We start from the raw sequence: 144,179 nt of genomic DNA, 5'->3' as shown, positions 1-144,179 counted from the left end.
AGAAGTGAATTTTCTGGATTCTATTTTGGGAAAGTAAAACTCACAGCATGGGAAATTCTGAAAATGTAGGTAGGGAAGGTGCTCAAAAGATACTGGGAAGCCACAGGTCAATTTCTTCCCTATAACATATGTTTTCCTTCATTGATATCTGACAATTTAAATACAAGATCATTGATAATTTTAGAAAAAAACACTAAAGAGTACTATAATTCTGCACTAGCAACTTCTGGGAACTGATTATGTGTCCTGGTGCGATAGATATATCTGAGCACAATTTACCCAAGGGACGTGAATATTTATCCTGGGACTGATTATAAGAAAACAAGTCTGAACAAGCAACTGAAAAAGGGTATGAGACATTTGCTTCCTAACATTCAGTAGACCAGATAAAAACCCCAACATCTTGAGAGAACAGTTACAGATCCTGTCATAATAATGCCTTTCTACCAGCATCTTTATTTCTTTTATACACTGTGCACTAAAGAATGCTTTGACTTTAATTGGAGTTGGGCATCATAAGGACAAATTTGGAGATTACATTTTTCTTTAGATAAAATTATCATAATTTGCTTCACTTATTAGCAGTGATTATGTGATAATTAACTATGTTAGAAGGGAAACAGACTGATTTGTCTCCAGGGTAATCCATGCTGGTGAAAGCATAAAGAACACAGGAAAAGCAACTCCAAATCATTTCTATCATATAGAATACAAATGAGAATAGTTACTTGGTGAAAAAAGAGTCCAGGTTTCATTTACTAATCTGAATCAACATAATAGCAGAAAATTAGACTAACCCAACAATCCAAAAATGCATATATAACAATCGAGGTGTCTCATCACTCCAGAATTCTTTAACATACTAACCTTTCAAGAAAGAATCACAGAATCTAGAAAACACCTCAAGGTATCATCTTATCAATCTTGCTCTGCCTCTGAGAAAGATTAGAATAATCATTGAATACCAAAATGTTCATACTGGAAAAAAACTTAGAGTTGATCCAGGGTAGCACCCTCATTTTACAGATCATAAAACCCAAAATCCTAGAATTGAAAATGATTATACGCTTATACATAAGAAGAAAAGGGCAGAGAGGAAAAGCCAGCAAGCTGTGTGGAGCTGGGTACCATTTCAGCCCATGTGCATGCTTTAAACTACCACACTAGGCTGCCTCTTGACAAAGAAGAAATGGTTAATAAACTTTAAAAAGTACAACTTTGATTTATAATAAAAGATACTTAAAATGAAACAAGAAGAGAAATTCCCTCTTCACATATATTGACAAAGATTTCAAAAGAATGGCAAGACCAGTGTTAGCAAAGATGGGGAGCAGTGGACAGCCAACATGGACACATGAATCTGAAACGTTAAAGCTGTACATATGCTTTGTCCTTGGAGTTGTACTTCTAGGAATATCTCCTGAGAAATTAAACAAACAGTATGCAAATATGTGTGTGTACATGTTTGTGTGTATATTGTATGTGCTTATGGAAATATTTATAACAGCAGCCAGCAACAAATTAGGAAAAAACAAAAATGTCTATAAAGAAAGGGTAAGAGTCATATATACATAAATTTTGGTACATCATATTATGGTATGCTGTGCTATCAGAAATGAATTCCCACTTAGCACTTACTAATTCTGAGGAGAATTTTCCTCACCAGTGAAAACAAGACGGTTCTACTCACATCATAAAATTTTTGTGTTCTAAATTTTTTAAGGTAGATAAAGTGCCTATTACAGAATAGGCATTGGAAAAAGTAAATAATTGTTCTTTTTCTTTTCCCTTCACAGATGATAAATCCTTGAATCAGGATGATTCTGGGGATACCAAGAGAAAGGAGATAAGTTTTCATTATAATTACACTAGGAGATAGAAGAAATTTTCTTCTAGATGATGATTATATTAGACAGTTGATAAATTGGAAGTTATAAGGGTTATGTTGTCAAAGCAGTAAAAAAAAAAACACAAGTTAAGCAATAAAAGACAGGAAACAAGGATTTAATTTTGGAATCCAATTTGGAACACAAGATGCTGTAGGAGCTTAATATTTCATTCGTCTAATAAAACATCTCTAGGTTTGGTAGCGATTAGAAGCATAGTCGTTTCCCATCCCCTATAATAGGTAATAGCTCTGATACTGTGTCCTTTAACAAAGTGCCAAAGAAACAGCTCAAAATACTCCCAGAGGAAAACAAATTACACCTTGTTAGACCTACATGATTCCTGGCTTCTGCTCACCAAAGAGGTGACATAGTCTCACTTAGGATAAGATGCTATTGCTGCAGAGAATTACTTTATCTTGAAATTCAATTTTATTCTTTAGGAAAAGGAGTTATACAAACTTATGTAATGCCTAACTAGGACCAAATTATGAAGCCTCTTATGAACTTATGAATCTTAGTTTTGCACAATGAAGAACCAATGTTCATCTGAAGAGATGACCTTCAAAATGTTCTTCTGTTTCTTGATTCCATATTGATTTCTAATTACCTGCAAATCCCCTAAAGCCATAGTTTCCTATGTGCTAAGGCACCCAAGGATGCCACAGAAAATTCATAGGGGAGTTGTGGGATATTTTACATTTTCAAGGGAAACACAGTAATAGATTAGAAGCTGGTTTTTCCACATTTGCTGTGACGAAAAGCAAGTGCTGTATAAAAATTAATGTAGAACAGAAAATGAGGGTAGTGTTATCCATTTTGAGTATAATGTTGGAGTTGTGCACTGCCTAATGGGTACTCACATCCCATTAGTAAATAATTGTGGTAATACAAGAATGACATATAATTTTTTATTTCAATTTCTGTTCACTTTTATTCTCTCGAATTGCTACTAGGTAGTTGGGATATAATATTTATTAAATTGTTTGGCCCTAACTCCTTAATACACTGACTGTCAGGTATTTCTTTTGGCCCAAGAGTGCTGTGGAAAAAAACAAAACAAAACAAATATTAAGGCACTGTGGACCCAGTGAATCCAGAAATTTTGGGAGCCTCTGCCCTGAAGCCTTCTTCCACCTTGTCAGTGTAGATCAGGTCCGTGTGTTATCTTCAAAGGCATATATATCACAGTGAACTGTCTGGGAAGGTGGGGGTGTGTATGGGGGGGGGGGTGTGATGTTCCCTTTAATTGAGGCAAAGAAAGTTAAAATAGATCTTAGGTCATTAATATCTTTTCATCCTACTGAGAAATTGTGTTGGGGCTCATGTTAAATATTTGTCACCTGAGGACAGCCATCTGTTCTTTACAATTTTCATGTGGCTTTTTTCTCCTCTCTTCTTGTCAATATAATTAGACTGCTGATGGCTTGATTTCCAAAATCAGAGTGCTTTTGGAGTTGTCTATTGTAGATGCTTATTTATAGCAATATTCTTTCTATCTGACATGATGTCTGCATTTCTCAAAACAAAAGATCAACATCTCTTAGAAATGCTACTTAATTCTAATCATGTGAGCTGCCATGAAATGATTTCTCCTTTGAAAATTTTTTCCATTTCTGCTTAAATTGGAAAGTTGGAAAGTAAATATTCAGATAGTATCAGTATTCATACTAGAAATAAGGCATAAAAACTCTAATTTATAATTGCATATAAAATATGCCCTGGAATCTGTTTGGAACTATTTCTCTCTTTTTATAACCCACTCCCTCTGGGCAAATTCATCCAACCTCATTGCTGTCACAGGATCATATCTATGTAGGTGGATCCCAAATTTTATTTCCCATTTTATCCTCTCTTCTGAATTGCAGCCAATCTTTCCAAATTGCTTAGTTATTCCACAGGCCCCTCAACTTCATGTGTCGCAAAATGCACTCACCATTTTTCCTTGAATATTGCCTCTCTTTCTACCTTCTTTTATTACTAACTCAGGCTCAAAACCTAATTATCTTTACTCCTCATTTGTCCTCATTCCCAACAATCCACGGGTTACTAAATCAGCAATCTATCCCTGCCAACCAGCCTCCATTCTCATTGCAACTTCCCTGGGTCAGACCTTTACTTCTTACTCCAGTGCATTCATTATAAAGCAGCTAGAGTGATCTTTGCAAAATTCAGATAGGCCCATGCCACTGCTATGATTTACCTTTTCAAAGGCTTTGCATGATTTGATGCCTGCTTGTCCCACAAACTTCATCTCAAGCCTTTTATTATTGTCACTTATAACAGCTCTGGCCTTCTTTTGGCTTCTCAAATATTCATAACTCCTCAGAATCAGTATAATGCTATTCCCTCCACCTGAAGAAGTTCCTACTTTGACCTCCCTTCTTTTTAAATTTGGGAATGTTTTAAAGTTAAAATGATTTTTGCTTTAATTCTATCCTCTGCTATAGGAGTCCTTGACATTAGGCAGTACATCTGCTCCCCCCACCCCACCTCACCCACCTCCAGAGTTGGGGGTCGTGGTGCTCTTGATGTAAATTTTGCACAGGCTGGCTTCCAATTTGGAGAACAGAACAACTTAAATATAAAGCAACAGTGGTATGATGACCTGTGTTAACCATGACAGTGGAAAAACTTAAGTGTGTATTGATTGCAAGAAAAGAAATCTTGAAAGTATGTGAGGAAAACATGGGCAAAATCCTTTATGAGCTCTGAGTGGGAAGATTTTCCTTACCATGAGGTACAACTCAGAAGTCAAAGAAGAAAATATTGACATAGTCATCTTCATAAAATGGTTGTTTTGCATATATTACAAGGTATATTCAAGCATGTCTCCATTCATTAATTCAGTACGTATTTATTGAATCTCTACTGTGTTCTAGGTCTTGCGGCAGCTGTTAGAGGTAGCAAGGTGAGCAAGGCAGACAATCTCTGCCGTGTTGCAGCTTACATTGATCAATATTCAGGTTCATTCTTGTTTTTGCCATTAAACTGGTGCCTTCATTTCTGAAGGTTGGATTCCCAAAGAAGAAACACAGTTGGCTAGTGAGATTTTTTGTTTTGTTTTGTTCTTTTAGAGTAAACATATTCTATCATGCCCACTTCTCTGAGCCTTTGATCTTTACCCCCAGAGTCTGCCATGGCAGTTGTGACATCTCTAATTCCCTTTTTATGAACCACCACTTTATCAAAGCTTTTAAGAGCCAACCCAACTGCATGTTAGAACCACCTCTGGGGGCCTCTGCCAAGGTGTTAAATCCTGTGTTGCAGGAGAGTATCCCCTTATCAACAGACTCTCTCTTATGCAGTTTTCTATTCCACCCCTCTTGACCCAGCACTTTAATCAGGATATATTATCAGGCACTTGCTCCCAGTTTCTGCTAGCACATATTTGCCAGGTCCTGTGGCATTTTTGGCATATAATTCCTTTCCCACCTTAGCAGGCCCAGCACTTCCCCCACTCAGTTCACACTGAAACTTGACCCAGGTTATTGATCGGGTGGCCAAGAGAAGGGATCTGGAGGCAGATCCTTAGGAGGAAAAACATTGCCCTATAACTCATCTGCTTCGTTTGAGACTTCTACATAGACTTTAAGAGTGGGGAGCTTTAACTTCTAATAAAGTGGAGTGAGTCACTTCTACAGGCCAAGAAGGTTCATGAGAATCTGGGGGTTCAAAGGTCTCAAATATCTCTACCAAGATATTCCGATCAAATCTCAAGTTCCCAATCCCTCCCTGTTAGGTCTCTGACTTTGGTGTAGGAGACTTGCCTTGGCTGAGAATTCAGCCTTGTCTGAAGTTCTACCCCTCTTACAATTAAGTCTTGTGCTTAGTCTTCATCTCTGTCTGTTCCACAGCTGAAAGAGACAAGTATCCCCTAAATGATGGCAAGTCCTGCTGGTACTCACTTTTTATTGCTTTAAATTGGTGATTTATTGCCCTGAGCCTATCATTTTCTGTCTTACAGCTTAAATGACATTTGGCAACACCAACTAATTCCATATTCCTTATGATTATTATTTTTCCTATGCCTCTCAAACGCCAGAGTTATTGCCCTAGTCATATATCTCCTTCTACTTGTATTTCACCCCAGTCCATCTCAGGTGAAAGTATTAGGAATGCATTGCTACAACTTTCAAGGGACTATCAATACTCCATCCACCACTTGCAACAGGATCTGCATTGTCAACTGACCAACCAGTAAGCCAATATCCGAATTCCATCTTTAGAGTGTGTTTACTAGGAACACTTCTGTTATCAGTTGTCATAGGTTTGGTTCCTTGTATGCAGAGTCTGACACAGGAACTCATGTGAACATAATATACTGATAATGGGCTCTCCAGAGGAAGAGAGTAAGGGAAGCAGCATAAGGCAGGAGGCAGAACCAAGCAAGGATGTAGTTGTGGCTGAAGACTAACTTCAATCTGATCCCATAGAGATCTTGGGAGCACAAATCGTACCACAGGGTTGGTCCATCTTGGGGCAAGGGGCTGGCCTTCTGTATTCCAGCTTCAATCAGTGATTGACGGGGCTGACTCTGGGTTGGAAAGCACAAGTGTAACCTCCTAGGCAAATGCTTTTGCTTTTCAAAATCAATATTCAGAGAAGGGTGTGGCTGGTTTGCTCTTAGCAGCCAACACTCACAACAGTCATCAGATGGATACACCAGTTTGTAAAGGGTATGTAGACACCAACAGCCTCCACTACAAAGTAATCAGAATTATAATCTTGGAAGTCTGACCATGGTACCACTCTGGGCTAGGCACTGTTGCAGGAGTGGACAAGGATGCGTCATACTGTTCAGAAACAGTTTGAACAGTGACACAAAGGGGTAGCAACAGAAGCTATGGCATCCCCAAACTGGAGCCATAGCTGGATCAGCTGAAATGATCAGTTTCTACAGTGCTCTCTCCTTGAGACATCTGAAAGCACAGCTGGCTTTTCTGGATTACATAAGCCTTCAGTTCTTGATTCTTTGGGGGAAGGGGATAGGATAATGAAGTTCTTGAAAATCTGTTATATGAGGGTTTCAGATGGCTTTATTTAAAAATTAGATATATGACTATACTTGCACCCTTACAGTGAAGAGAATTTACAAATACGGGTGGATTGAAGAGGGGGAGGTGAGGGTAGGGTGCAGGAAAGATCCCTAGATTGCTATTTTGTCTCCTATGTGGGGATAAGACTTAATAACTTTGGAAAGAGGAAATATTAATCAAGTACAAGGTAGTGCCAAACTCCAGTCCTGGAAGAGGAGTGGGTAATACACATGGAAGGGCTGCTCATCGACCCACTAGGATAATTCTCTCCATTCAGGCAAACACTGTTTAGAATGTCACACAAACACTGATGTAATTTAGTAAAGATAATGTTAAATATTTTGAAATCAGAACACTTTACAACCTTTCCAGATTTACTTTATCTGCAACACTAACAGCAATACTTGAAGTCTGAAGAACAGATACTTAATATTTCTTAGTTCTTTGATTCTCATTCTTACTATTAGAGAGCCTTGGTTTTGTTGTTTAAAATACCTATTACTAGACAAACATAAACACTTACATTTTTATTTTATTTATTTTGAATATGTAATAAATTCCCATAGATCAAAATTCAAAAGCTATAATTTGGTAAACAGTGAAAAGCAGTGTTGTGCTAGAGCTGATTCACATTGACTCATAAGAGCCAAGGGCACACAGCTCTTCCCTACTCTGCATTCAATGACATCACATTTGTTTCTTGAAATCAGACATGGCCTTAGTATTTACACTACAGACACTGGCAAATAATACAAATCGGTTCCTCCTCCCAGCAACTTGCTAAACAGTTACCAGAACACCACTGGTTAAAGATCTCTCTCCTCCCCTATCTTCTACTCAGCTTCCTAATTTTGATCTCCACTTGCAGCTAATATTACTTGGGTTTATTACAGTATTTTTCCAGACAGATTTTGGACAAATGCAGGCAAAATATAAATATTTATTTATTTATCTATTTCTCCCTTTATGACACAAATGGTAACATTCTATACTCATGTTCTGCCCATGATTTTTCACTTACCAGAATGCCTTGGAAATAATTTCATAGTGGTGCAACTACACATCCTTTTTATAATTGCAAGGTAATCCATATTATGGATGTACCATAATTTTTATTTAACCAGTACCCAATAGATGAACATGATTGTTTTCCAACTTTGTAGAGCAGGAGAGGATGCATGGTGATTAACCTTATAGACAGCTCATTTCGTGCACATGTAAGTATATCCACAGAATAAATTCCTTGAAGTGGAATTGTTGCACCTAAAGGTATGTGTATTTTCAATTTTGATGGAGAGTGCCAAATTGTCCTCCAAAACCTTTGATTCAATTTGCACTTCTGTCAGTGGTATATGAAATGGACATTTGTATGTTGGAGGCATAACCACTGTATCATAGAGTAAATACAAAGTTGCTGTTCTGTGTTAAAGAGAAATATTCTTTCCCATTATTCCTTGATAAATACAGGATAGAAACAGGGTACCATTGTTTCATTAAACAAAAAGCCTCCTTCAACTAAAAATCTCTTCTGCAACTTATTCTCACTATATAGTGTTTTGCACAAAATGTCTTCATTCAAAGCACTTAGAAAAAGAATCGTAGGATTTGACAACAGAGAGATCTTTTTTGTTTTCACTTCTCCAAATTCATTTTCTATCTCATTAATGCCATACACAAACAAAAAAATATGGGATGATATGGAGAACTTAAGTTATGCAGTTAATTATTAGAAAATGCAGGATCATACATTTAAAATGTTCATCTTTAAAGAAAAAGAGGGAAAAATTTTTTTAAAAATGACTTTACATCTAAGAAAACAATCAGTATTTGGCTTTGTGGAAGCAATTCCATAGTGAAAACAAAATCATTCACCTTTGTAGCTTTAAACAATGAGCTTCTATACCTATGGTGAAAAGGGCAATTTATAGAGAAGCTTTAAAAAATAATGAGAAGTGGAAATTACTCACGGTCTGTTCTTTTAAAAGTCTTATTTCTTGAAAACTAAATAATTAATGCACCATTCCTAATGCCCAAAAGTCTGAAGTTTTTACTCAAAAAATTTACAAAATAGTGAGGACAGAAACACATTTTAGCCAGGGAAGTGGTGGGGGGTGGGGAATGAGTCTGCATTTCATAAAGTATTATTTAACTGGAATGCTTCAAGCAGGCAAAATGCCAGTGGAATTGTTAGAATATGCTTTTCAAGAACTACAGGCAGAAAATCAAAGAAAAGATCCACAACATTTTCCTTAAAGAAAATAAAATGAAATGAAAAGGGGAAAAAGTCAAAATTTCACAACTACTGGTAGCTTGTAGGTTTTATCCCGTAAGCCTCTAGCCATATTCAGTGACTTGAAAGATTACAGCATCTATTAAAATGAAAAAAGAGACAAAGATACATATAGCATTAGCCATACAGGATGCCACATTTCTTGCATCCAAAGGCATTGCCATATATGCTTAAATTAAAGACCTCTCTCTTGGTTCTCAAAATCATGCTTTGTGGCACACTGACTCTGGAAATCAATGGTCCAAGCCCTCAGGTCAAAGCTCCCTTTTACATACATACCTTACAAGATTCTTTTCCACTGCTGTCTATGTTTACTTCCTGCCTTCTCAGTATATAAATACGTTTGTAAAAATCAATTTGGAGCAATTAGACCACCTGAAGTACTGGCCGTGCACATGACAAAACACAGAGCAGTAAGCAATGGATAGAAGGAATGTTTGGACATGTCTGAATGAAGAATGGGGAAGTAAGAAATAGAAAAAGAAGCAGAATTACACGGTAAATCAGGAATGACTGCTAGAAAGGGACTGTGAACAATGTGCGCTAGAAAAGGGACCCAGGGGAACCACTGCAGTTTGTGAATCAAGGGATTGCTCCCCAGGCTGTAATTCCACCTAATTCCACCTACACACACACACACACACACACACACACACACACACACACACACACACAAATAAATAAATAAATAAATAAATAAATGTGTTCTTACCTGGGGAGGGGAGCATTAAATGGTTAATCATCTTGCATTCAACATGTGGGGTCAGAATTAAAATGCCTTACCTTTAGAAAACAATTGATCATCCTTTCAGCCATTTCCAACTGAAGCCCAGCAGCAATGCCACTGGCATTCAGCCTGTAGATTACACCTTAGGGAGACCTGTTCACACAGAACCTCAGAAGACAGGGTGGTGAGAATATGTCTCCAGAGACCTCATCCAAGCATGCTAAATATAGGGGAAAGACTAGCTTTAGGAAAAAGGATTGGTTAAAAGTGGTGTTATTTCAAAAGAGGTGTTGCTTCCACACTGCGAACAAGATACTTTTTTCTGTCTAGCAGGAAGTTGAAAATTCAGATCCGAGGCTCAGATACATGTGTATTTGGAACTCTTCAATATCGAGGTCACAGTTGAAATATAAGGTGAGGCAGATACTCTCGTCTGCTTCATGCAACACCCATTCCAACACATTTCTTTCTAGTCTTCTTATAATTTAGACCAGGAAACCTAACAAAGAAATTCCCAGGCACCATTCTGGCTAGAGCTCCACATGTGGCCTGTTTCCAACAAATTTCACATCATTTGGATATGAAAGTGAGCAAAAGAGGCAGCCACCACTCACAGGGAGGTAGGCAGGCAGGCTCAGTGGTAGAGTCTTGGTTTTTCAAGGGTAGCTGTGGCAGACTTTCTAGCATTCCTTCCCTAGTTTCATGGCATCTGAGATGAGCAGTGGTGGCTGTAGTTTCTAGTGGGCTTTTCTGTTGGTTGCATTGCTGCTGGTTTTATGTCTCAGCCTAGCTGTATCTCAGCCTAGTTCCCACATCCCTGGAGTTTCCAGGAGCTGTCCCGATAATGTTTTGTGAGTCTCTTTCTGCTTAAATTAGATGGAGTGGATTTTGTGGTCTGCGACTAAGAGTAAATTACCAAAGGAAACAGTGAAAGAAGAGAAGAGAAGAGAAGCTGAGGGCATTGGGCAAACTGGAAAAGATATATCTGAGAAGAGGGGATAAAGCAAGAGAGAACAGAATCCTCAAGTGTGATTCAAGTTTGTATGCTATTCTGTGTTTAAGGATGGTCTTTGGCCAGGTGTCTCATCCTACTACAGCCCCTATCTCCATCACTTGGCCCAGGAGAGGGCATTCCTCCTGGGTATCTGATAGGTTGCAACAGGTCTTGCAAATTTAATTTGCTACTGATAACAGCAGACGTGGCATTGGTAGCTGATTGCAAGGTCACTGCCCTCTACGGCCTCCTGGTCCCAAATCCAGTTCTCTTCTTTTCCACTGCCCCCAAAACTCTCACGCGTTTCTTCCATACCCCACTGGTATGAGAGAAACCCTTCAAACTCACAGCACCATAACCCGTCCTGCCCTTCTTCCCTATGCTATTGCCACCATGCAATGTGGAATGCAGCACAATGTCAAACCGGGGCCTTTCTGGACGCTGGTTGCCTCTGCAGATAATGGCGGGCAATGAACACCAGCCTCAAGATTCTATTTCAGCAATTTTTCATTGTCTCTACCCCTCTCCTTTCCAGAGTTTCAACTTCAAGTTGGAGAAACCAAGAAACTGATGTTTGGTTTAGATTGTAAGAAGTTTAGATTGAAGAAGTTTCATTACATTTCCTGTGAGGGTGAATTAGTACTACTTCCATGGAGGGTAATTTGGCAGCATTTAACAAATTTTATCCTTTAGATAAAATCATGCTCTCTCAAACGTAATTTTTATGAGTTTATTCCTGTGGGATTATTTATAGTAGTAAAATATTAGAAACAATTTAACTGTTCATCAATATGAGACTGGTTAAATAAAAATTATAGTAAATATATACAATGGAATATTATGAAGGCATGAAACACAATGAAGTGGCTCTTTATGTACTAATTTGTAAGAGTTCCAAGATATATTAAGTAAAAAAAAAAAGGTGCTAACCAGTATGCACCATTTGTGTAGCAAAGGGAAAATGAAGGCATGTGTGTATTTCCTGTTAAATCTGTAAAATGCCTTTGCAAGTTTACACCAAAATTAACGGTACTGCATGTCTGTGGGCAAATGAAATGGTGGATGAGGTTCAGAAGAGGGAGGATTTTTACCTGATATTCTTGCATGCTTCCTGAATTTTGAACCGTGTAACTATAATACCTATAAATACATTTTTAAATCTTAAAAAAAAGTAGATGTGCTTAATTTAAAGAGCTACCTTTCTCTTATATATATATATATATATATAATAAAATGTTTGCTTTGAAACTCAGAGCTGGGGAATTTTTTCTTTGTTCTTCAGAATATCTACCTTCCCCCTCAAGAAGCTACAATTGCTTCAGCTTTAATGAGACAAGGGCCTCAGGGCAAAGAGAAGATATTATTAGTTCCCTGGAATAAGCAATAACTGGAAAGTGAAATTGAACTATCTCAGTTTAAAGTTTTAAAAAGTGACATGTCTTTAAACAATCAAAAGTTGGGCTTTACATCATTCCTCACTCAGACCTTTGTGTGTTGAGTGTTTCCCTGTACTTCATGTCAATAATTTACATTAAAACTCATTATAAACCTGTGGTTCTATGGTTTTTGTAGATTCCATAAAGTCCTATCACTGGGATAAAGAATGACAACCAGAAAGCAAGTAGCAGCTTTATAGAGTGCTCAGTATGTACCAAGCACTGCTTTAAGCAATTTGCTTTATTAACTTATTTATTTAGTAATTTGATCTTCACAATAACCCTATCAGGCAGGTACTCTTATGATTAGCATTCTATAGATGAGTAAACTGAGGCACAGAGAAGTTCACCAAGGTCATGAAGAGGAGAAGGGATGAAAAAAGATTTGAACTCAGGCAACCCCAGTTCTAGGCCCTGCTTCATCAACGATAATGTTTATAATAGCTACTGAGCAGTTACTATGTCTCAGGCAGTGTCCTAAACACTTACATCGATTAACAGTTTCTGAGGGATTAATCAGTTTAATCCTTACAACATTTCTCTGCATAGGTGCAGTTATCTTCACTTTAGATATGAGGCTATCAAGGCACAGAATGTTTAGGAATGTCACCACCGTCTTTACTACTATAATATAGTATCTCCTCATCAAAACAAACCCTTGAGGCAAATAAGATTATCCCTATCATTAAAGAGAAGGCTACAGTCAGAGAATATCCTGGTTCACATATAATTAAGTAATGGAGCTGAATTTGAAACCAGCCCTGTATGTCTTCTACGGTCTGGGATCTTTCCATGATGCTTCTCTGCTTCTCTAAAGAAAGATCGCTGCACCACTATAACTGGGCTTAGCTCTGACCCTAATCAGCTGTTTTTTTGGTCCAAGTTGTCTTTAAGTGCAAGTGAATGTACATTAAGCAGGGAAGGCCAGGTGGTCTCAAAAGATGCAACCCTGGAATGTTCTGCTACTCACTCTCCTGACCTCATCCCTTCTCTCATTTAAACAAATTTATACCAAGAAATCTCTATTCATCCTTCATATTCCGACTCTACAATACCCAGAAAAAAAATTTCTCACTGCCAAGAAGGAGTTCTGAGCATTTAAGGACAAGAGCTGAAGTTCCAGAAGAGAATTTAAATCTGTCCTACAGAGTTGGGTTCAAATCTTGACTCTCCTGTGTCCAAGCTGTTCCCTATTCAATCCCTCATTGTTCTGTGCCTTTAGCTGTGAGGTACTTTCTGCCTCCAATGCCTTCTCCTTCCCCTTCTTTGAGGGCCAAAATTCATAATATTCTTCCAGTCGCATTATAGTTGCTCCCTCCTCCATGAACTCATCCTTGTTCTCTCCTGCCCCACCCCATAAAAGTAATCTCTCTTACATCTGGTTCAATCTTCCCTAAAGATTAATGGATGCCAAAACCACAAAGGATCATTGCCATTTTATTTATGATTTTGACTTCTATCAATTTTGCTGGTAAAGAAATTCTTCATCTCGACTTAATTTTGCCTGCTACAGTACAAGCCCATATTAATTTTAGACACTTGAAACCTATAACAGGGTTTATTCCCTTCACCAAGCAAAATAATCCCAGATTCTTTGATCTTTTCTTAATCGATTTTTCTTTTCTTTTCTTTTTTTCTTCCTTCCTTCTTTGCTCTCTCTCTCTCACTATCACTCTGTCTGTGTGTGTCGCTCTGTTTCTCTCTCTCTTTCCTTCTTTCTTTTAGTGCGCAAATTCAATACAATTTAATGAATTCTTGTTGAATTCATGCTATATAGCAAATTCTGTCATTGGCAGTATAGGTGCAAAAAAATTCAGAAATCATCTCTCCCCTCAAGTAATTTACAATCTATTCAGAAAGTAATATACACAATGATTTATGACACAAGACAGTGTAAGAAATGCTTGGAAAATAAGAGATTAATATTTGTTAAAGGTAATAACACAATACTAAACACACATGCATAAAAGCTATCTTAAAAGCAAACTAAAGAAACTTGAAACACATTTAAGAATATTTTTATTAATTTTACTAAAAGAGAGCCCAAGATACAAATTAATTAGAGCTTGAAAGTTAAAAGAACTTGAAATTAAGACAGAAAACAAAGCCCATAGTTACTGTTAGGTCAAAAACTTACTGGATAAATGTACAGCTAGAAGATTAAGTGGCTTTCTTCTATGTTATTTTTAAAATTAGCCTTTCACTTACCTTATAAAATGTATTTCATTCTTTTAGTTTGTCATTTAGATTGGAAAGGTAAAGCAATATTTAATGGGCCCCAAGTGTTCTATGACAATATTTTGAAGATAATATTTGCCTTATGTGGAAGAGCTTCAAAAGGGGACACTACAGTTAAATGGTAAGAAGCTATTTAGCATCCCAGGCAGTCAAGCAGACAATTTTGGCTCTAACAGGCCATAGAGCGTCTGTCCCCTTGATTATATTCCCATGTTCTAGAATAGGCAACTTTAAAATCTTTGGAATCTAAGTCATGATGGAAACGTCTTTGGCCCTCTTGGCCAGAGCTACCCTCTTCATCAGTCAGTCGAAACACCACTGGGCTACAGTCTGTCCCTGGCGGTGCTAAAAGGTATTTTTATTCATCTCTCTGTCAGTCTCAAAAGAGCTGTCCCATATCTTAAAACCATAAAAAAGATCTCCATAAGACCTGTCAATATATTAGGCTAATAAATAATCAATTGCTCAATTTACTTTTGTGTTGAAGAAGTAGAGATAGTCCAGATGACACTGTCAAGGTAATGGTCTTGGTATTACTTTTCTGTTGTTCTTCATTACCAATATGAGAACATCTCATATTTAGATGTTAATCTTAGTGAAAAATTAAAACAATATAAAATATGATTCAAACTCACATATGTGTACATAAATAATTAGTCTCATAAGTAAGTGGAGAAAGAAGAATCAAAGGCACAGGTTTGTCTTTCCACCCCTTTCTGTGGCTTTACAAACAAAATCCAACTATATATTGGCTTACATTGTTTTCCTTAGCACAATCAAAAGCCAACACTTAAAAATATCTAGCACATTGAAAAGTAGCTGAATAAAAAACTTGGTGAACAACTGCACTACTGAAAACAATTTTGGAAAATGATCATTACTACACTGGAGTGATTCATCCGTACTGTCAGTCACATACATATTTATCAGGTTCCAATTCCCCAGCTTAAAAATCCCAGTCAGCATATAAGTGAAACATACTAGATCTCTCCCATTATTAACAACAACAAAGAAAAATAAACATAACCTCAAGGATTTCCTTAGCAAGATTTGTAATGAATTTTATTATCATATTCACACAAACTATTCAAAAGGAAATCTAAGTTAGAACATTAGAGGTTTGATTTATTTCTACTCCTTTTCAAAATTTATTCTGATGTAGTTTTGAAATAATGAACACACTATATTTTAGTCAATAAAACCAATATTGTGATTTTAAGAAACAGATTACAGAAAATAAAAATATACTCTAACTAATAATAGAAAAAATACATTGGCTGGGATTCTTTATATTTCAAAAATTCTGTCAAGAGCATAAATATTTTGGGACTGTAACACAAGAAGAATTTTATTTGCCCTATGAATGTATTTTTATCTCTGCATATTCTATTTTGAGGAAAATTGATAAGAACAGCTTGCTTCAGCCAGAAATGTTTTAAAAAGAAATCAAATAAAGTTTAAGGTTTTTCTCATTATAAATGCAAGAATGGTAGTTGAAGAAAATTTGTATAAGACAGAAAAATAGAAAGTGCCCATAATCCCACTGACTATTAATCATATTTTGATATAATTTATTTTTGGTTGTTTTAATGAATAGTTTTCAGTTTGAAGCTATTTTTCTCCTGTGGTTAGAATGATACAATTTGTATCCTCTTGACTTTTTTTTTTTTTTTTTTTCACCTGGTTTCAATGCAGGGAAAGGGAGTTAGAATGATACTCAGATTTCCATCCCAGCTCTGCCTCTGATTAGTTTTGTCACCTTAAAAAATTACCTGATCTCTTTAAGCCTCAGTTTCCTCCTCTATAAAACCGGGATGTCACTAGTCCTTTTTTACTCCGATCTGACCTACGCTCAAACGGGCCTCCACAATCGTGAGGTTCTTTGGGGCAATGCTGAGGACCTTCACCACGAGGGCTCCGCAGCTACCTCGCCGTCAGGACACCTGTCACAATTAGAGCTCAGCTCAGACCAGTTTCCGCCAAACATGCAAACATGACGCGGCAATCAGGAATACCGGCTTTCTGTCTCTTTAGGTAACCTCGCTGCAATTTTCTAGAAAGTTTTACCCCAAGGCAGAGATGTCACAGTATTCTGAGGTGAAGCTCTGCTATTCTAGTTGGAACAAGCGATGAAATCGAAAGCACTTCTCTAACCGTGTTAAGCCGCTGGCCCCCTACACCAAGTACAGCATTCAGGCATATTTGCAGGTATCTATAAAATATTTCTAACTGATCCACATGTTTGGAACATCACTCATATCACCTATGGGAAATTAACCCTATCACCCCTTTTGTTAACTAATGAGCTCACTAATGAAAAATCACAAAGTAATATCTGAAGCACCTTGGAAGACGCCTCTGGAGCATGGATTCCTGATCAGTGTCTTTCAAATTTTAACCAATAACCTCCACAGTGTGTATTTGTATTCCTGTTGCCCAAATGTCTTCAGTTTATAGATAAAAACTAGTACACGTACATTTGGACAGAGTATTGTAAAGGCTTTTTTTCTTCTGTTTTATGATTTCAAAAAATAAATCAGAAAAACCGTTTTCTAAGTTATTTTGTCTCTGAATTCAAACAATATTTGTAAATCAATGTGTTAGTATCAGCAAAGCCCTGAGGGAACACATGATTATCGGGAGTCATTCATTCATTTAACCAGTGCTGACTGAATATATTGACCAGATACTACCAAGGCAAGCTGAGTTTTTCCTGTAACTTATTCTGCCCAAGCAACCTTTACCTTTTCCCATCCTCCTGCTACTCTTCACTCTCATGACTTCCCTTTGCCAACCCTGGTCCCAGCGGATTCTCCAGGTGTAGCAAACCACATAACTCTATTGATGCTGTTCTAGAATAACTAAGTGGTTAATTTTTTTCTCTCTTATTTCCATTATTTGAAAGACTGCTAATTTTCTTCTGAACTGCAATGACCTACTTTCTTCACACTAAGTCATGATTCTCTACTCTCTCCTTCCCCTTACTACTTTTTAATCAGTGAGCTTGGGGTCCCTTGAAAACAGATTGAAACATGCTATGAATAATATCCAATTAACCATTGGAGTCTTAAAGTTTGAGAACTAAAGTCAATTTGTTTTTTGTCTTTCCAGGAAAAGCAAAGTCCCTATACTTCTAATGTGCTAGAATCATTTTTCTTCAAGGGTAAAGAGGGCCATTAAACTTTCATTACCATTTTCAAAATTTGGCAATGTTTGCTAGAACTAAAAGAGGGAGAGTTTTAGCAACAGTGGAATCCGCAGTTAAATGCCCTTATATCTATAAATGAATGGAACTTACAATAAAGCATTTTCCTGAAACAACCATAAAAGACTCTTAGCATCAAAAGTCACTGCGATGAAAATGTAGGAAAAATATGTAAACTGTTCAAGTGATCTTTAGGGACAGAGCTAATTTCCTCCAGGGGTATTATAACATTATTAAAAAATTTTTGGGATACCAGCCATCTTTAGAAACCTTAATACCAGGGATTTATATTCTATAATTAAAGGTCCTCATTAAAGGATTTAACATCATCCATCAGCATTTAAATTTATATAGAAATGATAATGTCTTCTTTTGGTTTTTATGTGGTTTTCTTTTAAATCTGAAATGAAGATGGAGGTGGGGAATCTATTGTTTCCAAGTACACATTTAAAACCGACATTTTGTAAACACTGGTCTACTTAGATCTTCCACATGTTCCAAACATATTTTTGGGAACTACTACATGCTATTTCCTTCTTAAGCAATTACTCATTACTGCCTTAAATGTTCTAATATGATATACATTAAGTTAGGTGACCACATATCCATTGTCCTAGTTTGCTAATGCTGCAGAATGCAAAACACCAGAGATGGATAGGCTTTTATAAAATGGGGGTTTATTTCACTACACAGTTACAGTCTTAAGGCCACAAAGCATCCAAGGTAACACCTCAGCAATCGGGTACTTTCACCGGAGGATGGCCAATGGCATCCGGAAAACCTCTGCTAGCTAGGAAGGCAGCTTGCATCTGCTCCAAAGCTCCGGCCTCAAAACGGCTTTCTCCCAGGACTTTCCTTTCTAGCAAGCTTGCTTCTCTTCAAAACATCACTCCCAGCTGCACTCTCTTTTCTCTCTTTGAGTCAGCTCATTTATATAGCTCCACCAATCAAGGCCCACCCCGAATGGGTGGGGCCACACCTCCATGGGAACATCTCATCAAAATTATCTCCCACAGCTGGGTGGGGCACACTCCAAGCAAATCCAACCAGCACCAAAAACTTCTGCCCCACACAAGACCACAAAGATAATGGCATTTGGGGAACACAATACACTCAAACCGGCACATCCGTGTAGCCTGAGACAATTCTGGTTTATGCCTTGTTCTGGCCTAATTATTAATAGTGCTCTTTTTCTCTCTCAAAAGTGTCCCAGTCTGGACAATAAATTTTTATGGTCACTCTAACAATTTTAGTTTAACATAGTTTAAGCAGTATTTTCCAACCTTGTTTTACCACAGAAGCCGTTTATCCTGTAACATTTATCCAACTCCTTGGGAAATGTAATTTTACAGCTTTCCTAATTAATACTTCAGATCCTATCTAACATTAGTTTAATTTTATTCTTGATCTTTTCCCAGTAACAACCATAAAAATCCCTGTCAGGTCGCTAGTACGGGAGAAGACAATGAAAGCATGATTAAGTATGTGGGAGAGGATGCAGTGTGCAGCCTATCTTCTGCAAGTTGAGGACATTACTAAATCATAGCTATGGAACCTCCACTCCACCATCCTCCTTTTACAGAGATCAGTGAGGCTGATAATTTACCCAAGGCCACTCAGTTCATGAGAGATGGAAACAGCCTATTGCAGGAGTTCCCATCTCAACTGCACCGTAATAAGAACACCAAGTGGACCATAGCTGCAATCTGTAGCAGCAGGTTTTACATGCCTTTACCTTAACCAACTAAATTCACTTCCTCCCACCACCACCCACATATCATCCCGCTTAGATATTGCTGGCCAGTGCAAAAAGTGCACTGCTCAGTGGCCAGTGGAGTTGCATTCATACAAGTTTTGTAGTCACTCCACCACCACTCAATTCCCACACTAACTTTGGGCTGGGTGGAGAAAACTTCAGAGTCGGATTAATTCAGCTGTCCCTGGGTGGTGTACGTTTGTCTGTGGCAGCAGATGTTCTAGAAGGGCAGTTGGCCAGAGAGGTGATGGCAGCAGAGAATTCTTTTTGAGAGAGGAACCCATGAGCAGCATAAGCTGAAGGTGACTGTCCAATTTTGCTTGGAGCAGTATCTCTTTTTAGGGTATAGCAGAAGGGAATCCAGACTTCCATCATGAACTACTGTCCCAGAACTTCACAGGGGGAATCATTCAAATATACATACATCAAAGAGACAAATACAATTCAAATTCTTTAAATATTTTATGTTTTTCTAGCTGATTCACATTTAACAAAGCACTCAATTCTAGAATAAATTATTATATTACATAACCAAAAACCACTGATTACATTGAAATGGACAATTCCTGCCAATAGGGAAATCGATTACCACCTAAAAATTCATTTGTAACTACCATGCTAACCAGTGTCCTCTGGAAACCATTATTTGAGATTCGAAAGGATTTTCCAATATTGTCCCACAACAATCTTGAATATTTATATGCACTAATTTTCCTTGTAGCAATAGCTAATACTTTATATAGAGTTTACAGTGTGCCAGGCACTGTTCTAAGCCCTTCACATATATCTATTCATTTAACCATCCTAACAATCCTCTAAGGTAGTTACAAATATTACTGGTTCCATTTTCAGATGATAAAACTGTGGTGCAGGGAAGTTTAAAAACCTGCCCATGATTACCTGGCTAGTAGCCATCTATCATGTCCTCACTTACCAAACTGCCTCTCTCTCTCTTTATCCTATGGTATGTCTTTCCTTGCAAGCTTTTAGGGACAAGTGCCATATCTTTTTGTATTCCTGTTTTCAACATCATGTACCCTTTCTTATATATTGCAAGTAATCAAGAAGAGCTACAATAAATATTTTAATCAATAGTAAGCATGTTTCAGATAGATGAAAGGCCAACAGTCCATAAATACATACCTTGGAATTGCTTCTGTTTGCTAATGCTGCCGTTATGCAAAATACCAGAAATGGATTGGCTTTTATAAGGAGGATTTATTAGGTTACAAATGTACAATTCTAAGGCCATAAAAGTGTCCATACTAAGGCATCAATCAACAGGAGGATTCCTTTACTGAAAAAAGGCCAATAGCATCCGGAACACCTCTGTCAGCTGTGAAGGCATGTGGCTGGCATCTGTTGGTCTTTGCTCCCGCTTTGTGTTTCAAAATGGCTTTCTCCAAAATGTCTCTGGGCTTCTGTCTTTGCTTCTCTCTCTCAGTTCCTGTGCGCCCTTGCATTTCTCTCTAAGCATCTGGGGGCTACTCTTACTTTCTCCAGAGCAAACTCTGGGCTTCATCTCTTAGCTTAGCATCTCCAAACGTCCTTCTGTCCACATCTCCAAGCATTTTCAAGCATCAGCAAGCTTCAGCATCAGCTCTGGAGCTCTCTTAAGTACTCCAGTGAACTAATCAAGACCCATCCTGAATGGGCAGGATCCACACCTCCATGGAAATAATTCAATCAGAGGTTCCACCCTAATCAACAGACTAATCAGTCTGCTCCACAAGATTGCATTGAAGAATATGACTTTTCTGGGGGGCAAAATATATCCAAACCAATACAGGAATAGTAAAAGTTCAATAAATATTTGATGATTCTTTCTGTAAAAGTGCATGAAGACTACACCAGCATTTCCTAATAATAGCAAATATTGTTAAATTATTTCCTAGTCCTTTAAATAAAAAGTAAAGAGCATACTTCCCAAATAAAAATATTTCAGTGCCAGTTCAAATACATGAATACCAAAAGTATATTCAGAGTCACTTTTTTAAACAGTTAATTTTTTGCATTGGTTAAGATACTAATATCAAATTTTAGTATTTATTCATTGTTGGATAAGTATTTGCTAAGATATATTTAGACATTAGCAAGAAAAATACTTTATAAATATTGATCTTTTTATTTCTATTTTAAACACACATGGTCTTAATTTACCTAAAATGGTCACTTTTCAAAACAATATTGAAATATTTTATTTAAGCTTTTGAATAAGTTTAATTTTTGCCAGTTCAATTATTTGTTGCTGTACAGTGATATGAAGCTTGTACTATATTTTCTCCATTAAAATTAATAATGGATCATTTCATTCCTACCTGACATATAATGTTTTAGGCTTCTCATTTTGTACAGTTAACTTGAGAGAACCTTTGGCAAGTCAAACCTACTCCCATTGTCTTTTCATAACAGATGATGTTTCCTTGCTCTGTTCTTGGTTGTTCATAAAGATAATGCAATAGCTTTAGAAATAATTTCAACAACTAGATTTAATCCATTCATTACTTAAATGTGCAATTATTGAACAATGAATTTGGCAATTATTTTACTAAGGTGACACACAAAAAATTGCTGAAGTCAATACTGAGTATATGAAGTCACTTTGTATTTATACAAATTTTTTTTAACCATTTGTGTTATTTTCCCACGCAAGTCCCTCCCTATTTTCCACAGGAATACTTATAGTCTGAAATAAGGACAAGAAAAAATTTTCGTATTTATATTTTACTTGTGATATCTCTTGGTAACCTACACTAAATTCTGAAAATCTAACCCAGATTTACTTAAAATAATAACAAGTTTAGTAGAATCTAGAGCTATGAAGTTTTCCCATATCTTAGCAATTTCTTGACTTTCAAAGAAATGCCACTTAAGAAACTAAGTGTATTTCTAAGCAACAGGGAGAAATACATGCTTTTCAAGTGGTACAAAAGCAATATTTACAGCTGGAATTTTTTTTTAAGTTTCACTTTGGGGACTTATGTATGCTTGGAACACTGGAAAAGCTTGCTTGCTGTTAGCATCACCTTCAAATTTAAAGGTACACTGGTGGAAGAAAGCTCAAGAGCCATATCCCTGGGGAAATAGCATAAAGAAAGAAGTAAAGGAGAAGTATAAGATGAAAGGGCTGACTAGTTCTTTATTCTAGCCATCAAAAAATAAATGACAGTTCATTAATTTTTCATATATAAGGCATAATTATTATTCCAAAGCAAAAAAAAAAAAAGTATTGGAAAGGCAGCAGCATAATCAGTTGATTTCCCCTCAAATTGTGGACTGATGAATATATACAAGTGAATGCTGTAGTCCTTCAATTGGTTCATCAATTCTATATATGAACACAGATGCTGAGTTACCTCCTCATTAAAACAGATCACATACTTATATCAGGTTCTCAGATATACATCAAATTAATGCTACATTAAGCAGTTTTCATGGAATATATTTACTGATGTCTATGATAATCTTTAACAACTTTTGAGAGTTCAGTATTAAATGATGCAACCCTCTCTCAAACACAGATGTTAAATAAAAATTAGTGCTAATATCCAGCAACAGAATATTTTCTTTTGTAAGCTATCTTAAAAACAAAAATTATCATCAAATTTTAAAAAGTGAAGAAACCATGGGATGTTTGCCAGTGGGCAATTGGTTCTTCTCACTGAATCTTGGCTCACAAGATCTTGACCTTACTGGCCTTATCATGTAAGAATGGATAGTAAGTGGGGAAAGAGAGTGGGGAGTTGGAGGTCCAAAACCAAGCTTGTACTTGTCAATTCAAGAGTTAGGAATAGAGTATAGATATACTCCAAAATGATTAAAGCCCACATGTGCTTTCTTTTCTGTCATATGGATATGCACAGGCATTAAATCAGGTGTTCTGTCCTCAGAATCCAAGAACATTTATAGATCTGGGGCTGGAGACCAGAAAAAGAGGAGGAAAGGAATTGGAATCATGGTTGTTTCCATTACATTAGCTCTGACCATGCCCGTCTGCCTTTCAACAGCTCCAAGGAAACGGAAGCCAAATGCTATAAAGAGGAAGCACAGAAGAGGCTTCCAGGGGCTAACTCCCACTCTGAACTCGAGACACAGAACAAAGTTACTCAACCATTTAAGAGATCAGTGTCAGCAATCTAGTGGGTTTAAAGAAACTACTCCTAGACTGCAAAAAGGGCCACAATCTTTGAGCCCAAATGCAAAATGTTTTTATTACTTTACTCACAGTTAAAGGTAATCTGGCTCCAGGCAAATCAGTCTGCAGCCCTCCTTCTTTCTTTTCCTGTTTCTAGCAACCAGAATCTTCTGGCCCTTTAACCAGCAGCACCCCATTCCCAAATAACCAGAATTTATGAGTAGATCTCTTAGTTACCTGTGGGTCTGTGGAAGTGGATAACCTCCTTCTTCCAGACATGACCACAGGCCAAGTCGTTCATCTCTCATTGAGGACTCAGGTCTTAAAGCCTTAATTGTTTGGTTAAGGAAATTTCAAATATTAGTAAGCAAAACACAAGAAAGAAAAAGAACGACTGCTATGGTTCATTGAAGTTTACAACAACCTCTGTGATATTACACTGGTGAGGCTCAGAGAGGGCCAGGAAGGGTTCCACAAGGCTTTCAGACATAGAAGCTCCTGACCCCGGCTGTCCTGTGGTATAACCCAACAGGCTTTGTGCAAAAGTCAAAACTGTTATATGTGTGTGCACATTAAATACTAATGCATTTTCAAAGTGGAAAGCCAAGATTTCATTTTGGAGGTTCTTCCTGCATTAACCCCAGGCAGAAGTTTAAATCCATCATTTTCAGGCTAAAAACTGAAAGGTATGGTAGAGCTGATTTCCCCCAATCCAGTTTCATTCTTATTAAACATATATTGTGTTCTTTAACCATCTTAATTTGTCACACTTCAAATACTTCTCTTGCTTTCATATCAGGACTAATAGCCTCATCACAAGCTTCTGTGATGTCAAAACCTGCACAGAATTTTAAATCCATTGAACTACCCATAATTAACCACAAACTGTGCATAGGGTCACTCTCTGTCTCTGGAAATTTTGGGTCTTGGCTTGAATAGATTCTAGACAAAACAGCTCATGTTTCTGAATCGGAAATGCTGTCCACAATGTGACTGAAGAACAGGAATGACTGAAGTGAGACAGCACCCCCTCAAGTCTCTCCCCCACCTGTCTCCACACCCCCAAAAAAAACATAAACTAAAGGCTCAACTCAGTAGCTGCTTTAGTCTCTACTTTTACTTCTGGATATTCACTTGCATTTACACTCTTTATATTTCTGTATGGGTAGCATTTTTTTTCCATGTTTCTAAAGTTTTGTGACGTGAACTCATGTTTACTTTGGTGCAGAGATGACCAACCTGGAATGCCTCAGAGCTGAATGAGTGTCCAGGAACCCAACCAGGACTGTGTGACTAATTCCTTCCATAGAGACTGTTTGCACAACTTTTTCTCTAGCCAGGATAATCATCTTATTATTCCTAATATGTTATCAGATTTCCATAAGGCAAATCCGCAAAAGTGAAACTTTCCTGGTTATTTTAAAGTAAGGGCTTTGTTGAGGCAGATCAGTTTAGATCATGTATTCAATCCTCTTTGGCCAGAGCACCTGATTAATTCATACTTCTGCCTCTGGACTGTGTCCCAAATCAACTGGTGATTAAAGAATACATACCGTTTTTGAGAAATATGTCGTATGTTGAAAGCTCTAATAAAGACTAGCAACTACATAACATCATTCAAAGAAAAAAGATAAATCCAAGTTTAGTCTCCTGGCATCCAAACTAAAAAATTGTTCAGGGCTTCCAAGTTCAGCCTCCCACTCAGTGAGTTTTTACTTACATGCAGAGGAATAAAGGAGAAAATCAGAACTTGGATGAGCCACAGGAGGATTCAGTGAGCTCAACCACAGGCTGAAAGCTGCTGCGATTCTTCCCATTTACAAGTGACCAAACAGAGGAGCAGAGAAACGAAGAAACTTGTCTAACCTCAGAAAGCTGATGAATTGTGCAGCGAAGGGTCAGATTCCTAATTGTCTCTTCGCCTTAGAGCAGGAAGAAACATAGAAACCTGGTTCTATTCTTCAGAGATTTTTAAACTGTGATTTGCTCACTGTTAGTGTGTCATGATATCAACATACTGGCTCTAGACCAACATCCCCATGAAATGGAATAAAATAAGAAATGTACTAGTATTTTTTCTTGAAACTTTTATTTCATTTATACAATACATATACAGATATTCATACACACTCAATCATTATGTAAAATTTATTTATTTCTTCCTGTGGTCCTAGTCAGAAAGAAACCAATTAGACCACCAAGCTACTCTCCATTTGGGATTCCTTTTTATTCTACAAAAAAACAAAGAAGTTTATAGGTTTGAGAAACATTGTTTTATGGCAAAGCAGTTACAATCCGAATTTTTTCCAAGGGCAGAGATTAATGGATCTATTGGCTCTTGCAATTTCCCCATCAATATTCTGAAATTTCTTAGTATGAATCTGTGAAAGACAGCTAGATCTCACTATTATATTATTTGTAATTTACTTTAAAATACTTCAGTATAGAAAATATGATGTGAAAAAAAATAAAGAAAATGTGATGTGCTTATATGTGTGAATGTCGGTATGTATATGGTAGAGAAAGTTAACTTTGGAAGTTAGCACTGTAGTACAGCCCTAATAATGAATACATGTCCCAAATAGGGTTAATCAGACCATAAAAGATTTGAATCCAGTGATTCTCAACCCTGCCTGTACATTAGAATCATATGAGCACTTTTTTTTAAATAGTAGTATCATTGTATTTCATTTTTTAAAATGATCATATGACAAAATTACTTTTCTTTCCTTTGGGTGCACAGTTCTATGAATTTTAATACATGTATAGGTTGGTAAAATCACCTTCACAATCAGGGCACAGAAAAGTTTCAGCATCTACAGAATTCCTCTCTTGTGCCACCCTTTTATAGACATAACCTCCCCTTTGGTAACCATGATCTCTCGAGGGGCTTTTTAAAAATATCAGTGCCCAGGCTCCACCCTCAGAGATTCTTATCTAATTAGAATGGGGGGTGGGAGGGTTGGGTCTTTTGTAAAAGTTTCCCCGGTGGCTCCAATGTACAGCCAGGACCGAGCAACTGGTCCTCTAAACAGAGCCCACTACAGAGGCTGCTACTGCAAGTTCTGTGACTATCTTCATCTCAAAACAGCACTTAGTATTTTGTTCATTAGCATCATGGATAAAAAGGATGTTCTGTCATTGGTGATATGGATAGTGTTCAAAATATGTGGGTGGGCTAGAAACAGTGTACAGGTACCTCCATCTTCTCACGAAGAGGTATGAGAATCTGGTGAGTCCAGCACCCATTGGAGAAGGGCCTAGGTTTCTTAAGAGAAGACTCAGGCATAGTATCTTACTAGATGTTTAGCTGAATTTCTGTTCCAGAATATTCTGGGATCTGTCTTGAGCAATTTCTTCATGCCTGGTGGCTTTATAGAATGCCTAAAAAAGAGAGGGAGCTGTAACTTCACTGACCCTTCAGAGAAGTTTAGCTGTCTGTTTCTGCTTGCTTGTAAATATTTGCTTTGTGGATTTGGTCTGAGACTTAGTTTCATTGGCACTTATCATCTGGTAGAGAGATGTGGGAGAGGGAATATTCCACTTTCTAACTTTTAATTATTAGAACAGTAGTTATTAGTCTTAGCTGTATATTAGAATAACCTGGAAAAAAATTTAAAAGCCTGATGCCCAGGCCACTCCCCAGAGCAATGAAATCTGGGTCTCTGGGAGTGGGATCCAGGCATCACAATTTTTAAAACTTCCTGGAAGGTATAGCCATGGTTGAGGATCAATGCATTAGAGGCTACTGATATCTGCCCAAAATAATCTAATAAATTTGAACAAATAAGTTGATTTAAATTTATTCAACTTGTTAAGATGAAGTCCTACTTCCCTCACGGACACTTCTAGGCCAGGTTTCCAGCAGAGCAACTGGCTAGATGGCCAGTTACACCATGTAGCTGCACCCCATCTTCATCACTGACTTCTCCACTTTGAGCCATCAACACCCTTTGGAAACTGTATTTGCTATCTGCTGCTGTGTAATAAATTACTCTAAAATTTAGTGGCATAAAACAATAAATATCTATTATCTCATAGTTACTGTGTGTTAGTGTTTTAGTTTGCTCTGCTGCTGAAAGCAGATACCATAAAATGGGTTCACTTTAACAATGGGAATTTATTAGCTTATAAGCCCACAGTTATGAGGCCATGAGAATGTTCCTATTAAGGCATCATCAAGGCGATAGTTTCTTCTTGAAGATTGGCTGCCAATGATTCTTCACTTCCAATTACTTAAAATAGTGTACAAATGTAGCAGCTAAGTTAATGCTGAGTGTTTGCCACACTAAAGTAGAAAGAATAATAGTAAAGAACGAGAAAGCCTTGTCACCAGAAAATACCAGAATGCTCTATTTTCTATTGAAATAACCATTTTCTCAAGTAATAGGACTGTATAGACCAGGTGTCTGCAAACAAGGTGTTCTGGTTTGCTAATGCTGCCATTATACAAAATACCAGAAATGGATTGGCCTTATAAATGGTGTTTATTTTGGTTACAAAGTTATGGTCTGAAGGCCATGAAAATGTCCAAATGAAGGCATCAAGACAAGTATACGTTCACTAAAGGAAGGCCAGTGACATCTGGAAAACCTCTGTTAGCTGGGAAGGCATGTGGCTGGTGTCTGCTAATCCCAGGTTGTGTTCCAGCTCCACTCTCAGCTCCTGTGCATTCTTCAAAGTGTCTCTCTTGGCTGCAGCACTTCCTTCTGTCTGTGAACACTTTTGTAGGACTCCAGTGATTCAATTAAGAGCCACCCTGAATGTGTGGGGTAACAGCTCCATGGCAATAATCCAATCAAAGGTCTAGCCTGGTTGATTGAGTCACATCTCCATGGAAACACTCAATCAAAGGATTCCAACCTAATCAACACTAACACATCTGCCCCAACAAGATTGCATCAAAGAACATGGCCTTTTTGGGGGGCATAATACTTCCAAACTGGCAGACACACTTCTTGGTTTTGCAAATAAAGTTTTATTGAAACACAGTCATGCTTGTTCCTTTATGTATTGTATCTGGCTGCTTTTGCAGTGCAATGGAAGAGTTGACTAGTGTCAAAAGGCTGTTGGGGGAGGATTTGTGGAAGATGGCAGAGTAGGGAGTTCCAGGACTCAATCCTTCCACCAGAACAAATATTAAAGAGGTAGGAACTGTATAAAATAACTATTTTGAAACTCCAGAGACCAGTAGAACACAATACAGAATCCAAGAAAGAGCAGGAGGAAGAGTCTGGTTAATTATGGTAAAGACCAGTAAATTGTTCTGCCTGCAAGGCAGTTACCAGTGCCCATCCCTCACTCTTGTGACAGGCCGCTATGGAGTCAGCCCCCGGCCATCTCACTGGTGACAGAAAGGGACTTAAAAATCCTCTTCTCCGAGACCAGGTGTGGGCACAGCCAATCTCTGATCATTGCTTTTGATTAGCAACTTTAGATAGCCGGTGTTCTGGCTCTGAGTGCCGACATTGTTCCAAATGTCCAGGACAAAGGCAGAGGAGAAAACTTAATGACACAAGTGTCCTCAGGGTTATGGGAGATAAGTTTAAGGACTGCTTTTGCTGGGTAGTTTCCCTGCATTTTCTGGGAACCCTAGAGGAGGTTCTTGATGCCCTTCCTGATGCCATTCCCAGGGCACTTTGGAACCAGTCTATTCCCCTACTGTGGGTCCCTGGCCTTGTTTGGGCTGATGAAGATTGATGTGGGAAACTCCTCTCAGGCACCCTTCCCAGAATTTGCCATACAGGCGAAAGCTGCTCAAGATATTACATTACTAAAGGAATGTAAAAAAAAAAAACAAAAGAAAACTAAGGGGGCAGATAGCCTTGGGCAAGGCTTCCCTGCTTTAAAAACACAGGAAAGGGAGACCTGTCTCCTGGGAAATAGAGGGGGCATTCAAACTCCTGTAAAAAAGGGTAACTCCAAAGAACAAACAAGCACAGGACCAGGACAAGACACAGGACCAGAAAAGACAGAGGACTCTGAACACCATATTCACCTTGGGTGGACCTTCCTGATAGGAAGCTAAAGCCAAAGAAAACTCTGTCTTATCACCAACTGGTTACAAATTCAAGAAGTAGACATTCCCAGAGTTAACATTTTAATATATTAAAGTATACAATGTACAACAGAGTACAAGATAAGCAAAGAGCAGGAAATGATGGCCCATCAAAAGGAAGAGGATAAAAATCCAAAACACACCTACAAAGAGGATCAGAATGTGGACACACCAAAAAAGGGCTTCAAAAACATGATCTTAAAAATGCTCAAGGCAATGAAGAAAAATACAGAGAAATAAATTGAAGGCTATCAGGAAAACAATAATGAGCAATATGAGAATCTTAGTAAAGAGATTGAAATTGTAAAAAGGAATCAAACAGAACTAGTGGCATTGACAGCCACAATAACAGAAGCGAAAATTTCCCAGGAGGGTTTCAAGAGCACACTGGAGATGGAAGAAGAAAGAATCAGTGAACACAAAGTCAAGATGATTGAAATGAGTCAGGCTGAGGAGCAGAAAGAAAAAAAAATTATAAAGAGTGAAAATAGCCTAAGACACCTCTGGGATGCTATCAAGTGTATTTGCATTATAAGAGTCCAAGAAGAAGAAAAAGAGAAAGGGACAGAAGGAATATTCAAAGAAATAATGACAGAGAACTTCCCAAACCTTGCAAAAGACATGAATATGCATATCCAAGAAGCCTAGAGAATATGAAACAGGAAAAATATGAAGAGAAATACATCCTGTTATATATTGATCACACTCTTGAATGTAAAGAACAAGGAGAGAGTTCTGAAAGCTGCAAGAGAAAAGCAATGTGTTATGTACAAGTGAGCCTCAGGTAGACTAATTGCTGATTTCTCATTAGGACCCATGGAGGCAAGAAGGCAGTGGGTTGAAATACTCAAAGTGCTGAAAGAAAACACCGCCACCAAGAATTTTATATTTGGCAAGACTTCTTTCAAAAGTTGAGGGGGTTCATAATCACTAGACTTGCCCTACAAGCAATGCTCAAGGGAGTTCTTCAGACTGTAAGGACAGGACACTAGACAGTGCTTCAAAGCAGCATAAAGAAATAAAGACTTCCAGTAAAGGTAACCATTTGGGTAATTATAAATGCTACTATTACCATATTGTATTCTTTAGTATGTAACTCCACTTCTTACTTCCCACTGGTGCTGAAATGCAAATGCATAAAATGTAATGATAAATCTATGGTTTGGGACATACAATGTACAAAGATATAAGTATAAGATGGTGGATGGATGGGTATAGGAAATTTATGTTTATGCAATTGAAGTCAAATTGGTGTCAAACAAAATATGATTTCTAAATACTTACGATGTTACATTTAATCCCATGGTAACCACAAGGAAAATATATGAAAAATGTATCCCAACAGAAAAGAGAAGGCACTCAATGTGGTACAAAATTAAAAATCAAATAAATATAAAAGTAGGCATTAATAGAAGACTTGAGGGACAAACAAGATATGACTCACAAAGACTAAATAGCAAAATGGCAGAAGAAAATCCTGCATTATCAGTAGTGACTTTAAATGTAAATGGATTAAATTATCCAGTCAAAAGGCAGAGATTGGCAGAATGGATAAAAAAGCATGTCCCAACTATATGCTGTCTGCTAGAGACTCACCTTAGAGTCAAAGATGCAAGTAGGCTGAAAGTGAAAGGATGGGAAAAAATATACCATTATGCCATGAAAGTAGTAACCAAATCAGAGCTAGGGAAGCTATACTAATATCAGATAAAATAAACTTTAAGTAAAAAAAAGTTATAAGGGACAAAGATGGTCATTATATATTGACAATGATGTCAATTCAACAAGCAGATGTAATAATCATAAATTTATGTGCAACTAACAGCAGAGCCCCAAAATATATGAAGCAAATACTGACATATTTGAAGGGAGAAATTGATGGTTCCACATTAGTAGTAGGAGATTTTAATACACCCGCACTCAGTAATTGATAGAACATCTAGTCAGAAGATCAATAAGGAAAGATGAGACTTGAACAATATACTCCAAAACAACCAGACTTAACAGATGTATACATATAGAGAACACTCCAGCCAGCAACAACGGAATACATATTCTTCTCTAGTGCACATAGATCATTCTCCAGGATAGACCATATATTAGGTCACAACAGAAGTCTCCATAAATTAAAAAAGTATTAAAAGTATACATTGTATCTTCTATGACCACAAAAGAATGAAGCTAGAAATCAATAATAGAGGGAAAAATGGGAAATTCACAAATATGTGAAATTAAACAACATACTCATAAACAACCAATGGTTTAAAGAAGAATATACAAAGGGAATTAGGAAATATCTTGAAGTGATGAAAAATGAAAATGTAACATACCAAAACCAATGGGATGCAGAAAAGGCAGTGCTGAGAGGCAAATTTATAGCTCTAAATGTTTACATTAAAAACGAATGACTTCCGGGGGACATATCTGTCTCAGGACGAGAAGCCCAGAGGCTGATGGGTGAACCTGGGAGCTTTTCTGTCCCTTTTGCTTTCTGTGGAGAAAACTGCAGCCGCTTTCAGCCCACAGCGCTTTGCAGTAAAGACAGACTCAGCTACTTTAAAATCAAAATACTTTGATCAGCAGAGTCAAAGAAACAAAGAACTTCCTGATAGGCAGTGACCTCTTTGGAGGGGACATAGCTTCCCAAAGGAAAGGGAGGGGCCCAGCTTTACCACCTGCCTTTCCGGAACCAGACCCCAAAGCCTGGGGGAGGAGAGCCACAGGCCACACCCCCTTACACATGTGGTGACAGACTGCACCTGCCAAACAGAAAAGCACAGGTGTTATTAATCCTCTAAGAAAAACCATCAGGGGAACCAGATACTGAATATTTCCTCCTTCTGTGACCTGAACCTGTTCTCATCTGGGAAAACCTGATTGGGGTGACCTAGGAGGTCAGATGCCTAGACAACAGAAAACTAAAACCTACACTAACAAAACTGAAGCTATGACCCAGTCAAAGGAACAAACATACACTTCAACTGAGATACAGGAATTTAAACAACCAATGCTAAATCAATTCAAAAACTTTAGAGAATATTTCACAAAATAGAGAGAGGCTGTAAAGAAAACACTGAGCATATATATGGCAGAAATTGAAAGTTCAAAAAAACAACTAGCAGAATCTAAGAAAATGAAAGGCACAACATAAGAGATGAAAGACACAATGGAAACATACAACAGCAGACATCAAGAGGCAGAAGAAAACACTCAAGAACTGGAGAACAAAACACCTGAAAGCCTACACGCAAAGGAGGAGATGGAGAAAAGAATGAAAAAATATGAGCAACATCTCTGGGAACTTAAAGATGAAACAAAATACAAGAATCTATGTATCATTGGTATCCCAGAAGGAGAAGAGAAGGGAAAAGGGGTAGAGGCAATAATAGAGGAACTAATCAATGAAAATTTCCCATCTCTTATGAAAGACATAAAATTACAGATCCAAGAAGTTCAGCATACTCCAAACAGAATAGATCTGAATAGGCCTACGCCAAGACACTTAATAATCAGATTATCAAATGTCAAAGACAAAAAGAGAATCCTGAAAGCAGCAAGAGAAAAGTGATCCATCACATACAAAGGAAGCTTAATAAGACTATGTGCAGATCTCTCAGCAGAAACCATGGAGGCAAGAAAGAAGTGGTGTGATACATTTAAGACACTGAAAGAGAAAAACCACCAACCAAGAATCTTATATCCAGCAAAGCTGTCTTTCAAATATGAGGGAGAGCTCAAAATATTTTCTGACAAACAGACAATGAGAGACTTTGTGAACAAGACACCTGCCCTACAGGAATTACTAAAGGGAGCAATGCAGAGTGATAGAAGACAGGAGTGTGTGGTTCAGAATACAATTTTGGGAGATGGTAGCACAGCAATGTAAGTACACGGAACAAAGATAGCTATGTATACGGTTGACAGAGGAAGGTTGGGAGCATGTGAGATACCAGAAGAAAGGAGGAAAGATAAAGAATGGGACTGTGTAACTTGGTGAAATCTAGTGTTCAACAATTGTGATAAAATGTACAAATATGTTCTTTTACGAGGGCAACAAGAAAATGTCAACCTTGCAAGGTGTTAAAAATGGGGAGGCATTGGGGAAGGGATGCAATCAATGTAAACTAGAGACTGTAACTAACAGAATCATTGTATTATGCTTCCTTTAATGTAACAATGGTGATATACCAAGGTAAATGCAGATAAGAGGGGGGATAGGGGAGGCATGATAGACACTTGACATTGGTGGTGTTGTCTGACTCTTTACCCTATTTTGATTTAAGATTACTTTTCCTTTTGCTACTTCCTAGCTGTCATTTTTTTCCTTTTTCTTTTCCCTCTCTACCTTCTTTGATGCTCCCTCCTGCCTTGTGGAAGAAATGTAGATGTCCTTATATAGATAGTGGTGAAGGTGGTGAACACATAATATGTGACCATACGGAGAACCATCAGTTGTTTACTTAGGATGGAATGTATGGGGTGTGAACAAAACCATCTTAAAAAAAATGGGTTGATGTCAAAACCTCAAGGGCAATATACTGAGTGAAATAAGCCAGACACATATGGACAAATATTGCAGGGTCTCACTGATAAGAACTAATTATAATACATAAACTCATAGACATGAAATATAAGGTACCAAGATATAGGACGAGGCTTAAGAATGGGGAGTGGTTGCTCAGTATGAGCAGAATTTTCAATGAGGACGAAGTTAAATGTTTGGAAATAAACAGAGGTGTAGGCAGCAAGATGTGAGAATAACTAACAGTGCTGAATGGTGTGTGAATGAGGTGGAAATGGGAAGCTCAGAGTCATATATGTCACCAGAAGGAAAGTTGGAGGTCAAAAGATGGGAATATATAAAACTGAATCCTATGGTGGGCAATATCCATGATTAACTGTACAAATATTAGAAAACTCTTCCATGAACCAGAACAAATGTATGACAATACAACTAGAAGTTAACAATAGAGGGACATATAGGGAAGAAATATATACCTATTGCAAACTATATACTACAGTTTGTAGTACTTCAACATTCTTTTATAAACAGTAACAAATGTACTATACCAACACTACGAGTCAGTAATTGAGGGGGGTTGGTTAGGGATACGGGAGGATTCGAGTTTCCTTTTCTTTTCCTTTTTTTTTTTTTTCCCCATCTTTCACTTTATTTCTGGCCTGGAGTAATGAATAGTTTCTAAAAATTGAACAAAAATTAAGTGTGGTGATGGATGCACAGCTGTAAGAGGGTACCAGGGGCAACTGATTGTACACTTTGGATCTTTCGATAATTGTATGGTATCTGAAGAATCCCAATAAAAATTAAAAAAAATAAAAAAAAAAAAGAATGACTTCAAATCAGAGACCTAACTCCCAAACTGGAAGAACTAGAAAAAGAAGAGCAAACTAAGCCCAAAGCAAACAGAAGGAAGAAAATAGCAAAGATTAGAGCATATGTAAATGAAATAGATAACAAAAAAGCAATAGAGAGAAACAGCAAAGCCAAAAATATTGGCTCTTTGAAAAGATCAATACAATTGGCAAACCTGTAGCCAGACTGACAAAGAGAAAGAGATAGCCTACAAATAATGGAAATCAGAAATGAAAGGCGGGACATTACTACCAACTCTGCTGAAATAAAAAGAACTACAGGAGTATATGCTTAACAACTGTACACCAATAAATAAGATAACCAAGGTGAAATGGACAAATTCTTAGATACACATAAACTACCTACGTTGACTCAGGAAGAAATGAAAGATCTCAACATACAATTGCTGGTCAAGATATTGACTCGGTAATCAAAATCCTCTCAACAAATAAAAGTCCAATACCAGACAGCATCACAGGGGAATTCTACCAAACATTACCAGAAGACTTAATTTCAATTCTGCTCAAACTCGTCCAAAAAATTGAAGAGTAGAGAAGACTCCCTATCCATTGTATGAGTCCAAGGTCACCTTCATACCAAAGCCAGATAAAGACAGCACAAGAAAAGAAAATTACAGGCCAACATATCTTTTTTTTAATATAGCTGCAAAAATCCTCAAAAAAATACTAACAAACCAAATCCAAAAGCACATTTCCAAAATTGTACACCATGATCAAGTAGGTTTTATTCAAGGTATGGAAGGGTGGTCCAGCATAAGAAAACCAATACACCATATTAACAGAAATGAAGGGAAAAAATCACATGATCATCTCAATTGATGAGAAAAGGCATTTGACAAAATCCAGCATCTCTAGATAAAAACACTTGAAACACTAGGAATATAAGAAAATGTCCACAACATGACACAGGGCGTATATGAAAAGCCCACAGCTAACATCCTACTTAATGGGGAAAGACTGAAAGCTTTCCCTCTAAGATCAGGAACAAGACAAGGATGCCCACTGTCACCACTGTTATTCATCATTGTACTGGAGTTTCTTCCCAAAGCAATTAGGCAAAAAAAAGAAATAAAAGACTTCCAAATTGGAAAGAAAGAAATAAAACTTTCCCTATTGCAGATGATATGATCCTATATGAAAAAAAATCCTGAACAACTCACAACAAAGTTCTTAGCACTAATAAATGAATTCATCAGAATGGTGGGGTACAAGATCAACACCCAAATCACTCAAAAACCTAAACTCATTGTGTTTCTATATACAAGCAATGAAAAATCAGATGAAAAAATTAAAAAAAAATTCTATTCACAAAAGCAAGTAAAAGAATCAAATATCTAGGAATAAATCTAACCAAGGATGTAAAGGACTTGTATGCAGAAAACTACAAAACATTGCTTAAAAAAATCAAAGAAGACCTAAATAAATGGAAGGATATGCTTTGTTCATGGATTGGTAGATGAAATAATGTAAAGATGTCAATCCTACCCAAAACAATTCATAGATTCAACTCAATCCCAATCAAAATTCTAACAACCTTCTTTGCAGAAATGGCAAATCTAATCACCAAATTTTTATGGGAGGGTAAGGGACATGAATAGCCAAATGAAATTGGAGGACTTACACATCCAGATCCAAAAATTTATTACAAAGTCATAGTAATCAAAACAGCACTGTACTGGCACATGGACAGATTATATATATATATGTATCAATGACTTAGAATTGAGAAACCAACCCTCACATTTATAGCCAACTGATTTTTGACAAGAGGGCAAAGACCATTCAAATAGCAAAGAATAGTCTCTTCAACAAATGAAGCTGAGAAAACTGGATCTCCATTTACAAAAATCAACTCAAAATAAATTAAAGACCTAAATATAAGAGCCAGGACTATCAAACTCCTAGAGGAAAGCATAAGAAAGCATTGTCAGACCTTTAAGCAATGGTTTCTTAGACTTGACACATTCTTATGTCGCACAAGCAACATAAGAATAAATATGACCTCATCAAAATTAAAATTTTTGTGCATCAAATGACTTTATCAAGAAAATAAAATGACAAACTACACAACAGGAGAAAATACATGGAAACCACATATCCAATAAAGGTTTTATATCTAAAATATATAAAGAAATTCTTTAACTTAACAAAAAGACAAATAATCAAATTAAAAAATAGATAAAAGACTTGAATAGACATCTTTCCAAAGAAGATATGCAAGTTAGCAAGAAAGCACAAGAAAAGATGCTCCACGTTATTAGCCATCAGGGAAATGCAAATCAAAACCACATTGAGATACCATTTCACACCCATAAGAATGGCTGCCTTAGAAAGATGGAAATTACAAGTATTGGAGAGGATTTGGAAAAATAGGAACACTCATTTATTTCTGGTAGCAATGTAAAATGGTGCTGCCACTGTGGAAGACAGTTGGGTAATTCCTCAAAAAGCTAAATATAGAATTATCATATGACCCAGCAATCTCACTATTGGGTATATACCCAAAAGAATTGAAAGCAGGGACTCAAACAGATATTTTCACACCGATGTTCACAGTGGCATTATTCACAATTGCCAAAATATGGAAGCAACCTAAGTGTCCATCAACCAAAGAAGAATAAATGAAATGTGGTGTATAAATACAATGGAATATTATTCAGTTGTGAAAAGGAATGAAATTCTGATACACATGGATACACATGGATAAACTTTGAAGACATTACGTTGAGTGAAATAAGCCAGAAACAAAAGGACAAATATTGTATAATTTCACTGATAACATAATAATTGCAGTAAGTGCTTAATCTCAGAGAGTCAGAATCTAGAATATAGGTTACTAGATGATGGGGTGGGAGTGGGGGTGTTGGATAGGGAATTGGAAGTTAGGGCTTAAAAAGTATAGGATTTGTATTTGGAATGATCAAATTGTTTTGGTGATGGATGGTGGTGATGGTACTACAACATTGTGAATGTAATTAGCACACTGAAATATATATCTGAATGTGGTTAAAAAGAGATATGTTAGGTTTTATATATGGTAACAATAAATATTTTAAAAATCGGAGGAAATCAAGAAAAAAATCCCATTTACAATAGCAACCAAAAGAATCAAGTATTTAGGAATAAACTTAACCAAGGACACAAAAGACTTTTACATAGAAAACTATAAGAAACTGCTAAAAGAAATTGAACAAGACCTGAAAAAATGGAAGAACATACCATGTTCATGGATTGGAAGACTAAATATAGTTAAGATGGCAATTTTACCTAAACTGATTTACAGATTCAATGCAATACCAATTCAAATCCCAACAACTTACTTTACAGAAATAGAAAAACCAATAACTAAATTTATTTGGAAGGGTAAGGTGCCCCGAATAACCAAAAATGTCTTGAGAAAGAGGAATGAAGTGGGAGGTCTCACACTACCTGACTTTCAAGCATATTACAAAGCTACAGTGCTCAAAACAGCATGGTACTGGCATAAGGACAGATATACTGATCAATGGAATAGAATTGAGTGTTCAGAAGTAGACCCTTACATCTATGGACAACTGATCTTTGATAAGGCAGTGAAGCCGAAGCAACTGGGAAAGAGCAGCCTGTTCAATAAATGGTGTTTGGAGAACTGGATATCCATTTCCAAAAGAATGAATGAGGAGGCGGGGCAAGATGGCGGAGTGGTGAGGAGCAGAATTTCATCTCTCCCCTAGAGCAGCTGGCAATTACCCAAGAACTATAAGAAACAGTGTTTTCGGGGTCTCCAGTAACCAGTCACACATTGGACACAAGTTTGGAATTGGAGGAAAAGCTGAGATTGCAGCGAACATTATAAGTTCCCTGGACCAGGGGTCTGGCGCCCCTCCCCACCCAGACCTCACAGACTGTCTTGCTGCCGGCTCCCTGAAAGGGGTGGGGGGGGGGACCAAAAAACAGCAATCTGCTGAGGGCAAGAAGGGAGGCTCAAACCAGCCACAACTGCAGAATTAATTAACAAATTAATTAACTAACTTTGGGAGCTGGGGTGCTAAAGAAGGGCTGGGCTCCGAGAAGTGGGGGCACGTAAAAGCAGGTACCCATTCCCAGACTCCAAAAAAGCCATTTTTTTTTCCCTTACATTTTGTCCCTTCTGGCTTCTCACTGATCCCTTATCTTTTTGCATTTCAATAGTCCCTGGCAGGGGTGGAACTGAAGCCGTTGGAGAGTAATTATCAGACAATAGCCCAAAGCATATCTTTAAATGCTCTATTCTGACACTGACAAAACTTCCAGGCTAGGGAAAGACATTTAAAAGAGACTCTTTTTCTTTCTTTTTTTTTTTTCCTTTTTTCTTTTTCTTGATTTCTTTTCTACTTTTTTTTTTTTTTTAATCTAAAAGTAATATATGTGGTTATTTTCTATCGGAAAGCCCAGGTTGAGGGACTAGGCTGGGCTTGAGGGGAGACAGAGTACACACAGTGTCTTTGAATTCCGTATTCACTACTGAAGGCCTCCACCCCCATCTTTAATTGGCAACTCAGGCTGACCAAGGAATCTACCTGGAGAGGCCCCAAAGAGGAGAGAGGAGAAGGGAATAGTGCCCCTGAGAGACAACTGGAATTCTGAGGATTGGGAGAGTGGACGGAGGCCCAGCTCAACTGGCAGTCCTCCTTCTGGGAATTCAGACCCCAGGGGCTGGAATTCAGATTCCAGCTTCAGTCAGCCACGCCCCTGACAGGATCAGAGTCACCAGGAGAACTAAAGGCTCCATACCTCCTTACACTGGTGGGGGAGCTGCGGGCTGGCCAGCGCCACCTGCTGGACAGGAGAGGAAAAGCACCAATTCTAAAGGCCTCATAGAGGGTCTTATTCTCAGGAAAACTCCATACCCTCCCAATGAGACCTGGGCCTCACTAGACTGGGAAAATGTGACTAGGGTCGACCATATCTGAGGAGACCCACTCACAAAAAGATTACATAGAGGCACAGCAAGAAACAGAAAAAACAAGAGGGGAAAAATTCTGATCAACTAAATAGAACCTAAGTTAGAGGTCTAGAATAAGTTGAACTGAATAACAGAGGCCAGAAAACAAAGCCAACCAACAAGAAAACCACTAGGTAAAAGACAGAAAACAAGCTCCAAAATAAACTAATCAAGAGAATCAGATGCCTAGACAACTTAAGAAAACAAGCCATACCAGGAAACACGAAAACATGGACCAGCCAAAGGAACAAACTAATAGCTCAGCTGAGACACAGGAGTGGAGGCAACTAATGCTAAATAAATTTGATGAAATGAAGGAAGATATAGCAAAAGAGCTGAAGGATATAAAGAAGACACTGGCTGACCATAAAGAAGAATTCATAAACTTAAAAAAACAAATGGCAGAACTCATGGGAATGAAGGCCACAATGGAGGAGATGAAAAACACAACGGAGGGACACAACAGTAGATTTGAACTGGCAGAAGAAAGGATCAGTGAACTGGAAGACAGGTCATTCGAATTCATACACACAAAAGAACAGATGGTGAAAAAAATGGAAAAATATGAGCAGGGTCTTAGGGACCTGAGTGACAACATGAAACGCACAAATATACGTGTTATGGGTATCCCAGAAGGAGAAGAGAGGGGAAAGGGGGCAGAAAGAGTAATAGAAGACATATTCACTGAAAATTTCCCAACTTTTATAAAAGACAGAAAATTAGAGATTCAAGAAGTACAACATACCCCAAATAGAATAGATCCCAATAGACCTACTCCAAGACACTTACTGGTCAGATTGTCCAACGTCAAAGACAAAGAGAGGATTCTGAAAGCAGCAAGAGAAAAGCAATCCATCACATACAAGGGAAGGTCAATAAGACCATGTACAGATTTCTCTGCAGAAACCATGGAGGCAAGAAGAAGTGGCATGATATATTTAAGATACTGAAAGAGAAAAACTGCCAACCAAGAATTCTATATCGAGCAAAACTTTCCTTCAAAAAATGAGGGAGAGATTAAAACATTTTCAGACAAACAGACACTGAGAGAGTTTGTGAATAAGAGACCGGCACTACAAGAAATGCTAAAGGGAGTGCTACAGGCTGATAGCAAAAGACAGGAGAGAGAGAGTTGGAGAAGAGTGCAGAAATGAAGATTATCAGGAAAGGTAAAAGGAGAGAGAGGAAAAAAATAAGATATGACATATAAATTCCAAAAAATAAAATGGTAGTAGAAAGTACTGCCCTTACAGTAATAACACTAAATGTAAATGGATTAAACTCCCCAATAAAAAGACACAGACTGGCAGAATGGATTAAAAAACAGGACCCATCTATATGCTGTCTACAAGAAACTCACTTTAGACACAAGGACAAACATAGACTGAAAGTGAAAGGTTGGAAAAAGATATTTCATGCAAACAACAACCAGAAAAAAGCGGGAATAGCTATATTAATATCAGACAAGTTAGACTTCAAAAGCAAAACAATTAAAAGAGACAAAAAAGGACACTATATATTAATAAAAGGGTCAATTCATCAAGAAAACATAACAGTCATAAATATTTATGCCCCAAACCAGAATGCCCCAAAATTCATGAGGAAAACACTGCGATCACTGAAAGGAGAAATAGATACCTCTACAATAATAGTTGGAGACTTCAATACACCACTCTCATCAATGGATAGAACATCTAGACAGAGGATCACTAAAGAAACAGAGATGTTGAATTGTATGATAAATGAACTAGACTTGACAGACATTTATAGAACACTACATCCAACAACAGCAGGATACAATTTTTTCTCAAGTGCTCATGGAACATTCTCTAGGATAGACCACATGTTGGGTCACAAAGCAAGTCTCAACAAATTTAAAAATATTGATATTATACAAAAAAATGAAAGAGGATGTCCATCTCACACCTTATACCAAAATTAACTCAAAGTGGATCAAAGACCTAAACATTAGCACCAAGACGATAAAACTCTTAGAAGAAAATGTAGGGCAATATCTTAAAGATCTTGTGAAAGGAGGTGGTTTCTTAGACCTCACACCCAAGGCACGAGCAACCAGAGAACAAATAGACAAATGGGATCTCCTCAAAATTAAACACTTTTGTACATCAAAGGACTTTGTCAGAAAAGTAAAAAGGCAACCTACACAATGGGAGATGATATTTGGAAACCACATATCAGATAAGGGTTTAATATCCTGAATATACAAAGGAATCCTGAATCTCAATAACAGAAAGACAAACAATCCAATTAACAAATGGGCAAAAGACATGAACAGACATTTTTCTGAAGAGGAAATAAAAATGGCTCAAAAGCATATGAAAAAATGCTCAACTTCACTGGCGATTAAGGAAATGCAAATCAAAACCACAATGAGATATCATCTCACACCTACCAGAATGGCCATTATCCAAAAAACAGAAAATGACAAGTGCTGGAGAGGATGTGGAGAAAGAGGCACACTTATTCATTGTTGGTGGGAATGTAGAATGGTGCAACCACTCTGGAAGACAGTATGGAGGTTCCTCAGGAAGCTAAATATAGATTTGCCATATGACCCAGCTATTCAATTGCTGGGTATATACTCAGAGGAACTGAAACTTAAGACACAAACAGACATTTGTAAACCAATGTTTACTGCAGCATTATTCACAATTGCCAAGAGATGGAAACAGCCCAAATGTCCATCAAGGGACGAGTGGATAAACAAACTGTGGTATATACACATGATGGAATATTATGCAGCTGTAAGACAGAACAAAGACATGGATCATGTAATAGGATCATGTAATAATGTGGATGAACCTTGAGGACATTATGTTGAGTGAAGTTAGCCAGAAACAAAAGGACAGATTCTGTATGGTCTCACTAATATGAACAGACATTAATGAACAAACTTTGGAAGTTAAAAGCTGACAACACAGGCGACCAGGAGATAGAAAGAGGGCAGAGATCAGCCATTTGATGCTGAAGGACTACAGAATGTTTAGGATTGATTGCATAGATCCAGAAATAGATAGCATAATGCTGCGTGATGGTAGCACGGTATTGTAAGTACACTGAACAAAGATGTCTGTGAGTAAAGCTGAAAGAGGTGGGATAGGAGAATGTATGACACCAGAGGTAAAGATAGATGATAAAGACTGGGACTGTATAACGTGGCAAAAACTGGAGTGGCCAATGACTGTTACTAAATATACAAATATAAAAATGATTTTGCATGTGGGAAAGCAAATGAATGTCAACCATGTAGAAATTTGAAAAAGGGATGGTATTCAGGAAAAAACATAATCAAAGCAAACTGGAGTCTATGGTCAACAGTAACATTGTAATATACCTCCATTAAATGTAACAAAGGCAATATGCCAATGCTAAATGTATATGAGAGGGGGATATAGGGGAGTAATATGGGATTCTTGGTAGTGGTGTTATTTGCTGTCCTTGGTAGTATATTGTATTGTATGACGTGTTACTTTTCTTTTTATCATTTTTTCTTATTGCTAAAAAAAAACAATTTTTCTTGTAGTAATCAGTATGTTCAAGTGCTGATTGTGGTTATAAATGTACAACTTTATGATGATACCATGAACAACTGATTGTACACTGTGGATAAATGTATGGTATGTGAACATAACTCTATAAAATTGTAGGAAAATATATATATAGGAGTAAAAGTGTTGGAGAAAACATGGTGAGAGGGATGATGCCTCACCAATATGGACTAACTACAATGTGTAAACTCAGAATTGAATCTTAGAACATAGCCTAACGTGGACACAATAATTGTAATAGTCCCTAGATTGTAAGCTCTTACAGCAGTTAAGTCTATCCCTGAATTGTAAGGCCTATCTCTAAACTTTGAGATGCTGATCCCCTAGCGTATAACCTGATTGGTCTCTGAAACAATGCATATCTCTGAGACACCTGAAACTCAGAGCTAGAGCTCGGCAGATATGAATGTCAGTATTAGTGCACACAGCCATTGTCAAAAAAAAAAAAAAAAAAAAAAAGCGGAAAAAGAGCCCAGACTTCAATTAGTGATACGAATGAAGCAGGTCTGGTTAAGACCAGGGCAAGCCAGGCCAAAGGGTAAAGGTTGAAACTGATTGTGTTTTAAAACTTCAACTTTCATATGAGACCAAGGGAATAGATATCTATTTGGTACAGGATCTAAATTTTCTAAACAGTACAACTCTACAGTTGATTTGTTCAAACACCACAGTTGCATGGAACTTTGAATAGGAAGTGAGATACGGTAGGTTAGTATAGGCTGGAGTGAAACAGTGACACATCCTAGAGTAATTTGGGCAGATAATAAAAAATATATTTACAGCCTCCCCCTCCCCAGCCCCGAGGATCTGGGGGAAGGTGCAGATGTGTTGGACATCCTCACCTGGACTGGTGTTGATGTTGTCACAAACATTGGGACTGGCGGTTTGATGTACTGAGCCCTCGAGCATGGGACTTGCCCTTATGAAGCTCTTTACCACAAAGGAGAGTCTAAAGTTGTATGTAATGGTGCCTAAGAGTCTCCCCCTGAGTACCTCTTTGTTGCTCAGATGTGGCCCTCTCTCTCTCTAACTGAGCCATCTCGACAGATGAACTCGCTGCCCTCCCCTCTAAGTGGGACCCGACTCCCAGGGGTGTAAATCTCCCTGGCAGTGCAGAGTATGACTCCCGGGGATGAATGTGGACCCGGCATCATGGGACTGAGAGTATCTTCTTGACCAAAAGGGGGATGCAAAATGAGATGAAATAGTTTCAGTGGCTGAGAGATTCCAAATGGAGTCGAGAGGTCACTCTGGTGGACATTCTTATGCACTATATAGATAACACCTCTTAGGTTTTAATGTATTGGAATAGCTAGAAGTAAATACCTGAAACTACCAAACTCCAACCCAGCAGTCTGGACTCCTGAAGATAACTATATAAGAATGTAGATTACAAGGGGTGACAGTGTGATTGTGAAGACCTTGTGGATCACACCCCCTTTATCTAGTGTATGGATGAGTAGAGGAATGGGGATAAAAACTAAAGGACAAATGGGGTGGGATGGGGGGATGATTTGGGTGTTCTTTTTTCACTTTTGTTTTTTATTATTGTTCTGGTTCTTTCTGATGTAAGGAAAATGTTCAGAGATAGATTGTGGTGATGAACGCATAACTATGTTATCATACTGTGGACAGTGGATTGTATATCATGGATGATTGTATGGTGTGTGAATGTATTTCAATAAAACTGAATTTAAAAAAAAAAATCAATGGAATTGCACTGCACAAACAATGAACCCAAAGTTAAACCATGGACTATAGTTAATAGTACAATTACGTAAATGTGCTCCCCTAAATTGTAACAAATGTTTTACATTAATGCAAGTTGTTAAATATAGGGTGGTATATGGGAATCCTGTATTTTATGCATGATTTTTCTGTAAACCCATATCTTCTCTAATAAAGAAAAAAAGAGACAATAAAAATTGGCTATAGGGTGAGCAAAAGATTTATGATTTGACCTTTCACAGAAAAAGTTTTTCAATCCTTGTTGTAGACTAAAGAATGGAAATATACAAGCATTCATAACTTCATTACGCTAATCTATAAGCTTTTATCACTGATTCTCCAGGCCCCAAAGAACAATCCGAAGGAAAATATGATGAACAAGAGATTGGCAAAAATTATGTCATTATCCATGTGTTCATTCAACAAATATTAAGCACTTGCTCCATTTAAGGCAATAGGACTAAAAGCTAAACAAAAGTATTTCCTCTGTTATGCTAATGTTATTCTCTTCCATAAAAAAATATAAAGCTGAAATAAGTCAATATTTTTTAGTTTACAAATTACATAAAAGTAACTCAACTATGCTAAGAAAAAAAAACAGAGGGAGATTTATTGGCAGGTAAAGTCAAAGGAATACAGAACCTGGGAATTTGAACACCATTCTTTTTCTCTCCATCTCTGTCTTCCCCACTACCACAATCAAACCCCCACCTCCCACCATTGCACCCATCCCTGCTTCTATTTCTTTGTTGGCTTCACTAGTTTTTGCTGTGACTGGGTTTTATCCATTTGATGAGGAGTACAGCTCCTGGCAGCTCTTGCCATCACAAGTGAAACCAGATATACTTCTCTTACAGAAACTCAGGGCTGCTTTGGAGCATCCATTATCATTCACCATGGCCTAGAATACAGAAGTGCAACAATTGGTCCAACTCAGTTCTTGGGCTCATCCAGATGATGAGAGGGTAGGAGGAACAGAGGATGAGGAGATGTTATGCAGACTAAAGGACAACCAGTGGATGAACATATAGTCTACTCCACAATCTTAACTGGCCCTTTCACAGCTGTTAAGTCATACAATCCAAGGAAGTTCTAACATGCTATTGCATCTATTCCTCAGTTCGGACAGGACTCATGTAAATCATAATTTATTATTTAATATATTGTGATTTGCAAACCTGTTTCTCAGGAAATTTCTTATCCTTCATACTACAATTGATGCTTCAAAGAAGATTTTAAAAATGTTGCCTCTTCCTTTGGTCATCACTTTCTTAGGACAAGTAATTCAAATTTCTTGGTTCCCCCTAGAACCAAGGAGGGTGTTCTCCCCACGGCCAAGACTTCACTCATTTTTATTATGATTTGCCCAAGATTTGTTTTACAAATCCTTTCTTAATATATGATTCAGAATGTGACACTGGTCAATGATCCAAAGAACTCTAGATATATTTGGAACTAACTTTAGAATTAGATTCACCACTTAATTTTTGTATAATTTTGAAATAATCAATAGCTCCCTTTTACAGATGAGGACCATTGGATATTCTCTTAGCAATATTTATTGAAGTTCTACTATATGCCAGTGCTTGGGGTGCAACAAAGAACAAGAGACATATGCTCCCTGACCTCACAGAACTTTTATGTCAATGAGAATATAGACAAGTATATAAAGGGTTTCAATACACTGTGATAAGCACAGTGATGTGAAAAACTGAACGCTATGGGGGGACATAGAAGGGGCATGCCACCCAGATTTTGGAAGTGGGGTGAGTGGGAGGTAGATCTTTCCCAGAGGAAATGGTATCTAAGGTAAGTCCCAAAGCAATCAACCAGGCAAAGCAGAAGAGGACAAATAGGGGTTAGAAAGTGTTTCTGGGGAGAGTAGGTAGCATGCCTACAATGATACAGGAGAATATAATGATTTAAAGGAACCAAATGTTATTCAAGCATTAATCAGGAACTTTCCAGTGACAAGTGACAGAAATCCATTTCCAACTAGCTCAAATGAAAAAATTTATTGGCTCATTGACCCACCTATGAGTAGACTTGGCCAGTGTCAGGGATGGTAAGATATAGTGACTGAAAAAATGCCACGACTCTCACTTTATCTATGTCTCTGCCTTTTCTTTGTGGATTATATTTGTTCAACTGAGAAGAAAGGATATTGGCCACCCTGAATTCGTAAAATAATAGCTTTGTCCTTGGAGATAAACAAGAGGTGATATTTTCCATTTGCTCCTGCTTGCAGAGTACGTGATTTTACCCTCCTTGGAAGTTACCAAGTAAGCCTGACACAGTTTCATGGATGCTAGCAGAAGGCACTAGATTCCTGGTCAGAGACAAAGGACTTTCTCTCAGCACAGCAGGCAGCCTGAACTTCTTGTCCACATCAGTTCCCCTTCCTCCCCAAGGATCGTAGGGACAGTGTGCATCAGCACAGGTAAATGTTACACGCACAGTGAGTTCGTGTCACAGCTGAGGATCCCTGGTCTTAGGAAGTCTTTGCCTTTATATATAAAGGAGCTGCTAGAAAATCTGCCCAAGCTTCACCCTTCAGGGAGATTATTTTTATTATCCGGGTCAGGAAACAAATCTGCCTTCTGACCTGGAGGGAAATATTAGCTCTAGCTATCAAGATTATTTGCTATACAAACATTCTTGAAAATATGATAGTTAGGAATAAAAGATGTCACAAGATGTGTAGAAATGCTATGGGGAATTGCTCTGTTAGTTTGCAAGGGCTGCTGTAACAAATATCAGAGTGGTTGGTTTAAAAACAGTAATTTATTATCTCATAGTCTTGGAGGCTCAAAGTCTAATATCAAGTTGTTGGCAGTATCACGCTTTCTCCAAAGTCTTTAGCATTCTGGTAGTGGCTTCCTGACCGTAACTCAAACTCTGCCTGTCCCATGGCCTCCTCTCTCCCTGTCTATCTCCTATAACTGGGTCCAAATTTCTTGCTTATAAGAACCCAAGTCATATTGGATTAAGATTTACTGTGATTCATTTTGGCCTCACCAAAATAATAGCATCTTCAAAAGTTCCTTATTTACAAATGAGCTCACATCCACCGTACATGAACATGTCTTTGTGGGGATATGATTCAATACATAATACCCTCCAACAAAAATTCCCATGGAAGAAATCAAAGTGGTGCGTCTTGGGTCATATGCACATTCCTGGATCAAGCACTTTGGCTACCAAGAAGGGGTTGTATTATTGGCTCTGCTGTGGTCAACCTCCCACACTTCCTGCTGAGGACAGGGGTCAGAGTCAGTTGCGAAGAAATTAGGAAAGGATCATGCTTGATGAAAATGAGTCAGTTTGTTTATTATGATTCAGTATTAGAGTGCAAACTATATGGCTGAAGAGGTAAGATGGCACCAGATCACGAAGAATTTTGTAGGCTATGTTAAGGCGTTTGGACTTTTTCTTCTATGCTTTAGTGGTTTGTTAAATACTTTTACAAGGGGGTGGTGTTATGGTTATCTTTAGTAAAATCACACTGGGGGGTGGTTAAGGATTAGCAGCAGAGAGTAAATGAGAGATCAGTTAGGGGACTGCTTCAGTAGTCTAGGCAAATGATAACAAGAGCTTGATTCAAGATAGTGGGGATGGAGAGAAGTGCAGAAATGTGAAGATAGTGTGGTAGTAGCTATAGGCAGAATCAAAGACAAACTTTGTTCCTGTTTTGGAAAACTTAGTGAATTGATATACAGGACATGGAAAGAGTAACAGCTTATAGACAGGAAAGAAGGCAAATTCCTTTCTGAAAATTATGAATTTGAGGTAGGAAGGGACATAGGGGAGATGAAAGAAGAGGCGTTTATATAGGATCTGGTTAGGAAGAGGGTTAAACAGAAGAAAGACCTCGAGGATAAAACCTAAAGAACACTAATATTTAAGGAACAGGCGTAAGAGGAGGAACCTGCAAAAAGAGTGAGAAAGAGTAGCCGGGAAGGTAGGAAGAAAACTGGAAACAGACAGTAAAAGGGAAGCCAAGGGATAAGAAACTCAAGAATAGGAATTGACTTAAATAATTCTTTTTAATGGCTATGCAGCATTCTATAATCAGGGTGCCCCACAATGTAATAAAAGAATTAAAAACAAAAACAAAAACTGTGAACACAAACAGATAGAAGCTAAAAAATGTCACATGCTCCAGGAAGACAAAGTTCTTCAGTTGTGAGTGGAGTATTCCATCAACCTTAAAGGAGAGCTGTGGGGGTTAAAGTAGATCCTTATGTGACACCCCTCAAACAATGAAAGCAGTCAGTAAGTGTCAATAATTTTCCTTTGTAAAAGTGGGTCACTGTATACCTGAGACTCAGAGCTAGAGTTCGGCAGCTATGAATTTAGTATTACCCCATACAGCAACTGTTAAAAAAGCTGAAAAAGGGTTCAGACTTCAATTAGATATATGAACGAATCAGATCTGGTTAAGACTAAGGCAAATAGGACTAAAGGGTAAAAGATGATATCGACTGTGTTTTAAAACTTCATTTTCTCTGTGAGACCAAAGGAAAAGATGTTTATTTGGTGCAAAATCTATATTTTCTGTAGCACACTAAATAATTTAACATGTATATTCAAACACCATAATTACATGGAACATTCAATAGGGAGTGAGATCTGGTTGGTTTGTACGGTTAGTGTGAAACCCCGACATATCCCAAAGTTATTTGGTCAGAGAATAAAAATGTACTTGCAAAGCCCCCTTGGGCACTGGGGGAAAATGTGGAAATATTTAACGTCCCCACCTGGAGAATTACTGATATTCTCACAAGCACTGGGGGCTACCAACTCAGAAGACTGAGCCCTAAATCTTGGGGCTTGCCCTTAAGAAGCTTGTTACTGTAAATGAGAGGCTAAGCCTACTTATAATTATGCCTAAGAGTCTCTCCCAGAGAACATCTTTTGTTGCTCAGATGTGGCCTCTCTCTAAGACCACTAGACAGGAAAACTCACTGCCCTTCCCCTACGTGGGATATGATTCCCAGGGGTATAAATCTCCCTGGCAGCATGGGACATGACTCCCAGGGATGAGCCTGGACCTGGTATCATGGAATTGAGAAAGCCCAAAAGGGGGAAGAGAAATGAAGCAAAACAAAGTTTCAGTGGCTCAGAGACTGTAAATGGAGTCAAGAGGTCATTCTGGAGGTTATTATTCTTATGTGATATACAGATATCCCTTTTTAGTTTTTGGTGTTTTGGAATAGCTAGAAGGAAATACCTGAAACTGCTGAACTGCAACCCAGTGGCCTTGATTCTTCAAAACGTGTATAACTAAATAGCTTATATGGTGTGACTGTGTGATTGTCAAAACCTTGTGGCTCACACTCCCTCTAACCAATGTATAGACGGATGAGTAGAAAAATGGGGATGCAAATTAAATGAATAATAAGGGAGACGGGATGTTTGGGTGTTCTTCACTTGTATTTTTGTTTTTACTTTTATCGAGTAATGAAAATGTTTAGAAATCGATTTTGGTGATGAATGTACAACTATATGATGGTACTCTGAACAACTGATTGTACTGTATATATACTGTAGGATATATGAATATATTTCAATAAAACTAAATTGAAAAAAATCAATCACTGTTGCAAATAACCAGTCATTATATTTGTAGTAATATAGCTTTTTTTGTGTGCTCCATTGTACTGTACTGGTCCTAGTAAACATTTCCTTTTCCTCCTTCTGATTATAGTACTGGTACCAAATCCCTTGATTTATTGGCTACACAAAAAGTCATGGAGCAATTGGCAGGATAAGGACAAGTGACATTTTATTCTTCATCTTATAAATGTGGATCAACTGGCTAATTAGTTCTTACTCAACATGAGTGAGAATGGCTCTGTAACTTGGTGCTGTGCATAGAGTAGAATGGTCTGTGACTGTTGCTTTTCAGGAAAGACAATAATAGATTTTTGTTTATTTTTTGTGCACATGATGCTCTCTTACATTTTTGCACCTATTTCTTTTTTCTTCCTTGAGAACCAGCTCAAATAAAACAAAAATTCCTTAGTTCTTTCTTTAGAAAAGGAAAAAGTTATGTGCCAATCCAAATAGAAGAGACAAAGAAAAGAGAAGCAGATTGGGAAAGGCAATTTATAATTTGTTACTATATATCAATACTTCAAAAATTTTTCTTTCCATTGAAAAGAACTTAACAGTGTTATAAAACCAGAAACTAATAAGAAACCACATACTTTTCAGATTTGCCATTTGCTTTGTATAGCTTTATTGCCTATTACCAAATTTCATTATGTTTCAAATAATTAAATACAGCAATGGGGACATTAAAAATACAAACTAATTTACCAAAATAATTGTATTCTGAATATTATGTACAATATTATACATTTTACATTACATAAAGAGTTTTTATACATAAAGGTAAGATTTGATCTATGATTATTGAAAATCCAAAATACATTTGGAAAAAACATTTCTATGTATCCATACACAATCACTCAACTGGGATAATCAAAACCAGGCATGAGTGTGGTTATTAAAAATAAAATTACATTCAAATAATGGTAGAAACTAAATTTTTTTTATTAATTTGAGAGTATTATTTAAAAACCACACACATATGAATTATATAACCTAATTCTTATATATTTAAAATCTATGCTTTCGACAAATGTCTCTGTTCCAAGGAAAAGTTTTGATTTTTAATTTTTTCATTTTAAGGGTTTTATTATAATTCATAATCACTAAAATGCCTTATAAATACACAGGCAAAAAGCAGACCCAATCCCAGCAAATAGAAAAGTCACAAGGGTCTACCATATTGCCATGTATATGTTATCATAGAGTTTCAAAAAGCAATCCTATTAACTTGTACAGTTTGGTATGCTTTCCTACCATACTCATCATTAAATTGATTACAGGTTGAGGTACGGAGCTTAAACGGAAAGCGTATATTATTGTAAAGGATTTGATACTGAAAAAAAGGTATCACTAGGTGACTTCAGAAAAAAAAATACTGCAAATAGGTGCTCAAGTAGAAAACACCTTGCATACAGACTAAATTAGATTTTAAACAATGCATCAGTCCTTCAAAAAGGTTAGTACCCTGATGTGTTATACCTTGTTCAAACACTGAAATAGCTAATAAGTCCAGAATACTGTCACACAAGTTTTAGTACATGTCACCATTAGATTCTATTCCTCTCAAGCAGAACAGCTATGATTTTCAGTAATGCCAAACACTTCTCTAACTGATTTGAAACAGTCTGAAAAACCATGTCTTTACTCTGCAAGAAAAATGCCTTTTCCAATTGTATGTCATTCTGACTGTCTAGAGATACACAGAAAGGTGAAAGTTACACCAGAACTACACATAAGAATCTGGAAAGGGCAGCAATTAGTAAACTGAACATTCTCCTTAAAGTCTGCATGACATTTCGCAGTATTCACTGTTTCTATATCCTGCATTTTACCAAAGTGAAACAGAACACCTGGAAACCAGAAGATAGAAAGGTAACAAGTTGAAACATAAATAAAATGAATGTTCTTTCCAACATCACATAAACTATGAAAAATGAGAGAATCAAAGCCTAAAGTTTGCTTTACTGTTTTTCTTCTTGTTCATGTTTAGCTTGAATATAAAAGAAGATCTAACCTAGGTTATCAAAATATACTCATATAAATGTATGAGCGTTTCTAATACAAAAGTTTAAAAAGTCTAAATTCTTACTTTTTTTTTAATTAAATATCTTAGCGTTCAGTAGGCAGATTTATTTTTGAGCAGCTTGAAAAGAATCCGTTGTCTGAGCACTGGCTGTGAAACTAGGCACAGCTACATTTCAGCTCTCCGATGTGACTTCTCAGCTGCAGCAGCCTTGTCTTCCTCCTCCTCTTCATCCTCCTCATAGTGCTCCTCTCGGCCTTTGGGGCGGTTTTCATCTCGGATTTCTTGCTCTTCTCCATCAGTGGTTTTATCATTGACCTTCAAGTTAAAACAAAAAAAGAAAAAACTAGCAAAGAGATCAGGAGTAGAGTTAGTAATACAAAGAATTCCCTCTAAAAAGCAGGGGAAGGGGTGTAAAGTTATTCAATTTTGGAAAAAGGGAACAAGTAAAGAAGAAAGATCCTATAGGCAACACTGGTCAGTCTCTCTTAATCCTCATGTCACAACTTTTGCTAATTCTAAGTTGGCCTAGGTACACCTCGGAGGCACCATTGCCACCTGGTACCTTAGGTCAAGGAAGTAAGCTTTCTTCCAACAGATTATCCAATTATACATATATGTCTATTGCACATACACACACACACACAACAGAAGTATATATCCTACACATACATTTTCATCATTTTCACCATAGGCCTCTTCAGCATTATGCTCCAATTCCCTTTTTTTCTCTTCAGTCAAATCTTCCTGAACCTAAAACAAACCAGAGATAATGCATGACACTTATCATTTAAAACTTACCACAAATTTTGGCCTCATAGTAGCAGAAACAAACCAAACAAACAAAAGATGGAAAAAAAAGATAAAAATCAAAGGTGCTATTTGTCTGTTAAGTATGAAGAAAAGTATAATATACCTTCTATGGTAGCCAATGTGACTGATTCTGAATCTAGGACTTTTGTGTTTGAAGCTCTGATTCCTTTGAATGAGGATCAACACTCCATTACAACACATGGAGAAACTCAGCTTACAAAATTTACAATTTCTCATTTCCAAATGGGGAGAACTGCAGAAGTTTGAAATCTCTGACAGATTTTAAGTTCTACGAAAGCAGGAATAGTCTGTCTCATTCAATTCACTACCTTCTTCATCTAGATGTAAACCTGGCACACAACAATTGCTTAATAAATAACTGTTGAAAGAATGAGTCAACAAATGAACAGATGAAGCAACGTAAAACTTATCTGCTCTCAAAGGCACAAAAAACAGCCACCATCACCTTTATATAATGCAGTAGAAAACTGATGCATTTATTCTATAATTAAGAATAAACTTCTTTGGCTAAAATATCTAGAAAATAGATTATTTCAATTTCTTCATGAAATAGTCTATTAAACTGCCTTAAATCCTTTCTCTAGTGCTCTAATATGACATTTTTGTTTTAAGTAGTTTTTATTACATACTGTTATTACTACTGTTTTTCATTGATCCCAATTATTTATCTCAAAATGCAAATCAAAGAAAGCAGACTAATGATTTTGCTAAACAATCTGTTTAATGAATATAATCATATTCCACAAAAATATAGGGTGAAATGTTTTCTAACTTATTGACTATCTGAAAACTATACATATGCCAAAAGTTTTAAGCAGTTGAATAATATGAATACATTTTTTAAAACTGCTGAATATCAGTTAAGAATAACATAGCGTCCTGGTACCAAATGAAAGCTTAATCTCTCCTAGGGTCATGGAACAACAGGAATTCCTCTTGAATAATACACAAAATTACAGACTTCTTTTTTTCATGGGGGGTGGGGCGGGGTTGGGTGTTGAAAATCGGCGAATGTACACAGGAAGGAAGGTATTCAAGTGCTATAATTAAGGAGCAACAAATTAAGGGCCACCTCAAGATGTCCAGCCCAGGAGAGACAGGAATGAACTGCAGCCTCTCAGACAAGGTCTGGAGGGAACTTGGCCTGTCAGGAGCCTGAGAAGCTGAGTCTTCAAAGATGCCCTAGACAGGATCAAGCCTTTATGAAGTTCTTCTAACTAGCCCAATGTTGGCCGGACCTATTGCCTCAAAACCACATTAGCACCAAATAAATACATTTTGGTGACTAGGGCATGGAGCATCTTTTGTATTTACAAGGAAGCACTTATTTCAGATTATATTAAGGTCTGATTAACTGAAACATCATTAAATTGCTGAAGTGCTCCTGTTGATTTTGATTAACAAAGACATGTTATCAATAGCCTTACTAATGAAAATATATTATTAGTGAACATTAGACTTAGTATAGTTGGGAAGGAAAATGGAGTTGTTTTTTTTCTGTAAAGGGCCAGACAGTAAATATTTTAGATTCTCAGGACCATAAGGTCTCTCCTGCAAGTACCCAATTCTACTGTTGTATCACAAAAGCAGCCATAAACAATATGTAAGCATATGAGTGTGGCTGTGTTCCAATAAAATGTCACTTATAAATAGGCTGTGGGCCATAATTTACTGACCACTATTATTGACCATGGAGTCAGACAGATCTGGACTAAAACTTTGGCTCCACAACTTTGCTGACTATATAAACAATGTTATTTGTTTTTATTATGAACAATTTCAAACACACACAAATAAAGAAAATAATTCAATCAGCTTCTTAAAGCTATCACACAGGTTCAACAGTTATCTCAATGTTACCACCCTTACATTGTCTATAGCTTGTCAAACTTTTTGGATAATTAAAAAAAAATTCTGGACATCATGTAATTTCATTTCTACATATTTCAGTGTATATCTTTAAAAACAGTGGACATTGCCTTTATAACCACAATGCCATTATCACACCAGATACAATTAATAATTCCTTATTATCTAATACGTAGTCCATACTTACACTTTCCTGACTGTCTTTAAAATGCCTCTTTACAGTTGGTTTGTTCTAATCATGATCTAAACAAAGGTCACACTTATCGTTCCACTTTTGTCCTTTTTCCTTAATGCTTATCACCTATTGCCCTATAGAATGACCCTCATTCTGGATTTATTTGCCTCCTTGTGGTATCACTTAACTCATTCCTCTAATTCCCACATTTCCTGTAAATGGAAGTTAGTTTAAAGGCTTGAATAAATTAGGTTCAACTTAATAACCTAGGGTATTATAGAGGTGGTGCTGTAAATTTCATATTTTCATTATGTCAGAAAGCACAAAACGCTTGTTTGTCCTGCTTTCGCTAAGGCTAAGGAGCTCAGAAGGTGCAAGACTGATCCTTCCATGATAAAGTTCCCAAACCTCAGTTCATACAGTGACTTTATCCACTCATGATTGTGGCTTGAATCAATTATTTTAATTAGGGGTTACCAACAGTTACTTTCTAAGTCCATTATTACTTCAGCATTTGCTAACTTCTCTAAGGAAGAACTTGCCCACATCAACTATTTAGTTACCCTAGGATACACTGTACATAGGAAAGACCTGATAAATAATTAATTCTTTCCTATTAATTGTCAAAAGTCAGAGAGTAAGAGCTGGTGCTTTAATCACTTCCAATAATGTCCAACGAGAAGGAAGTGGAAGAGTTATCATCATCAACATTATTATCTGCTTTATCTCACTCTTTTGGAGAACTATTATAATCCTGGGACTTTATATATTCAATATATTTCAATCAATTATATAAATTATTATTAGTATTTTTGTTGATGTTCACATTGCCCCACCTTTGGCCAATGGGAGTTCCTTCATATTGGCTACTGGGTATTTTTGACATGACCCCTTCCATCCTAGTTAACTACTGAAAGACATTTAATCAGTATGAGCCTTACTGTCCTCATATGTAAAATGGGATTAAAAAGTATCTCTTTTTGCCAGGTGACTACAGATGGGATGATTAGAGATACAGTCCATCATGGCTTGTCCACCAGTTGTCAATAAAATCTGAACTGGAAACCACTGATTTAAATTACTCTTTAATTTCGCGAACCTGTAAGTGAAAATTTCATAATTTCCTAGATTCATAGAGAATAGATTCTTTAAAGATAGATACACTTTCTTATCCTAGTAATACAGTCTTTGTATTTGGGGCAAAAGTAATTCAAACTCATCTTTAAGGTATTACTGAAAAGGGACAAAATGGCAATGGAGTTTCTAACCAATTTTAAAAATATGCTGAAAATGATAACCCAGAAGCCAAATGTTTTCCCTTTATGATGTAGACACACCAATTATGTCTTCCACAACTGACCCACTTTAGTATCCTGCTAAAGCTGACACAAACACTTTGTCAAAGATTTTCCAACACTGCTCTTCCTTACTCATTTTTAGTCACTGAAATCTAATTATTTAGGCATTTTAGAAACAGGCCTTACATAATTTGGCAAAGTTCAGTAACGGCCATAAAAAACAATAATAATAGATCCACTGAGTCTGAAATGGGTTTTGGCTAGTTATTCTGCCCCTGTATATATATTAATGCCTTTCTTTTACCCATTGAAGATGTCATGTAATGAACAAGGAACAAGGAGGCTAAGTCTTAACAGTCAAGAATGCTGGGCTCCAAATGAAATAGGGCAAAAGAAAGGCCTTTAGCAACCTTAGCAATAGTGATGAATACCACAGCTTGCTGAGTAATATTTAACAGGAGACGTTCTGCCATCTGGATAGCTTCTTGACTTGGTGATCCTCAGGACAGCAGTCCCACATAGGTGTGTGCACATATCTGGCCAAATAACCTTGTGCTTCCATTATCTAGTGGTCAGATCAATTTGTTTTCAATTAAATGGGGGCAATTGAGACATGCAGATTTTTCAAGCAGTCATTTAATCTTCTAATTTTGCATATTTTAAATATGCATAATACCTTTTTCCAATGTCACAGCGTGTCTTATGTGCTAAGTAGATAAAAAATCTGGAGTTTAGGAACATGAGTATGGAATCATGATATATGCTTCTCCTTCACAATCCCAAACAATAAAGAAGGATAACACTGCAGCACTAAGATGAAAGAAGGCAAATAGCACAGATTTCCGAAAATTACACTCATTTTGTGTCCTATACTTTCCGAGTTCAAGTCTACAACTTCAGTAGGCCGACTTCAGTAGGCTGTACCTCTGAACAGGTACAGCCCTGGAAAGATGCAATTCCTCCCTAGGAGCAAATGCTAACAGAAATAAGTTTTGACTGTGGGACAGAAGGAAGAGGAACTGACAGCAGCAATGGTTCTTCCATTCTAGTGGTTTTTTTGGGGTAACTGGGTGACTCAGGTTTACTGGAGATAAAAACAATGCACAGTTATTGTTTTACATGCATGTTTTAATGCATGTTATGGTTTTCAGAGTGCTCCCACAAATGCTGTTTCACAGACATGTACACTTGTGAAAACATGATATATGTTTCCACATGCTACATTCCTCTTATTCCTCTGATGCTGCAGTCTGCTGAGAACTTCATCTATATCACTAGTCCTTGAATAGTATTTGGAGACCACTCTTCTCCCATTTCAAGGGAAGAACTGGGAACAATGGAAAGAAGTGGGAAGATCTAATAACCAATCATCTAAAAATCTACCAGAACAAAAAACACAACATAGCCTGAACAAGGGAGGTTCAGGGAAAGAGAGGAAATTTTACACAGAGAGGGTGAAAGACATGATGGACTTCCACCAAGAACTCACGAGGCAACCTAGAGCTTATGCAAGTGTGGATGAACAAGTGCCAGCCACAGGAACTCTGGGCAAGCAACTAGGAAAAAAGAATTAGGACCTAGGGCCAGGTTCAGAGAGAGCATAAGAGCCCTGGCAGTTCACCAGATCTGCAGAGGGGTGAGCTGTGGCCTGAGGGAGAGGCTGCTGAGGATTGGGCACTCACTGGGTAGTACAATTTCCCTGCCTTTTCACCAGTCCTCCTTTCCTCTGGCCTCTCTGTCTTCCTTTTCTTTCTATCCTTGATCGATCTTGGAATTCAGGAGTTCTCTCTCCACCTTAACTGATCATGATATAGAAGTGAAAAATAATCAGTATTTACTGATTAAAATTTTACGTTTACCCCTTTGAATTTTCAAAAAGGAGCCAAGGTGAACCTTTTCTCTTTTAATCCCTCAAAGATCCCTGGCATCTGATACAATGAAATAAAGGGATATTAATATAGACAACCCATGACAAGAGAAGCCTAGGTGAATATCTTTCTTGCCAAATGCCTTAATATTCAAGGCTGCTTCTTTCTGTAATGCTGTCTTCTGATAAGACAGCTCCAGTCTTAAGATGAACCCCAGGATGAGAGAAGACAGAGAACAAAACGATCAGGTCAGTTAGACTAGAGATGTTGACAAAAGATGTAAAGAGTCATATCCTTTCCTGTTCTCTTGGTAGAAGTACAAATTAAAGCATCAACTCTGGAAAGCTGACAATGCAATACAAATGAGAAAGGAGACTCAGTCAGTGGATTTGGGAGGGTGAGTGCAGCAGTACACATATTTTGAGCAGGATCCCCAAGGGCAGAGTGTGCTTATTCAGGCTGCCATTTGTCCATCCTCTATTATAGTTTTCCTTAACGCTGAAGGCACGTATTTACAAGACCACTGTCTAAGAAACGGCTATGAGCTACGACTTTAATTTGAGGAACATTAACTGGTCCACAGAGACACTAAACATGGGACATTCCCTCACTCATATCATATTCCCAAGTATTGAGCTTCATAGTCCACACCGTGAACGGCTGTGGCTAAACTGCTACAATAAATGGTGCTCATCAATTGATTATATGAATGTGGTATGACAATAAATGCTATATAAACCTAATTCACCATAATACATTGGCAGCCTAAGATAAAAAGCAAACTAATATGAAAGGTTAAGAAATCCCACTCAAATGCTTTTTATTCAACTGAGCTCCTTACAGATTTTCTATTTTCTTTATTGCTAAATTTAATAAAGATACTGAGTTATTTTGTGGGAAGAGGCCAACATCAGAGAGAGTAAAATTTACAAAAATGTTGTGAGGGTGTTCAATGCATTCCAGTGACATTATGGGTACCCCTTGGAGGCAGGTACTGTGGAGCTACCCATAGAAAAAATTACAGAGTATAGTCCAGATTCCCTCAGTGCGCAGAACTTTGTTCCTATTTTACGTAGGGAAGAGACAGCAGAACATTTCTTACGACAGGTCACAGAAATCTTAGTCAACAGTTCCTGAAAACGTCTAGTAACAACCAGAGAGATAGATTCCTTTTCCCTGTTTTTTTTATCTTCTAGGCAAATGTCTCCACTCCCATGATCCAGTTCCTCTTTAAACTGCCCTTTCTTATCTTGCCGAAGGCTTTCTGATCTTTTCTACAGAAGGCATGTCAAAGTTGATACTGCTGAGGCTCTTTTATAAACAAGGTTAATGAGACAGACCAAGCAATTTGATCAGAATCCTGCATTAAATCTTCCTACCTCCTCTTCTCCCTCTTCCTGGTACTGTTCATCAACGTTATCTTCCTGCTGGTCTGGATTTCCTGCCATCTGTTGAAACAAAAGGAGAGGCTCATATTACTGTACATTGGAGATGTGTATACAGTGTTCTGAGACAAAGAACAAGCATGCCACCATGAAAAGTATACTTTCAATGCATCAGTGGCCAGGAAATGATGAATAATCCTTTACAACACAAAGCCCAGGATGTCCATTACCATTAAGTGCAGGCATTTAATTTAATAGAATGGCCTTAAAACCAACCCAAGTGGCAAATCTTCTGTCAACATAGGTTATGACTAATCTCTTACAAAATCCAGACATTTATTAAAATACCCGGGTTAAAAATCATCCTTGGTTGTAACATCTGCTTACCACCAAATGCTCCTCCATTTCTGCATTCTCTTGCTTTTGATTACTTTGTTTTTGCTCTTCATTCTCATCTGGCAAATTTTCTTCTCTCACTTGCTCGGCTTCCTCAAATTCATCTTCGCCTTGGTTATTGGGGTCATCTGCCGGATTTATATCCTCTACAGCTGCCCTCTGTAAAATTTTAATAAAAAGCAAGTGCCACTTCAAAATTGAGGATGGAGTCTAATTTAATTTGAAAGGACACACACTGGCTGAAAGCAAAATCATCTTTCACTGGACTGTCCAGATCTTTCCTAGCCAAGATTCACTAATATCTGCCCCAGGGTCAAAAGAGAAAATTCTGCTTTATTTGTCAGAGGTCAGTGAATCAGAATAAAGTACAAATAGCACTTCTCTTCTGCATTTGATTCCAAAGTAGTCCTCAATATTCTACTGTCACAAGTCATGTGAGCCTAAGCGAATAGATGAGGAGAAGAGCTATTAAGAGCCACAGAATCAGGCAAGAGAAAAAAAATATCAATGCAAATTAAAATAGGAGATTTAGTTAGGCAAATAGTAACCGCTTTCACTATTGAGTTGATTTTTATACAAACTTTCTTTTGCAAGCCATTTTTAATGTGTAAGTGGGTGAAGGGAAGCTGAAGGGAGAGAAGCCCACACCAGAAAGGAGAGGGCCTGAAAGGAAGACAAGATGAGAAGGCAAACTCAAAAGTAAATGATCACTTTCTAGTATGGATCAAATCTCTTTGTAACATACACAACCATGAAACCGAAAGATGCTCCAGAGGTAAAGGACAGGAGGAATAGTAACTGAGCTAATCTAATTTTTGGCAATATATTTTGAAAACACACCTCCCACCCTGCACATCAAGTAGTTCTCAGTTATTGTGTTCCACAAAGGCCCTTCATATGATCAACTTTAGAATTATCACAATTTTTAAATTAAACTTCCAAAGAAACTTTCAAAATAATACATTTCACTATAAAGATTCAATATTTTAGAGCCTGAGATGGGTAGAAATGCTGAAGGTTGTATGAGCTTGACTGATTACTCCAGTGTCATGAACAGCACACTCACTAAAGCATTAAATGTTTCCAAGAGACCCGAGACCAAGAAGACACAGCGCAAGATTTAGTCTCTATTGGTGTTCTCCAGACAACAACACTCTACTTCAATTCACTTAAGAGCACTGAACATGTTCAAGAGCTTCACTGGAACCTTAGTTTATCTATTATCTGTACATCCCTGGCCATGTGCTTTTTATTCAAGTGCAAATGACACTTTCTTGGGCATGTGGAGAGTGGCAAATCATCACCTTTACACTACCTTCCAATTATTCCACAATCTCTTGTCATATGGATTTATTTCTGTGTTTTGTCAACAATTTGTGTGGAAATATAGAAAAAATATAACATGCTCTTCAGAAAAAAAGTATCAGATACCTTTTGCAAAAAGACTTCCATTTTCACTAAAGTTCATAAAAAATGGACATATTAGCTCCAACTCCAACCAAGTAATAAGTAAGGTTTACCAGGCACAGTTGTTAAATTCATTTAAAAATAATTAGAAGAGATGAAAAGGGGGACAAGCAGGGCTAACAATTTCTAATTCAAAAAAGGCATGGTAGAAAGGCTATAGTCAAGTACTCAATGCATACAGCACTTCCCACACTTAAGTGACTGGATACTCATCCTTTCCCCCCACCCCCATCCCTCTCATGCCCCTTCTCAGAATTTTGTACTCTCACTATCTTGCTCTTGTATACTCTCTTGCTCTATCACTCCTGTTCTTTCCTGAAAATATTATAGGGCTAGGGTTCCCTAGAGCATACTTTCAGAATGCCAATGCAGAACATATGGCATGTTCTACCATATCTCAATGCAAGTTAAGTAGAAAATCTGTTTCCATCAAGATGGATTTAGGCAAATATCAGGAAAACTTTCTTAAAGATCATCAAGGAAAGCTAGGGATCCTTCTTTCAATTCACTAGGTCAGTGTAAACAGGGCCCACAATAATAGCATAGACTGAATTTTATAAATACGGTGATTGATTTGCTGGCAAATGATAATAGGAGAGCAAAAAATAAGTTGTAAAAATCATCTATGCATAAATACCAGAACACACTCACTCAGCATCTGCTTGCCTTTCCTATAGGTGGCCAAGGCCCTGGAGCATCCAGGTGAACTGGGCATCTAGGTCATTTTTTGGAAACACAAAGAACATTCCTGGTGATCAGGTCGCTACCTATTTATATTCTAAGTTTTCTAGAGAATTGTAGTAACTGAGCACCACTTCTCATTGCTCAAACCACACACCTATATCTATATATTCATTAAAACAGTCACTGGACTGTTAGGAGGTTATAGAAAGTTACATGACATATATAAAGTCCTAGCAGAGGGTTCACCATGCCCAATAAAGGTGAATTCCTTCTCTGATCCCCTCCTTAATTCCCACACTTGCCTTTTCTTCATCTTTCAAAGTTATTACATATTTCAATGCCTCTCAATTTTGTTTCTCTCAATCTTATTTTTATTATTCTAAAAATCTTCAGAAGAACAGTCTTCTGATGTTTCCCTACAACAACCTTTCACCTGTTCCCATCATACGCAAGTGCACACACACACACACCATGGGTTACAGTAACAACACTGATCATGTTATATAATTATGCAAACCAACTTCCTTCTGTGTTGACACAATAACAAACATATCTGGAGCCAGGGAAACTTTCAAGTTTCCTTTATGACCTGCGAGTTTCTAAGTGTCATGACCAAAAGAGAAGATTCTTACGTCTGCCTCAGATTCTGGGTCGGCTTCTTGGGGCCCTTGTTCTTGAGGCTCATGTCCATTACCTGGGTCTTCTGCTTCATCTTGGTGTTGGTTGTCTCTTTCATAGGCTGGCAAATTAAAGGCATTAAAATCAGCCTAAAAAGAACTGAACAGGATTTTTCCCTTTCAACTCAAAGAAAAGCCACCCAGGGACTCTCCTGGAGACCCCATCACCCAGTCTCCTCCATCTAGATTAACTCAACCTAGCCACTGTGTCTCAGCTTTTCTGAATAAAGTGAAGTCCTTTCCACAGACTGTGTCTAAAGATACCTGTGGGTGAGTGACACCATTCTAACCCTCTAAATGTTTATAACAGACAATGCATTTTGCCCTTATATGCGAAAAAATAATAAAAACTCTTCTCAATAAAAGAAAGCCCCGTCAATTGGACACTGCTAAAATTACCAACAGGCTTTTGGCAATAACAAGAGGAAATAACATGTTACCAAAAGAAGAAATTGATAATGTTTCTGAAAAAGAAAGAAAGAACAAACCCATCTGTGGAGCTCAAAAATAAATACAGCCCATCCTCTGTATGACTCTCACAACACATTTTCATCCCCATGTTCGTAATCACACAGAAATTTACTTGCTGCTTTTGGGAAGAATATTTAAAGCTTATAAGGAATAAAGATAAAGGACAACTTACCATCAGGTTTCAAGTGCACAAAAGATTTATTAAATAAAGAAGGGAACAAACCATTCTCTAGTCTTACTGATATGGAACAAAAGAGTTTAAGTGCCACATGGGGGGCACAAGGAAAACAATTTCTTACTATAAGGGCTATAAAGTATCACAACAGGATATTGAGGGAGTTTGTGTAATCATCTTCCTTTAGACTCTTTAGAAAAGGATACACATCTAAGTGTTAGTGTTGCCAGAGAGATATCGTAACTACTTTCTAGTTCTAAGATCACAGTAAACAATATTTGATAAATGACATCCTAGATGCTCATCAAAAGTGAAAGCTACTATTGACTTAATTTCAAAAGTTTAAGGAAATGGACAAAGACTTCCAAGGTAAGGAAAAAATGTAGACGTTTTCCAGAGAATAACAGTCCTATGATAATTTGTCAGAAATAACAATTTCCTATACAAAAAAGGCTAAACATTATGGAACAAATGTAAGAGAGCAAACAGATCACTTTGGATAACTTTGGCTACCAAGGTGCAATGTATAAGGGGATTAAGAAAAACACACAGCAACAACAAAAAAAGACACAATTCACAACTCTCTTATGCACTTACTCAGTTAAGCATATAGTTCGTTGATATATAATAATACCAAGTAAATTTATTAAAACACTGATCATCTAAGAAGTCTTACCACCTCCTTCCTCTTCTTGGATTCCCTGGTCCTCTGCTCCTTGAACAATATCGTTATCCATAGCATCGTAACGAGCTTGCTGCCTGCAAGAGACACACATATTAGAAATTCAGTGATACAAATTCAGTAGCATAGTTAGACATAGATCAGTTATCTTTAAAGATAGTAATAAACAAGAATTCTTAGTAGTAATAATATAATAATAGTAATAGTTTAATAGTGATAAACAAGCATTCATCAGATTTTTAAAAGCCATAAAAATAAAAAATACAGTTATGCAATTAGGTATAATACAGATTCCATATGCACTCCCAAAAGAAACTTAAAAAGATAAAATACCTTTCAAAAGATAAAATCAAATAGTTAGCATAAAACCTGCTAGATTATTTTGAGACCTAAACTATACTTGCTGAAGCAGAGAAAAATATAGACTACTTTTAAAATATTTGGCATTTAATTCTCAAGTTGTTGTTCTACCTCAGCTACACTAGCAATAAGAGCCCCTCAAGTTCATGGGTAACAAATACACAAAGCTGTTTTTAATCTGCTTATAAAACCCAGATGAGCGTTCTAAGGCTGTCAGGAGAGGAAGGCTACCGTGGCTGCTCCTGGTGCTGCAGCTGCCCCTCCTCACGCTCGGCCTGCCTCTGCCGGGGCAGCTCTCTTGTGCCAAGCTGCTGCTGCTGCTGCTGCTGCTGCTGCCGCAACAGGTGTCCCTGAAGTCTCTGCTGGAGCAAAGCTTCTTGGTGTTCTCTGAGCCGCTGGGCCTCCTCAGCGTGTCTCACTGCCAGTTTCTGCTGTTCTAACTGCTCCTCATATGGAGATTGCAATTTGGAAGATGGCTTGACTGAAGGATACACCTAGAGGAAAAGCAAGTCAGCTCTAAGCCGAGGCATTCAGCTCCCCTGGGTTATCCCATCATTTGTTTCTTCTGAAAAACCTGGGATCTAGGGTTGGTTTACTTGTCGGGTGAACTACGACTAACACAAAAAGTCCAAGGTCACCAGTGCCAGAACACCTATTTCACAACTTTCTCTGCATTGCTTGCTCTTGGCTTCTTTTGGCAACTTAGCTTCCGAATTTGCTAGCATTAAGGCAAAACAGATTTTCAATGTACAAACTCTCAAATGGAACAGAGGGCACAAAAGAAGAAATCAGTTTTAAACTTTATTTAAATTTACATTCAAAAGGTTCCCTTATAAGCGGGCACTTGGTAACCTCATACCAATTGGGGCTTTCCATGGAAAATTAAAGACTCAAGAATGATAATCAACACTAGCGATGCATATAATAATCGCAAGCTAATCACTGTCCTCCTTCCCCTAAAAAAAGGTCAAATTAAAAGATTGGGGAAGGAAAGCAGGGAATAATTTCCTTCAAAGAATGGATGAGAAAATAGCAAGAACCTCCTGACTAAAAGAAAAATCTGATACAGGAATTCTTAAACTTTGCTTCCCATTGAGCTACCTACCAGCCACCCCTCCACCCCCACCCACACACGGGCACACACAATTCTCTCCAAAGGAAAAAGATAAATAGCTGAGGGGAATTAACCCTAGTGGGGAATTACTTTTGAAGAAGGCTAGGGAGGACATAAAATTGGGAAAGCCTTCGTGATGCCATTTGTAACTTCTTCAGAGTATAACTAGAGGCCTTCGTACCTGCCCAACCTAAAGTACTAAGTAGTTTGAAGTCCTGGAAAGTTTAAGGTCAAAGCTTCAGAGTTATAAACAAAAGGTGGTCAGTATCTCTATAAAGGCCAGACAACCTATTGTTTGGTATCAGTTTAGGGAGACTGGAAGAAAGGTACCTGGCTGCACTCAATGTGGGTTTACTTTAAGTTATTTTAAAAATATCATTTATAATAATAATGGATGTTTTTCTAAGAAAGGGAAAGTTTACTTAAGTGAGAGAGGGAGGTGCAGTAAAGGGAGGCCTGAACAGAGAATGGTTAAACATACTCATCTAGTAAAGTATCCCTAAAGTGATAAATCAGCTTTATTATCGCTGAATGACCAATGTGAAGGTGAATGTGCAAAAGCCAACAGATCATTTGACAGTAAATGGAACAGGGAGAAGGGTGCCATAAAATGAGACTTTTCTTGGCCCTAAAAGCCCACAGGACTTGACTGCTTACTGGGAAGGTATCACCTATTTTCCAATCCTCTTAATGGTATGTGAGGATAAATCTCCCTTACAACACAGTTTTGACAATGAGAAGCATACATTCATATGCCTGCCAGCTCCTTCTCTTTTCCCCAGTCATCTTTGTTACACATATGATTGCTGTGTTCCAATTTTTCCATAGCTATGTTATTAACATCACAATAGAAAAGTTAAATGTGTACAGATAACATTCTGTGAAATCACTCAAATTTTTATTTTGGGGATTGTCATATACGGGGAGGTTTTTTTTTTCGTTAATATTTACCATGTCCCCTATCCCAACCAGCACAGTATAATCGCAGGGGATTAGAAGTGTTTGACTTCATACCCTGGCATGAGCATCCCCTTCCAAAAGGTTGGCCGCTTCTTTCTGTCCTCTCTGTTCCTTCCACTCCCGATCCTGCTCCTCTGGTGAGGGATCGTGTTCCTCCTCGAGACGCTCGGCTTGTCCGACCTGCTCCATCTCCTCCTCCTCAAGCGCCTTTCTGTGCTCCTCCTCGGCCTGGCGCACATCCGCCTCTCTGGGTTCTGCTCCTCTGGGACCGAGCCGCGCTGGAGCCTGGAATTCTGCCTCCTTCTTGGTGGGAGGAGAGGGTTTGGCTTCTTCTGTTCCTCCAGGAATTGCTTCATGATTCTGCCAAACATGGTTATTTCGAGACACCTAGGCCAAACACATCACTGGAAATGACACTCTTCCATTTCTAAGGTAGAGATATAATTTCTTTATTACCATTTACTACAAGATAAGCAAAGTCCTGGAGTCAAGAAATACACAGTCCTGACTTAAAAACATGGCTGCCATGGAGTCCCTTAACTCTTCTCACTGGGTAACCTCACCTATAAAATAGAGATAATATAAGCACAATTTCAGCTAGGTAAAGGATACAGTAAACCTGAAAAGTAAAACCTATAAGTGGCCACATCATAGAAGCAGACCCTTCCCTCAAAAGCAATCTAACTCCTGTTTTCCCTTTAGAATACAAAGTTAAAAACCTCAAACTCCAAGATGTAAAATGTTCACATAATTTTCCTCAAAGTAAATTTTGTTCTCAATAATTATTTGAAAAGAGAAGGATAAGACCAAATTGAGAACAAGTGGGGTTTACTTGTATTAGTTCAGTTAACTAAGAAAAGCAAACAATGCCACTACCAATGGATATCCATGTTGTTAAAAATAGTGGCCATTAGACAAGATACAACAAAATAATTTTAATGCTTTAAAGTAGTATTTCTTCATAAAGTAGAGAGTCTCTTGTAAATATTTTGTATTATTAATACAGAAAATTCTGAGTGGACAAATGAAAGGTCTTTTTTAGAATACTCCAGCTCTCAAATTGATTGTTTTAAATTAGTTTTCTCTACAAGTTTTAGAAACCTCTATATGATCTTCATTATTTAGAAAGAGGGCAGGAAAAAGGGATGATAGAAAATCAATAAGAAAACTTGCTACCTCTTTCGCCCCTTAAATTTTTTTTAATAAGAAATATAACTTCTTTGGTCAGGCTGCTCCCCTATAACTGAAATAAACGTGAAGCCCTATTCTTAAATTAGCAGAAATATAATTATCAAACTTGAGACACTGGAATGCATAGACAATAAACTGGAGAAAATCCTTAGACATCTGAGGACAACTTTTGGAAGTGTCCATTTTACCAATGTCCTCATATATCTGGCAAGTGTGACAACACTGTCCTGGCTTTCTATGAAATATTATTTCTCTGAAGAGGCCTAAGTGCCTTCAAACACCTGTCATTTATCTTTAAACACACCTGTGGAAAAGGTTATGGCCGATAACTACTATCTCCACCTAACAGAAGGAAAAACGGCAGCTCGGAGTCTTTAAAAGATTAATCCAGTATGCTGGGAGTCTAATTAGTGTAGAGAGTAGAAGCAATTTCCAGGCCAGGTATCTGGTCATGTTTTCTTAAGTTAGCAGTAACATAAGACATAAAAAAAGAACTAAAGGTTGTAAGAACAGACCCTGTCTGTGAAAGAATGCTCTGCACAGACTGAGGATACTCATATACAAAGTCCACTCAGCATTAATTATTTCCATAAAATGGTAACTTGGGGCAGGTGTTCTCAAACGTTCATCGTTAAAAACAACTTGGAGGAAAGTTAATCATAGTTCCTACTTTTATTACACACGTGACTACAAAAACAACTGTAAGAATTAATGATAAGGGTGACACTGCTTTTGATGTCCCATTTAAGTGCTATACTTAAGCAAGGCTTAATTTATATGAAGAACAAGAACACAGAATGGTTATGAAACCAGTACTCATACCCCGGTAGTTTTATAAAGGTCATTTTATATAAATTTTGGCATGTTCTGTGTGGCTCTAGCATGGCACCAAGTTTAAATATATTATCTACTTTAATACTGGTGTTGAGTGGGCTGATTGTCACATAGTAAACTCATGATCATTTAACCTTCTCACCCTACCCAAAAAAATAAAACAAAACTTAAAAAACTCAGATGCTACAGCTCTCTTTAGACAAATAAATAAATCTACACAAAGACAAAGCCAGTCAAGTCTTTTCCAGAAAATACTGCAGCAGTGGTTCTCAAATTGTACTCGCTGGACCAGCTGAGTCAGTTAGAAATGCAAACTCTGCCTCACCCCAAACTAACTGTATCAGAAACTCTGGGAGTAGGCCCAGTAATCTCTGTTTTAACAGGCTCTGTTGGGGATTCTGAAATATGCTATATTTTCAGAACTACTGTTTTGCAGGATAAGTTGGCAATATTGAGAGCAGTTCACCCGATGACAGCTTGATAGGGAAAGTGAGTAAGCACACAAGGCCAGTTCACGTCACTCACCTCCGGTGGCTCTTCGGATAGCTTCTCTCTAGCAGTGCTGTAACCTTGTGGAGAATGTGCCACCTGTGTAACATTTTGCGCTTCTGCTGGTTCAGGTTTTCGAAAGCTTGGAATCCTATTCAGAGTATCTTTCAGCTGTTTATATTCTGCAACTTGAGTCTGCATATAATTGCACAATTGGATGCAAATTGCACAATTTGAGGAGGAAAAAAGAAGTTATTCATAGATGGGCATTTGGGTTCACTGAAAGACTAGGCAAAAATATTACACCTAAATACCAGTTGGGAAAAAATATGCAGATTGTTTCCATGCATTAACTTCTCTTACTCTGACATGCTTAACCATTTTTGACACATGCAAATTAGAATTAGAGTTAAGGAAACAGAGAAAAAATATCTGAGGCAGATGTTAGTTTCCCATGCTGCATTAAAAAAAAGCAGTCAGAATTTTTGTAACTTTCTAATATAAATATTATTAAAAGTAAGACAGCTAAGTAATCAATGTTTTATAGCATTAAAAAAATCCATTAAAAACTCACGCAATTATACAAGTGCAGATTTCTTTTACCAATATAGTCTGAGTAACATTTTTCAGAGAAAGGAATAAAATATATTAAATATATATGTATATGTATATACATAAATACATACCTATATAAAATCACTCAGGTCACACCCTCCCTCTCCTCCCAGTCAACTTGTCTTGTGCTCAAACAGGGTTCCCCTTACTAGCTAGAACGCTTCCTGTACTGTGGCTCTGCAGTTTTGGAAAACAGTGGCATAGGCAGGAAATGAGGCTGGATTTTAATTTCTCAATAGTGAATGCCCTTTTCTTTTAAAATTAAAAAGGTACTAACACAGGTATAAGACTGGAAAAAGCTCACATAGGTGTATGTATGTATAGACATTGTGTGTGTGTGTGCATGCATGCAGATGTGTGTGCACGTAATATTTTAAATACAAGAATCTGGAAAGGCAGATAAAAAACAAATACCTTAACTGAGAAAATCAACAGACACTGTAAATACCTAGCTCATCATGTATATACTTAGCTCACACAAACACTGTTCTCCTAAAAACAGAAATTCTGTACGTGCAAACACACACTTAAACACATACGTTAAGAATGCAGAAATATTTTTCTAAACAAGCTAACTTTCCCAGAGAGGACCGTGTCCCTCAGTGTACACAGCAGAGAGGGGAGTGGAAACAGCCAACATTCCTGTTGTCAAAGCCATGGACCCTGGCAAAGAGCTCTTGCATCCCAAGGAAGAGGTGCTTTCTTTTGTCTTATTCCTAATTCACACAAAGGTGAAGAAGTTTGCTTGCTAAAAGTGTCCAGAGGGGGTGCCTTTTTATAATTTGTACAAAGGTGCACCATATAGGCTAGCAGTGGCCCTCACCCCAGAAATCCATTAAAACATTTGCAAAGCAACTTTGGAAGTCAAAGAAAAAAAACAATTGACATCCACATAGTGATATTTTTAATATTTTAAGATGCATATGGAAGAATCACAAACTAAATTCTACTCTTTCTCCTCTCTCCTATTCCTAGATAGTCTTTGAAGGCAGTAATACTGTGCCTTGCAGATACTGGTGTGCACTAAGATTCACAAAAGGATCATGTTTAAAATGCAGGCTCTTGGATCCATACTCGAGAAATTACTATTCAATAGGTCTCCAGTGAGGCCCACGTAACTGGTTTGCAGGTAAGTCTCAAAAATCACTAGGTTAATAATCAGGCATGACTGTGATGTTGGACTGACCTGAGCTTCAAGGTCAGTTCTGGTCACTGATCTTGGGCCAGTTAGTTTACTTCCTTTTAGCCTCAGATGATTTAGTTATGAAAAGGTACAATGTTATATAACTCATGGAGTTGTATTAAACAAGATTCTGAATGTAGAGTTCTTACGATGATCCCTCATAAATTATCAACTCCCAAATTCTATTCTATTCATGCGTTTTTCCCCTCCAACTATATTTATAATTCAGGTTGTCAGAACAGAATCTTATAAGATGGTTTATATAAAAGGTGTTCATACCTGAAACAGCATTTGTTTTCTAACAAGATCTGGGAAAAGTTGTAACATGGAGATTGGGGGTAGGGCTCTAATTAAGTATTGCACCTAGTTCTGGCATAACTTCAAAAAGGGGGGTGGCAGGACAAATTTGCAGCCACTTCCCAAAAAAAGCCAAAAAGACATTAAAGAAATGGAAAACTACACATAGGTTAAATAAAAAACATTTCTTTTTCTATTGCAAAATTCTATCAGGAATATTCTCAATGTGCTTACTACAAAAATTGACTTAGTAATTAAATCAACTATTCTACTTAGATTTCTACAGATTTTCAAATTGTTGCACAGTTTAATATTTATGGCTATTATAGTACATAGAGTACTGACATTTTAGAGCATGAAGAACAGGATTATATGAAATAACACTGGGCAAGAATTTTATAAATAAGATTTTGAAGGAAATAATCTCTAAAGTAAAAAATTCCCAGTTAGTTTAGCAGGAAGACAGAAATTGATGGCTACCTTAAAAAGGAAGTCCCAAAGACACAGAAGCTATAGCCTCTGAGACGATCAGGTTCCAAGATACTATAACTTTTAGTAATGTTATAAAGACAAAAAAATTCATGGTTTTGTGATAATCACAGATAATTGGTTTCCCTTTGTCCTTTCCTCTTAATTCCTCCAGGAAAAAGAAAAGTGAAACCTAGATTAGTACAGTGACTAAGCTAGCCATTCCTATCTCTTTGCTTCTACTAGAAAGCTGTAAAACACTCAGTACGGTATCACTTTAATAAGCTCTACAAAGTTTGTTTGTTTGTTTCAGTAAATATTCAGTAAATAGCTACTGAAGGCTTGTCTTGTGCCAGGGACTGTTCTAAGCTTTGACAAATGGAACTTATGACTCGTTTTTCCTTTTCTGTTGCCATGAGATCTCTTCTTATTTTCTGTAGTTTGACTCCCAACACATAAGCCTCATCCCAAAAGGATTGTGTGTGTAGGCTGGAAGGCTGTGAGTAGGAGGGATGGGAGAAAATGTCTGATTTAGGTAGCTAGCATCATAAAATCCTTTAGATCCTACTCCTTTACCAAAAGTCAACACATTCCTTTACCAAGATATTGTAAAAGACAATGTCTACAGGATAGTTTCTTTGATTTGAACAAGTATTATATGACTGCATATAGGGGATGTTGGGTGGGAAAGGGGGTGGGGTAAGAATAATCATATGCATCTCACAACTAGTGCAAAAATAAGCAAAGGTTTATTAGATTTTCTTTTGACTGTCTTTGAAAGCATGCATGATATTCAGAATCAGGATAGCTCTGTCCTAAGGCATTCACTGAAGATTGGCTTGTAAGAGATTACATGCATAAAAGAATTCAGAAACGTTCAGCAGACTTTGAAAAGAACCAATAGAGGCTGCTACCCTTCTAACCTGTGCAGCAGCTAGCGCACTCTTGTGGTCTTCCAAAGTCACTACAAGTTGTTCATGCTCGGAGAGTAAATTCTTATGCTGTTGCTACACAAAAAAGAATTTTACATGTTGAGCTTTAACATCCTAAGACAAATCCGTTCTTGGCTGACAGTGGTAATAACCACTCAAACGTTGCTTGCTTGTTTGTTTATTTGCTGTTGTTGCTGCTGTTGTTGAAGCATTTTTAAGTTCAAAAATCATCGTTGACAGAAGACTACGGTTTATGCAGTGTTCCAAAATTTAAAATATGCTACCCCAATATCATACCCACTTAACATGAAATAAAAAAAAGGAGTGCTCCTCCTTTATTAATGAATCTCTGTAAAATATAAAGCTTATTAAAATACATCCATCTAGCCAAAGAATCATTTCAGCACTAATGAAAATGTTTAGGTCTTCAGAAAATTTGTCAGTTTAAGATGCTGAACTGGGAAAAGCATTGGGTACACAACACTTTATGGAAAGCCCCAAATAACAATCTGGACTTGTAAAGCAGAGCAATTTGGGAATGCTTTTTGAAGTCAGCTTACAAAGGAAAACAAAACAAAAACGCTCAGTGTTCAGATGCTTGATTTTATTTTACCTTGACATCTTGAAGCTGTGTATGCATGTCTTGGTGTGCTTTCCTTAGCTGTCTATTCTCTTCTCTCAAATTGTATATGGATTCTAGTTTAGAAAAAGAAAAAACATGCAGAAAACCTTGAAATTTTAGGCCTGTGACTCTATTCTCTTCATATTTAAATCCTCACATAACTTGCTTTAGGATTGGTTTGGAACTGATAGCGTAATTTCCCATTTTGACACAGATGTACCATATTAGCATGTGGCATGAATTCAGTTGGACCTCCCAATACATACACTCTAGTTCAGTACAATACTTTTAAACAAGCTACACATTGTAGAAGTTAAGGACCCTAGCCCTACTGTTCAGGAAACAGCTTCAGCTGCTTAAAGATTCTAGACACACCTCTCTTATCCCCTTGGTAATTTTCCCACCTTCCCTGAATCCAGACATTGGATGTTGTGAACTGGAAGCCCTTGGGCTGAATTGAGCACACACACATATTTTGGGGGGGCCCTGCCGTGTTCCCTTATACAGTGTCTTTCACGTTTGAACAGTTGTCACCATTTAAAAAGCAGGAATCTGGGTTTAATAAGATCTGGCAACACCACGCCAGTAATCCTGTGACAGCACTGGATGGGAGCTGAGTGGTAGGTGGGGTGATCATAGAATTCATTTTCCAAAGGGGGATACTTCCAAGAGTGAAAGAGGTTGCTTTTAATAATTATGCTGGGACAGCAGATGTAAAACCGGACTGTCCTGGGCAAAACACCCCTAAGTGGCAGCCACCCCCTTCAGACAAAGCTCTAACTCTTCAGTGCCACTCAGTACTGAAGGAAATTATCAGTCACCCCCTTTCTCATATTTTTGGCCACTTTCACTCCTTTATCATTCCTGTGTGACTCCTGGGCATGGGATTTGTGATTGGGTTTGGAGGAGAGACCAAGAACCAGGTGGGAAACGTGGCCAATGACTGGGTTGTCCACTAATGTGTAACAATGGCTTTTCTCAAAAAAATAGCAGGACACCATCAGCAATCCAAGAGGACCTCAAGTGTGTCATTGGTGAGATGGGGCTTCCGTCCATACACACAAACACACACGCACACACACATTTGAAATATCCAAACTTTGCTAGCTTTTAAAAGAATTTCAGGTTACAAACTTAATGGCAGTGGAATACTTACGGAGTCATCTGCCTAAATTCAAAACTTGGCTCCCATGCCTTGCTACATCACTTTAAGCAAGTTATTTACCTTTTGTAGGCCTCAATTTCTTCATCTGTTAGATGAGACTAAACATGATGCCTACCTTACAGGTTGTTATGAGAATTAATATTCCATATGAAGAATTTTGCCTGCTACTGGCACATGGCAAGCATTTGCTGTGTCAGTATTTATTAATAATGATAATGAAAATAATAATTACCTAAACTTACATGCTATTATCTCACCTCCCTAGGAATTTTAATTTCTCTCTTTGCATCACATTAACCCATCAAAGACTCCTTGGTGCCAGGAAGTTCAGAAGGTTATGAGGCTTGAATTATCTTAGAACTCAGACTCACTCATATATTTGTGTCCTCCTATTTTCCATGGTTATGATTTCTTACTACTATTTATAATTTGTTAAAATTATACTGCACATGGACCTTATTCCAAAACAAGAAATGGTAAATATAAAGTACACATAATAAAACCTGCTTTTCAGGGCTATTTCTAAAATGTAAAGGAGCTCATTTATGTAAAGTTCTTAAAGAATGCCAAGCACCAATAAGGCTCCTAGCACATTTTATTTCTCATTCCTTAATGAATCTACTTATTTATCAGTATAACTTATTTATTCAGCTTAGCCCAAGTTTCCAAATGCTAAACAGTGTCTTCAATAAGCCAATGTCTCCCTCCCCTCTCCATGCAAAAGTATAGCTTCCAGGCAAGTGCCATATGACGCTGGAGTCCTCTGGTTTTCTTTTCCTTTATATTACCTTTGTGAGGATTTTCCGCATTTGGTCTTTCTTCCTTTCTCTGTTTCTTGTCATCCTCAACAACCCCTCACCACCAGCCACATCACCAACGAGCCAAAGACCATATATGTATATATCGCTGGGGTATCATCTGCTGACATACTCTATGAAGGCCACCTTAATCCTTTGTGCTACTGCCTTGAGGACTAAGCGATTCTTTTTTTAACTTATAATTTTTTAATAATTATAGATGAAAAGTTACAAAAATAGTACAAAGAGGTACCAAGGACCCATCAACCAGCATCTCTCAATAGTGACATCCTTTATAAATGTAGGGCTCTACCCAAACCAGGAAACTTATGGGCACAGTACAATTAACTAAACTATAGGCCTTACTCAGATTTCACCATTTTTGTATGCAACATGTGCCTTTTTAAACCAATTCTCAAATTTTAAACTTATTTAGCACCTGAATATTTGATTATAGAATGCATTGCTTCCCTTTACTGGAACTCACACGCACTAAGAAGTGATAAGTTTGTTCCATATTACTTCAAAAATACCTGATGATGATATGATAATGGTGGTGGCTAATACACATTGAATGTTTACCCTATATGAGTAACTGTTCTAGGTACTTTACATAAATTATTTAATCTTCATGCCAACCCTATGAGGTTGAGACTTTTTTATGATTATCCCAATTCTACAGATGAGGACAATGAAGTTCATGAGGTCCACACAACTTGCCCAAGGTCACATAATGACTATGAAATCAGAGAAGCCAAGATCCATCCAGGAAACCAACTCTAGAATTTAAGCTTTCGGCAGTTACCTTTAGTGTTCGTTAAGAAGTCTCTCTGTCCCCTTGGGTCTTTTTAGCAATGTGTGGGGCAGTTTTTGGTCATCGCAACAACTGAGGAGCATTGATGGCATTTAGTGGCGAGGGACAGAGACACTAAATATCTTTCAACACACATAACTGTCTTTCCCAAAATATCATGTGCCCCCATTGAGACACTCTAAGTCTTCTATTCTGCTTCCCTAAACAAACCCAAAGAGGTAAGGATAAATGTGAAATGCTACAAAGAAGCAAGTGGCTGGTAAAGGACCACATGGCATATGTAAATTAATCTCCAGGCAAAACGAAACAAAACCAAACAAAAGTCTTTTGATCTACTGACACACTTACTTCATATGAACTGGCTAATTAGATTTCCAAATACCTTTTAGCTTATAAAGTTCTTGTTCTTTCTCCTGCTGAAGCTGCAAGTATTTCTGCTTGTGATCATTAAATGTTCTGCTGAAGTCTTCCCCCTGTTTGCGATGTTCCTCTTCCAAGTCACTGTGCTGTTTCTTTAGTTCCTCATGTTGACTCTGCAAAGATGAAAACTTCAGCAGAGATACACATACTGCATGTAAAGTATATGGGACAATTTCTTGACCTCGTAACCTTTCTTTTGCAATAAAAGTATGAACAAATGAAGATGTAGACCTAATTCCCCTCAGGATGCTTTTAATTTGTGCAGATCCCTACATTTCCCCTACATTTCAAATAAATAGTTTGTGATTACGGCCAAAAAATAATTTTTCTTCAATTATTAACATCAATGGGAACAACAAGAAGTCAGCATGAGAGGTGGAGACAGGGAGGGATTTGGGAGAATTCCCAGGAACTCTGCTTACTGGGGAAACAAGGTAAACTAATGGCAAAATTAGCCTTCTATGGATGTTCTGGATATCTATTTCCATCTGACATTTTCCTAGCAACATATGTAATTTCTTTTCTTTGGTTTTTGGCTTCGCTGGTAACCCAGTTAAAAAAAGAGAAAGTGAAAACAAAACAAAACAAAAACTCTCTTCCCTTTTGGGGCAGTAATAAGTTGCTTATGGAATGATTCTTATTTACCTTACTCCTGGTTATAATACCACACTGTAATCACAATCCAGATACATCTTAGAGTCTCCAAATGCTTAATGTGTAAAGATAGTCTGCTTTAATTCATGAAGTAGCCTCTTGAAAATAGGAAAGGTTTTGATATAGGGGAAAGGCGGTACCAAACAAAAGACTAGGAGGAGGGGGATCAGGTGTGGTTTGCCTGCTATACAGAATGGCATAATGACATGCATGCAGCTCATCTGTTCTAGCTTCACACAAATAATGAATCTCTCTCTCCCTCTCCCTCTCCTTTCTCTCTCTTTGTTTTTGGTTTTCCTGACACACAGTAATGAGTTTTACTCAAGGACCAAGGAAGGAGAATCTTTAAATATCAACTATGTTCCCATGGTAGGTAAAAGGACATTTATTAATATCAGTAAGATGAAGGAAGCATTTTAATAGTTCTACCTACAATCTCCAGTCTGTCTAAGATAAAAGAAAATGTCTAAGAAAACCACAGTGAGAAATTAAACAAACCCCAAAATCCCTAAAGGATAAAGAGAAAAACAAAATGAAAAATTAGGTGACCAGATAACCTGATTTATAAGAAAGTATATAATTAGCTTTATATGTTCTTTGTAAACAGGTGATATATATGATTGGGCATTACCAACTACAAATAATTTAAAGCCAAATATGACTTTATTAGAACACACTGCAATACAAATCAATTTCCTATAAACTTTGTTTAATCACTTTAAAGACCAGAACATGAATCAATTCAAATACTAGTTAAGCCTTTCATTCATTAAAAACAACTTTAAATACTCACTTTCAACATCTGATGTTGGACATTCAATGCACTGTATCTGCTATTGGAATCTTGCTGTAAATTGAACAGAAAATAATCAACACAAAGATAACAAAATAGTCTTGCTAAATATAACTTAAAGCCCTTAACAAAATAATTTCATTTGTTTCATTTGTGTAAGCTAAAATGAATTCTATACTTAAACCAGGACATCTCTGGAGTTCTCTCTTTATGTTATAGCAGAAGTGAAGTTCTTATATTCCCATAAGTTTGCTAGATTCTAGAAATGAAAAAGCAGAACAAAGACTCATAAAATGGTAGCTTGAAAGGGCCCTTAGCAATGATTTAGTTCTAAATCAAGCCCTTGATCTTGTTGCTTGCCCTTATGAAACTTACTCCTGAAAAAGAAAAGCTAAGCCTACTTATAATTATGCCTATGAGTCACCCCAGAGAACCTCTTTTCTTGCTCAGATGTGGCCTCTTTTTTCTCAGCCAACTCTGCAAATAAACTCACTGCCCAGCCCCCTATGTGGGACATGACTCCCAGGGAGGATACGTCTCCCTAGCAATGTGGGACATGACTCTGGGGATGAGCCCGGCTCTGGCATCATGGGATTAAGAAAGCCTTCTTGACCAAAAGGGGAAAGAGAAATGAGATAAAGTTTCAGTGGCTAAGAGATTTCAAATAGAGTCAAGAGGTCATTCTGGAGGTTATTCTTATACATTTGTCTCAGAGCAAGAAGACAACTTGTTTTGTCTACCATTAACTCAGACTTTAAAAACATTTTAAAATTCCAGTGTTACTCATTCATTCATTCATTTCACAGATATTTTTTAATACTTGCTCCAGGCCAGGTACTACGTTAGACGTTATGCATGCAAAGGCAAAACAAAATAAATATTACATTCTATGAAACAGAGAGACACAGAAACAAGCAAGCAAATGAATGAATAAGCAACCTTCTCTTTATTGCTGAACACTGAAACTACTCCCAATTTATCACTATCATCAGAAATGCGATAAGCAAAGGCAGGTTTTCAAAGAACAATTTTTAAGGTCTTCCTCTTTGAAGTTTTGGCAGAAAAAAAAATGCATTTTAGCCCTGCAACTCTACTGATGAAAAGAATGAAAGACTTTGTGACTTTATTTCCCTCTCCTTCAAGTTTCATGAAATCTCATGAAGAAAAAGGTAAGGAAGAAAAGAACTTACCCTTCCTTTATTTAGTGTTTCTTGTGCTTCTAATTTATAAACAAGAAAATCTAGGAAATAAAAATGGAGAAAAAAAAATAGAATGTAATTCACTCCACTGTGGAATTGTGAAACATTTCAAAGAATAAAAGAAAACTTTTCTCAGATTAGCAAAAATATTCTAGGTTTAAAATAATCTGCTTGGTGCTTGATTTAGGAGTTGAAATGAACTATTACATAATCTTGCCCCTTATCTTAAAGCTGTAAATCTTGCATCCACAAAATCCACATTATAACCAACCGACTGAAAGTACATTTAGAACAGCTCTGTGAGTAATGCTCCTTGAAATGAGACGACACACGATTGCATCTCACTATCCACTAGATGGCACACTGAAATCATTCAGGACTTGAAAAGAGAAACAGGCCATCGAAACCATCTTTAATGTTCTTAAAGCTTTATTATCCACTAGATGGCTCTAAAAGCCACTCAGCATTTGAAGACGAGGAAAATCCAAATCCAATGAAAACATTTTAATGATGTGAAACTTCTACTCTTCACACGGGCTTAATCCAAGGGTCAGTAAAACGTTCTAATTAACACTGTCTTCCCCTGCTTTCCCTCCTCCACCCCATCAAGGTAATCAGACAGAACACTTGTTACTTAAATCACAAGATTTACCACAAAACATGCATAAGTAAAAACTTCAAGTCACAAGTTCTATGAGGACTAAGCATTATAAAAATTCTGATAAAAAATCAAAAGTATTGTTTAATATCTGCTACTGTGTTAATTTTTCAAACTGAAATAATCAGCTGTGTCAATAAAAGCCTTCACAAGGTAAAAAAAAGAAAAAAGGTGAGTGACTTGAAAGATACAAGACAATGTGATCAAATTTATTATGTTTTAAATATGTATGTATATTCTGGACTATGCATGCTGTTATATATATTTTTCCCCCAGAGAGTTCTGTGGACAGTAGTTCCAGCTATTAGTAACATATATGTTTAATAGTCAGATGAAAATTTGCTTGTTATATCTGAAATAATATGTATGACCAATATATGAACTACCTCAAGGCAGCAGAAATTGAACAAAAGATTCCAAATCCAATCTTGAGCAGCAATTATTGTGTAAAACGTAACATATTTCTTGACATCTTTCTCCATCTACCTATATAATACTGACTTTCGGCTGAGAAATCAAAGTTGATTTGAGACATTTCTTAGCAAAAACATAATAAAACAAGTACATGATGCTTTGAACAAGAGTATGATATCACATAGAATACAAATAATATTATATATTTACCTTCCTTTGCTTTCTTGTGTTCAAGTCTTTCCTTTTGCAAGGATTTCTCTAATCTTGACCTGTGTTCATAAACAACTGGAAAAAAAAAAGCAAAAATTTGTCTTAAAAGAATGAGAAATTCTATAGTAAAATTAATAGCATCTCTCAAAATAGCATTAACCTGGGAGGAAAACAGTTTAGGGTAAATTACACAATTAAAATCCATATGTGTATTTTGTATGTATCTGTATATACTATAAATTCCACATTCTGGGTAAAGAACAGACATTGCAGAGTTATTCTGTGCCAACTCCCATACAGTATGCCCTTTATTGAACTAATACTGTTTAGAGGCTTCCACCTTCTTTGTCAGCTCCTTTTCCTTCTCCTGCTCCATAAACATGAGCAACTCATGTTTAAGGGTTCCATTCACAAGTGATTCTTGATCCAAATTTCTTCCTGGGCAGCCATGTCCGCTCTTATGGGTTCAGCCACTAATCTGCCCAGCATCTTACCCCCCACATCAACGTTTCCAGCTCCTGCCTCTTTCCTTAGGCACTTAGTTTTCCTGAAAGGTGTTTCCACCTAGATGTTCCACAAGTACTACAAAATCAAAATCATTAAATCTGAATTAAGGCCGCCTAGTGAGGAAACCCTCAGAGTATTCCATTAGCCATCATAAGCCACTAGGTCAGAAAAGGTCTATTCCTTTTGTCAAGGGAAACACAGCTGAAAGAGCATTAGAAATGGGAGGAAAAAGGAACTCTCCAAAAAACCCATAAAAGTGCCCACAAAAGAATAGGTCTGGTTTAACATCTGCCATGGCCAGAAGAAACCAATGGCAATTTAATGTCAGTCCTATAAGATCTTCCTGCACTTTAGCATCCTTACCACCCAGTCCACTCTGAAGAAACCAGAGTCACTTGATGTAGGGGAGGAAGAGTAAATGTGTTGGAGAGAAATAGGGAACAGAACACTCTTGCTCACATCTATAACGCACGGAGCTAGGAGAGAGGGAGAAGCTCTACCATGAATGAATAAAATCTATAGATTGAACATAAACAGGACTGTATATGTGGCGAAGAGTTATTGGAAGGTTTTTTAAAAAAAAAACTATCAGAGAAAGATAAGACAAGTAACCAATTATGTCTTAGATTTCATCCAGAGAAAAGAACCTAGACCCACAAAGTGTTTTGAACAGGTAATGAGGGGAGAGGAGAGAATTAAGTAAATTTCTGATGTATTCTTTGAATCCTGTTTATTATGGTCCCATGATTTCATTCCCAGGCAAGCTAAGCCAGACCTGTTACTTGGTTCTTTTACCAGTTGCAAGCTTCCCATGACTACTTAAGAAAAATTTCATCATCAATCATCTGACAGACCATGTACAATACGTAGAACTGCCCCAACCCTACCACTCACATCCAAAGTTTCCATGGTGACAGCAACTCCCCTCCTCCATCCATGCTATGACCCCTTGCAGCTGAAAGGATACCTTGTCCCTTCTCCTGCCCTTTCCCCAACACCACAGCTGCCATCTCACCAGAGACTGTGCTCCTTCTTTGAACATGGCCATCATCTCCTGCAGCCTCCACCTCCTCCCTGCACTGCATCTCCCATCTTGTCATTCTGCATAAACTTTCCATACCCAGGGCTGTCTACTACTATTACAAACCTGACCTCTACTCACACCTCTGCTAACATCTCTATCCACAACTCCTAGAATGCCTGTCGCCACCCAAACTGGTATGATTAGTCCCCTGATGGCATGACTGCCCCAATCTCATCTTCCCTTCAGCCTCAGCCTCCCACCAGTCATTGCAATAATCCCTGCCCCATATCCTTCCTTCACCAAGGATCCTATTCTCTTCTCCAGATCATCCCTTCCCCAGGACTTTTATTAAAAAGGAATCAAATACAACTCAGTATTCACTGAGCCCCTACCATGTACTTGGCACCATATTATGAGTGGGAATACAAAGTGAATAGACAGGGGACTTGCCCTCAAGAAGCTCAAGTCTAAGGCAGAAGACAGATTAGATAATTTGTAAATAACAAGAGCTAAAGGCATTTGGCACAATAAATGTATATTTAAGTCCAAAGAAAGAAAGGGATGCACTCTGGATTATAGAGGGATGAGGGAAGGCTTCTCAGAGGTGGTGATCTCTTGACTGGCTTTGAAAGTGAAGAACAATTGGGTAGACAGAAGCACCCCAGAAAAAAGGCACTCCTGGAAGACAGATCATGTGTAAAGGCATAGAACATGAAACTGGACTAAAGGTAATTGTTCTCCAAAAAGCTTAGTTTCAAGCCTAATGTTGAGAAATCACATTTTTTCCAAACATTTATATGTGGGATATACAGATCCTTCAGCCAACTCCTAAAATCTTATTAAGCCCAAGAAGTTCCTTAGATTGGTAACTAGGACCACGTGAATGTTGGTGGAACATTTCCTGGTGAGTCAGGGAATACATAAAAATTAGCACTAACGAACATCACTAAGCCAAGCCCTGAGCTTCTGCTCATGGTACTGAAGAATTTTAGCTGCAGCCGGGAAGAGACTTACAAGGAAACAGACAAATTGTGATATTATGATGATACAACAGAGATAAGAACAGGATGTTATTGGAGCACCTAACCTCCCCAGTTGGTAGGAAAAACCACTTACCTTCAAACCACTGGCCAAAATTCCCACAGTATGGGGTAGAAGGTCGCACAACATAAACATGCCAGTTAAAAGGGAATCTTGGTGCATGCTATAGACAGGACTTCAGCCAGCATGTATGCCACTTTCAAAGGAAGAAACAGGCAAAGTAGTCAAGATCTTGCTGTAGTGGAGCTGAAGTGGCAGCAGTGGGTCCCAGAATCCCAGGTCCCAGAGTCCAAGGGGCTCAGAACCATTGCCAGCCTAGCAATGACCATGATAAGTTCAATAAGAATAGCAGCATAGTCAAGAAGGCATATACGAGGAGGGCTATTCACCACCCAGCCCCAACCACCTCAGACTCTAAACATTAAAAACTATTTTGGAAGAATGAGGATAAAGGAAAAGAGTTTAATTTAGAAATGTAATATCTGTGAAACGCTCCTTAGTTACAAGCAGTGATCACTGAAAACTCACTATTGCAACCTCAAGGTTGGATGGTGCCAGAAAATCAGGTAATGATTACTTTAAGCTTAGGTTGTAGAAAACTTCGTCAGTATGATTTAATTCCCAATGAGAGTCAAGGATCCACTAGATTAAACCAAGTAGAGAGGAGGCAGAGGAGAGGATTATTGGGTGTGGGAGGTGTTCCATTATTGATCCTGTTCTCTGGATTCAGTCAGGAATGAAAAGGTGCCAACAGCTGGTCCCAAATGCAGATTTATCAAACTGAATCACACAACTGTATTTGACAGTTGCATGCCCAAAGGGAATTTATACATTCAACATATTAATAGCAATGTCTCAAGAGCCAGGAGATCCTAGGATCCATAGTTATAAATTCTCATAAAGAGACCAAATGGGTCCTACGTGCTGTCAACACGGAGATACACGTTTGTGGATTATGGTCAAAATTCAACGGCCCTGGGAAACCTGAGACAAATTCACAAATACCTGGAACAGCATCACTAATAGCAAATGCTAATGCAAGAAGAAAGCATTTGCAAATACAGTGGGAAAAAAAGATGTGATAAACAGGAATAGAGGATATATGTAGAAACTGTGAGGTAACTGTACTATTAATATCATCTTACTTAGAACTGATCAAGCCATTATTATAGCACTAGCTTCTGTCCATGAATGTAATAATAACTTAAGAATTCAGGAATGTTTTGATGGTTGGAAAATAACCATGGAGGAAGAAGAGCCACAATGGAAAGGAAATGTGGAGAAATAGTGTGTCATCAGGCTCAGAAAAAAGGAAAAAGGAAAACAAAACAGAAAAGGAGCCTTAAGCTATAGACTAAGGAAACTGCATTAGATAACAGGAAGTAAGAGTGAAAATTGACCTTTGGAATGGATATTACGAAACTTTAGAAATTTTAGCAAGAAGGGAAGAGAACAAGACAGGAAGAGAGGCAGGCAGTAGTGTATTGGTTGAGAGCACAGACTCTGGTGCCTAGGTTTAAATCCCAGCTCCATCTCTTCCAGGGTAAGCTGCTGAACTCTTTTGTACCTCAGTTTCCTTAACTGGGATAAATGGGATGTGGGGATAATAATAGTACCTAGTACCTATCTCTTTAGGTGGATGCAGGGCTAAACGAGTTCATATATGACAAGTGCTCACAATACTGCCTAGCACAGAGTAAATGTTACAAAATGCTAAAATAGTTTTCCACCTGTCTGGGATGAATTAAAAGTGCCAGAAGGAGTCAATCTCTTATGAGCCCTTCCAACACTACAACTGAAGTTTGTACTTACTTTATTATATATATTATATATGTAAATATATAAGTATATATATACACACACACACATATGTATACATATATAGAGATTCAAAAAGGGAAAAAAAATAATAAAATAATCATCTCAGTTTCCTTTTACTTTAAAAAACGAGAGAGAAAGCAAATAATCACTCCAACAGCCTATAAAAACCATAAGCCTATTTTTTCAATAAAAAGTGAAGGACAGTAAAACAAACCAGATATAATCTTTGTGTCCTTGTAGTTCTAGAAGATTTCACTACCAATTAAACACACACACACACACACACACACACACCACACACTATCCTTAATTCATTTAACATGCATTCTCTAGGCTTCTGAGCTGGTGATTTATCTAGATAGGCTTACTGTTTCGCTTAGAAGGAGGATTGCTAATCAATCGTTGTCACCTATCTCTATTTTTCTATTTATACTCTGAAGTCAAGGGCATCGGTTAAGATGAGCTAATGCTGTTAAAGCACCTGCAACAAAATGGTATACAATGAATATCTGCAAAGCACCAAGCGAGTTTAAAGAAAAATAAGTATAAAAATCATGGTTCAATCTTGGCACTCAAGATCTTCAAAGCAGAATAACACTGCAGTAGGAATAGGATTTGAATCACAAGAACTCATGAGAGAAAAAATGAAAATCCATAATACCCATCTCCTCCCCTGCTTGCTGAAAACTGGTTTAATATTATCCATGCAATCAAGAATGGAAAGAGATTTTATTTCCTCTTAAAAGTACACAAGAGTTTTAAAACATGCCAGCTTCCTATAACAATTTTCCATTTTAACTTTGACTTGGATCTGAAAGTCACAAGAGAAATTAGCTGTATACATACAGTCATCTGCAAAATAAATATCTATGCCATTTCAGGGCAAACTGCTCCAATTCAGAATCAGAAAGCAACATTCTAAAATTAGACAGAAAACATTACTAAGTTTTTTTAAACACCTTAAGCCAAGAGAGTGCAATGTTTCTTTGGCAGCAGCAAAAGCCCATGGAATTTTGCTTTTGCTCCTGACTATAACATACGGTTTTATCCTCATAAGGCAAAAACAAAAAACTAAGGCTTGATATGAAAATCACACAATTCAACTTACGTAAACATTAAGATTGGGAAGTACATTTATCATTGATAAAAATCAAAATGAATAAATTTGCGATTTGATAATTCCAAGATTTTGAAGTAAAATAGCAGGAGAGATGACAAAAAAAGGGAAAAAAATTGAAATTAATTGAACAATATTGTGTTCCCAGAGCACAATACTTCTGAGATCTTCCTTAAACGTCTGAAATCATAGATACTTTTTATATTCTTTAAGAACAGTTATCAGTTGTTCTAACTGGCTGAAAGTAGCATTGGAGGCCAGTCGCTTGCCCACCACCATCCTCCACAGAAAAATGAGTTGGTAATGTACAGGCAGGCAACATCATAACTGCAGTTTTCCAATTATCCTTCCTTCCTTCTTTTATAATCTTACCTCATAAAAAGTCTGAGAAGGAATACAGGAGATTTCCTTAGAAAACAATCCACATAAAACAAATAAATTTAAGAAAAGAGGACGGGGGCAACCGTTAACTATTTGCAGGATCTTACTGGGCCCTTCCACCCGTTCCCATGAGTAGGGAAGAGTAACTCTAAGGCTCTGTCTTCAGCGCCTCTGCCAGTCCCTTTTGTCAAATTCTCCTCGGAGTTCTACATCCATCTTCATATCTTTACTGTTACCTCTCACAGATGACTCCTAAACCACTAATCCACTTTTTATTCATTCAGTCCCAGTTTCATGGCTTCCAATACAATTCAACCTTTCCAATCTGTCTCACAATTTACAGCTGAATTAAATTAACCCTTTCCTATTATTAGCTCCCTTTACTAACTTACATATTTTTGTCCTAGGCCTGAGGTCAAACCCTTCCAATGGCTTCTCATCTCACACCGAAGGGAAAACAAAGCCCTCACAAGGCCTTATACCACTGTTTGTCAAGCTCCAGCCACAGCAGCCTCCTCTCTGCTATTTCCTGAACATGCGAGGTGGGCACGTTTTTACCTCAGCACCTCATACTGTCTTTTCCCTGTGCCTCAACTTCTCCTTTTCCAGGTATCTGCATGACTAGCCCCTCTCTTCTGTCAGTTCTTTATAAAAAGATACCTTTCCCATTAAGTCATTCCCTAGACAACTTATCGACAACTGCCACCTGCTTCCCATAGCACTTATCACTATCTACTATATATTTTACTTATTTATTTTATTTAATGCTTGTCCATCCCACTAGACTATAAGCACAATGGGGGCAGGAATTTCTAGCTTTTTTTAATTTCACTGCTGTAACCCCAGCACGCTGAATTGTAGACATTCACTAGATGTGAATGAATGAATAAATGAATGAGTGGGTGAACAAATGTAAGTTCCTTTTAGGCTGTAGTAATGCCTAGAAGGCAGGGACTGGCTGGCTGCTTGTTTCTTTCTTTTTTATATCCTGAACCATCACTACCACTTCAGTCCCAATATACAGTTCCTAAAATTTTGTGGTATTCAACAATACCTGTTACACGAATAAAATGCATTTGAAGATGTTTTATTATTTTCCTCCCTCACCTGCCATCTTTATGTCCCAGCATTTTTAAACTAAATTTCTCCATTTGTTGGCTCATTATGTTTGGAAACTTATGTTTCCAAGGATAAATATAAACTTATCTGTTGATGTATAGGCTCATACAATTAGCATTAGTTAAATCATAGCCCCGGAAAATAGAAGCTTTCAGAATACTGAGAAGAAAAGGGGCAGTCTGATTAGACATTTTTGTACATGGCAGTTGCTGTACTTCTTTACTGCACAATAGTTCACACAAGTGTCTATTTTTAAGTTTGCTAATGCACGCAGTTTATGAAGCAGTTTGAATGGAAATTTTAACCATGATTTGAATTGGTGCTTAACTATCATTTCTATTTTGATACAACTATACCCAGGCTTTTCCTCATGATGCCATCTAATTGAGAATTGTTTTTTTCAAATAATACACCATAATAATAATACAATAATACAATAAATAATTATATTAGCTGAATTTTCTTTTTAGCTCTCTTTCAAGTGCTGAGCTACTAATAATCATTCTTATTTTCAGATGAATCTATTCACTCCTCATGAAAGGAATCTTTTCTTAGCTGCTCAGAGTTATTATATTACAGCCGAGAGCACCTTGGGAGACACCAAAGTATAAGAGCTACTCTTATAAAAAGCTTATAATCAATCCATTCAGGTAGTGAGAAGAGGCTAAGACAAGTAAAAGAGTAAGAAGACAATTAGAGATCACCAAAGCTAGGCAGGCCGAGGTAACAGAATGAAAAATCTGCTGAGCTCTCAGATTTTTAAACAGAATCTCACTGTGAGCTACAAGAAAAATATCCTTTTGTCCCATGAAAATGCACTCTACAGAGCAAAAACTACATTCTCAAAGATATGTATAAACATATATTAGAAATTTAAGGGCACAGTAATAGAAGCAAAAATTATTCTAAAATGAGAAGTATACAAATAGGTCCTGTACAGTAGCATTCTTCTTATCTAGCATGCAGATTTCAGTTGGTCAGCATCATAGTATTTCTGGAAATAATGCAAGGGAGAGGGGGACTGGGGGAAGCAGGTGGAAAAAAAGACTTCTGGTCACCCAAAATTGACTCAAAGATGTGTAAGAATGCCCTTATGATGGTCTAAAATAGGTAAAGCACACTGGTTTTATAATGGAGCCATGAATTTGTGGATATATTTTTTCAAATTGTTGTGCTTGACCCAAATATCAGAAACATCTAATTTTCGTAAGTTGTCTGATTTCTTCATAAGAATAGGTCAAAGTTGATGAATACTTCAAGTAATTCCAGCAAAGAGGGATCAACATAAAATCCAGTGCTCCAGTATCAGCCCAAAAAGGTTTTTTACTGTGTGTAATAATGTTTGGGAGCCAATAGTCCCATAGAATTCCCCAGACTAGGTTAAGGAGCCAAGCTATAAATTCCTTTTCCTTCAAATCAATGCAGCAGTAGACAAGCAACCCCACCTTCACCCAAACTCCCAATGTCAAGTTTTCACCTGAAAATGTGAAAATAAGCAACATATCTTAGAAAAGGTTTCATAAAACCTAGTTATACAGAAATATTATTTAAAGCCTCTTATCTATTTATTACATCCTGAATATATCATTCAACAAATCAAACAAATATTTATTATTGAGCACCTACTATGTGCCAGACATGTTCAATATTTGGGAATACATTGTAGTAAAACAGTAAAAATATCTGTCTTTGGGGAGCTTATATTCTGGTTGAGAGAAAAATAATATATTAGAAGGTAATGAGTGCTATGGGGGGAAAAAGAACAAGATAAAAGAGACTGGATGTGTGAGGAGGGTAGATTCTATTTCATTTTAAATAGGGTGGTCAGGGAAGCCCTCACTGAGGATATATTCGAGCTAAGACTTGAAGAAAGAGAAGGAGTTAGTCCTGCAGACATCTAGGGAAATGCTCCAGATAGAAGGAATGGCCAGCGCAAAAGCGCTACAGTGGAAGCATACTTGGGATGTTCTAAGAACAGTATGGCTAAGTCAGAGCGAGCCAAGATGGTCAAACGATCAAAGGATGAAGGTGGAATAGGAGATAGATGGCGATGGGCCTTATAGTACCTAGTGAGGACTTTGGCTTTTAGTCTGAGATAAATGGGGAGCCATGGGAAGGTCTGAGCAGAAACCTGTGATGCTGACTTGGGTTTTAAAATAACGATCTCACTCTGACTTCCTGTATCAAGAATAGACTGCATGGGTGCCAGAGTGCAAGGAGGGAAACAAATTATTAGACTTCTTTATTTCTTTTTAAATACAATGTTTATTTATAACAAAAATTAAATGAAGTTTTTTATATTAAAATTAAAGAAATACATTGGATAATACGTATAGTAAGTATCTGCTCATAAGAGTAGGAATAAAAGCTGTTTATCTCCAGCTTTTAGCCTGTTTGGTTCCACCAACTCATAGAAGAACTTAGCTGTAAACAAGTAGAAGGATCATGCAATCTCTGACATAATTAAACTGGGTAAACCACAGTAAGTGTGTCCCATGAACAGTTTGCCAAGTATTTGTCCAGGTCTATTACAGCTACTGAGCAAATGGATTGGCATGAATAGTTATGTCCTTGATGGGTACATCATTAAGAGGTCGGTAAGTCTTCTCATTTACTGGTAACTTCTCCAATTCATCTAGAGCCTCTAGACCATCTATTACCTTTCCAAATACTGTGTACTTCATGTCCAAATGTGGTTGCTTGCCATAGGTGACAGAGAACTGCAATCGATTGGTGTTTGGCCATTATTAGCCATGGATACAACACCTCTAACATTGTGCTTAAGATATTCACTGTACTCATCCTCAAACTTCTTGCCCTAGATACTGTTACCTCCCCTGCCAGTACCTGTTGGATCTCCCGTCTGAACCATGAAACCCTTGATATGTCTATGAAATATAGTCACTGTAGTAATTACTGGCACAAAGAGCCAAGAAATTTTCACATGTTTTAGGTGTCCTCTCACAGAAGACTTCTATCTTAATATCACCTACATCTGTATGCAGTGTTACAGACATTCTTTCTCTAGATGGTTTCAGGAAGCACTGTTACTTAATTTCTCAGAGTCCTGAGAAAAGCTCAAAAACAAGTCTTTCACCACTGTAGTTAGCACAGTTGTTGCATAAAACAGAAAAGATACAATTGCAAGGTGCCCACACGGGTCAGTCAGCTTGAAGTCATAGAGTTTCTTCTGGAAAATTAGTAGACTTCTGAAGTAATCCAGGCATGAGGTAATGGTACACTAGGACCAGTGTGGTACCTGTGGAGGTAATAAAATGGCCAGATGCTGCAATTATGCTGAAGATAGAACCATCGCATGTTATTAGGCTGCTGGTAGAATAGGTTTGTGAGGAAGATCAAGAATAGGCATTTATTGACAGCAGAGTGATTTATGCAAACTGGAGGAGTCAAAATAGACTCCCAGAGGTGACATCTGTGTGGGTGTTGAAAGATGACAATGGAAAGAAGAAAAAAAATCCAGACACAGAAAGAATGTGCAAGAGCACCAAGGCAAAAGCACAACCTGTTTGCAGTATTTCCCAAACTCCCCTGAAAATAAGAATAATGTGGAATGCTTGCTAACCGTACAGATTCCTGGGACCCAAATCTGCTGAGTCAGAATTTCTGGGGAAGAGGCCTAGTAATCTGAGTAGTTAGCAAGTAGGCACCACCCACAACCCATGAGCTTTTATAGGGAAGTTTCATAAACACTGTTATCTACCCTAGGGTTAATGGGAAGATGGGTAATCTTGGTGGGGAGAGAATGAATGAGACAGGGCTGCAAATGACTTTATTAGATCTGTGTGGTTTAAAAAATAACTTTGTATGTGATGATAAGACCCAGTAGAGAAACAGAGACAGTGGAGGTTGATGGATTAGTTAGAAAGTCATTGCAATAACCTAAAAAATGTAAGATAAACTACCATATTTGCCAAATATAAGATGATCTCCAGTTCTGACAATAAGACAACATAATTAATAAGTTTATTTTTTAGGGGGTGGGGGCAATTGAAATATATAAAACCTTAGGAAAGTGAAGAAAAGTGGGGCAAAGAACTTGAAAGAGCATGTATATATATCCTGATGGCTACTAAACTGTAGTCATCAGGGAAATGCAAATTAAAACCATAGTGCAATACCACTGCTGACCCATCAGACTGGCTAAGATTTTTTAAAGACAGAAAATACCAAGGGTTGACAAGAATATGGAGGAAGGAACTCTCATAGTTTGCTGATGGTTGTGTAAACTGGTACACCATTTTGGAAACTGTTTGACAGTATCTACTAAAGCTGACAAAGGCATACCTGATGGCCTAGAAATCTCATTTGTAGGTTTATACCCTTCCAAATGTTTGACATTTATTCATTAAAAGAAGGGTGATGTTGTCAACATGGTGATGTAAACAGCTACTGAAAATTCCTCTTCAGAGATTCAACAACAAAAAAAGGACAATTCTGAATTGTTTGAAACTCTAGAAGAGGATATGGACTGAAGAAGGACCCTGCTGATGCTGAATTAAAGAAAGAGAAGAAATATCAGGTAGGAATCTTCCATACCAGACCAGCCAGTCCTCCCTGCCCCCTCACTCAGGCTCAGTGCAGGAAAGGCACAGAATCAGCAGATGGGAACGCTCCCACCAGGGACACAGAATTTTAAATCTCTCACAGCAGTGAGACATACTCCCACTGTATGATGACCCAAGGGACAGGGGAGGACATTTCAAGGCCCAGGTCACTGAGGGACAAAAAGACCGAGAAAACGTGGACAGAGACTGCGTTTCCAGCCCTGGGTCTGAAAACCCTTCCCCCATTCTTGAGGGAAGCAGCAGCTGGCGGCCGTTTCCTTGCCTTTGGGAGCTGGAGTGCTGGGTCAGCTGAGGGAGTACTCTGCCACAGGTGTAGCCCCACATCAAGCCAGATTTTGGCCTGCAAAGTGAGGGCATAGGAATCTTGCGGCTTCAACTCACTTATGTAGATGCAGCCTGTGCTCAGAGGCAAAGCAGCCTCTGAGGACGAGTACGTTACCGAACAGCGCCGTCTGCTGGACAGTCCAGAAAGTGCAAGGGAATAGAAACACTTAAAAAAAGATGCTCCAGTCCCTTTCTCAGGACCACAGGAGCTGGTCTACACACTCTGCACAGAAACCCAGCCACGTTTTGGATGAGAAATACAGACAACCCAATTGTTAAAGCAGGACTCGAGAACAAACCCAGGTCTTGCTGGCTGGTGGAAAACAGCACCACTGGAAGCCAGCAGATTTATATTACCACATACAGTGAACTTGCTGGGGTGCCCAGTGCCTACCTCCCATTCCTGTGGCAGACCATGGTGGGTGCCTGACTTTAGGAGAAAACTGGAGGGCAGAGCCAGTCTCTGGCAACTGGCAAGTGTGAGAAACAAAGAATATAGAGATCATAGAAAACCAACAAGAAAACCCAAGAGAGGAAACAATCTCCAGAATAAAATAATAAGAAAATCAGATTCTTAGATAGCAAAAAATCATGACCCACACCAGGGAACATGAATATATGGCCCAGTCAAAGGAACAAACTAACACCTCTACTGAGATTCAAGAGGTGAAACAACTAATTAAAGATGTTCGAACAAATCTTCTAAATCAAATCAAGCAGTTGAAGGAAAATGTGACAAAAGAGATGAAGGATATAAAAAAGACACTGGGTGACCATAAGAAGAATTCCCAAGCTTGAAAAACAAATGGCAGAACTTATGGAAATGACAGGCACAACAGAAGAGATGACAAACACAATGGAGACATACAATAGCAGACTTGGAGAGGCAGAAGAAAGGATTACTGAACTAGAGGAAAGGACATCTGAAATCCTACACACAAAAGAACAGATAGGGAATAGAATGGAAAAATATAAGCAGGGGCTCAGGGAACTGAATGACAACATGAAGCACATAAATATATGTGTCACGAGTGTCCCAGAAGAAGAGAAGGGAAAAGGGGCAGAAAAAATAATAGAGGAAATAATCAATGAAAATTTCCCAACTCTTATGAAAGACATAAAATTACAGGTTCAAGAAGTGCAGCACACCCCAAACAGAACTGATCCAAATAGACCTAGTCCAAGACACCTACTAATCAGATTGTCAACTGTCAAAGACAAAGACAGAATTCTGAAAGCAGCAAGAGAAAAGTAATCCATCACATATAAGGGAAGCTCAATAAGACTAGTGCAGATTTCTCAGTAGAAACCATGGAGACAAGAAGGCAGTGGCATGACATATTCAAGATACTGAACCAAGAATCCTATATCTTGCAAAACTGTCCTTCAAAAATGGAGAGTTTAAAATATTTACAGATAAACAGACACTGAGAGAGTTTGTGAACAGGAGACCTCCTCTGCAAGAAATACTAAAGGGAGTGCTACAGACAGCTAGGAAAAGACAGGAGAGAGAGGTTTGGAGAACAGTGTAGAAATGAAGATACTAGGAGATAGAAAGAAGGTAAAGATCGGGCATTTGATGCTGAAGAAGTACAGAATGTTCAACAGGATTGACTGTATAGATCCAGAAACGGATACCACAATACTGGGTGATGGTAGCACAATTGTTCCAGTTTGCTAATGCTGCCAGAACACAAAACACCAGAAATGGATTGGCTTTTATAAAAGGGGGTTTCCTTGGTTACACAGTTACAGTCTTTAGGCCATAAAGTGTCCATTAACAAAGGGTACCTTCACTGGAGAAAGGCCGTTGGCATCTGGAAAATCTCTGTTAGCTGGGAAGGCATGTGGCTGGTGTCTGCTTGCTCCCAAGTTCCATTTCAAAATGGCATTCTCCAAAATGTCTGCATCAGCTTCCAACGGCCATCTTCAAAATGTCTGTCTCAGCTCCAGCTAGCTATGAACTTCTTCTGTCTGAGCTTATATAGTGCTCCAGTAAACTAAATAACGCCCATGCTGAATGGGCAGGGCCATGCCTCCATGGAAATTATCCAATGAGAGTTATCACCTACAGTTGGGTGAGTCACATTTCCATGGACACTGAACCAATAGGTTCCAACCAACCCAATCCACACTAATACGTCTGCCCTCCAAGAATGCATTAAACAATATGGCTTTTTCTGGGGGACATAAATACACAAACTGGCACAACAATATTGTAATTACACTGAAAAAAGATGACTGTGAGTATGGTTGCAAAAGAAAGGTTAGGGGCATGTAGGACACCAGAAGGAAAGTTGGACGTTAAAGACTTAGATAGTATAACTTAGAGAAACCTAGAGTGGTCAATGATTGTGATTAAATGTACAAATGTAAAAATATTTTTACATGAGGGAGAACAAATGAATGTCAACTTTGCAAGGTGTTGAAATGGAATGGTATTCAGGAAAAATACAATCAATGCAAACTAGAGTCTATAGTTAACAGTAACATGTAATATGCTTCCATTAATTGTAACAAAGGCAATATACCAAAGCTAAATGTCTGTAAGAGGGAGAAATAAGTGTGGGGTATGGGATTGTTGGCACTGGTGTCGTTGTCTGACCTTTTTATTGTATTTTATTTTTTTATTTTTTAAAAATCACATAAAAGAATATTTATAGCAGCACTATTCATAATATTCCCAAATGGAAACACTGTAAATATCTATCATCATTGAATGATTAAGTTGTGGTTGTTCATAAAATGAAATACCATTCAGCAATGTGAAGAAACCAAATGTTAAAATACAGATGAATTTCACAAACATAGTGTTGAGGAAAGAAGCCAGACAACAAAAGGATACTTACTAAATCATTCTATTTATATAAATTTCAAAAAGAAGCAAAACTAATCTATGGTGAGACTATTTACACTGTGCACTGGGGTCAGGGATAGTAAGGTTAGGCAAAGAACGGAAGAGGGCAAGAGGGAGCTTTTTTGAGTGCTGGTAATGTTCAGATTCTTGGTCTGTGTGCTGGCTACAACGTTTGCTTTGTTAAATTTCATTGAGCTGTATATTTATGATTCATGAGCTTTTTCGGATGTATAATTCAATAAAGTTTATTTAAAAATTTAGAGATCACATAAAATAGCTACCTTTTATATAACATTATGGCATTTGTTATTTTTAGTTACATAAATGAAATTATGATTGAAACAATATAAAACACTTTTAGATATGTCACTTTTTAATATATCCACCTCTCCTAAAACACTTTTATTCAAACACTTCACATGCATGTCAGACATCTGTGTCTGTGTCAACTCAAGTCAGTTTTCCACTCCTCCGACAGTTTTCTGAAGAAAGTTTTCTTCACTTGAGATACAGCATCTGTGGAATCTGTCTGAGGCCATCAGTGGAAATCTTGTCTGAAAAATTAGGACAGTTGCCATTTTTGTTTGTCTTATAGGTGCATATTCAGACTAGATCTCTAACCCCTGAGTGTGTTGGGGGTTTTTTTGTGTGTGAAAATGCTTGTTTATAAAGACATTTTACCTTTGTAATTGAGGGATACATTCCTGGGAATAGATACCCATACTATTTTAAATGTCACTGTATCTTAAAAGATTTGTCTGGTGCCCTCCATAAATATCTAGCCAGCACCGAACAAGATCATTTTGGATTCATGTGTCTTCTTCACACTGTGCTGTGCTGTGTTTAAAATAAAGCAGTTGAGAAAGCACCCAGTAATGGCAGAGATTTCCCACTGACTCCAATAAAAAGCACTTCTCTCTCTGCTAAGGGGTAATTTTGCAAGGTGGAGTGAATTTGTGGTAATCATTGACAAAGGGAGAGGAACACACAGAACTAAAATACATTTAGGAAACAGAATCAAAATGCCTGAGTGATTGATTCGAAGTTCACTATGAAATTGGATCCAAGGATGGTGCCAATACATCTGGCTTAGGCTACTGGGTGGAAGGTGGATTCAGGACTATCGAGGGACCCCTAATGAAGGTGGGTGGGGGAGGGGTGCATGATGAATTCATTTTGGACATGTTTTATGTGATATCAAGATGGCACAGAAAAGTAAAAATAATAACACAAGAAACACTCAAGTCGCTGGTAGTTAGAATTTAAGGTCACTGCCAGGAAGGTCTATTTCACTCATCTGTAGTCTAAGACCAAAAATCTTAAGACCTAACACAAGGACATCTCTGAAGTAAACCCTGCCTATTTCTCCAGAACTACCTCTTACCCTTTGTTAATGCACTTTATTTTTTTGGTCTCAATACCAACACACTGCTTATAGCTGCTTATATTTACCACTGAAAGAACCTTAAAAAGATATTGCTCATAAGAGACTGTGGGGCAAAGTCAACACTAGATGTCTAAAACCTGCTGCGCAAGTTTGACTGGAATTCTCAGTAATATCCTGCATTCTCTTTTCATTTTTGAACACTTTAAATCTCCTTTGGGATAAGAGCATAATTGGGTATAATTATTTTCTTTCATCATATTTGATACAGAGAATGAATATTTTCTTGATGGTTTTGTTAAGAACAGATGTAGCTATGAACAGGAATATCTTCAGCACTAATATTGGGTTTTGTCTAGTGGGGGGTGGGGATGGGGGGAGGGTATAATTTAATCACTAACCACTGTGCAGCATGTAAAAGGCCCCTAAGAGGAAGGCTGAGATCACTGGATGAGACCTTCCAAATAAGTTATCCTTTCTCACCCTTTTAAGAAAAGGCACACTGCTTATCAAGAGGTATAGGTTGTTAGAGTGGTGGTGGAGACTGTTAATGATGCAATGTGGGGAGGATTTGGAGAGGTTTATGAAAGCCTACTCTGGTTAGTAGGCCATTATTCTGGCCTGCATCATGTAAACAAAGTCATACAAAATTATAAAAGGTAGAGAGGTATCTGCCTTCACCATGGACCCCAGGGACCCTTCTGAGGTGGTTTGGATGCCCTTTCTCTATTCTCTGTAGGGCACTAGGCATATCTCATTCACACTCTTTTTATATTGCATTATGTCTAGATTTGTTGCTCCCACTAAACTGGGGGATTACTCTATTTCTTCAATTAGGGCATACTGTCACCCAGCCTTGAGACTGACAGAATGTGGGTACCTGCCGAATGTTTGTTAAATGGCTGAACAAATACAAATAAATGAATGGCTAAATACAAGGTGGCAACTAATTTCAATATCTATAATTTCGTAAAATTTAGACTTGAAAGGTGTCCATGGTTACATATCAAGATAGATTTCAAGAGTCCAGTTTTAAAAAACTTTAAACTGGATACAGTTGACTTACACCAATAAAAGCATACGAATTTATTGGCAACCTCTAAAGGTAGAGAAGAATATATCCATATTGTTTAAATAACAAAATACATGGGATTTTTGACAGAAGCACAGAAAAATCAATAAATATTCCAGATGTGTAGAAAGATACGTGGTTGGATGAGAAAAGAAAGAAAGAAAAAGCATTTTAATGATATCAGCATTGTAATTAGCTAAACCTCTGACTTTTTCTTTTTAACCCCATCTCATAGAATTCAGATAAACCACTGAAAATACAGAGGACCAAGATGGATTAGCCTGGAAGAAAAACAAAAAGAGAAAAAGGAAACAAACAGAGAAACAGAGACAAACAAATGGGGCCAAGAAACAATTTAGTGAGGATTTTCAAGTAGTTTGGAGAAAATAACACTGGCTTGAGCCAAGATTCCTGGGGGCTTTGCTGCCCCATCACTAAATAATTCTGTGCACACAACTAAGAAACTTCACGTTTCTGTTTCCTCAGCAATAAAATGAAATAGCTGCAAGGTTGAGTCAATAAAGTCCTTCCAGTGTTAAAATCTATGATTCTAAATAAGCATATTTTTAGTAAAGGAGAAGAGTTGTGGCGTGGGCAATATATAAATCATTTCAACTTAGTTTTGAAAACTCTCAGTGACTTAAATTTGAATAAGAGATTAAAGATTCAGTTTAGCAGAATTCTGGGAAAAGCTCTGATTTTTCAGGAAAAAGCTTTTAGAAAAAGAAAACTTTATTTCTGATGTATCTGTCACCTATGATTTTCAATAACTTGAAAACTATTATATGTAAACTAAGAAGACCCTGTGTCCTACAGTAGGGCTCTCCTTTTCGATATGCATGACTGTGGAAAATGAAAATACATTATTCTTTTCTGACACTGAATAAAATAAAAGCAGCAGAGTACATATGAACAGAACTGCTATTCTAATTGTAAATGGGTCTATTTGCTTACTTGTTTTGTTTTGTTTTGCTTTTTCTCCTGTCATATACATGCGATTCAGTTTGCTCTTCCCACAGTAACTCTCCTACATACTGGGAAATAACCAAGCACTGATTTAGAAGTGGACAAAGAAATAGGAGAATGCAAATATTAGAGGCTCCTTCATGGAGTAAGTGGCTATATCCACACAGATCTACTTGCAAGTATCTGCAGGCAACATGTCATGGTTGTACAGGTCAAAGGCTAAAAGTCCATGGTCTGGGGTTTAATTTTTAATCTGAAAATGCTTTGTTTGTTTAAGGCCTTTTGTTTTGTCATTGGTAAAATAAAGGAGCTTACCAACTGATTTCTAAGGCTTCTTCTAGCTCTAAAATTCTGATTCCTGATCTGGGTAAGCAAACAAGAATACAGAATCAGAACTGTGGAATGACTTGGACAAATGTTGAAGACATTAGAGAGTAATGATGTTCAGAAAGCTGGCCTGGCTGAACAGAAGAACCCAGCAGGAATGTAAACAAAGATGAGAAGAGAGGGGCAACATCTTTTTGGAAGAAGGGCTTAAGACCCTTGATTAGGGCTGAAGGGCTTAAGGCCCTTTTTTTTTTCCCTGCAAAGTATCTGCAAATGATTAAACTTATTTTGACAGCTGCAAGTAATTGGGAGGAAGGTGAAAACAGGAAGTTCAGTCACAAACTACCCTTACTAGTTCCAGATTTCACCAATTCAATATTTTTAGTAATGTGGACATGAGTAGTTGATGTTTATTGTTATACTCATACTGATTTTTAAAACAAGATCCATTAGCATACAGGATCCATTAGCATACCAGCACCACTATTTTATGTTATTTCCTGACAAAGTGTAAATAAGAATTTCTCAGGAAAAGCAAATAGTCATTATATTGAAGATCTTTATAATCTTATAGATAAACCTATCAGTAAGAGCTTAAAACATATTTGTTGATGGGTGTTTATATATTCAGGAAAAAAGGTATGTCCTTGTACTTTAAAAACACTTTAGTAGCAATCATAATAAACTATGCTTTTATAGTCCTTAACAGTTTATACACAAAGAGCTTTTATGTCCAATTCACATGTAATTTGTGGGTGAACAAATAAGGTGCTAATTAGAAATTACTCCTATCTATTCAAAGAAGACTTCACAACCTTTCCAGCCACTAGCTCATCTTACATGTGCAGTACTTAAAACTGCATTTATTTAAAATGCATTAAACTTTTCTATGATTTAGGATGGCTGTACATTATTTTGAATTTCTGAAGAGTTATTCATTAAGAAAAGGAAACCTAGTAATACAGTAATTCTGTGAGTGTCATTCCAGAGACTGAGAAAGGACAATATTATCTTGAAATTTACCTTTAAATCATTTATACAACATAGTCTCCCTCCCTCAAGAAATCATGCTGTATGAATATAGATATATGGACAAAAGAGAGTTTTGAGTATTTACTGCTGAATATTAATTGTCATAAACGAATTAGCGCAATTTTAAGTTAATATTCATGCTTGTTTCTTTCACTGTTGCTTTAGAATCTTATGAGACAGGCTAGGTAATTTTTTCATGTAACATTTTCAAGGACCCACTTTTAAGTTCTACTTTCAAATTCAACAAAGATAATTTTGTGGCTACTTCATTACTTATTCAGTGCCCAAATAAGAACAACTACTTCATCTATAAGTAACCTACCCCTATAATATCATAGATTTATGAATTAAGAATTCTAGTCCTTGATCCCAAGCATTAAATATAAGAATATACATTAAGCAGTTACCTAAATGAATACATAGTTAGCAGTATATGTAAGCAGAAAAAAAAAGAAATAGTTATTATTAGCTTTTAAGGCCACCAAATACACAACTGCATGCACAAAACAAACTAAAACAATAAAGCAACCTCTTATCTACAAGTATTTGCCAGTGTACTGATAGAACACAGTAAATCATATGCACACTAAATGCATCAGAGAATACAACACAGCCATTTGAAAAATAAAAACAAGGCCAAGACTCATAAAAAATTCCTATTAAGACAGAAGGTATAATTTTATATTCTCAATATGCAAAATATATATTAGGATATTTATTTGTGATGCAGAAAGAAAATATTTTCATCACCTTTTCTTTCAGTTTTGTGACTCTGAAAAGAAAATAAATCTTTCAAGAGTTTGTTATTTTATGGCCTTGTGTTTCACTAAGAATGTGCAAAAATGATTTTACACTTCTTTAACCTCAGAATTAAGAAATAAAAGGTGATATGCACTTAATTTCTCAAGTGTGAATTTAAATGTTTACAAATACCACTACATATCTGATAATAAAGTTACTACATTATAGAATTAAAATAATTTTCATAAGATTTCCTCAAAAAGTTAACAATCAGGAATTAATCTATCTAAAAAATAACATAAATATTCATAATTTATAGATGTATTTTTCCATTAGGCTTGCATTCCTTACTGTCACAAAAAGCAAAAGCAAACATACCAAAAATTATGGTGATAAAACTTCAACACTCCAAATAAAAAAATAAAGCCCAAAATCAAAAATCTCTTAAAATTTGGCTCTGAATGGTCTCATTTTCAGAGTAACTTTTTTTCCAAATTTTGAAATAAGGGATGTGATTTTATATACTATTTACGTATCGACTTCTTACAGAATAAAAGTATTTTTTAAATAATCTGTTCTTTTTCTGTATACCTAATAAGATTCTGCAGTGTTAAGACAGGAGTTTTGTTTTTTGTTGTTTTAATCATAAAGGGAAGCTTCATTTTTATTCTTTTCATCCATTTTTTCTTACAATTTCTTTAAAATTTAAAATGGAAATAAAAACACATAAAGCAAAACACCATCTGAAAACAGGTTAAAAAAAAACTGCACATTCATTGACCTTTGATTATGTAAATAAAGAATATATTGAACACTAAAATTTTGCCGATTTCCTCTGAGTGGTAGGATTATGAATGTCTTTTCCTTTTGCCTCAAAAATTTTCTGCACTTTTCAAATTTCCTATTGAAATACAAACCATTTACTCTTTAAACCTATCATATCAATTAATTAATTATGCTAATGCAAAAAGAACTCCATTTCACCATAACTCAACTAAATGGAGGTTTGTTTTGTTTTGTTTTGTTACACTCAAATTCTAGAAGAAAGGGGAAGATCAAAATCTATTTAAAAAAAAAATCTATTCAAGGGACAATATACACTTAGTTGAATCTTCATATCTACATCTAATCTACATCTCTAGTGCTGGAAGAGAATTGATGTTTCCAGTGATGACCATTCATAGGAATGAAATAAAGCAACTAAAACAGTTTGAAATGTTTTTCAGTAATATAACTTGAAACAAAAGGATCTTGTTTAATTGATCTTCCTTCTTCTAAAAAAAATACTAGGCACAGAGCTTACAATACAAAAATAAATTCAATAGAATGACTTTAATATATACTAGAAACCAAAGGGGTGGAGAAGGCAAAAAGTTTTCTATTTAACATTGACAACTAAATTCACTAGAATATTCCATTTCCTGACTATTCCACTTAATTGAGTTTTACTGCTTTGAGGAAACATTGATGGAAATGGGAGCCTTTCAAAGATCATCCCAAAATATACTGTGTGAGAAACAAAAATGCTTGTTAAAATTATCATGTCCTATGATATGCTAATATCTTTCCCTAATGGACATCTTAAAAGGGGGTTATCAGATCTTTATGCCATCTTTATTTTTATTTTCTAAGTATCGCATAAAACCTCCAATGTACTTTAGTTAATTTTCAACTATGAAGCCTTTCTGTAAAAAAGAGGGAACTACTAACTTACTATTTGTAAGACAAACACTTTAACTTTTTTTCTTGAAGCTGTAATTTATCAACTCATTCAAATGGTGGATGGGGACTGACTTTTTCAAAACATCTACTACATACCAAGCACAGTGCAGATGCTTTCATTACATTCATAACTCTAGAAAACAAGTATAATCCACATTTTCGTAGGCAATGAAGCAGGTTAGGAGGTTAAGTGACTTGCCAAAGTTCACCCTGATTTGGTCCAGGTCTACACTCATTCCAAACTTTGGGAAAGTACATAACTTCCTCATGTTTCTGAGCTGGCTGTACACACTCTGGCTTCATTAAGGTCTTTAAATAAACTATTTTATCAAGCAAGACTCAAAGGTAAGCTCAAAACACAAATTATCAAACCCAAATGAATTATTTTCAACAGTTTCTTCCATTTATAGGAATAATATGTGCCTCTGTTGGTCAACTCTTGGAAACCACTTCCCTTCTCATTAAAGATATTGAAGAAGGAAAGAAATATTAATTTCTGTGACCTATAATGATAGAGGCATATGGCTTTATAACTTGGAATGGAAAGCTTATTATTAAATTTAATAATTTTCTGATTAAACATCAAAACTATTTTGAAAAAAACTGAAGTCAGGGAGTAGTTTTCCAACTTTTTTACATTTAATAATAAGTTGAATATTCTTAGTGAGTGGAGGCCTTCCATCTAAACCACTGAATCTACTCTAACCCTTCCTTTTGTTTTGTTCTGTTTCTAGTCAATGGTGAAGATGACAGCTTTTCCTCTGCAGGCCAATGGCTGGCATTACAGGCAAAGTGGACCAGAGAATGGGATCTAGGGCATATCTGCTACACATTGCTTACAGTAGTAATCTGAGCCAGGGGTAGGAGGATGGCCAGAGGCACAGATTCAAACATGACCTCATGAAGCCTCCCAGCTCACATCATCAGTGTTTCTCAACTTCCTGGCATGTCTGGAGGAAAGGGGAGTGGGTCTAAATTGAAGAGAAAACTGAATCTGGAGTTGGCAGATTTGCCATCAGATTCCATCTATCAATTATTGTCTTTGTCATTTGCGACATAATCTTTATAAGCCTCATTTTTCTAATCCATATTATAAACATAAGGACCTGAAATTCAATGTATCTCATATAATCGGTACTCAATGAATTTTAGCTGAATTTGAAACGAGGAAAGGGCAGAATCTTAGCATGGCTCTGAAGGCAAAGATGAATAAATACAAGAAAATGTACTGTTTAAAGACAGCAACCTGGAGTGAAGAAGCCAGCAATTGGTGGGAAGTTCCTAATGGTTGGTAGAAACTAGACCAAGGGGAGAACAAGGAACTGTGGCAGTAGGAAGTGGCCCAAGCTGAAAAGAGAGTATCTAAGGCTGACCAGACAATCTAGTAGGCCACAGAGATGGCCCACTTTTCTTGATGACTAGAAGAGAATGCTGATTTAATTGATTTTGCTACTAACTGACACAAAAGGGTGAGTAACCTGAGAAAATATGTAAGGGAGAGGAAAATATAAATAATTACAAGAATGCTGTAGACCTACTTTAATTAAAAAATTCCTTGCTCTGAATGTTTGTTAACTTTGAGTATCTACAGTGAGATACAGCTCCCTATGAAATCTGCCTGGCCTCACTCTTGTTTACAACTGAGATGCCTCCGATTGAGCTCCACTGTGGTAAATCCCAGACAAGGAGGGTTCTGGGCATCATATCTCTGAAGGATCCATACAGAACAAGTTTATTTTATGCCAGTCTTGGACTCTGGGTTTTTCCTGGTAACACTGCAGTAAAACTCAACCTTGGAGCATCCCTGAGTTGTACTAACCATCTTAGAAAAGAAAGGTGTCAGCAGCTCTGATCTTCTTAGTTCAGCCCTATACCACTGGAGATAAACCAAAACCTCCTTGTCAAAGTGGTGTGCACTAAGGACGCTGCTTGCCAAGGCATTTCTCACTGACAGAGCACGAAGCCCGTTCACCCTGGTGGGGCCTGACTGGGGAAGAGGAAAGCAGGGAAGGAAACAGACTGTGTCAGGTAACATTCTGGCCCTTCACATGTATCATTTACTCCTTACATCAACACTGTAAAGAAGATATGATTATTCGATCTTTTTTAGCTTTTTTTAAAAAATGAGACAGGAAGATTCAACAACCTACTTAAGGATATAAAACTAAAACTTGGCAGAGCCATGAGTCAGTCTGACTCCAAAGCCAACTATGACAAATTGAAGAGAACAAAAGTTCAATAGAAAAATCAAGTGAAATAACATCTTGACTACCAAGAAAAGTTGTTAAAACATAGATGAGTATTAGACAGATATACATATGGACCACAGGGACCTGATGCAAACACCAAGCTGGGCCCAAAGGCCCTGGAGGTCGGAAAGCCAGGCTGTAGGTGGCATGGACATCTGGGACTGGAGTCAGAGGCACACGGAGGGTCAGCGGCTACTACAAGGAGTGACAAGCCTTCGTTTCAACCAAGAACAGAGCTGCTTTTGGTGCGCCATGGAGACAGGCATGAGCATCTACAACGTGGAGCCATTGATGGAGAAGGGGCATCTGGACCATGAGCAGATGGGCAGCATGGGTCTGGTGGAGACGCTGCACTGCTCCAACCTGTTAGCCCTGTTAGCGGCGGTAGCAGCCCCAAGTTCTCAGAGATCTCAGTGCTGATCTGGGATGATGCCCAAGAGGGCAAGGACTCCAAGGACAAGCTCGTGCTGGAGTTCACCTTCGCTAAGCCAGTGCTGGCTGTACGCATGCACCATGGTAAGATCATGATCATGCTGAGGAACTGGATCCATGTGTACTCCTTCACCAACAATCCCCGGAAGCTGTTTGAGTTTAACACAAGGAGCAACCCCAAGGGACTCTGTGACCTCTGCCCCAGCCTAGAGAAGCAACTGCTAGTGTTCCCTGGACACAAGTGCCGGAGTCTGCAGGTTCTATCCATGGAGAAACTGGTGGAGCTACGTCGAGGCACCAACCCTTCCACTCTACTACATCAACTTCAGCCATGACTCGTCCTTCCTCTGCACTTCCAGCAACAAGGGGACTGTCCACATCTTTGCTTTTCAAGCACCTCAACTGCCGCTCAGCACTGGCTCTCATGGGCAAGGTGGAGCCGATGAATGGGCAGCACATGAACTCTCAGTGGAGCCTGGCAATCTTCACCGTGCCTGCTGAATCTGCCTGTTCTAGTTTGCTAATGCTGCCGGAATGCAAAACACCAGAGAAGGATTGGCATTTATAAAAGGGGGTTTATTTGGTTACAGAGTTACAGTCTTAAGGCCATAAAGTGTCCAAGGTAACACATCAGCAATCAGGTACCTTCACTGGAGGGTGGCCAATGGTGTCCAGAAAACCTGTTAGCTGGGAAGGCACGTGGCTGGCATCTGCTCCAAAGTTCTGGTTTCAAAACGGCTTTCTCCCAGGACGTTCCTCTCTAGGCTGCAGTTCCTCAAAAATGTCACCCTTAGTTGCACTTGGGATATTTGTCCTCTCTCAGCTTCTCCGGAGCATGAGTCTGCTTTCAACGGCCGTCTTCAAACTGTCTCTCATCTGCAGCTCCTGTGCTTTCTCCCAAGTGTCCCTCTTGGCTGTAGCAAGCTCGCTCCTTCTGTCTGATCTTATATAGTGCACCAGTAATTTAATTCAGACCCACCCAATGGACGGGCCAACACCTCCATTGAAATTATCCAATCAGAGTCATCACCCACAGTTGGGTGGGGTGCATCTCCATGGAAACACTCAAAGAATTACAATCTAATTAACACTGATAATGGTGTTTGGAGGACATAATACATTTTTTAAACTGGCATACTGCCTATACCTGCACCTTGGGTCACAATCCTTCCTAGAACGTCAACTCTGTCATCGCCATCTGCATAGATGGGACTCTCCACAAAGATGTCTTCATTCCTGATGGAAACTGCTATTAATAGGGAGGCTTTTGAAGTGTACTTGACATTTGTGACAATGACGACTCTTAAGGATCCCGGGGGCTGTACAAAGAACCTGCAGGGGCAAGTCGCAAGGCTGAGCCTCTGGGCGTGGGAGGCCTCCCCGCTGTGGAAGTCACGGGACAGCCAGCATTAATGGAGCGTGAACACTTTCTATTCAGCAGAGCCATGGAGCTACGGAGCTACATCTCAATAAACAGCTCACTTCCCCGAAGCACTTCTTGATGACTGTATGTCTGCAGGGCTAGGCCAGAGACCCAGGAAGGATGTAGATCCCCCCCCCGGGGCTCCTAGCTGAACTAAAAATAAAACTTCTCTTAAACTAAATTACCTGATTTCCTAAGTCTATATATTCTTATTTTACATAATTTTGTCCAGTTTGGTTATTTAGATTTTAAGTCCACAACAAAATTAGATGAAGCAACTTCAAGGAGAGGGAGACAGAATGACAAGAAGAAGAAGCTGACAACAGGGAAGAATTCTACAAAAATTAATCACCACTCAGAGAACAAATTCTAAAGACACAGCGATCTAGAGCTATTTAGTGCAGGGACAAACTGCCCTATATATGACAACTATATATAAAGAAACACTCACAATTTCATGTATTTTTAGTCATTTCAGAAAGGTGAATTTTAAAAACATATAACTGAATAATTTACCATTTGTACCTAAGTAAGCCAGGTTTCCTGATTTTTTGTTCAGAAAACATGGCTTCTCTCCTTTTTATATTCTGAGAATCCTGAAAGGAACACAGTATTACAGCATAAAATAATGATTGTGCTAACCGTACAACATCAAGAAGGTGATATATTGTGACCTTCTTTAGTTTCACCCCTCCCCCAGCCCTGTAATTATTCCTCTTTTTTTCTTACTTTTTTTCATATGCCTCACACCACAGTCTGCCCTAAAATGACTCCTAGAGGTAGGGACCATGTCTTATTGGTACTTATAACTTCAAAGTATCTACCATTGTGCTTTGTACAGAAAGAGCAAGTTAAGCTAATGAAATTTATGTTTGGTATACTGAATTTTAGAATACAGGGGTGCCTGTAGAAATATCTCCACATCAAATGGTCAAAATAAAGTTTCTCAAGCTTACAAAGGTAAACCTATTTGTTCATTTATCGAATATCTGACTATCTACTATATTTTAGGCATTATTCTAAGCTCAAGGATCAGAATAATAGACATGAAATCACAGTCCTTATAATTTCATGGGGGAAGACAAGCAATCAATAAAAGACAATAAAAAAGAAGCCAGAAAATAAGATTTCAGATAGTGTTAAGTGTAAATGAGGAAATAATGAAGACGAATGGAGAACTAAAAAGAGAGTACTAGGACCGATGGACTATTATCATTCTTCTTCTTAAATAGGGCATTCCCTCATATCAAGTAAGAGATGTATTTACGACTTCTATAGATTGCTCAGAGATAATAAAGCTGCTAACTCCCTCATAATTAGGAAAACTATGAAAGATGCAGGTTTCTCACAGGCAACCAGTGAAATCCCCCATGGATAGCAGGGCTGCTGTAGAAGCCAGTCTTCCAGATGTTCCCTAATGATCCCTGCCTTCTGGTACTCACGTCCTTGTGGACTCCTGTCCCACACTGCACCATGGATGTCTGTGTAACCAATAGCATACAGCAGAAGTGGTGTTATATCACTTCCAAGATGAGGTTACAAAAGACCATGGCTTCCACATTGGGCTCTCTCTCCTCTCTTGTGGATCTGTCACTCCGTGGGAAGCCAACTGCCATGCTATGAGGAGACTCAGGCAATCTATGGAGAGGTCTGTATGGTGATAAACTTAGATATCTGGCCAAATTGAGGAACTGAAGTCTGCTAACAAACATGTGAATGAGCTTGGAAGTGGATCTTCCTCCAACAGATCCTTAGATGACCACAGACACAGCTTGATTCAACCTCATGAAAGACCCTGAGCCAGAACCACTCAGCTAAGCTGCTCTCGGATTCCTGACCATCAGCAAATTGTACAAAATTATCAATGTTTGTATGTTTATTGTTTGAAACTAAGTTTGGAGGTAATTTGTTATGCAGCAATTGGTAAATAATATGGCTATCTTTCTAAGAGAAGGCCTTATAAGTAGCTGAGGTCTAAGCAGACGCCTGAATAAAGAAGAGCCAGTTATGGAAAAGTCTCAGGGAAGAATTCAGAGAGAAAGAATAGTAGGAAAAAGGACCCCAAAAAGGGTGTGAGCTTGGGGTGTTCCTGAAATACCTAAAAGGCACATGTGACTGAAATCTTGTTAGTTAACCTCAAAGTGGTAAGAGAAGAATTAAAATGTCCTTCAAAGACAGAAAGGAAGTAACAGTACCTAATTTATATTTTTACAAAATTATGGGCTACTTCATGGGAGGTAAAGGTGGAAGCAAGAAAACCAAGTGGAGGTCTACTGCATTAATCTAGCCAAGAGATAATAGTGACTTGGACTAGGAGGTTAGAGAGAGAAATGTTATGGGCTGGTAAGATTCAGGATATATTTTGAAAGTAGAGTCATCACAACTATGAAAAACTTATCCGAGTAGACTGTCAGAACAATATGTTCTGGTTTTCAAGTGACCTGGGTAACACTAGAATAGACCTAAATAGAAAGGAAATTAGATATAATCTACTGAGACGTAACTCAAAATTCAAGAAATAATTTGAAGATGTGGTAGTTAAAAATTATAACTTCTTGTAGTTGAAATTCTGTGGAACCTGGAAAGAAAGACTTTTCCCTTTACAAAAGAATGAAGCAGGCAGTAGGTGTTCTTTTAGGTGCCTGTTCTGATCAGTGCCAATCAGACTATTTTAAAAAGTGTTTAAGCAATAAATTAGTGAATTTTAAAAATGAAATAATATAAGAGAGATGAGGAAGACCAAAAATAAAGCCATATTTTCCTTTCCACATGAATATACCTCCAAAGGAACAAAGGTAATGACAAAGTTAATGAAGAGGTTATTTCAAGTTAGAGAATGAACACTTATACTGTTAAATGACCCAACTACTCAGTAGTTTCACAGAGCATTTAGGGCTTCATTTATTACAGCTTAGCAAGAATCTACATGCTCCTATTCTGAAACTTTTCTGAACAGGCATTATTCACAAAGAGCACAAAAATGAATGTGTCAGAACCCTGCCTTATATTATACACACAAAAAGCATGTTAAGACAACTCACAGGAAATATCCATTTCCAAACCAAGACCATATTTGTGTACCTAAGGATCAGCCTTCAGTTCCCCTTTCTTTTGTAGACAATTCCAATATTCTTAAACTGAAACATGAAGAAGCAAGTTTTAAAACATAAAAATATAAACAAATTGCTATTCAGGATTGCGTCATGGTTTTTCAATACTAAAGAACGTCAATATACTAACTAGTTACACATACACACCCACCCTATACACATACAAATACAATCACATACACATATATACACAGATCACACATTAAATGAAAGGAAGTGATCAATGTGCAATTTGAAAAGTAGGGATGTTTTAAAGAAATGTTTAAAATCAGGTAAGTTCTTAAAAGATGGACAGAAAGAAAGGCAAACAGAAACACAGAGCATTTGTTGTTTTGAATTTTCCACAGTTTTTGCCTAAGGTCTTCAGTGTAAAATACTTATCAGTCATACTATATGCTAGAACCTTCAAATAAACATTAATGGTGTATCATTTTAATTATTTTTATTTTACAAATTTATCTAAGCAAATATGTAACAAAATTTTTAAAAATGCAAAGAGCACATACGTTCACCAGAAGTTCTGCATACAATTTAAAACCTTTGAGTCCATCCAGGGATCCAAGCTCTAAATTGTTACAATTATTATTATTTTTTTTACCACATAAACTACCATATACAAATAAATCTATGTTTTATTATGTCTATTTTTACTGATAAAATCTGTATATTAAATGTTGAAATATCTTGGGAAAGAAGTTCTATTTATCCCATGTCACTGAAGAGCAGAACCATAAAAATCCAATGGGGGGAGATAAGGAGCTTCCAGTTGACCAAGATGGGGGGTATAAGATTCTCCAGGATGCCAATATCCCACAGAATCTTTGAACAACTAGCAAAAACTGGCAAAGCCATCTTCCTCAGAACACCAGAAAATAAAGGGTTGCAGCAGTTGGGTGAGTGCTGAATAAAGAAAATGCAGCTTTAAAAAATGTTAGAAGCTTTTGGCACCCTTGCTGGCTCCTCCTCAACCCCCTCCCCAGTACAGTGTGGAGCCAACCTGAGCTCTCATTGTTGGTCCCTGGCCCTGTTTCTGTGGGAGCAGAGTAACCCTTATGTACATACTGCAATATCTGTATGTTGATGCCAATTTGTCTGGTGGTAGACTGAAAGCCTGAACCAGGAAACTCATCTCTGGCTCACCATCACAGAACCTGCCCTATAGGCAGAAGCAGTTTGCAGACAACTAAAGTAGTATAAGAAATAATTAAGTCAAAGCAGCCTGAGATGAAGGATTACCTGCTTTAAGCCACACTACAGGGTAGAAGAAAGTCTATTTCACAGGGAGTAGAGGGGGCATTCTATTCCTGTAAATGAAGGAATTACTAAAGCCACAAGCAAGCACAAACCCAGGGCAAGACACAGCCTCAGAAAAGAGGGAGAGCACCCCTGCACTTCACATTTGTCTCTGGCTGACCTTCTTGACAGGAGGGCTAAACTCTAACACTCTTAACACCAACCAAAACAGACCCAATGTGCAAAAACTATGAAAGATATTTCTTGCTTTGGTTTTGTTTTGTTTTGTTTACGTTAGCTCCTGGCACTCAAGGAATTCTTTCTCATATCACTAGCTGGATACAAACTTAAGAAAAAGACAACTCAGGGACTAAATTCCAGAGTTAACACTTTAAAATAATAAAATATACAGTGTAAAACAAAAGATTACAAGACAAAAAAACCCCACAAACAAACAAAAAGGACAGGATGGTCAATTAAAAGGAACAAGATAAAAATTCAGACACCATCAATGAAGAGGACATTGGACATACTGGACAAAGATGTTAAAAAAAAAAAATGATCCTGAATATGATCAAAGAGATAAAGGAAAACAAACAAAAAGAATTAAAGGCTATCAGGAAAACACTGAATGAACAATATGAAAATCTCAATAAAGAGACAGAAATTTTTAAAAGAAACTAAACAGAAATACTGGAGCTGAAGATCACAATAACTGAAATAAAAAGTTCTTTAGAGGGTTTCAAAAGCAAACTGGAGCTAGCAGAATAAAGAATCAGTGAACACAAAAAAAGACAATTGAAATTCATTCAGTCTGAGAAGCAGAAAGAAAAAAAAAATTCAAAAAAAGGGAACAGAGCCTAAAAGATCTGTGGGACATCATCAAGCATACCAATATATGCATGCTGAGAGTCCCAGGTGGAGAAGAAAAAGAGAAAAAGGCAGAAGGAATATTCAAAGAAATAAAGACAGAAAACTTCCCAAACTGAATGCAAGATTTGAACATGCACATTCAAGAAGGCCAAAGAAACCCAAAATGGAGTTCTCCTGAACAGAACCACACCCAGAACCATAGAAGTCAAACTGTTGAATACCTAGGACATGGAGGGACTTCTGAAAGTTGCAAGAGAAAAGAATGTATTATATACAAGGGAGTTCCATTAAGAACAAGATTTAGTGCTGATTTTTCATCAGAAACCATCAAGGTGAGAAGGCAGTGGATGAAATACTCAGTGTTGAAAAAAAACAGTTACCAACCAAGAATTTTCTAACCAGTGAGATTTTTTCAAAAATGAGGGAGAGATTAAGACATTGCTAGATAAACAAAAACTGAGGGAATTAATCACCACTAGATCTGCCCTACAAGCAATACTAAAGGGAATCCTTCTGACTGAAAGGAAAGGACAGTAGACAGAGGATCAAAGGGCATAAAAAATAAAGAAGTCTGGTAAAGTAACCATATGGAAAGTTATAAATGCCAGTACTACTGCATAGTATTTTTTGGTATGCCATTCTATGTTTTACTTCTTATAGATTCTAAAATGCAAATGCATAAAATTAATGATAAATCTATGGTTCTGGACGTATGATATATAAACAATTAATCTGTAACAGTTACCACAAAAAGGTGGAAGAACAGAGGGGTATAGGAACAGTATATCTACATGCTGTTGATGTGAAATTGGTATAAAATCAAACATGACTGTTACAGACATAGCATGTTAAGCTCTGTGGTAACTATAAATAAAATATATGAAAATATATACAAAAAGAAAATATATGAAAACTATATACAGAAAGAAATACAAAGTAGTATAAAATAAGAAAACAAATAAATATTAAAGTATGCATTACCAGAAGAACTGAAGGCCAAAAACGTATGACTTACAAATAAGACTGAAAGTTTTCCCTCTATGATGAGAAACAAGACAAGGATGTCCACTGTCACCACTTTATTCAGCATTGTACTGGAAGGTCTAGTCAGAACAATTAGGAAAGAAAAAGAAATAAAAGACATCCAAATTGCAAAGGAAGAAGTAAATATTTCCCTGTTTGCAGATGACATGATCCTATATATATAAAACCCTGAAAAATCCACAACAAAGCTACTAGAACTAATAAAAAAAATCAGTAAATTCAGCAGGATATAAGAGTAACATGCAAAAATCTATAGTGTCTATACACTAGTAATGGATGATCTGAAGAAATTTTTTTAAAATCCATTCACAGCAGCAACTAAAAGAGCAAAATTTCTAGGAATACATCTAACCAAGGATGTAAAGGACTTGTACACAGAAAACTATAAAGCATTGCTAAAAGAAATCAGAGAAAACCTAAATAAAGTGAAGAACATTCCATTCATGGATTGGAAAACTAAATATTATTAATATGTCAATTCTACTGAAAGCAATTTATAGATTCAACACAATCCCAATCAAAATTCCAACAGCCTTCTTTGCATAAATGGGATAACCAGTCATCAAATTTACATGGAAGGGTAAGTGGCCCCAAATAGCTAAAACCATCTTGAAAAAAAAGAATAAAGTTAGAGGACTCACCTTTCCTGATTTAAAAACTATTACAATGCTACCATAATCAAAACAGCATGTTACTGGCACAGGACAGACATATAGACAATGGATTCAAACTGAAAGTTCAGAAATAAACCCTCACATCTAGGACCAAATGATTTTTGACAAGGGTGTCAAGTCCATTCAATTGTGGAGAAACGGTCTCTTCACATACATTTCTGGGAAAATTGGGTATCCATTTACAAACGAATGAAGGTGGACTCCTCACTCACCCCATATAAAAAAAGTTAACTCAAAATGGATCAAAGACTTAAATATAAGAACCAGAACTACAAAGTTCCTGGAAGAAAAGATAGGGAAGCATCTTCAAGACCTCATGTTACACAATGGTTCTCAGACTTTACAACAAAAGCATGACCAACAAAAGAAAAAAAATATATATCACTGGGACTTCATCAAAATTTAAAACTTTTGTGCATCAAAGGACTTGATCAAGAAAGTAAAGAGCCAAAGCTAACCTACAGAATGGAAGATAATATTTGGAAACCATATATTCAAAAAGGGTTTAATATCCATGGCATATAAAGAAATCCTACCATTCAACATTAAAAAGACAAACAATGCAATTCAAAAATGGGCAAAATACTTGAATAGATATTTCTCCAAAGAAGATATACAAATGGCCAAAAAGCACAAGAAAAGATGCTCAATATCACTAGCTATTAGAAAAATGCAAATAGGAACACAATGAAATGCCGTTTCCTACCAACTAGAATGCTATTATTTAAAAAACAGAAAATTAACAAGTGTTGAAAAGAATGTGGAGAAACAGGAACATTGGTTCACTGTCAGTGGGAATGTAAAATGGTGCAGCTGCTGTGGAAAACAGTTTGGTGGTTCCTCAGAAAGTTAAGTACAGAATTACCATTTGACTCAGCAATACAACTTCTAGGAATATACTCAAAAGAATTGGAAGCAGACACTCAGATACTTGCACATGAGCATTTATAGCAGTGTTATTCACAATTATCAAAAGATGGAAGCAACCCACGTATCCATCAACAGATGAATGAATAAACAAAATGTGATATACAAATTCAATGGAATATTATTCAGCCATGAAGGAATGGAATCTTTATACACGATACAATAGGGATGAACCTTGAAACATCATGTTTCATGAAACAGTCTAGACACAAAAGGATACATATTGTAATGTTCTTGCTGATATGAAATAATTAGAATAAGCAAATTCATGGAGTAAGAAACTTGAATACAGGTTATGAGTGGACAGGGTGGGAGTAGAGAATGGGGAATTAATGCTTAATTGATACAGCATTTCTGGTTGGAATGATGGAAAACTTTCGGTAATGAATGGTAGTGATGGCAGTGCAATATTGTGAATGTAATTAACACAACTGAATTACATATTTGAATATTGTTAAAAGGGGAAATTTTCGATTGTATATGTTACTAGAATAAAAATTTTAAAAAACATGGGACTGTACAATACAGTGAACCATAATGTAAATTATGGACTATAGTTAATAGTATAATTATAATAATATTGTTTCATCAATTGTAACAAAGGTACCAAACTAATGCAAAGTATTAATAATAAGGAAAACTCTGTGTGTGGAGGGGGGTTAGTATATTGGAACTCTGTATTTTCTGCATGATTTTTCTGTACATCTACTACTTCTCTATTTAAAAAAAAAAAATCAATGGGAAAGTCTTCAACCAGCTACTTAATTTTCCTTTATTCCTTGATCCAATTTATATCCTTCAAGGGAGCTTGTGGATAGCAGGTGTTTCAAGAAAAATTTGCCGAATAAAGGAACATATATATTTACTGTCTTTTGCTTAGAATGTGTTTGTTTCCTAGGCTGTGCCATCAAATACCATGAAATGATTTGGCTTAAACAATAGGAATTTATTCACTCACAGAGTCAAAAAAATGTCCAAATCAAGGCATCATCAGGGCGATGCTTTCTTCCTGAAGACCAGCTGCCAGTGATCCTTGGCTCTTCTGTCACATGGCAAGGCAAATGGTGACAACTGCTGGTCTCTCCCTTCTCTTCCAAGTTTGGAGTTTGTTGCTTTCAGCTTCTTGCTTCCTTGGCTGGCTCTCTCTCTCTCTCTCATCATTCTGCTCATAAAGCACTCCAGTAGTATTATTAAGAACCATTCTGATTGAGATAGGGCATACCTTAACTGAAGTAGCCTCATCAAAAGGTTCTACTTAACAATGGGTTCACACCCGCAGGAATGGATTAAATTTAAGAATATGTTTTTCTGTGGTACACACACAAACCACCACAGAATGTATGCTAGATCTTGTTCATTATGAATTTATACTTTCTGCTGAGAAATAAACAAATATGACAAAAATTGTGCTTTTAATATTAATCTTTTAAAATGTCTATAGCAAATTACTATAAAGAAGTTCTTCAAATTAAAAAAAGCTTCTTTCTTTTCTTTTCACACTGGTACCAATTCTGAAATTGTGGTAGATAGAATCATGGTTCCAAATTTTTCACTCCCTCACTATTGGAATTACACATCCACAGCCTGCCATGCATTTTGCCATGGGCAGTGTGTTATTCCCCACCCCAGTAATGTTAGGCTTGACTGTGTGACTTGGTTGGCCAATGACCTGTCAACAGAAATGACAGAGTACACCTACTTTGCAGACTTGGAAAAGTTAGTTATCAAATTTATTTGGAAGGAAAAGGGGCCTCTAATTGCCAAAAACATCCTAAAAAAGAACAAAGTGGGAGGACTTACACTTCCAGACTTTGAAGCCTCCTATAAACCACAGTGGTAGTGGCACAAAGACAGACATATTGATCAATGGAATCAATTGAGAGTTCGGAAATAGGCCCCCAGATATATGATTGACTGATTTGTGATAAGGCCCCCAAATTCACAGAACTGGGACAGAACAGTCTCTTCAACAAATGGGGCTGGGAGAACTGGATAGCCATAACCAAAAGAATGAAAGAGGACCCCTACCTCACACCCTATACAAAAATTAACTCAAAGTGGATCAAAAACCTCAATATAATAAGAGACAGCACAATAAAACTCTTAGAAAATAATATAGGGTGTGTCTGAGGACCTGGAGTAGGAGCCGCAGACGGTTTGTTGATCTCGTTAGTTCCTGTGGTCAAGACTCTACACCACCGCCACATTCCGCTATCCGCGCCGCCCAACACGTCTCTGTTAGTGAGCAATGTGGCGGACGACACCAAGTCTGAAGACGTACGTTGTGAATTTGGTTGTTATGGTCTTATAGTTGACATGTATGTTCCACTTGATTTCTACACTCATCATCCTAGAGAAATTATGTTCAATTTGAGGATGCTTGTGATGCCAAAGATGCATTACATAATTTGGACAGAAAATGGATTTGTGGACATCAAACTGAAATCCAATTTGCACAGGGGGATCAGAAGACACCAAATCACATGAAAGCCAAGGAAGGAAGGAATGTATTCAGTTCTTCTCGCTATGATGATTATGACAGATATAGACATTCTAGAAGCCCAAGTTATGAAAGGAGATCAAGAAGTCAGTCTTTTGATTACAACTACAGAAGATCTTCTAGTCCTAGAAACAGTAGACCAGCTGGAAGACCACGGTGTACCAGAAGCCATTCTGACAACGATAGACCAAACTGCCACCGGAATATCCAGTACAGTTCTGCATACTGCACTTCAAGAAACATCTGAGAAAGTGGAAAAAGAACCAAAGAAGGGCAGTTCAAGTGACCAGAGGGTGGGTGGAAGGTGCTGCAGTATGAATGCTGTACGAGTATTTTGACTCTGGTCTGAAAAGATAAAAGAATGTTATTAAAAACTACATGGAATAATTGAAGTCCCTTCAAGTTTCAAAGCAAGCATTTTAAGACAAATAAAAGGAAATTCAACTTTGTACTTGTGGAAACTAATCCCTAAATATGAATAGGTTTATACTGATTCATGGGTAATAGGTCCATAATAAATTATTGAAAACTACGATGTATGAATATCAAGGAAGGCAGCCCTAGTCTCTTACAGTGCCTCTGTTGGTCTGTCTCAAACTGAATTGGTGGGAAAAAATATGGCCCAATATAAATTTTTTCTTTGGTTGTCTTTTAAAGTCAGTCCCAGTTTTGCTATTATTGGCAAACCTTGCCTATGCTTATTCTGGTGCCAGCGCTTTCTGCTTAATTGTTTGCTTTGTTGGCATCTGACTTTATTTACTTGTACACCACATGCAGATTACATCTTCCTTTTTCCCAGGTAAATTCCAAATATGATTCTTGATAATCCGGCTAAGAGGGTCCATCTCTTTCTCACCTCTTACCTAGTCAGTATATTCAGCAAACATTTATTGCACCCTTACTGTTTGGCAAAACATTTTACTGGATAATTGGGGAGAGAAAAATAGTTATAATTCACTTAATAAATGTCTACTTAGAGCACAGTCTAGTGAATCATTACAGTACGGCCTCACTGTTTTGTTTGAGGTATATACGTACCAATTATTTTACACCAGTCATATCCTAATGTAATTATAAAACCCAATATATACTATCAAATATAAGTAATTTTGTGGGTATCTGCCATTTTTAAGTATCCAGTATTTCAGTTTGCATCCCATTAATACAAATAATGAAAAATGATTTGTTTTAATCTGTAATAAACTGATTTATTGTGCAGTGACTGTAATACACCAGAGTTATATTAAATTGTTAACTGCCTCTTCAAACACATATTAGGAAGTAATCCCAAAATAAGTATTCAACCTCGCATTAGATATAAAGGAGACTCTTTGGGTGCTAAAATTACTATTTTGAGGCAGAGCCGTTATCCCAACTGATTTATTATGTTCTGTAATTGAGAAAATGTTCACCAGATTATACTTCTTAGTGATTTATCTGTACATTTTACAGGGGACATGTTCTGTGTATAGTGAAGAAATAACTTTTATAGAATCACACACACAAAAAAAAGATAATATAGGGAAATATCTTCAAGACCTGGTAATAGAAGGTAGCTTCTTAGACTTTATACCCAAAGCACAAGCAATGAAAGAAAAAACAGATAAATGGGAGTTCCTCAAAATCAAAAGCTTCTGTGCCTCAAAAACCTTTGTCAAAAAGGTGAAAAAGCAGCAAACTCAAAGGGAGAAAATATTTGGAAACCATATATCTGATAAGAGACTGACATCCTGCATATATAAAGAAATCCTACAACTCAACAAAATAGTACAAACAGCCCAATTATAAAATGAGCAAAAGATATGAAAATGTATTTTTCCGAAAAGAAAATACAAATGGCTAAAAAACACATGAAAAAATGTTCATCTTTACTAGCTATTAGGGAAATGCAAATCAAAACCACAATGAGACACCATCTCACATCAATAAAAATGGCTGCTATTAAACAAACAGGAAACAATAAATGCTGGAGAAGATGTGGAGAAACTGGAACTCTTACTCATTGCTGGTGGGGATGTATAACGAATGGTACAGCTTCTATGGAAAACAGTTTGGTGATTTCTCAGAAAACTAGATATTGAATTATCCTACAATCTGGCAATTGCACTTCTCAGTATATACCTAGACAATATGAAAGCAGTGACATGAACAGACAATTGTACATCAATATTCATGGCAGCACTGTTCACAATTGCCAAGAGATGGAAATAATATACAAGTGTCCTTCAACAGACAAGTGGATTAACAAAATGTGGTATATACATATGATGGAATACTATGCAGCAGTAAGAAGGAACAAGGTCCTGAAACATATAGCAACATGGATGAACCTTGAAGATACAATGCCGAGTGAAGTTACGTCAGACCAAAAGGAGAGACATTGTATGTTACCACTTCTATGAACCCTCTGAACAATGTAAAACCAATGTCTTATAATGTAGAATATTAGGGACCTAGTGATAGACAGAAGCTAGTGAGGGGGAATGATAATGTAATATGTTCAGGTATCTTAATGGTGGTGAATTCAAACGTATGGGAATGGATAGGGGTAACGATTGTTTGTTAATGGGATTGTAAGTATCGGAGCTGTACTGAAGGTGAATAGGATTAAAAGGCGTTGCTTAAAGGCATGTATCCCACAGATCAGCACCACAAATACAGATAAGTGCTTGCATGATACTTCTAAGGTATGACACTAGCACAAAAAACGTAAAATTATTGAGATTTTGCTAGACTAATATTAAGAACATTATTGCCCTTTTTGCCATGTCTATATATTAAAGCAAAACATATATTATGAAAATTTACTACATTATTAAAAGCAGAGTATGAGTCACTACAGGTAATTCTTATGTTTATCATTATTCACTTAAGCTAGCATCTCAGAATTTAAAAATCACAAAATCTTAACTTAAAAGGAATCTGAGTTAGAGCTAGTCCAACTGCCCTTTAAATATCTAAATAACCTCCATAACAATTCTCCCAAATGCTCAGACAAAGGCAGCAATTCCAAACCAGGGGTTTGTGAACTTGTTTCAGGACATTACTTTAGCAAACAGGCAGTAATTGGGTCTGCTTTAATTCCTACTTTTTAAATTAATAAATAATTTTTAATCATCCCTCTTATACTACACAAGTGGAAAAAGCATGTACCAAGTGAGCACGCATGATGGTTAACAGGGAACAGGTAAGCCAGCTCACATCCAGGCAGACCCTTGGGCAGTTTATCCCTTGACTGAGCAATGCGATCAAGGCTTGTGGTTTTGAACGTTGTTTTAGCTGTTTTTATTTTTGTTCATATTTTTAATTTGTACTGCTAACAGACCAATGCTTAGAGACAGGATGCATAAGGATATTAACTAAGCACTATTTGAATGACAATGATAGGATAATGACTTTGCAATTGTACTCAAAAGACTGCATTTAAATTGCATTAATCCCCAAAATAGTCAAGTATATCAAGAAGCTGCTAGCATTTAAAAAAAAAAGTCAAAGGAACCAAAACATTCATAAAAGCAGTATTTGATATTACCTGAATCTCTATTAATAGTAGAACAGATAAATTATGATAGATTTACATAAAGACATATTATTAGTAATGAACTATACTACACATAATAGTTTGGATGAATCTCACAATGTTAAGCAAAAGAACCCAAACATAAAAGAGTATATATTGTTTGACTGTATTTCTGTAGATACATCAAAAATACCACGGTGGTTATCTGACAGGAGTGGGGGATAAGTAGTGACCTTGAAAGGGGCACAAGGAGGCTGATGGGGTACTGCTATTGTTACATACTTTGATCTGGTTGCTGGTTACACAGATGTGTTTGTGAAAATTCAAGCTGTATGCTTATAGTTCAATAAATAAAATGTCAAAAAAAACAATGAAGGTTAGATTTGATTGGGCTATTCATTTACGTTTCATTTGTAAAGTTCTTGACTTTGACTCTTTCTTATCTTATAATCATTTAGATAAATAAAAAACAAATTAAAAAATTAAAACAATTGTTTACCTAAAGTCTGAAATGTAAGAACTCAATACATTAGGTCTAAAAGTAATGTTTTTCTAGTTTTAAAGCTACAATAAGCAATTAAATTCCAAAGTACATTTTAATATACTTCTGGTGCCAAAACCAACATTAGTTTGAATGTGTTAAAAAATGTATAAAAGTAATTCAGAGAAATTAAGTACTGTCACTTAAAAATGAGGAAAAGTAAAAAAATAGTCTTCATATATTAGGATATTATTAATTTTATTATTTTAAAATTACCTTTATTATATAATCATTTATAACACATGGAACAAATAAATTCTCTTTTATATAAAATTACTTTATCATTATCACAGATAAAATTATAAGATTATATATTATAATGAAAAACTACTCAGAATTAGAAGAAAAATTAGGCAACACTCTAATAATTGAGAAAAAATACAGTTAGGACTGTGGAGATCTGCTAACAAACTCCAGATCTGCCACCAACAAGCTGTGTGACCTCTGTCAGGTCAGTGCTCTCCAATGGAAATATAATGTGAACCACATTTGCAATATTTTTATTTCTAGTAGCCACATTTAAAAACGTAAGAAATGTATGCGCACTACAATATACTGTGTAATATCTCATGCAGCACAACAGTTAAAGTGAATTGCAATCACACCAAAAAAATAAAGTTGCTTATGAGAAAAATATTTCACATGGCTTCAGTTTTACATTTTAAATTCAAATTCATTAAAGTTAAATAAAATGAGAAATTCAATTCCTCAGTCACACTAGCAACATCCCAAGTGCAACTGCAACACATGACCAGTGGCTACACTACTGGACAACACAACATCAAGTCATTCTATCTCGATGAGGCTCACTTTCTTCATCAATAAATCAAAAAAAGTTATTCGAGATTAAGAATCGTAAATTCAGGTGCTTACACAGGCCAGGCCCAAAGCAATCCCAGTGGAAACTTTGACCATCCGGAGCACACATGCCCAATTCAAAGCAGGCAGCCAGTCATTTGTCAACCAGGAATGTAGGCCCAGCATGGCAAGTTATTACTACCTTTCAAACAAAGCTGGAAATCTGATGTTTATGTAAAATATCTTTCTTTTCCAATCACCGTGAAATTTTTCAAAGCACTGTGAGGGCTAAACAAAAACCTATCTGTGTACTAATGCTAGCAACCTGGTTCTATGAACATTGTTGCCTGCTCTACAATCTGTGATTTATTTAAAAAAGTAATCTGACTTTCACATCTGGAAGTTAAAAAACAGCTGGAGAATCAACTGAGAGGTGCGCTTCAAAGCCCCCTTGTGAAGTCAAGGTGAAGCTGCAGATGCATCAGGAGGTAGCAGCCTGTGGTGAATGTTAGCAGGATCCCAGAGTGAGCCTAAGCCCTGTCTACTCCCTGGGATGAGGAGAAGTCTGAAAAAGAATAAGATGATAAGGGAAAGCCCAGGCCCCTCATTTTAGATCAAGGACAATGTGCCATATAAAGACGGAAAGGATGGTGAAGCCAAATTCACCACAGTGACTATCTCACCACCTGGGTCCTCCAGGGCAGGTGAGATCCAAGGAGACATAAGGTAAGCATGCTGCTGACAATGGAAAGCTGCAGCAGTGAAGCAGGAATCAGTAACTAGAACAGCCATCAGCACCTTCTGTGGATTTGGTAGTGAGAGGGAAAGGAGGAGACAGGTTGGCAGGTGGATGCCAAGGTCACTTGTTCTTAAAAGTTCAGGTGATTCACCATCTGGGAATATTCCTAATTGTCTCACGGACTCTGAACATGGCAAAGTTCCCTTAGAGAAGGCAAAGTCAGAGAAAGCCTATTCTGTGATTGATGTTAAAGCCACATTTTTAGTCCAGGGTGAGTGAGCCTTGAAAACACAGAATTATTAGGATAAGCCCTAGGTTAGGATTCAAGCAACTTGAGTGTTAATCCCAAATGTGTCACTGCCTTGCTGTGTGACTTTTGTTTCCCCATATATGAAATGGTAATACTTTACATAAAAGTTGTTTTCAGGATCATGTGATCTGAAAAGTCTCAAGTAATTGCAAGGCATTTTTTATTATTTACCAAGCAATTACTAGTGGTTTCTTAGAGTGTAATTTATTAAATGCCATTCAAGTCCCTGATCAGGATTCTTCATTAATTTAGCAGGGGATTAGTTAGGAGTTTTAGAGGAACAGCAGTGAGCACTGATTAGCCCACAACAAATTCAGCCACACACAGCCATGTCTGTAGGGTTCATGGTGTGGGACCATGGGAGGTCAAATTTCAAGATGGACTGGAAAGAACCTCAGAAGGAAGAATTTGCCCTAAAGCAGTGGTTCTTAACCATTTCCAGGTCACTGATGCTTTGATGATCTGATAAAACTATGCCTTTGTCTTAGAGAAATGAACAAATACAAAACTGGCATATAATTTCAGGAAGTTCATGGCAATACTGAGGCTCCATCATGGAACCCAAATTTAAAATGTCACCCTTAAGGAAGAGAGGGTCACAAGACACACAACTAGGTCTTAATAAATGAGTTGTTCCAGGATAGAAGGCAGTTTTGAGAACAGCTAAAGGTCAACCATGAATACAAAGCAGTTTTTCATTAAAGATTCAGCCCCTACTCAAAGTATTGTTTCTACAGGAACCTCAGATGATGACTTCTTGGTGACTCACATGCAACTCACAAACACCATCATACAAGCTAACTAGTAGCTACTGACCCCTTGGACAGTTTCAACAGAAAAGAGAATCTTCCAGCTCAGTCCACATAGATCCTAACCAAACCCAGGGAGCAGAAGGTATATAAGAAAAGAACCATACAGCACATGTTAGTCATGTATTGTGGCACATGAAGGGAATTTTTCTTATTTTGACTTCTGGGTCAGAGAACAGAGAAGACACTGCATGCATGTCACCAGGTGCTTCAGATATTCATGTGAGTATCATTAAGAATAGGAGAAACCCACAGCAACCTAGAGTAACAGCGAGCATCATGGCAACAACTTGGTACCCACACATACATCAGTGGGATATGAGGCGAATCACAGATTCTGCAGAAATTTAATCACACTTCAACTTCTCACTGACAAAAGCAGAACTCTCCTTGATTTTTTAATGGAATATAGCCTCAAAAGCATTTTGGCAAAACATTCCTTAGCTATTTCTCAATCCAATCTTTTACAGAAATATATTTAGGAAAGTACAATGGGAATCAAATGAAAAAGATAAATTTTTATTATCTTATATACTTCTAATTACAAAAATATGTTTAGAAGAGTAAAGTCAAACTATTAATTTGTGATTACAACTGTTCAGAACACATTTAATGATCTTTTCACAACATACTCTAATACTCTACTCTTGATATTTTTAATATTGTAAAAGAATGCTCATATGCTGACAAAACTTTAAACTTGATTTTCAAAGTAGAGGTGAACAAGTTGAAATTATTAGTCATGCAATTAATTCTCCTTCCTTAAATCAAAGATGTTTATCTTTCTAAGAATAATGAAACCCTGTAAAAAAAACATTCTTTTGACTTTCAAATAGCAAGATCCTCACCAAAGACTGCAGTCTATAAAGTCAAAGAGAACATTGAGAAGCAAGTTAATATACCATATGAGAAAACACTCTGTACTGCATTCCCATCTACTTGCCAAAGAAACAGTCACTTGTGGAAGTGGGCAATTTTCTTATATTATTAGTGGGTTTTGAAACTCCTCAAGGACATGATGCCTTCCACTTTGGCATTTCCCTTGACAGCCCACCAGTTGGGTTTATACTTTAGGTTAACTGGAATTTTGACTCTTTCAGGCCACTTGGTTTAAATGCTAGATAATTTTCCTCTGAAGTGCCAAGATTTCAAATGCTACTTCTTGCTAACGTATTTCAAATTTAATAATTCACATTGTAATATGTAGTAAATTTTCTCTGGACATATAAAGTCATATAATTAAGAAAATCATTTAGAACAGTACCTAGTATATAGTACATGCTCAATGAAAATTAGTTTATGAAGACTAGGGTAATGACTATGACCAAAATCATATTCAAATAAGTATTCAGTTTGTGGTAGACAGCCAATAAGATGCCCCCAATGGTCCCTGCCTTCTGTTATTCACTCAAAAACCTAAGCAAGGGATGGATTTGGTGATTCAACTCTAATGAACAGAATATGAAAGAAGTAATGGAATATCACTTTCAAGACTGAGTTCTGAAAATACCTCAGCTTCTGTCTAGGGTGCTTGCAACTCTCTCGAGTGCTTTCTCTCAAGCGCTCTCTTGGATCTCCTGCCCAGTGGGTAGCCAGCCACCATGTTGTGAGGCAGCCCTGTGGAAAGACCCATGTGCATGGAATTGAAAGTGGATCTTCGGAGGCCTGCCAATCACCAGGAGCGAATCTGGAAGCAGATCCTCAATCCCAGTCGAACTTTGGGATGACTACAACCCTGGCCAACAGCTTGACTGTAAGCTCATGAGAGACAGAGTCAATGGCTAAGCCCAGATGCCTGTCCCACAGAAACTGTAAGATAATGTTTGTGGTTCTAAGCCAATTCAGTTTGGGGATAATACTATGCAGCAAAACATAATACAGATTTTGGAAGTGCGATGCTGCCATAACAAAAATCTAAAGGTAGAACTATGCAGTGGGCCTTGAGAAAACTGTTAATTAAAGTTTAAAGTGACTAGAACACACTGCTCACAGAATTTTGGACTTTGAGGAGATTGCCAGTGAGGGCTTAAAGGAAAGTAAGAAGACTTAGCAACATCCACGCTTATGTGGCCTGCCGTCATCTGCAATTATGTGCAAAGTAAAACAAACAAAAAATAAAGTGCCAAATGATCTGAGTGATGATCTGGCTAAGGAGATTTTGAAGCCAAGTGTTGAAGATGCTGCCTAGTTTCTCTGTTTATAGTAAAATTGAGGGAAGAGCTGCTAAACAAAAAGAAGCAAGGATTTGATGGTTCTGAAATTTCTCTGCCTCTCCAGACAGCAAACAATGTTAAACTAAAAAATGGTATCCTAGCAAAGATCAATTCCAGGGCACTACCTGAAAAACATGGTCTAAAGCTGAAGCCAAGGCTATGGCTATAAATTCATTTTGTTAAGACCTCAAAAAGATCAACAATGGTGCCTCAGGGTACTATCAAATCAGACAGTAGGACCTCCCAAGAGTTTAAGGGTGGTGATCCTCTTAGCTGTCTCAGCAGAAGCCCAAGGGAGAGACGGATTTAACCAAGATACAGGGGTACAGCTTTTGTCTAATGGGTAGGGCCAAGAAGTTTCACAAGAGACCCACAAAATTTTTGAGAGGATTTTATTAACAGAAACAGTACCCAATAAAAAGAGGCCATCAATCCCCAAAATTTGACTGATAGGAAGAAAGCTGAGAAAACTACTTAGCTGCAAACACATGCTACCTTTTATGAAAAAGGAAAGATGAGTGAAAGGGCAGCAAGAGCCCAAACAGTAGAGTCAAGAGCCTTGAAAAGTTACTCCTAGAATTTGAGACTCAATCAGGAAGATTTGCCTAGCCGGATTTCAGAACTGCTATAGCCAGTGACTCCTGTCAACTTCACTTTTTCTATCTTTTTCAATAGGAATATGTATAGTCATATGTAAAATAATAGGTAAAATATCTCAGGCCTGCCTCACCATTGTATATTGGTTGTTTTGAGGCAGATAACTTGACTCTTTGGTTTCACAGCTCTACGGATGAAGAGGGCCCCTACTTAGTGAGTTGTACTTAAGGAACTACAACCAAGGAGCCACACCAACAACTGGATCTAATGTAGTTGACTTCTGGATTTTGAAAGGATGCTCACCTACAAAGTAAAGAGTTGTTTTTCATATTGTAATAGAAATGATGTTTGACATCGATAAAATTTAACATGTTTTACAACATCAAAAAGTCATTTAAAAATTTCCTCTGCTTTTAAGATATTGATGTAATAGGACAGGAATTATTGCTTTGTATTATTAAATCTCACTAATGTAAAACTTGATAAACTGCTCTACACTAACCAAGTCATAAAATAATTACCAACTGCCCAATTTTAATGCATGTTTATAGTATTTATTTTATAGCATCACACAGCTGTTGTCAAGAGAGCACCCAAGCAGTGTCAAAGTTGCTTTAAATATCTCGATGTGCAGATTTCTTATTGTAGTTTGTAACAAAAATACCACTTAAAGAAGGGGTTTTAAATGAGACATGAACTGAGCAATAGAATGTTTGACTCTACTAAAATGATTGTATTTTTGTTAATCTACTTACTTTCAAAGGAAAGCAAATGGTATCATCCAGATGTTCCATAATGTCTTATCCTTCAGAATGACAGCACATCTGTTGCTTTTCTATTTACCATCTACCATGTTGTGGCATTTTATATATGAAAAAATAGTTAAAGCAATACTTTTTAAAATGTCAGGGAGCAATTTATTTCATGCCCATGTTCCTCAAGGCTCTGAGCCTATTTATTGATGCTTATTAGTGAAGAGCGATGACTGACACGTCCTCTGCATAAGCACTCATGGGCTAATAAAAACAAAGAGCATAAATATTCAATCAGAAACATACAGCAGTAATTGAAAATAGCAGGGATCGTTTCTGCTAGAACTGAGAGGAGGAGAATGTCGGCCTACAAAGACAACCCAGCACAGTGGAGGAACACCGTGTTGTACTGGAAGTCAGGATATGTGAGCTTTGTACTCAGCTTGAGACACATGGTAAGTGATTTATCTGCCCCAGGAGTCCATTTTCTTAACTGCAAAATTCAGGGTTTGTATTAGATTTGATCAGTAATGCATTAAGCTTCAGACATGCAGAATCCTCCACCCATGTAAAACCTATACAAGTCCTGCGAGTTAACAAATATTCAGTTTTTCCCCAAAAAAAGACTTCTGAAAAGGAAATTTTACACCATTACCTTGTAAATGAAAAATCTGATTTACATGCCATTAATGGATGGGAACTGTAAAAATTAAATACAATCAAACAACAAAACAATTAAATTCTAGCAATCAGGCTGATGACTGCCTGAAGTCTGCTCTCTCTAGAAAAATGAATGAGTAACTGTAGCTAGGAGAGAGCATCAAAACTGAGTTTCTCCTTAACTGGTCAAGAAAGCACGAAAGGGAATTGAAAAGGGCATGTCTTTCATTATATGATTCAGTGTATTGCATGCAACATCTATATACTACCTAAAATCAACTCCAGTACCAACCAAAATCATCTTTCATGTCCTACACTCCAGAAATACTGTATCAAATAATCACGCCTATTACTTCTGATTTTAAATTTTATCTTGAATCCTCATATGACCCACCCAACCTACTTTCTCAAAAACCATTAATATTATCACAAGACAAAACTTTAAAATAGTTTTGAGGGCAGTAGAGTATTGTGAAAAGAATCCAGGCTTGGAAGTCAGATTAAGGTTCTAAATTTTTCATTATCTTGACACTGGCAAGTTAATTAACCCTGTTGAGCCTCAGTTTGCTCACGTGCAAAGTAGAGACAATAAAATCATATTAAGTGCTGTTGTCACAGTTAGTAAAATAATGCACATAACATGCTTAGCAAAGTATCTGAACAAGAGTCACTCAATAAATGCTACATATTAAAAATAATTTACTTTCTTCAAATAAACTTTCAAAATTTTGTCCAAATAAACCAAATGGTAGCCTGAAAGGAAAAAGACAGTATACCATTTTTCTCTTTAGCCTACCTGAATTTTAAGACACATGTGTACATACACACACACACACACACACACACACACACGTTTTCACTTCCAAACAAAGCTTCAAAACCCACAAACTATTAGCAAATGTAGCAAACACATTTTATTCTCAATGATAAAATGAGAACACTCAGTTGTCAAAATGAAAAACAGCAGTTCTAAATTTGCTACCATGTAAAGTGTTTTGAGGTTTTTTTTTTCCCCAAAAAAGGTCAATGAAGAAAAGACAAAGTGAGAATGTCTTAAATCAAATCAAAGACAGGCAGTTTGGGCACAAAACTCTGAAAAGAGCCCAATTTAGGCCCCAGCTAATAATGCTGTTACCTAGTAGATGCAGTAAATGGTGGATAAAATAAAAAGCAGCCCAATACTAACCCAACAACAGCAGACCTAGTCACCCAATAAATGGCTGCAGTAATGTGCTCCAGGACTCATGCTAGTCACTTTTGATGTATTGTTTCTAATATATGCAAGTGTGCAAGAGAGACCTTGTTATCCCCAATTCAAATATGAAGAAATAGAGGTTGAGAGGTTAACTTGCCTACTCCAGGTCACCCCAACGGTAAATACCAGAGTCATACTCAAACCTCATCTGATACCTAACCTAAACTCATTATTCTCCCTTCACTCTTCACTCTTCCCTGTTGATTTTCTTTTTTTTGAGGACAAGTTGTGGGCAACCATCTTCCTCACTGTGTCTTTGAAAACTCATCATGTGATATTAGTCCCTTTTTCTCTGCCCTCCCTCCTCTGGATTCTCTCCAAGTCTTTGCTTTTTTGGTCCACACCTTATTCAGTCTTTATTTCCCCAACTCCAATTCACTCATATCGGAGACACTGTAATCTCATCTTGTGCCCTAGCTCTATAGGAAACTGTTCTTGCTAAGGCATGCAAGAATAAAAATAATATAAAAAATAGGGTAAGGCATCCAGTTCACCTGGGCCTTAAACTAAGGGTTCAGAGATAATGAGTAATTCTCTTGCATGATCAGCCAATGTTTAGTCAGACACCAACTGCCTAATTACAGAGTGGGCATGTTCTGATTTACCAGTGATGACTAAGGCAGACACATAGTGTGCAATGGATTAAAATTTCTTGTGCAACCATATATATTTAACAGAATACTTCACTGAGTCAGATTTTCAAAAGTTATCTAGAAGCTTTTATCCTTTAATCAGGGAATGCATGTTAAGGCAGGGCTCTACATAAAAATAAAAACTACTGAAGTTAAGAGTATTTATTTCTGTTCCATTTTTAAAATAATACACCAATTAAAGAAAAATGGCTTGATAAGTATCTCCTTTTAACTGTAAGAAACATTTCAGTGAAGACATCTATTTAATAGAAAATACCTGATATTTATAAGTCCCAACTTTGTACTTTAAACTGAGTACATCTAGCATTCATTGCCCACACTTGTGACTCTAAATTACTGAGGTTTGTGAACCATTCCATTCTGCCTGAGGTTCCTCAATAGTCCAAATGCAAGCTATACTCTTCTAAGCATTGTACACTGGGTTAACACCATTGATTCTCAGGCAACCTATTATTAACATTATTACCCTGATTATTATATACAATGAAACTGAATTACAGAAAAAGTTAAGTAACTTGCCCAGTATCACACAGCTAATAAAGAGGACAGGAGGAAATCAAATCCAAGTGCTCTGACTCTTGAGCCCAAACCCACTACACTTCACTGTCTACCATATTTAAACACATTTACAGGCAGAGAGAAAATACCACATAGGTATGCAGGCCTACTATTTATTGAGCACCTACAATGTGCCAGGTGGAGAAGAAGGAATTTTAAAAAGCCTAGTTCTGAGTTGAAGGAGGGTTTAAATAAAAAAAAAAAAAGAAACAGATTTAGGGTAGGTTGAAAACAAAGTGCCCAGTTACAATATGATATGTTATGCTTAGGCTAGCAGGCCATCCTGAGTGCTGGGAGAACCCAATGAAAATGATGACTAACATAGATGACAACTGTGACATTTAGAAACACCAAACTTTTTTTTTAAATAATGGTGATAAATTTACCTGGAATAGGAGGACAAGCGACCTTATGTAAACCTTTTTTTGATGGCTTCTGGTCTTCAATGGGAAGACCAGGAGTGCTGAAATACTGTAATTGTGTTTTAGGAATGTGGCGCTCTTTGCCTCTAAACAAAATGTTTTGGTTTTTGTTTTTTTGTTTTTTGTTTTTTGTTTTTTTTTCATTTAAATAGTTACACATCTTTCCTAAATCTTATTTTTCACACAGTTATTGCCTGTCTCTGTCACACCCTTTCCTTCTGATATGATCCAGAAAGTTAATTAGTAACTATACTCTAATTCTAAGCTTAAACTGTTAGGGGAAGATCCTTTCTCCAGAGTAAAGTACACTAGATTTATGCCCATTTATTTATTTTTTTCTTGCTGCTCAGATCCCCCTTGTCCCTCCAGCCCCCTTCCTGCTTATTACCAGGTTTCAGTTCTGCATAAGTGAAGGTGACACACATAACCACCAGAAGTATAAATGCTTTATTTATTTCTCTTCATTTTCTCCTAGAAACTTTTTTCTGACTACAACTGACAAAACAACCTACTAGAAAGTATGGAACATGTTAGAAAATTTAGTGTTGCCCTTGTTCTATCAAAATCACAAATTCAAATATTAAATTATTTGAAAGACATGGTTCTTAAATTATTAACAAAATGAATTGGTAGAGATTTCATTTTTATAATTTACTATTTGTTCACATAATTTCAAAACCAAAATGTTATGTTTAGCAAATGATATTTTCAGCCAGGTAAATTCAAATCAGAAGCTGATATTCTAGGAGCTACCCTACTGCTTTAAGCAGAATTGCCTTCAGACCTGCTCTCCTCCGTGGCTTCAGACAGGCCTATTTTCAGAACTGCTGCCATTTCCTGAATTCACAATCACTGGAGGACTTCAGGTGCCGGATACATATGCCTCAGCTGCCCCTGCCCAGAGCTCTGGAACAGTTCTGAGAACCAATTCAAGTACAACTTAGCCAATCGCACCAGAACAGAATTTCTGTACAACCAGGAGTCTGGACAAGCTAATGCTGAATAGGAGTAAAGAGAACACAGCAGAGCAGTTCAACCAAACACTGGTTCTCACAGTTGGAACAGTTTTGCTACCAAGTGTGTAGACACAATCCAATGCCCCCTAGTCCCAAAAGAGAGATAAATTGTCCCTAGGAATTTTGGGCTAAAAAGTTTGCTGTGGAAAGAGATGATTCTGTGGAAGACTGGGAATTGGGATTTTCTATTTGCACTCATCTAATAATACATAATCATCTCTATATCACTTTTTGAGCATCTGCTGTATGCTAGGCATTATGCGTAGTAATCTGTAACATCTTCACATTGATCCTCTGAAGTTGACATAAAGAGATGAGGAAACACAGACTTAGAGAGGTTAAGTAATTGGGCCTAGTTCACTAGTGGAGCTAGATTTGAAGACAGATTTGGGTCCACAGTCCATGTCCTTAACCACTCTGCTAAGAATTTCTGAGAAAATGAAACAAATAATAAAGGTACAGATGGAGTGGTTAAGGTCAATAAGATTTTCTTCTTCGTCCCAAAAGGAACAGAGAATACACTCTAAAGAAGACCATAAGAAATAATGATATTTGCATCAAAGAGCCTGTCTACTAAATCTAAAAAGCCTAGTCCAAAAACTTCTGGTTAAAAATGGATACCACCATCTGCTGGAAACATGAGGGTAGAGAAAGTTGTTGGCTTTTAGCTGCCGGTATCTATTCACCTGACTTCAGCAATAGTCCCCAGTTGTCAAATGGGGATAAATCCTTCTGGCACTCTGTCCCTGTCGTTCAGGAAGAGCCTTATTCCCACCTGTAGAGCCTGTGAATTAGGCCTTCGCCAATGGGCATGTGCCAACCCCACCTCACCCCAACCCCAGCAACAATGATTGGTTCAGGGATGGGCATAAGTCCTTAATTGGTCCAACCAAACTGCTGGAACCACTGAGAAGAGAATCTCACTTAACCAGTGGAACTGAACTGAAAGTAAATGACCCAGGAGCTTCTGGTAGCAACATATGAAGGCTGAGAAGTCATCCCAGCAGAGGAAGAGCATGGGGTTAATGGAAGAATATCATTAATTCACACAAGAATCTCCTTTCTCTGCACTCCAGGCTAGCATTTGTGTTTCCCAGGCAATTGGAACTCTGATTAGAGAGAGATAATTTTAAGATTATGCAGTATTCGGGAGCACTAGGCAGAGTTTCAGATGCTGTAAGAGTAAAACTCCTGAAGGCAGAGAGAGGGACTGCAGTTTAGCATCTAGGTACAAAAAAGGGACCTGGTAACTATAAAAATAAATTCTACCAATTTCAAAATTTGCCCATGGCAAACATGAGAAAGAGAAATGAGTTATAATCTTACCACAGACAGGGACTCTACACTCCCCACATAACAATCAAAGTACTTACTATGTACCAGGTATGTACTAGGAGCTTTAAAGGCATTTTCTTGCTTAATCCTCAGAATACCCCAGGAAATAGATTATTCTGGTCTTAATTTTATAAATAAGAAAATTGAGGCCCAAATTCACACCAAAAGTTGCAGATCCAGAATTTGAACTCCAGTCTGTCTTTTTTACCACAAATCATAGTCTCAGCTTTTAATCACCTGTTCAAGGTAAAAACAAAACAAAACAAACAAACAAAAAAAAACTCAAATGTTTTCGAGTCCAGGCAAGTGAAGTGGTTCAATTTTAAGATTATAGAGCTGGGGCTCTCACCTTTGGTTGCCAACTGAAATCACTTTGGGGTGCATTAAAGACTATAGAAGCCTGGGTTCCACCCCCACAAATCATGCTTTAATTCATCTGGGAGCTCCCCAGGTTATTTTAACTAACAGTCAAAGTTAAGAAAGACTGTGTAAAGATCATGTGAAAGGTGCATGGCCCACTAGAAAGCAGTTAAATTTCTCTTTAAGTTAAGTAAACTTGGTGCTGGCCACCAGTATGTGACCCATGCCACATTCCTCAGTACAGTTAAGGTACAGCATGAAAGAAAAAGACAAACACATACAAAGACATAAGCATAGACACAGATACAGGTATTGGTATTTGTTTTTAGTGGCAGTGGCATTGCCTAGTCTGGGAACTTTCCCATTCCAACTCCCCAGCACACACACATAAACACACACCTCCAACTTCAACATCAAAATGCACTTGGGGTTAGAAGTAACCAACTTTCAGATTAAGCACTGGAATACAAATGCATTTCTAAACCGAAGATGACAAAAATACGCTCACTTAACAAATGTATACCTTCAGTATTATAGGACTAAACCATTTAACGTCTTCCAACAGTCATTTTTTTAAAGGAGGCCACTCATAATTGACTCTGCTCTTAAACCTCTTAATCCAGGCCAAGAGACCCTGCCTAACTAAACAATTCTGAAGAAAATAGAGTCTGATATCCTAAAACCTATCCATCAGGTGGTACAGAGCACTGAGTAAAATGCCATTTGACCTGGAAAGCTTCATCATAAAATCTTCACCAAACAGCCTGTGAAATCCAAAGTAAATGCTATAGAAGTTAGTTGTCAACAGTGAATGTGGTAATATACTAAAAAAAAAAAAAAAATTAGCCTACTTAGGCAATCATTCTTCACGCATAATTATGTTGCAATTGTTTACAGCAGCACAACTCAGGAGGAAATGGCAAAAGAGAAAATTAAGAAATGTACTCGAAGACCATTCATTCAAACTAACTAAAACATTTTCATTTCTTGCTGCAAAGCAAAAGTTGAGGATTTTAATGATACTGTCCTACCACTTACCACCCCTCTCCCACTACCAACACCAAGGGTGGCAATTAAAAGGAGGAAGAAATTATAAATTCATATTCAAAATAGAATACTGCAAATAAAAGCCATGATTCAGACATCAGGACCTCAATCAAAAAGTTCCAGCACTGGCAGTTCAAGCAATGAGCCATTTGGGCAATGTTTTTTTTGTTTGTTTTATTTATTTATTTATTTTTTATTGCTCTGTCTGGTTTTCAAAGCAAAGCAAAGGAAGTGAAATCTGAGAAAGCAGGTAAAAGTATTTGGGATTAAATTTTCTCACTACAGTTCAGAATAATTATTCGTTGATGGAATAAATATATATTGATCCACTCAGAGTATCAGGCATTGTGTGGTGCTGAGGATTTAATGTGAACATGCAAGCACCTGCCCTCACGGATCTTCTAAATAAAGAGACCAGGGCATGCAAACTCATATAAACCACCACACACGCCACTTCCAGGCATATTTTTAAAAATCCAGTCCTGTTGTTGTACTATTAGCAAATTTTTCCCTTGATTATAACTATACAGAACTTCACAGGGAAGCCACCGATGTCATATAAATAGTATTAAATAAATGCATATTTACCCTTCTCATCTCAACTGTAACTCATGGGTAAATCTCAACAAGTCTAAAGAAAACAAAAATTTTTTAATCTAAGGCTGTACCATATTTTCCTTTTGAACCAAGCCCAGCTGGCATAGTTTCATTGCCTGTGGCTATACAGCTTCAGAAAGCTAAAAATACTTTCTTTTCTTCTAAGTTTGGAAAGAGCAAATAATAACCAGCAATCAGCTGTGTATCATTTTCTCTCATCTTAAATATTTTACCAGAAAACTCTCAAAATAGCTGGAGTAACAAAAAGGCATTTATTTTATATCTGTGTACACATACACAGACAGAAACATCTATCCAGTTTGTATCTTCCTAGTAATATCAGACAAGCTACAGTTGCATTATCAGCAAAAACTGCCAACATTTTCACTAGATACAGCTTCTTTTTTATTATTTTTTTCTGGTTGGCAAGAGGGCTGCGTGTGCTGAAAACTCACCAAAAATATAAGTGAACGCTTTTGAAAAATATGTATATGATAACTATGCCCTTAAGAAGACTACATAGGGCTTACTTTGCAGTCACACATTTATGTTTTCGAAATTTACATTAAATAAGATTGTCTCCCCCCAAGTTGTGCTTGCTGTGTCTGGCAAAGTGTTAAACTGTGTTTCTCCTCTTTGATTTCCCAAAGCTAATTGGTGCACACACACCAAACACATCGTCCCCTCTGGTATGAACCAAAGCTATTCAGGAAGACAAATCATTTTTGTCAAAAGCATACCTGCAGGATAGTGAACAGTAAGTAATGTGGACTTTTTTCCAACATACACAACAAATCAAAAGTCACCCGATTAAGTTAACAAAATTGAGAAGTCTGACAAACTCTCTGGTTACTAGGCGTCTGACTAAGTCAACTGGAAAGGAAAAACCTAGAAATCTCGGAAAGCTGAGATATGCTGGCAGAAGAGGCAAGAGGGCTACTGGTTTGCCTAACGAGACTGTGGCTGGGCCTTTGACAAGTGCTTGGGTAAAGGACTCCGTGTGTACCCGCCCACCAACCGCCGTGCGGGACAAGCGGCTGGTACTGCCAACTTCAAACGTGTCCCTAGGGAAGAAGCGGGAGGATGAGGATGTCATATCCCCTGGCATCCCAGAGGGCTGGCAGCCCTGCATCCCTCGCCTCTGACGTCCCTGGAGGTCGGAGGAGGCACCCGCAATGCCCAAGGCTCACCAAAGCCACTTTTCCGGCCCGGGCGCGGGAGGCGCGGGGCAAAGTTGGCCACCGGCCGCGCGCGTCCCGTTAAACGTACCTTGTAACTGGGCGGAAAGGGACTCCTGGTGCTGCTGGTACTTGAGCGCCACAGCCTCGGCTTTCCGCAGCTGAGTCTGCAGCTCGTAGTAGAGCATCGCACCATAGAGAAAGCCGAACACCACAGTCAGTAGCAGCAGCGTCTGGAAGATCCTCTTCTGCTTTCGCGAGCACATCCCGTTTCCCATAGTCCCGCCTGGATCCCGCGCCGCGGCCGCCGCCGCCGTCTCCTCCTCCTCCTCCTTCTCACCTCAGCCCGAGCCAGGGCCTCAGCTGCAGGCGCCGCAGGACGTAGCCGGCCGCAGCATGAAGAGGAGACGCGAGACACAAAAGCACGGCCGGAGGGAAGTGGCGCCCGCCTCAGCCCCCGCGCGCCAAGGGGCGCTCAGCCATCGACGCCGACAGGGCAGCCGCAGCCAAACTTTTCCAAGGCTTGCTGTCTGCGAATGCCCGGGCCCAGGAGGGGGCCCTGCGCATACTTCAGAACTTACTGCCCTCGCACCTTCGCCCAGGCGCTGCCTGCCTTTTCTCCTCCTTTCCACTTTTTGGCCCCGCGGTCCCCAGCGGCAACCGGAGTCCCGCCCGGGTCACTCCCCGCCCCCTCGCGGCGGCTCCCTCTGCGCGACTTTGTTGCCACCTAAAGGAGGGAGTGCGCGCCCAACAAAGGGAACCCGGCTCCCGGCGCCCAGTGCCTCCGCGCGCGCCCCGCCCGGGTGGGTGGATGAGTCGAAGCCGGCTACCCGGACCGGGGTTGGGTGCTGCGGGCCGGTGTCACTGACCGGGCTGCGTGAATCTCGGCCGCCGCCGCCTCCCACCCAACTTACGTGTCACCCACGGTCCCGCTACTCTGGCCAACAGGATTCCGAGAGGAAGTCCCACTCGGGCTCCCAGCTCATTGGACCTGTCCGAGCCGCCGCTCCCTCCCTTCGGGGAGGCAGTGCCGGGCTTGATTGGACGCCCGCTTTGTCCGTCCGACCCCGGGGCTGCTCCTTCCCGCCCACCGTGGGGACTGGCAAGGGGCTCCGTGGGGAACTCAGCAGCCTGGCGCCGGGGTGCGCCCACGTGGAGTCGCGACGGTTGGGGAAAGGCGGCGGAGGGAGGAGCGAATAGGTTGTGATGGGTGGGGACGTGTCCCGGCCTGCGGCTGGTTGAGCTGCGCTGTGCACGTGTACGTGTCATATGTGTGTGTGTGTACGAGAGAAAGAAAGAAACAGGGATGTGTGTGTGTGTGTGTAAGATACAGCACTCAACACACCTGGAGAGAGGAGTACGATGCATATATATGCGAGGGAGTAATTGGGAGTAACTACGTACACTCTGCTGAGTACCCTTTACTTCTTAAACAGTAGCAGATACTGCGGGCACGCGGGATAGCTACATCGTCAGCACAATCTTTGGAGTAGAACCGGAGATGCCGTGCCGACTGAGTCTTGCTCCATTCAGTGTACAAGCCTGGATACATGTGTGCCTACAGATGGGACGACACGGGTCGGAAGACTTGAAGCACGCTAAACTTACTGCTCAACTGTCCACGTGGGTTGGGGAAATCAGCTTGCTTTTGGCAGAGGGAAATGAAATGAGCTCATAGTTTTCCTCTGGCTGCAAATAGAATAATTTAAAAACAAATGTTACAGGCTGAAATGAGTTTGCATTTATTTTGTTTTACATATTTGTTTTATTGGTGGCAAAAATACATCAGTTATAACATTTCTAAATCACATTTTAAGGAGCAACAGAGATTCCCTATGTAAAAACAAGTAAAACAAACTAGATGACTACAAACCTCTTTAAGAAAATCCATAGCATGTATATTCATTCTGTGTCTTCAAGGGGGAAATTGAGGTTATGAATACATACGCTAGTTCATATAAATGATAATTATGTTTCTGCTCTTGACCTGAATTCTAGGAAAAATGCATTATTATTTCCCAAATGCCTCAGTAGCATGTGGAATTTATTATATGCGCCATACTTTTTATTGTGTTCTAACTGGGTTTTAGTCTTCATCAATAATGTGCAGTGAGTGCTAAAAATAAGGGTAGATCTCTTTAGCCAAATACAACATAAAGATAGTCTGGCTGCGGGATTTTTTTTTTTTTTTTCAGGTGCTCTCTAAAGTTATAAGTTGCTGAGAGCCATCAGATAAACTGAATTTACAACTTAGCTAGTCTGTGACATTTATACTACCATGAAAATTGTATGCCTGGCATGTTCTTTTCCCCCAATAAATAACACATTATGTTGTTCAAAGTACTTACAATTACAGATCTACTATTTCACTTATCACAGCCAGGTTAAATATTAGACTTATGTTTTGGTAAATTAAAAAAAGGAAAAAAAGCTTATTAAAGTGATTGTGATCGCTCTAGGATCTTCTGGGCCATGCAGAAAGTTTAGGAGCGGAGCAGGATTAGAATCCAGATCAGAATCCTGTTCTTTCTACCTCTGTTTCCACTGTAGAAGCCAGGTTCTTGTTCTATTTAAACAAATTATATTAATAAATTGTTTCTGGGTCATTAAAAGGAGGACTTAAAAAAAAAAAAGAAAACTAAGGAATTCTGGAGTTTTGTTTCCTACTACTGTATAGCCTCACTTCTTGTTGAATGTGCCACTGTTTAAATTTCTCTTTTTCAGTTCGGACATTAGAAATTGAGACTAGATAATTACTGTGCTCCCTTTGGAATTCTTCCTGATGAAAAATTCCTTATTGTTGTCAGTATAAAATTTGCTAAATAATCCCATCCTCCAAAAAATTAACAAAAATATTCTAGAGGAAATGAAGTTGTACAACAACAATCTTGGCTCATACTTGAGTAGAAAATTGTCCTAGCCACAAAAGAAAAATAAATGTGTACAGGGAGTTGGGAAAATTATTGCTCATATATTATATTGTATGCAGTATTTAGCATTTCAAATTCTTTGAAAGATTCATATGCTTCCTGAATACATGAGTACTCATATTAAACCCCCATTCCTTAACATTTCATTCAGACTCCAAAGGTATTCTTTGCCTAAAGCTGCTGGCTGACTCTACAGAATTTAATAAATGTAGGCCATAAAACACAACCCAATATTTTAGTCATAAAATTTGAAAGAGAGCACAAATTATTGCCTGAGCTTATCCATTATTTCAAATTCAAGAAGGGTATGTGGAAGTACATAAAATCACTAATGGCAGTGTTTTTATAATACTAAATTTCCAAGGTGAAGTATGCTGCTAGTTTCTTTAAAATATCTATGTATAGCTTTCGAGAGGCCAACATTGGGGAAGCTATCCAGGACCAATAAATTGAATTAGGACAACATTGCCTTTCTATAGAGATTGTAATAGATGAGCTATTTATACTGGTCTTGGTAGGTCTGTGGTCAGTACTATTTTATTTTTATTTATTTATCATTTAAAAAAATAATATTATATAATTATATTTTAATATGCTATATATTTAAATATTTATATATATAAATTTAAAATATGTAAAGCCTAAGGAATTTCACCTATTTAATATTTTATTTCCAAGGCAGAAAGAAATTAACTTAAAGAAATTACTTTTGAGAAGGACTAAGATTTGGGAACCATAGTATTCTTTCAGCTTCAGTGAATTTGTCATTTTAATCAGATTTGTTCAGCTTCAAAATAGGAAAGGACAAGGAAAATAAAGTGGGGGAGGGGGCACATCTGATAGATTATCTGCAAAAATAGATTATTCTAAATTAATAATGTACAGGATCTTAGAGTAAATCATTTCTAGTTCATCTGTTAAATTTTTCATTTAAATCTCTGCACTACAAATAGAATTCAGTATATTTTTTAATTTGCAAGAGAAATAACACCTAAGAAAAGATGATGAATGTTAAATGGCATTAGTAAAACACAGTTTTAACCTCTCCATGTAAAAAATACTGAATTCAATTTTCCTTTATCCTTTACAGGAATTCCTCACTCTGACTTTTTCCACTTCACCCATTTGCTGTCACTTAATTAAATATACTTCACTGCTTCCCACCTTTACCTGACCTGTTTTTGAGACATAAAGGAAGCTACTCAGGCATTCTGTCATGCTGAGGATTCTAAGAAATGGTTTGAAACTTCTTTTTCACAAGATTTTGCTAATGATGTGGTGATAATTGTTAGCAGGTTAACAAAGTAAGAAGGCCTGTAGCTAAATACATAGCAGAGTAATTGAACCACACTCAATGCAATGTGCCTAGGTTCCTTGCTTTGGCCAGTCACTAAACTACCACCTTTGTAAATTAAACTATTGAAGGAGTTAGAGGAACGCAAAGGGGAGAGTTAGATGATTAGTTCTTATTTATAAAATGCTTTTAAATAAGGGAAACATCACCATCAACATTGCTAATAAATACCTTTTGAACACGAACTACTTTGATAGTGAGGGAAATTATTTAGAAGGCCCTACCTGCCACAGGATGTGTAGTTAGACTGAAAAAACAGGACACTGTCATTTCATACTTCTTCAACAACCTTCCAAAGCAGGACCATCTAACATATTTGAAGCTCTTCCAAATCCTAAGGTGGCACATGGGATTGCTATGAATTTACTTAATGTTTATTGTAGCTAGCATGTAATGAACTAATTAGCACGTTACTTTTAGAAAAACTTGAGTTTCATAGAATGTTAGAATGCAAAGGGACCATATGTGAGACACAAGAAGTGAACAAACTTCCCAAATTTTCCAGTGGCACATTCAGCAAACTTTTCACTAGCTCACTGCTTTCAGTGACTCGGGAACTTCAGATATGCAGAGACAACGAAAAAGATGACATTTTAAATCCGCCTTCCCCCCCAAAAACAAGATATAGTTTATCAGATTATTTTGCTTAAAAGATGTGCTTGGTTTGTCCATAACCACTTTATGGAATTGGTATTATAGTTTTAAATAAGTTATATGATAAATGTTTAAAATAATTTCTTAGTTGTCATGAGATAGGACCAGTCATATTTATGATGTATCCAGTGCTAAGTTTTGGGTCAGAAATTCAAAATTCAATTTTAGAACTATTCCTAAGGGAAATCATAATCTGCTTCATAAACATTCTTTATGCTGTAGTTTCCAGGAACATTTTAAGTCAAAGCAAAGGTACTACCAATATTTTTACTTAGAAATGAAACAAAGTTTCAAGTAAAAAATAATAAGAACCTAGTTAATTCAACATTAACTTCAGCCCAGATTAAAATTGTAAATAGAAACATTTGTCTTGGGTCATTCTGCTCCTTCCCAGTCCACTCTCTGTTTCAACTCACTATTTCAACTCTAAGCATCCATTGTCCTAGTTTTCCAGAATCCTTGATTGTAACTATGCCTATCACTCCCTGCTCCACCCCTCCCCCAGTCACATACCCACATATTGGAGTTCCTGTCTATAACCAAATTTTACATTTTTTTCTCTAGACAAAGTAGGCTAATCTATAATAATTCTTCCTCAAAATTCACATTACAGTTCTTTCTGTTTCTTCAAGTAACTATTTAATCAAAGAAAGCAAATTGAATATATTACTATATTAAAGCATGAATTATTAACTTATTATTCCTCCCAAAAATTTCATGTGAAAATGCATTAGATCAAAGAATTATACACTAATGGCCCAATGCTATCTGGCCTTGTGGATAGGAGGGCTTGGCTTTCTACTCTTTAGTCACTGATTCTCCTGTAAATGGGGCTTAGGAACATTTAAAAGGTGACTCAAGATGTACAGTGCCAGGATATAAATCACATTTAAGTCACTGCCTAGCTATAAGACCAAGGGTAAGTCAGTAACTTAGTGCCATCAATTCTCTTATCTGTAAAATGGAAAGGATAACCATACCTTTCCTGCCTATGTGAGAGAAAATTGCCTCACAGGAAATAAATTCACAGGGCTCAAGAGATAAGCAAAACTTCAGACATATTTAGATAAAATTGAAAGCTGTAGCTGTACTTGTCATTGTCCACCTAAAAAATTGTCCATACATTTCTGAAAGACTACATTTGATCTTAAAAATTTAGCTTCATGCCTAGGAGTCTCTCCCTGAGGCCTCTTTGTTGCTCAGATACAGCCCTCTCTCTCTCTCTAAGCCACCTCTGCAGGTGATCTCACTGCCCTCCCCCTTACATGGAACCTGACTGCCAGGGGTGTGGATCTCCCTGGCAACACAGGATGTGACTCCTGGGATGAATCTGGACCCAGCAGCATGGGATTGAATACATCTTCTTGACCAAAAGGGGATGCAGAATGAAATGAAACAAAGTTTCAGTGGCTGAGAGATTTCAAATGGAGTTGAGAGGTCACTCTGGTGGACATTCTTATGCACTATATAGATAACAGTTTTTAGGTTTTAATATATTGCAATAGCTAGAAGTAAATACCTGAAACTATCAAACTCCAACCCAGTAGCCTTGACTCCTGAAGACGATTGTATAACAATGTAGTTTACAAGGGGTGACAGTGTGATTGTGAAAACCTTGTGGATCACACTTCCTTTATCCAATGTATGGATGGATGAGTAGAAAAATGGGGACAAAACTAAATGAAAAATAGGGTGGGATGGGTGGGGTGATTTGGGTGTTCTTTTTTACTTTATTTTTTATTCTTATTCTGATTCTTTCTGATGTAAGGAAAATGTTCAAAAATAGATTGGGGTGATGAGTGCACAACTATATACTATATACAGTTCATTGAACACCATAGATGATTGTACAGTATGTGAATATATCTCAATAAAACTGAATTTAACTAAAAAAATTTAAAAAAATTAGCTTCGGTCTCATAAATTTAAAATGATAAATATCTAATCATAATTGTCACTTGAGCTTCTTCCCTATGATTGTTAAGAAGAGATAAATTATTACTTCAAAACAAAGAGATAAGCTTGTGACACAGTCATTCAAGCTGGATTTCTAACTCTTGGGTTATATTGATAAAGTAATATTTTAATGCACTGTAAATCTAACTAATTTTTTAAAGTAGTGACTGTGAGCAAGTCACCATGCATGGACAGGCATGAAAGGTGGG

At 37.5% G+C, this 144,179-nt stretch overlaps 1 protein-coding gene and 3 pseudogenes across 5 annotated transcripts; 2 read left to right on the top strand and 2 right to left on the bottom strand.

Moving 5' to 3' along the window:
* Positions 1-51,638: 51,638 nt before the first annotated feature.
* GOLIM4 (golgi integral membrane protein 4) lies at positions 51,639-138,021 on the bottom strand. Of its 5 annotated transcripts, none has more exons than XM_037841256.1 (16): positions 137,168-138,021; positions 81,231-81,305; positions 79,940-79,989; positions 78,750-78,803; positions 77,265-77,415; positions 74,098-74,180; positions 73,476-73,559; positions 70,026-70,184; positions 67,530-67,862; positions 65,633-65,895; positions 65,039-65,118; positions 63,669-63,775; positions 60,877-61,044; positions 60,484-60,552; positions 53,733-53,813; positions 51,639-53,378 (listed from the first exon to the last, which is right to left on the bottom strand). In XM_037841256.1, the coding sequence occupies exons 1-16, from the start codon at positions 137,352-137,354 to the stop codon at positions 53,229-53,231; spliced, it is 2,094 nt and encodes a 697-aa protein (XP_037697184.1). In that variant the 5' UTR covers positions 137,355-138,021; the 3' UTR covers positions 51,639-53,228. The 5 variants fall into 5 exon arrangements, with proteins under 5 accessions (XP_037697184.1, XP_037697194.1, XP_037697177.1 ...); XM_037841266.1 differs by having other exon boundaries at positions 65,036-65,118; positions 67,530-67,835; XM_037841249.1 differs by having other exon boundaries at positions 65,036-65,118; positions 137,168-138,020.
* LOC119538375 lies at positions 90,566-92,029 on the bottom strand (annotated as a pseudogene).
* On the top strand, positions 105,570-106,500 carry LOC119509996 (annotated as a pseudogene).
* LOC119509992 lies at positions 107,226-117,963 on the top strand (annotated as a pseudogene).
* Positions 138,022-144,179: the final 6,158 nt, after the last annotated feature.

This window comes from Choloepus didactylus, chromosome 1, assembly GCF_015220235.1.
Source record: "Choloepus didactylus isolate mChoDid1 chromosome 1, mChoDid1.pri, whole genome shotgun sequence".
NCBI classification, from domain to species: Eukaryota; Metazoa; Chordata; class Mammalia; order Pilosa; family Megalonychidae; genus Choloepus; species Choloepus didactylus.
This window is presented reverse-complemented; position numbering and strand designations above follow the sequence as displayed.

What these genes read in the sequence shown, in the direction of transcription:
- GOLIM4 (XM_037841249.1), bottom strand. Translation starts at nt 137,354, where the DNA reads ATGGGAAACGGGATGTGCTCGCGAAAGCAGAAGAGGATCTTCCAGACG. An exon ending in AAACACTAAATAAAGGAAGG is followed by an intron (nt 78,804 to 79,939) that starts GTAAGTTCTTTT and finishes TTCAATTTACAG; the next exon opens with CAAGATTCCAATAGCAGATA. An exon ending in AAGGGGATGCTCATGCCAGG is followed by an intron (nt 65,896 to 67,529) that starts GTATGAAGTCAA and finishes CTTTTCCTCTAG; the next exon opens with GTGTATCCTTCAGTCAAGCC.